Source organism: Dermacentor variabilis, chromosome 3 (genome assembly GCF_050947875.1).
Source record: "Dermacentor variabilis isolate Ectoservices chromosome 3, ASM5094787v1, whole genome shotgun sequence".
Classification (NCBI taxonomy): domain Eukaryota; kingdom Metazoa; phylum Arthropoda; class Arachnida; order Ixodida; family Ixodidae; genus Dermacentor; species Dermacentor variabilis.
In genome coordinates this window covers 31,975,199-32,079,615 of record NC_134570.1, presented here as the reverse complement: position 1 = coordinate 32,079,615, position 104,417 = coordinate 31,975,199, and the positions used below count along the sequence as shown (strand labels likewise).

The following is a 104,417-nucleotide window of genomic DNA, read 5'->3' as shown; positions in this document are numbered from 1 at the left end:
GGAGTGTTAGCCAGCGCCACCACTCACAAACCTTGGCGGCGGATGTGGAACATCCTTTCTGCCGCAGGCGTCACGCGTACGTGACGCCTGCGAAGACGTGGGATATCGTTCCCTACCTGCGGCAAGATGTTTTTTCATCCACTTTCATTTCCATTAATTTATCATTTCTTTATTTCATTTATTAAGTACAAGTTATTTCATCTATGTTGTCCTTGGTGTCAATGTTTGTTGGCTTCTTACGATAAAGGTTCATTAAAATATTTGTCAACTCGTTCATTTCGTGGCCTTCACGTTTTTCATATCAGCGGCATGCACTGCTTTGCTGGTTTCGAACTGATATAGTTCTAAAGTTCCTGCGATATTTTCTTTACTTATTAAATGGACGAAAACACATGGAAGCACTGATATCTATTATTTCTGGCACAATTTTTGAGACATACGAAATATATTCTTTTTTTAATGAGAAAATACATATTCTACTTGTCTTGACTTCGCGCTAGTAGCGTTCAAGAATTCATTTGAAGCATCTTTGGCAATGGCAATGCATTTATTATTCACGTATTTGATCCCCAGACAAGTTCTACAAGGAGGGGGCCGAGCTGCAACGTCCTTGGTCAGCTCCCAATGAAAGGTTTAGGTGCATTTAGCTCTGCGTTCGCTATCCCTTCCGCTCAGACCATGTGCATGCGCCACACAGCAGCTCAACACATATCTGCGTGTGCAAAACGCTCCTGCTAGCAGCGGAAGCCAGGCTATGGTGTACTGGAATAGCTAGACGCTACACATGGCGCCGGCAGAGCCGACTGAGTGGAGCGAGATGTTGTGCCCGCTCCGCTTGATTACGTCGGTTTTTTTTTTTTTTTTTTTGCATGCAGCGCCAAACGCACTGCGCGTCTGTGGCGGCTCTCTGACCCTGCACGAGCAGTACGCGCATGCGCTTTCGATATTAGCACATCACGACGGCGCCGCCTGCTCGAATATGCCTAGTGTGTCCGTATGATTGCAATCGCAATAAAAGAGCATAGGAGAGGGGGGAGCAAGCAAATGTTCAAGAGACGGAATGCGGCAACGCGATCACGTGACGGAGGCCGCAGGGCTAAGGCATGCTTGTGTAGCATAATTCACTACTCCCTGGAAATGCCAGGTGCTTATAATTTGGAGAAGTACTGAGGACTGGTTCTGATAATGCTTTGCGTTCGAAATGTAGGGGCGTTGCGATGAGTGCGCTCAGTGATAAAACAGAAAGGACTGAGCCACAAAGCGACAGCCGGCTCTGCCAGTGAATCGGCGGTTTAGTTGAAAATGAGACTTTTATGGACAGGTACTGAAATGAACTCATTGTAGAAGGGCAAGAACTAGCAAGCGAAATAGATTTAGCACGGGCGAATCAGTAGACGCGGAAAAGAGAGAGCACACACAGAGTGAGCGCAGACAGTTTGCAGCTATTGCACTTGAAAGCTTTAATGTACGCATGGCTCGAATTAACGCAATGAACTGAGTCAGAAATATAGGCACTAAGTCAGCCAACCCTAATACAAAAGACCGGTCCAGTGCAGGAAAAAAATAGCGCAACGCCAGACCTCTCCTCGAACTGCGATGCGCATGCAGCAATGACGTTTGTCACGGTGTCTTTAGATGGCTGAAGAATGTGTCGGGGGGGGGGGGGGTAATAGTTCATATCAGACGCCAAAGGTTCCGCGTGGTTTGTAAAATTGGCATCTCACGAAATTTCAAGAAAATTAGAATACGTATACATGGGAAACACATCGCATATTTGTGCATTCGGTGGTGCTCAAGTAACGTTTGAACAAAAAAATTGCCAGTTTCGCCCAAAGGCGAAGGAAGGAAAGCGATAAGAAGGTTTAAAAATTATGGGGTTTTATGTGCCAAAATCACTTTCTGATTATGAGGCACGCTGTAGTGGAGGACTCCGGAAATTTCGACCACCTGGGGTTCTTTAACATGCACCTAAATCTAAGTACACGGGTGTTTAGGCATTTCGCACAAGGTTTAGCGCAAGCACTCGAGCTCGTTACACGAACCTGAGCTTTCCCTAAGGAACCGCCATCGAATAGACCACAGTACTTGCGAGATGTGTGAGAACTCGATAATATAGCATCGCCGTTAAGAAATTAAATTATGGGGTTTTACGTGCCAAAACCACGATCTGATTATGAGGCACGCCGTAATGGGAGACTCTGAAAATTTGGACCACCTGGGGTTCTTTAACGTGCACCTAAATCTAAGTACACGGGTCTTTTCCCATTTCGACCCCATCAAAATGCGGCTGCCGTGGCCGGGATTCGATCCCGCGACCTCGTGCTTACCTCCCCAATAGCATAGCCACTAAGCAACCTTTGATGCATCGGTTGCTCAGGTTGGCATACTCCTAATGCGAAGGATTTGTGATGCGTTAACCTTTTTCTTACCCAACTTTACGGCCTTTTTAAATTTTATTCTATTTTCTTTTCTATTTTCTATGCAGTGGTAGAGCTCCATCGCAACAATGATGTCTGGCGCACGCTGTAAGATTTGTCGGACGATCCCACCGCTGGCATACAGTTGTTGGAGTTGTCGGACGATCTCACCGCTGCCACCATTTGTAAGGCTTGAAGGTCGTAGAGAGGAACTTGGGAGGAACTAGGTGAACTGGGTTTCTTTGCAGTATTTACATTTTAAACAAGTGATACATTTACACAGTCTAGCGTGACTCCAAAACAGTGGCGTAGCTAGGTCGTCTGTCACCCCCCCCCCTCCCCCACGGGTGTAGCCGGCGGAAAGAGGGGTGTCTTCAGACGTATATGACACCCCCCCCGCCCCCCTTTGCTACGCCACTGCTCCCAAATGGAGCCCGCAAAACGAAGCTTACAGCATATGAGCACGAAGCTCCAAACACACTGACGAGCATGCAGCTAACGAGCACGACGACGAGCACGACGACGAGCACGCAGACGAGCACGAGCACAATCTAGCAGCCGACAACAGCTGGTTATATACACTTCGTGTTCCCTAGATCCCTAGGTGAGGGAAACGGCTGTCCAATCGGACTGTCCATAGTCGTTGGGGCGTAGTCGACCCGACTTGGAGGAGGAGGGCTCGCGCACTTTGGATTCCTAGAACCCGAGTTGAGCGCGTCCCCGTAGCCAGTTGGTCACGCATGACCCCAGCCGGCGCCTCTAAATTCCAGAGAGGACATCGCACAGCGGCCTCCGCCGCTGTCCATTGTCTGGCGTCTGCAAAAGCCCGTGAAAAGGTACCGCAAGGCATCTCCTTCCAGGAAATCCCCCTGCTTCAGTCGAACCGTGAAGGCGTTGGCGATTTCACTAAGCTTCCTCTTAAAATTTCATCGCAGGCGTATGCCGATCTCACAACCGATACGTCAAAGACAGCGAAGCTGCGTAAGCCACTTCTCACAGCCTTCGAAACTATACTATGGGTCTGTTTACTATAACACCCGGCCTCGACCATGCAGCCGCACGCAGACCTCGATGGCCGCCAAACGAAAACCGTTGCGGAACTCCTCCCAGCAGCTTCGCTGTAAAAGAAAGAACGCGTAAGAACCGCGCTGTACGGAAAGAAAGATCGCTCGACTTCCCCTCCGGTCGCGCACACACAGACGTCGGCCCTCGGCAACCGCCGCACGAGCTCCCGCGAGCGCTCTCAACTCGCAAGAGAGCGCAGTGTGGGAACGCTCACGGCTGACAGGAAGGTCATGGGATAGCATTCTCTCGCGCCTTCTTGGCAGAGGACAGAGTGGACTGCCCCGTTACGTCACGCCTCGATACCGAGCGGTAGATGCGCGTCAACAGTGGACATTCCAGTGAGGATTACTCGGCGTTCAGTGGACCCGCAATCCGCCTCTCCCGAATCGCGGCCCAGGGGAGGAACCCTCGATCAGGTTGGTTGCCTTCGCCGGGTTCGGACCCTTTCATATATGATAAGCGTATGATAAGCGTTCAAAGCATCATTTGCTTTCCTGATTCTGAGGATCTAATCTTCATTGTACTCATTTTCCTCTCTCGTTGTGACCAGACGCCGCCGGCTTTTTCGCTCAAAGGCCGTTTGACACTTTCGCATCAATAACATAATTGCAAAGTACATTCGGTTCTTGCTATAATAATACAACCATTTCCAAAACGTGTCAATTTCAGAAGAATGTACCGCCGACAGTATGCAACCTGTCAAACAGCCCATCTTTCCGAAGCTCTTCCCACATGAAAAAAAGGAAAGAATAAGGAAAAGCGAAGAGGCAGCACAAAGGCTCGGTCACACCCTATAGACTTCTCCAAAGAATAATGGAAAAAGCAATTATCTATGGCGATTGAGGCCTTCGTAAGCTTCAGTTCCTCTTGTTAGCGCGCTTTTTTTTCATTTAAGTATTTGGCTTGTTTTAATATGATTAGCATTATTAGGTAACCACGTACTTTCCGCAGTCTGTCTGTCCGTCTGCCTGTCTATCGGTGACTCTAATCGCTTTCCCGCCAACTTGGGTCATTAGGTCACTGGGTATTCAGTTTTATAGCAGTTAGAGCATGGCGCTGCTTTAATGAGAGAACCGGGTTAAAAACCAGTCCTTGCGCCAACATGGGTCAGGGGTATGTAACGTTGCATATGCGACACTCATCATTTAACATGTTTCACGCCAACCAGTATTGCTGAGCATATGTGCCGCTCTTCAATGAACTTCGTTGACCCCAGCTTGGATTACTGGGTGTGCGAAAATAGGTATATGCGACACTTCAATGAACCTCTTTGATGGCAATTTATGTAAATGGGTACGTGCGACTGCGTACATGCTGGTCTTCGTAGACAAGGAAATCATTTAAATTTCCTCGGTGATGGACGAAATAGAACTCTCATCATAAATATTCAGATAACCTTCTCTGAATATATGTTCACACACGTGTCACTGGGTGTAAAACTAGGTGTGTGCCACGCTTCAAAGAACCTCTTTTTAATGTCAATTTGGATCACTGGGTGTTTGCCACTGCTTGTATTGTTAAGAACGGCCAGCTGAAGTGCAAGTTTTGCCAGCCACTTGCGACAGGGGCGGCAACTTTCCTTGGCGTTACGCTCTAGCCTCGTCGCCGTTGTGACTGAATGAGTTCGACGAAGCAGGCTTTGTGCCGGAACACGACACCGCCAACCGGGTCGGCCGCGAGCGGGGGAGATGCCGCGGGAACGTCTTCGAAGGCCTCTTCCCACGCGCCGTCCAAGACGCAAGACAATGGGCACGCGGCCGCGCTGTGGGAGTCAGCTTCGAGTTGTACGAAGTCCGTGTGACGTCGGTTCCGGACCGTGAACCTGTGTGTGTGTGTGTGTATGTGTGTGTGTGTGTGTGTGTGTGTGTGTGTGTGTGTGTGTGTGTGTGTGTGTGTGTGTGTGTGTGTGTGTGTGTGTGTGTGTGTGTGTGTGTGTGTGTGTGTGTGTGTGTGTAAGCCGTCCCACGGAGAGGCGGCGTGTTTACAATGACTGGACGAACCTTTCCGTCACCTTGGAATCAAGGGTGGACAGGGTGTTTATAAACCGCTGTTGTGCGGATGCTCGACACACTTCCTCAAGCAGTCATGTTAGATTGGTGTACTTTCTCTCGCAGTGATGCTAGACTGATGAACTGCATGTAGATACTGTAAATAAACCCATATTCCTCGTTCACGATGAGAAGCAGTCCTTCCCTTCATCAACGTTCGCAGCGTGGATAAGTTGGACGACGGCATGGGCCAGCTACCTTCTAATTCATGCCCGACTCTAATCTTGACAACGAGTTACAAACGGTGGGATTGAGCCCCCAATCCTAACAGTATGCCGCTCTTCAATTACAAAAAAAAATCATTTAAGTTTCCTCAGTGGTGGGCGGAGTCGAACCCGCTTCAAAAACATTCAGACAATCTTGTCTGCATATATAATATATTCACGCACGTGCCGCGCTGCTTATCCGCATATTGATGACGACGGTGATGATTTCCATAGTGTGACATGTGCCCACAATGGACGATTGGCCAAGACGAGCCCGGCACACTTAAAATAAACAAGAAGATACGAGGGAATATAAGGGCAACGTACGGTTTTTCACAATGCTCAGCACGGGTGAGCGACAGCACATGCGCGCGCCAGTTCCCTTGACGCCAAAGACGAAGGAACGAAACTGCCAAATTTATAGCATTTTATGAGCCGCTTCATGAAAGCTTCGCTTCACATAGATAACAACATGCGAGTTGCGTCTTCACATTTTTGTTGTTGTTGTTTTTAAGTAGCAGCCTAACGTGTGCTCGAAACCGCAGTCAATAGTTGGTTAGATTAGCCTTTAGTGGTTAGCAGTGAACCAACTGCAATTAAATGTCAGTAAAACAAACAAACAAAAAGATATCCGGGAGAACTCATCTCACCATGACTGTCGACGGTAATGCGAATTTAACGGCCACGACGGCATCAGTAGGCGGTGTAACAACGATGTCATGAAGACAACGGAGCGACGAGTGTCGGATGAAAAGCAGGAATGACGGCGATGGTAACGACCACGACGGCACATGACCACGAGCCCATACCTGGTGGCCCAAGCTTTTAGACAACTTGGGCTTCTGTGTCAGGGCGGAAGACGTGACGACGACGGCATGACAAGAGTATAGGATTACGAAGTTGGAATGACGACAATGGAAAGACCACGACGGCATCACGAGCACATACATACGTATGGCAGCTGTGACGTGGTTGTAGAGCGCCCGCCTCGGCTGCGGGAGGTTGGTGGCTTCGATTCCCACCGCCGCCAGGCACCCACTGGTTCAAATGGGCACAAAGGTACCTCGGCCTGGCATTCGGCTTCCTTCAGGGGTAATACGCTTTGAAAGGAGCCTGCGCCCAAAATTCCTGTCGAAACCTTCGTGAACACCAATAATTAAATGAAGTGATCTTTGGGCCGCTCCCATTGCAGCCATTTCCGATGTGGCGCCCAAATGCACTAGTGTGGCACTAGTGTGGCATAGTGGCTAAGCGCCACAGATGAGGAGCAAGCAAGCAAGCAAGCGAGATACGGGACTTTTTCAAGAAGCAAGATACTGTTAGATACGGGACTTTTTCCTGAGCCTCCTTCGAGTTCACCAGACCACATCGAATCGCGCCACAGCTAATTAAGGAGCGCAGATGCATATCTACCCCGTTCCCGAGGCGCGGCACGTGCAAACGAGTTGGCGTCCCCCACCTCGTACGCCGCAGGTGGAGCTATTCACTGCTTGACTCTTCCCGAAAGTGTAGCGGGAGCCTGGCACGGTTCCATGTAACGCAGGTCCCGAGCAAAGCTGCTTTGCAGCACTCAAACGTCGCCCCCTTCCGCCTATTGTGACGGCGCTTGCAAGCCAGCAAGGCAATACCGCAGAGAAAAGTAAGCCCTCGGACAATTGGAGCCAAAGGAGCGACCTTCTGCGCCGGGTGTGACACAATCGCACGGGCACCTACCATTGGCCGAAAATGACGACACGTGAGCGGGCTCGCCGATTGGCCGAAAATGGCGTCACTTGAGCGGGCTCGCCGATTGGCCGAGCGTGACGTGACTTCGAGACACCGAAGGGCTTAAAAGCCGGAGACCGGGAGCAGCAAGAGAGCATTCCTTCATTAATCTCTTTCGAGCTTCTTGCCACGGGCCGCAGCGTCCGAGTTGCTGCCGGCCCGTAATGACTTTATGACTGTTAATTTCTTTGCACTCTCACTGTAAATAATGTAAATAAACCTCCAGTTTTTCATGCCGACGTCCTCCTCAAACTCTAACAGCACCTATTGAAGTTGGGACGTCTTCGAGTTGGAGACAAACACCCTTTTCCAAGCGTTGAGGTCCCGTAATGTCCGAGCACCAGGCCGGGAGCGCGCTTGTACCTATTTCACCGGAAGTTAAACCTGGCGGCCAGCACTTGCCTCCCACAGCCGCGGCGGATGCTCTTCAAGAGGAAGCTTTCGCTCGGAGCCTCCTATCTAAATACGTGGGAAAGGAGAAATCGATTTCCTCGCCAACCACTGCACCAAATTTGATGAGGTTTGTTGCACTGAAAAGAAATAAGCTAAAGCCTAGTAGATGTTGGTTGCGAATTTTTTTTGTTTAGATCATTGATTATTTAATAAAAATTGAAAAAACAACAAATTTTCAGAAAACGAAACTGTTAAGCTTGTATCTCTCTAGCTCAGCAATGACAAATTAAGTCACAACTGTGGAAACTGCACACAATATTATGTCGAAAGTGGACAATATTGATATATTATACACGGCTTTCAAATAGACCACTAATTTGTGAGTAGAACTTTCGCAAAACTTTTGTAAACAATGTAACAAATTCACGTAAGATATAAATCAACGTATCAATTTTGTCTTCTTTGGATGCTCTAATGGATGGAGTTTACAGAACTGCGACATCTTTTTCTAGGTGCAAAGCTACGAACTTGTGAATAATAATAATATTTGGGGTTTTACGTGCCAAAACCACTTTCTGATTATGAGGCACGCCGTAGTGGAGGACTCCGGAAATTTTGACCACCTGGGGTTCTTTAACGTGCACCTAAATCTAAGCACACGGGTGTTTTCGCATTTCGCCCCCATCGAAATGCAGCCGCCGTGGCCGGGATTCGATCCCGCGACCTCGTGCTCAGCAGCCCAACACCATAGCCACTGAGCAACCACGGCGGGTACGAACTTGTGAACTTCGCACTTCTACTTTTTTGAAACTTACGAATTTTTAATACTCCATTAAAAAAAATTCAAGCTCTAAGTCAAAGCTCCGCTTCGAACAGTCACTAAAATTTAACTCTCAAAGGCAACAGATTCAATTAAGATCGCCCCAGTGGTTATCTCAGAAAAGCGTTTCTGCGTTCTACATGCATTTGAATAGGCGGCATTGGAGTTGGGCCACCACTTTGGACTTTGGACCACCAGGCGCCCCAGAGACAACTCGTAAATATCTATTGGGCCCCCTATTCGAGATGTGAACCCTTACGCTTGGTACCTCCCGCGTACGAAGTGCATACTCGTTAGACAGACAGACAGACAGACAGACAGACAGACAGACAGACAGACAGACAGACAGACAGACAGACAGACAGACAGACAGACAGACAGACGGACGGACGGACGGACAGACAGACGGATAGACAGACAGATAGATAGATAGATAGATAGATAGATAGATAGATAGATAGATAGATAGATAGATAGATAGATAGATAGATAGATAGATAGTAATTAGTCAATTATTCATTAAACTGCTCTTGTAAATAATTTCTTTGAGTAACCCAGCACAAGGACTAAACTTGTGATATCTGCCACAGGTGATACCTAAATTAAAAATTTTTTAAATCTTGACAGAAACATCTCACAGCTCTCTCACTGCCTGTTATTGTGCCTTCTAGGTTGACGGTGTGCGATAAAAACATGGCACGCGTTCCAAATCACTGTGGGCTCCCACAATGCGCAGCTGTTTTTTGACGTGTTTACAGCCCCAATCCAATTAGGCGGGTGGCCAGCAAAGGCCGACGGCTAAAGGAGAAAAATTTCATTAAACAACACAGGCATACATATTCAGCCGGGTGAGCTATGCAATGCCATATCTCGATTTGAAAGTGGTGGAAAGAGGAAAGATTGATTATCTAATGAGAAAATGCGTAAAAGGAGCGCTGGGACTGCCCATGAGCACATCCACAGAGAGACTGATGGCTCTAGGAGTGCGCAACACATGGGCAGAACTAGCGGAAGCGGTGCGAACCTCTCAAATTGAGAGACTTAGCACCACGAGGACAGCAAGAGCCCCATATTGGCCAAAGTTGGAATAAATCCGGACAGAGGCCCCACCCAAAAGGTGGAAGTAGATAGGGAAGTTAGAAAAAATCTGATAATCCCCCCCTTGCCAAAAAACATGCACCCGGAACATAGCAAAGACAGGAGGCATAAACGAGCCGAAGCATTAAAAATTAGATTCGGTAATATCTCGGAACATGAGGTGGCCTATGTAGACGCGGCGGGAGGTAGCGGCAATTTTACGGTGGCAACGGCCGTCAGCGGCCGTCAGCGACCGGGGTATTCCCGTGACCACTGTAACTCTGCGCGGTGTTACGTTTCGCCTACGACGCGCGTTATAGCCGGCGCGGATGCAACGGACGCTGGGGCTTCGTTCAAAGCGGCAGACATTTTTGGCCCGTTCGGCGCCGCCGCTACGCCTCCCCGCCAAGCGCGTCCAGGCATGTTCCAATGCCACGTGTCTTCATGTGCGTGTGTGTGTGTATGTGCATGTTGGTGCCCACACTTGTCGAAGCGCGGCAGCCGGGGAGAGGAGCTCCCCCAACTGTGAAGCGAGGAGGTCTGACCGGCGCCGACACGACGGATGCGTCACCTACTCATCCCAACGTGCCCGAGCGGCGCGGCCCGGCGTATGCGCCACCTTCTCTTCCCATTGTGCCCGAACGGCGCCGGCACGACGGCTGCGCCACCTTCTCATCCCAACGTTCCCGAGCGGCACAGTCACGTGCTCGTCTTAGAGGGGTTCCTTCTTGCCCTCAACTGCGAGAGTATAAAAGCAGCTGCCCCCGGACGCCAAGGGAGGCTCCGATTTCTCCTGTTGAGTAACGTGCTCTCCCGTCTCTCTACTTCGGTCGACCTGACCGCCAACTCTTTGCGATGTTAGAATAAACAAGTTGTTTTGTTGTTACCAGTCGACTCATGCTTTGCCGGGACCTTCGGATGCTTCCAGTTGTGCCCCAGGCCGCCAGGCCAACGCTACCCTTGGGGCTTGCGACCCAGGCGCAACAACGGGCGTCAGCGCTGAGTTCCCAACAACTGTCTGCCAGCGGTGAGATCGCGACAACGGAGGCCAGCAGCGAAGTTATGCAGTTGACTGTATGCTGAGCAGCTCAACAACGATCCGGGAGCAGTGCAACGAGCCCTGTGTGATGACTGGTTGCCTGCAGCGGAACGACTGCGCTGAATTCTTGGCTGCGAGGTTTGGTGAGTGCGGGACTTTCTTCTTCTGAGTTTTGCCAGGCTTTTGTTAGCGTCAGAAACAGAGCTGGTAATTGTGGTTGTCGTTGCTGCCGGGTTAGTTTGCGGCAAGACAACAGTAGGCAGTAGAGAAAGCAGCATTCAGAGCAGCCATGGATTTGAAGTCGTTGCGCAAACCGAAATTGCTGGAGCTTGCAAGAGAGTTGGGTCTGGATGTCTCGGACAAACTCAGAAAACCAGAACTCCTGAGGGCTATTCTTGAGTTAGAAGCTGAGGATGACGAGCTGTCGGAATGCCCTGAGACCATTGAGGAGAGGGAGACTGCAAAAAGACAGGAGCGCGAACTTAAAGAACAAAAAGAGAAAGAAAAAGAAGAGCGCGAACACGCTTTGGAAATGAAGCGTCTCGAGGTAGAGATGGAACGCGCTCGTAATGGAAGTCAGGCACACGGTGCAGGAGAACGAGTATTGTTCAAAATGACTGACCTGATGCGGCCGTTTAAGCTTGGAGAGGACATTGGTTTGTTCCTGGTTAACTTTGAGCGAACGTGCGAGAAGCAGGGGTTCTCTCGGGAAACGTGGCCACAGCGCTTGCTCACTTTGTTACCCGGCGAGGCGGCCGACGTAGTCGCTCGCTTGGATAGAGAGGAGGCAGAGGATTTCGACACAGTGAAATCGAGTCTTCTAAAAAAGTACCGGCTGTCTGCGGAGGCGTTCCGTCGGAAGTTTCGGGAAAATGAGAAAGGCAAAAGTGAGTCATATACAGAGTTTGCGTACAGGCTTATGTCAAACATGCAGGAGTGGCTCAAAGAAGAGAAAGCGTTTGGTGACCACGAGAAAGTTCTGCAGTGTTTCGGGCTAGAACAGTTTTATAGTCGGTTACCTGAGAACGTGCGGTACTGGGTCTTGGATAGGCCAGACGTTTGTACGGTGGCTAAAGCCGCTGAGCTAGCCGAGGAGTTTGTGACGCGTCGGGCTCGCGGAGCTAAGGACGGTCAAAAGGGTGAATTTGGCTCAAAGTTTGAGAGGCCGAAGTTCACACCCATGAGAGCAAAGGGGAACACACGTAGTGCGGATGCGAGTGAAAGCAGTGCGACCGAACCTAAGGAGACGGCGGCAGCCGAAGCCGAACGCAGAAAGCGGTTCGAGATGAGGCAAGCGCGCGTTTGTTATACAAGCCAGAAGCCGGGTCACTTTTCGGCGCAGTGTCCGGAAACAAAACCAAAAGTCGTGTTTTTGTCATTATGCAGCACTGACGAGAACATGAAGCTTCTCGAGCCTTACATGCGAGACCTCCTCGTGAACGGGAAAGAGTGCCGAGTGCTTCGCGATTCCGCAGCTACGATGGATGTAGTTCACCCCTCCTACGTAGAACCCGATATGTTCACGGGCGAGTGCGCATGGATCAAGCAAGCCGTGGAAGCTCATAGCGTGTGTCTGCCCGTAGCAAAAGTGCTTATTGAAGGACCTTTCGGAGCACTTGAGACGGAGGCCGCAGTGTCATCTATGCTGCCTCCCCAGTACCCGTACCTATTTTCGAACAGGTCCGATCACCTCCTGCGCGAGAAGGGGCTTTTGTTTGGTGAGGCTAGCGTTCAGGCCTTAACCAGATCGAAGGTTCGGGAGCTCGCTGCAAAGGCGGTAGTTGCGGGGCCGACGTTATCGAACAATGAGAAAGGGTCAGAGGCGCAGCAAGCCGATATTCAGAGCACGCCCGAACTGAATAAAATTGAGTCTGTAGCGTTGAAGGCGCGAGATACTGGAGAGGAAATGCCCGACACGGGAAAGTTAGAAGAGCTATCTACAGATTTGCTCATCGCGCCTACGTCAGACGGACTTAATAGGTTGCTAAAAGTCAGCCGGTCGGCTTTGATAGCCGAGCAAAAGAAGGATGGCAGCCTAGAAAACATACGCTGCATTATCAAGGAAGGTATCGCCAAGAAAAATGCGCGTTTTGTGGAAAGAGGTGGAGTCCTGTACCGGAAGTATCTAGACCGCAGGGGAGTGGAGTTCGATCAGCTGATCGTTCCTCAGTGCTACCGTCAGGATCTGTTGCGCTTGTCGCACGGGGGTTCGTGGTCCGGACACCTAGGAGTTAAGAAAACTAAGGACCGTCTCTTGCAAGAGTACTATTGGCCAGGGTGTTTTCGGGACGCAGACCACTTCGTGAGGTCATGTGACACCTGTCAGCGGGTGGGCAAACCAGGGGACAAATCGAGGGCGCCGTTGAGATTGGTACCTATCATTACGGAGCCTTTTAGACGGCTCGTTATTGATACAGTGGGACCTCTGCCGGTAACAGCCACAGGGTACAGACACATTTTGACTGTGATCTGCCCAGCGACAAAGTTCCCTGAAGCAGTGCCGCTTAAAGAACTCAGCTCAGTTGAGATAGTCAATGCACTACTGTCCATATTTGCGCGAGTTGGTTTTCCTGCGGAAATCCAATCAGATCAGGGCACTGTGTTTACTAGCGCTTTGACGACAACTTTTCTCGAAAGGTGTGGGGTAAAGCTGTTACACAGCTCAGTGTACCACCCACAGTCGAATTCCGTTAAAAGCTCCACTCCGTCATGAAGCGCGTGTTGAGAGCATTGTGTTTTGAACATCAAACTGACTGGGAGCTGTGTCTGCCTGGGGTGATGTTTGCATTACGGACCGCGCCGCATGCGGCTACGGGGTTTTCGCCAGCTGAACTGGTGTACGGTCGCTCGCTGCGATCTCCGCTTCGCATGCTTCGAGAATCGTGGGAAGGCAGGGGCGACGACCCAGTCGTGGTGGAGTACGTGCTTAAGCTCCTCGAACGCTTAAGAAGGGCACAGGAGTTGTCAGGTGAAGCAATGGCAAAGGCCCAGCAGAGGGCCAAGGTTTATTATGATCGGACCGCCAGGGCCCGTCGTTTTGAGGTGGGCGATGAGGTCATGATATTGCGCACAGCGCTAAACAACAAACTAGACGTGCAGTGGGAGGGCCCAGCACGAATTGTTCAAAAACTGTCGGACGTTAACTACGTGGTGAGTCTGCCAGGAAAGCGGAAAGCACAGCAAGTTTACCACTGTAATCTGCTCAAACCTTATAGACAAAGGGAAGCAGTGGTGTGCATGATGGTAAACGTTCCTGAAGAGCTTCCGGTCGAGCTTCCGGGACTAGGCTCAGTGACGAACAGGGAAGACACCGGTCAAGTCATTAGTGACCTTATCAGTAAAGCACCGCTGTCGCCTGAGCAGAAAGCGAACTACACCAGCTCTTACAAGAGTTTCAAGGTCTGTTCTCTGAGAGGCCTGGTGGGACTTCTGTCCTTACTCATGACATAGAACTTACCTCCCCAGAGCCAGTACGATCCAAGGCGTACCGGGTGTCACCCCGCCAGAGCGATATTATGGAGGCTGAGGTAAAGAAAATGCTACAGCTCGGTGTTATTGAGGCAGGTGAGAGTGATTATACCTCCCCTTTGATTTTAGTTGAGGTACCGGGCAAGGAACCTCGTCCTTGCGTCGACTACCGCAGGCTTAATTCCATCACTAAGGATCAAATTTATCCGATCCCTAACATCGAGGAGCGCCTTGAGAAAGTTAGTAGCGCTCAGTTTATTTCCACCCTAGATCTTGTCAGGGGTTATTGGCAGGTTCCACTTACAGAAGAGGCTAGTAGGTATGCGGCGTTCATTTCACCAATGGGAACATTCCGTCCTAAAGTGTTGAGTTTTGGTTTGAAGAACGCGCCATACTGTTTTTCAAGCCTCATGGATAAAGTGTTGCGGGGACAGCAAGAATTCGCTTTACCGTATTTAGACGACGTAGCGATATTCTCCGCATCCTGGTCTGAGCATATGGCACTCTTGCGGGCAGTGCTAACCCGCCTGCGCGATGCGGGCTTGAGAGTCAAGGCTCCCAAATGCCAGTTAGCACAGGCCGAGGTTGTCTACCTCGGTCACGTGATTGGTCGGGGTCGTCGCCGCCCCTCTGAAATAAAGGTGGCCGCTGTGCGAGACTTCCCGCAACCGCGCACGAAGACCGATATTCGGTCGTTCTTAGGTGTCGCCGGCTACTATCAGAGGTACATCCCCAGGTACTCTGATATCGCGGCTCCCCTGACGGATGCTCTAAGAAAAACAGAGCCCCAAACAGTCGTATGGGACGAGACAAAGGAAAGAGCTTTTAGCGCCCTAAAGAGTGCCCTAACAAGCCAGCCTGTGCTACGATCGCCAGACTATACAAAAGGGTTCGTTGTTCAGTGCGATGCTAGTGAGCGAGGCATGGGCGTTGTACTGTGCCAACGGGAAAATGGAGAAGTAGAACACCCCGTCCTGTATGCTAGTCGTAAGCTGACCAGTCGTGAGCAGGCGTACAGTGCCACCGAGAAAGAGTGTGCGTGTCTCGTGTGGGCCGTTCAGAAATTGTCATGCTATCTAGCCGGCTCGAGGTTTATCATTGAGACGGATCACTGCCCTCTCCAATGGCTGCAGACCATCTCTCCCAAAAATGGCCGCCTCCTGCGCTGGAGCCTCGCTTTGCAACAATATTCCTTTGAGGTGCGTTACAAAAAGGGGAGTCTCAACGGTAACGCCGATGGCTTAAGTCGAAGCCCCTAACGTAGGAATCAGCCTCAAAATTGTTTGTTACTGATGTTTTTCTTCCTGAGGCAGGATTTTTAACATATTGCTTTTGTTTAGTGTTTCAAAGTGATGACATGCTTTCTAGTGCAATTTTCCAATTTGTGGACGCGTTCTGAGTGCTGCTAGACTACTGTAAGGAACTAGGCAGTGGTATAGAAGGGGAAAGAGCCTGGCAGGGCTTAGTGAGGGTTGTGCCGTGCTTGCTGACTAAGCGGTTGAGTTTCAGCGTAGTTCTAACGCTTGCCGGGAACGAGAACAAAAATGTGAACTCTCCCGAAGTCACTTTGCAGTGTCCCGTGCGAACCTGAACGAGAGAACGAGGCCTTCTCTGTGCGCTGCGCTCAAGAAACGTCGAGGGACGCCCGACTTCGGTTATGAGCATCATCGAGCGACATCCCTCCGGACAGCGGATGCAGTCCCCTGACCATCGGGATCTCCTTCCCCCGGCGGGGCGGTCTGTTACGTTTCGCCTACGACGCGCGTTATAGCCGGCGCGGATGCAACGGACGCTGGGGCTTCGTTCAAAGCGGCAGACATTTTTGGCCCGTTCGGCGCCGCCGCTACGCCTCCCCGCCAAGCGCGTCCAGGCATGTTCCAATGCCACGTGTCTTCATGTGCGTGTGTGTGTGTATGTGCATGTTGGTGCCCACGCTTGTCGAAGCGCGGCAGCCGGGGAGAGGAGCTCCCCCAACTGTGAAGCGAGGAGGTCTGACCGGCGCCGACACGACGGATGCGTCACCTACTCATCCCAACGTGCCCGAGCGGCGCGGCCCGGCGTATGCGCCACCTTCTCTTCCCATTGTGCCCGAACGGCGCCGGCACGACGGCTGCGCCACCTTCTCATCCCAACGTGCCCGAGCGGCACAGTCACGTGCTCGTCTTATAGGGGTTCCTTCTTGCCCTCAACTGCGAGAGTATAAAAGCAGCTGCCCCCGGACGCCAAGGGAGGCTCCGATTTCTCCTGTTGAGTAACGTGCTCTCCCGTCTCTCTACTTCGGTCGACCTGACCGCCAACTCTTTGCGATGTTAGAATAAACAAGTTGTTTTGTTGTTACCACTCGACTCATGCTTTGCCGGGACCTTCGGATGCTTCCAGTTGTGCCCCAGGCCGCCAGGCCAACGCTACCCTTGGGGCTTGCGACCCAGGCGCAACAACGGGCGTCAGCGCTGAGTTCCCAACAGCGGGCGCAACATAGAAGTTGCCGAGGAAATTGCGATCGCATTATCTCGCGCTGGAACGGACGCGAAATCTGTGATCAGTGACAGCAAAACTGCCATACAAAACTTTAGCAAGGGAAGGATCTCGCCCTTAGCGGCCAGAATCCTAGGCCAGAAAAAGTTAGATAGAAAAATTCAAATAATTTGGACTCCGGTGCACGATGCTGGCCCCGGCAACGAGGCGGCCCACGAGCTGGCTCGAGATCTCTACCGCCGAGCCGCAACGGGGCCCTTCGATGACCGAGGGAGCGGAGAGCGCATGATAAAATATGGGAGATCACGCAGCATTATAAATTGGCTCGTAAACTGGTATCCCCGCCAGACCCAAAATTAAACAATAGACAAGCAGTCGCGTGGAGACGACTACAAACTTATACGTGTCCGCACCCGGTTATGGCGAACCACATGTTCCCCGAGGCCAGGAGCGATAGATGCAATCTTTGTGGGGCGAGAGGGACCCTCGACCACATAATATGGGAATGTCCGTACTCTCCTGGGGGAACGCACAAAATAGGTGGTAGAGACACCTGGGAGACCATGCTGCGCATCTCGGACTCTGAGCTCCAGTTCCGGCTCGTCCAACTGGCTGGAGAGGCTGCTGGGACCCAAGACCTCCTAGCCTGCATTTGAGGCGGCGGCACTCGCTCCCTGACCTACGTGTCGGGGGATGGTCAGATCACCTTATTCATTGGACAATAAAGTTTATTCTGTCTTGTGTCGTAAGTCAAAAATGCTCTCGCCAAATATAATCGTTTTTGACAAATAAATGTTGTCTATAAATGCACTTCAACCTTGTGACGCAGAAAGGTTTCCGAGTCTTCAGAATTGTATAATGTGTGAAATACCGTGTTGTTTACAATTACTGCAGCAGAGGTAGTCACCTAGGTAAATACTGAAACAGCCAGTTTGGGAGAAAATTAAGAAGTGCAACCAATTGGCCAAATTAGATCAAACATCGCAGCGCTCACGGAAGCGCGATGAAAATGGTCTATGTAGCTCAGCGACGAAAAACGATATCGGAATTATGTAAAGTGCATCTCATAACACGCCTAAAGCGGAAAAAACTGATATGTTGTTCACCGCTCTGAAGTATACCATTAATTTGTTAGTAGACTTTTTGCGAAACTCTAGTAGACGTTGTAACGATTTCTTGAGCAGTAAATTCTTTTATCAAATGTTACAGTTTCACATGCTCTAACGGAAACAATTTACAGAGCTGCGCTATCTGCTTTGGGGCAAAGTTTCAAGCTTGTCAACTTCATGCTTTATTTTTAAAGCGAATCTTTATTTGCCTATACCGTTCCGAGTTGGGCACGGCCGTTGGGTCAGACAGTATGTCGGTGGACATATACCTATATGGTTGAAGAACAATTCGTCCCGGTCCGGGACCGAACCCGAGACCACCGCCTTTCCGGGGCAGCCAATCTGAGCTAACCAGGCGGCTAGCAAATGGCAGGGCGACTACGAAGCTTTTCTTTCGAGGAACCCGTATGGGTTTCCTTTGTAGCAATTGCTACCAACAGGTGGATGTCTGATTTTCCCTTTATTAATTACTTCTCTCCACCTTGCCCGTTTCCACAGAACTATTATGTCAAACTCTTGCTTTTGCTTCGAGTTGTTGTCAAATTCGACTTCGCCCTACCACTTGCTAGCCGCCTGGTTAGCTCAGATGGTAGAGCGGCTGCCCCGGAAAGGCGGTGGTCCCGGGTTCGAGTCCCGGACCAGGACGAATTTTTATTCAACTGCGAGGCTTCTCTTTCGAGGAACGCGTATGGGTTTCCTTTGTAGCAATTGTTACGAACGGGTGGATGCCTGATTTTCCCTTTATTAATTACTTCTCTGCACCTTGCCCGTTTCCACAGAACTATTGTCAAACTCTTGCTTTTGCTTCGAGTTGTTGTCAAATTCGACTTCGCCCTGCCACCTGCTAGCCGCCTGGTTAGCTCAGATGGTAGAGCGGCTGCCCCGGAAAGGCGGTGGTCCCGGGTTCGAGTCCCGGACCAGGACGGATTTTTATTCAACTGCGAGGCTTCTCGTTCGAGGAACGCGTATGGGTTTCCTTTGTAGCAATTGCTACGGACGGGTGGATGCCTGATTTTTCCTTTATTAATTACTTCTCTCCACCTTGCGAGTTTCCACAGAACTATTATGTCAAACACTTGCCTTTGCTTCGAGTTGTTGAAAAATTCGACTTCGCCCTGCCATCTGCTAGCCGCCTAGTTAGCTCAGATTCACCTGGCTCAGATGGTCTCGGGGCAGTTTTATACAAATTCTTCAAAAGTGAAGTGGCAGAATTTCTAAACCGAGTTATTGAAGAGTCTTATGAAAAGGAACTAACACCACCGTCCTTTCGAACATCCCACGTCATACTCATTCCGAAAATTAATGACCCGGTGAAACTGCTTTCAGTAGAAACATACCGACCGATAAGTTTAACGAATACTGATTACAAGGTCTTCATGAAAGTTTTGTCTCGCCGTTTCCAAAGTGTTGCAAAGTCTCTTGTAGGTCCGCATCAGGCCTGCGGAATTAAAGGAAGATCTATTCTTACAAATATCCATGTAGCAAGAACTGTTCTTGAATGTTGCGATGCCATGCGGTATCGGGTTGCTATGCTTCAACTAGATTTGAATAAGGCATTTGACAGAGTCGTGCACGAAATATTGTTCCTTATACTGAACCACGTCAATGTAGGATATTTAGTTCTAGAGGACGTGAAAATGGTGTATGACAAATGTACAGTGAAACTTGCGATTAATAAGAAACTGAGTGAAAGTATTTGCGTTGCAAAACTTCTGTAAAACGAGGCTGTCGTTTATCACCCCTCCTCTTTGATCTTTACCTCGAACCCTTTTGTTTAAAAGTACTTGCAAATCCGATTATTCGGGGCTACACTTTTTTCAATACTGAAGTTAAGGTCCTTGCTTACGCTGACGATATAGCAGCCTTTTGCGAAGATGAAAGAAGCGTGCGTGAAGTTGTACGAGAGGCTAAGTATTCTTGTACAGCAACAGGAAGCGTGATTAGTTGGTCAAAATGTTTTGGCTTCTGGCATGGCAACTGGGAACACCCTCCAGACACGTTGTGCAAGATACAATGGAACACAACTCCGGATAGCTATTTGGGAGTTCCACTGAAACACTATAAGGATAGCAAGGACTATTGGACAAATGAAGCAGGAAGAGTTAAGTTACAAACAGAAAAATGGGGGGGGGGACATAATTTTTCAATGTTTTCAAGAGCCGCTGTTTGTGATGTGTTTCTAACTGCTAAGTTGTATTATGTGCTGCAGGTGATAGGAATTACTAGAGTTTCTGTACAAAAACTGCATAGGGTCTTTGCAGTTTTTATCTGGGGATCCACTTGGGAGCGCATGAGCCGTTGCAACCTTTTTCATAAAGTCAGAAACGGGGGCTTGGTATTATCACATTTGTTTTTCAAGCAGATTGTGACGAGGTTTTTTTCTTGCGTGAACAGGCTGACGTTTTTCTTCGAACTGTAATCCAAGTGCGGTTACAGGACTCCTTGCCAGACTACGTAATATCAAAGTATTGTTTGAGGCCAGCAGTCTTGTCTGGCTACCTACGAGAAGTTGTATCTTCTGTGCAGATTCTTAGGGCAGGATTCTCCCTTGAGTACCTAACAAGTGTGACACGCAAGCGTTTATACAAAGACCTGCTTGATGTTTTTTTGCCGATTCCTGTGTACCGTGGGTTGTACCAGCTGGGCCCTGAGCGTGACGTCCTCAAGCGTATTAAGCGAATGCCGGTGAAACCCTCAATGAAATCCTTCTTTTTCCAACTGCATACCGGCACACTGCCTGTGAAGCCATGGTTACACAACAAAGGCCTTTTCGTTCCATGGTCTGACAATTGCCCAATTTGTACAAAACCGGAAACAATTGAAAATGTTTTTCTTGGCTGCCAGACGCGATGTTCCTATGGGATGTACTTCAAAGGACTTTAAAAAAATACCTGCCTTTAAGCCATTTTGGAATTCGGTACTTACCTTGTGCTGAACCAGAAGGTGTACCTAGTGATATGTTCATGGTCATGTGCATGCACAGCATCTGGCGAACAAGAATGGACGTCGGACATGCTCATTTGTATCCCCAATTGGCAAGACACTATTTCGTTGAAGCTGTTATATATATTAGAGATCTTTATAAGGCACTAAATGATCCTCCGGAGTGGATTACTGTTTTTGATGAATTAGGCAAAATTAAGCGATTTTAAAACATACGAACTAGCCGAATGGCTACGGATTTGATGTATTTTTGTTTGCTGTTATGTCTGTACAATGTTCATCACAGGGTAATAAAGAAAAAAAAAAGCCTGGTTAGCTCAGATGGTAGAGCGGCTGCCCCGGAAAGGCGGTGGTCCCGGGTTCGAGTCCCGGACCAGGACGAATTTTTATTCAACTGCGAGGCTTTTCTTTCGAGGAATCAGTATGGGTTTCCTTTGTATCAACTGCTACGAACGGGTGGATGTCTCATGTTCCCTTTATTAATTACTTCTCTCCACCTTGAGGAAGGAAGGAAGGAAAAAGTGGAGAAGGAAGGCAGGGAGGTTAACCAGTTTTGCCTAACCGGTTTGCTACCCTACACATGGGAGCGGGATGGGGGGGATGAAAGATGGGGAGAAGAGATAGAGGGCACATAACACGGCACACATATCGTTGGTTACAGTCTGTCACTCTTGTGCGGTACGTGACATCACTGTCACAGCCGCTTGTCCAAGCCCGTATCCTTCATAAACCGAAGTAGTGCCTTCGTCGCCTTCAGCTGCGATGACTTCAGTCGGCGATATGTGAAAATGGTTGCAACTGACAATGGTCTATTGTCAAGGTGCGCTAGAACGGACGCCATGGACTGTCTCTGAACATTATATTCAGGACAGTCGCACAGAATGTGTTCCAGCGTCTCCTCGCAAAGACAGTCATTGCAGAGAGCATTGTCGGCCATTCCAATGCGAAACGAGTAAGATTTCGTGAAGGCCACCCCTAGCCATAAGCGATAAAGCAGGGTGGCCTCACTTCGGCGGAGTCCGGTTGGCATACATAGATGCATCAAGGAGGGCAGGTCGTGTTGATGATTGCTGCGGTTGGTCTGGCTGCTGGGTGTGCACCATAGAGAGAGCGTGATCTCCCGTGCAAGCACTTGAAGTCTGCTGGCTGCGTCGGACCGTGAAAGTGGTATGGCCTCTTCCTGTGTGTCTTCAAGAGCTGTCCGAGCGGCTTTATCGGCGTCTTCATTTCCGATGACGCCGCAGTGACTTGGCAGCCACTGAAACGTCACGTGATGTCCTTTCTCATGTGATGTATGAAGTAGGCATCTAATATCGAATACGAGCTGTTCGAATGGCCCGCGACGCAGAGCTGATAGTACAGATTGTAGGGCTGCCTTTGAGTCGCTGAAAATTGACCATTGTCGAGGTGGTTCCCGATTGACAAAACAAAGTGCAGCTCGAAGAGCAGCTAGTTCCGCAGATGTAGAAGTCGTTGGGTGGTCAGTCCTAAAGCTGATGGTAATACCTCTTTCTGGGACGACTACAGCACCGGACGAACACTGGATGTTTGTGGAACCGTCAGTATAAATATGTGCACGGTCTGCGTACCGCTCGTGCAGAAGAAGCAGAGACAGTTGTTTCAGCACAGGCGATGACAGCTCAGACTTTTTCCCGATTCCTGGCACGTTGAGATGGACTGTGGGGCTGACAAGGCACCAAGGGGGCATCGATGGTTTAGATGCAGCGGTGAAGCCCGAGGGAAGTTTGTCGTTGTACTTGACAATAGTTTTTGAGAATGATGCTTGGTGCCTGTCTGAAGGTAGTGTTGCAAGGTGGTGATAGGGGGCCCGTGCCAAATGTCTGATATGCGTTCTCAGGGTTTCCACCGTGATGTGAGTCTGCATTGGATGGTCCCGAGCAATCGCAATAGTTGCCTCAGTTGACGTGCATCTCGGCAAACCAAGACAAACTCTGAGTGCTTGAGCTTGTGCTGCCTGCAGAACACGAATATTTGTCTTGCAGGTGTCGTTCAGTACAGGTAGACTGTATCTTAAAAAACCGAGAAAGAGAGCTCTGTAGAGTCTCAGCATTGCGTCTACTGACATCCCCCACGTCTTTCCTGTCAGGTATTTAAACAACTGGGAGGTTGCTGTTAGGCGTCGTTTCATGTAAGCTACGTGTGGGCTCCAACAGAGGTCTCGGTCGATAATTACGCCAAGAAATCTGTAGGTTCTGACATAGGAAATGGTCCGCCCATTGATTGAGATGACATAAGGCGTCATTGGTTTGCGAGTAAACGCCACTAGGGCGCATTTTTCTGGCGATATGCTGAGACCTTGTTCACACAAGTAGCTCGCTGTCAAAGTAGCCGCTCTCTGAAGCCGTGCACGTATCTGAGGACGTGTGACTGCCGAAGTCCAGAGACAGATGTCGTCTGCGTATACTGAAATTTTGGTGGTAGTTGGCAAGTGTTCAGCAAGCCCAATAAGAGCGAGGTTGAATAGCGTCGGGCTGAGAGCACCGCCTTGAGGAACGCCCTTGCTGGTATAGCGTCGCGTAGTTGGCCCATCGTCAGTTAATACATAGAATGATCTTGCAGATAGGTAACTTGCAATCCATAAAAATACTCGACCACCTAAGCCTACCGTCACAAGAGCGTCGAGAATAGCCTCATGTAATACGTTATCATATGCCCCTTTCACATCTAGGAATAAAGCTGCAGATAAACGTTTACGGGACCTTTCGGGCTGGACATATGAAACGAGATCAACTACATTGTCGATGGAAGAGCGGTCACGTCGGAAGCCAGCCATGGAACTCGGATAAATCTTGTAGTGTTCAAGGTACCATTCCAGGCGGCCAAGGATCATCCGTTCCATTATCTTTCCTACACAGCTGGCCAACGCTATCGGGCGGTAAGAGGTGAGCTCTAGCGGGGATTTGCCCTGCTTCAAGATTGGCACCAGGCGGCTCACTTTCCATTCGTCAGGAACATTTCCCTCCTGCCATGAGGTGTTGTAGAGACTCAATAGTGCTATCCTTGCGGATTCTCCGAGATAGCACAAGGCTCGGTATGATATACCATCTGGACCCGGAGATGATGAGCGCCTGCAGAGAGCTAGTGCCGCCTCGAGCTCCTCCATTGTGAAAGGAAGGTCCATGCGGCAATCTCGGGAATGGGGGACATCATCTCGGGCTGGAGGATCTGGACGTGTCGCTTGGTCTGCCATTCGCGCACAAAAGTCTTCGACGGAAATCGGAAATTCGTGATTTTAGCCCTCTGGCGTTCCACTGCATGACAGACGCTGCCTTGACTTCTTTTCGGAAGGATGGGGTATGGGTAGCCATCTTTCTAGTTGAGGGATTCAAGCACTGGGCTTAAGGCGTCCAGCACTTTAAGTGCGCTTCGAGCAGACGGTGTCCCCATCTCAACTAAAATCGTTCGGATGGCCTCCATGAGGGAACGTAGCACCGAGATGACTTGATCTGTTTTAGGTGAATCATCAATGGCCGGAGAAGGCTCCGGTGGCGCCGTGACCTTCTGAGGTTCCTTAGCAAGGGAGCGGCTCGGTAGCGTAGGCCATTCCTCTAAAGAAAGAGTCTTATCTGATGCCCTCGTGGAAGTGGTGGGCCCTTTCGCGTCGCGACTAGATGGTTCCGTAGTGGAGCGGGTACTATCGCTTCGCTCATGCGCCTTCTTTGAAGACGTACGACGGTGCCGACGTAGACGCCGACGCCGGACTACTTCGGCTGCCTCCCTGTGGGCCGAATTGTCTCTGGCCATTTGCTTAAGAACCGCGCGCTCCCTCTTGATGCGGGGGCAGTCTTTCGACGAGGCTGCGTGAGGGCCGCTACAATTGGCGCACTTCAGAACTGTGGCACCGCAGGTCACTTCTGCATGAGGTTCAGCGCAACGGGGACACAGAAGCGAGTTGGGACACACGCCCTTTACGTGTCCTAGCCTGAAGCACTGATGGCATTGAAGCGGCTTCTGGATGAATGGTCGAACTGGATGTCGAAAATGTCCGACTTTAACGTGGGAGGGTATGCAATCCCCCTTGAAGATTACTTTTACGCAGCGCGTGTTCCCAAGACGGCGCACTTGCGTAATGATCGTGCCCTCGTTTGCCGGCTTGATGAGGCTAGGTAAATCTTCATTGGGAATGGCAATGTCAATGTCGTAAATTACACCGGCTATCGATGTGTCGTCGATCGGGATGAAGGGGCGCATTTTGATTCCGCCAAGCTCCGTGATGTCTTGAAGTGTTCCAAGCGCACTCGCGTTGTACACGTCTATGGCGAGTATATTCTTGCGTGGGTTTATTCTGATGTCTTTAATTTGATCCGGCACCGCACGTTCCAGAAAAATGGATAGGGCTTGCCTGTTCAGCAACCGTAGGTTGCTTGACGGTTCTTCCGGCATAAAGATGATGACGTGTGGCCAGCGCGCAGGCCTTGACTTCATAGTCGTAGCGCTCGCAGGAGGTGACGGCGCTGTGTTGGCGATCTTTCTCTTCGCCCTCTTACTCCGGACGGGTATGAAGCCGTCGTCGGATGAGTCGTCTTCCGATATAGAGTACAGCTCGGTGTCCTCGGTGTCGCTGGGGGAGCCAACTCGCTTCCTTGCGGTTGACAGCCGTGATGACTTCCGGCCAGGCGGGCCTTGAGGGTTTATGCAGAACTATTACGTCTTACACAAAACTTGAATATTTAATATTACCTTGCGGGAATCTCTAAAGCACAGATTTGTTAATTGAATAGTGAATAATATTTAACAAATTCTTTGATTTGATTTTGTGATTGGAGCTTATATTTGGGGCACAGTTAGTATAAATGCGTTGTGGAAAAATAGAGCAGCTTTACACGGGCGCCGCAAGAACAGACACACACCATGGCTGGTGTGAGTCCCGGACCAGGGCAAATTTTTTCCTCAACTGCGAAGCGTTCTTTCTCAGAAACCCGTATGGGCATCCCTTGTAGCTTCTTGCTACATTCGGTGGATGACAATTTTTGAGCGATAGCTCTCCAGGTAAAAATGCAGAAAACGCCTGGTTCCGTAAATCTGACCTTCAAGCTCATGCCGTCAAACTTGGACCTAGCCTGCCACTGTCGGCGGCTACTGCGTACTCCACATAGGCGTCCATATCCTGACAGCGATCTGTGATGTGGAAAAAATGCGCCGAGTGCGGGTAGCTTCGTATCCGCTGTGCTTCCTACGCTTAGTTCACGTTCAAGCGAGACGCGGCATAAAGGTCAATTCGCTCGCTGCTGCTGCCGCGCCGAGCAGCAGCGAGCGGACCCTTTTCAGTGAGCGACCCCTCTATACTAGCGGACAACTTTCTGTGGCTATGCGGGGCCGGAGCTCCTGCACAAGTGGATGCAACACGCTGTTTTGTCAAGCGCGTAAAATTTCATTTGCCCGCAAGAAACTAAGTCTCGCGAGTTGTGCATAATGCGGCACCACGAGTGTGCCACTTTGGTCTCGTGCGATGCATTCCGATGGGCTGCGTGGCGACATTCCTGTTGTTGTTTGACCCTACGTAACCGTACAGCTAGTTCCGCCTCCATGCGCTAACACGTTCTTCAGCCAATGCGGAAAGCCTTACGATATACATACCGGTGTATTAAAACATCGCCGAGACTTCCGAATCAGTCTTAAGGCGACAAGTGCAGTTCGAATGCTCACAGCGCTGGTGTCGTGCTTTAACGGTGTCGTGCCGGCATGCCTCACTCAGCAAGAATCGCGTGATGGCTCACTGGTAACATGGCGTATTTTATTTTTGCAAATTAACCGTGTGCGCCACACCATGTACAATACGTTCAACACTCCAAGGCGGTTTGTGCAATTGGCGGTACAGCAAGTGCCCGGCATGATACTCGTAGCAGACCAAGAGCCTATCGCACCGATGTTAGTTCACGGTGTCGCTTTCGTCGACAAACCTGCTTGCGGTATATCCCACGAACTACTAAAGAGATTCCTCTAATAGATATTCTCGCCCAGAAACACGAGGACAATCATTGTTCAGTCCCTTAGGCTAAGGAAACTGCCTCAGATCATGCAAGGGACTTGCACTCACTTCGCACACCTGACCTTCGCTATTGGCGGCGCAGCTTGGAATGGAGCTGCGGCGAGGGTACGCGCATGCGCAGCGCTGAATTGAAAAAAAAATCAGTGCCTTCCACTCTGTGGAGAAGGATGACCAGCGAAGCTGTGAATGTGGGCCCTTTGCTGGAGAAATGAACCTCTGCCTAGGGGCCGGCCCAGTATTGCACAATCTTCGGGACCCGTCAACGCCTGCTTCATCTCCACCGCCGGTCGGCCCACTATCGCACTATCTTCGGAATTGGCTCACGTAAGGGGAGTGCTTAACACTTGCTTCACCTCCGCCGCGGGTCGGCCAGGTATTGCACCATCTTCGGGATCGGACCACGTATGGGGAGTGCTTAACACTTGCTTCACCTCCGCCGCGGGGCGGCCAGGTATAGCACTATATTCGGCATCGGCCCACGTACGGGGAGTGCTTAACACTTGCTTCACCTATGCCGCGGGTCGGCCGGGCATTGCACCATCTTCGGTTTCGGCCCAAGTATGGGGAGTGCATAACACTTGCTTCACCTCCGCCGCGGGTCGGCCAGGTATTGCTCCATCTTCGGGATCGGACCACGTGCGGGGAGTGCTTAACACTTGCTTCACCTCCGCAGCGGGTCGGCCAGGCATTGCACTATCTTCGGTATCGGCCCACGTATGAGGAGTACTTAACACTTGCTTCACCTCCGCCGCGGGTCGGCCAGGTATTGCACCATCTTCGGGATCGGCCCAAGTATGGGGAGTGCATAACACTTGCTTCACCTCCGCCGCGGGTCGGCCAGGTATTGCACCATCTTCGGGATCGGACCCCGTGCGGGGAGTGCTTAACACTTGCTTCACCTCCGCCGCGGGTCGGCCAGGTATTGCACCATCTTCGGGATCGGACCACGTAAGGGGAGTGCTTAACACTTGCTTCACCTCCGCCGCGGGTCGGTCAGGTATTGCACCATCTTCGGGATCGGACCACGTATGGGGAGTGCTTAACACTTGCTTCACCTCCGCCGCGGGGCGGCCAGGTATAGCACTATATTCGGCATCGGCCCACGTACGGGGAGTGCTTAACACTTGCTTCACCTCCGCCGCGGGTCGGCCAGGCATTGCACTAACTTCGGTATCGGCCCACGTATGAGTACTTAACACTTGCTTCACCTCCGCCGCGGGTCGGCCAGGTATTGCACCATCTTCGGGATCGGACCACGTGCGGGGAGTGCTTAACACTTGCTTCACCTCCGCCGCGGGTCGGTCAGGTATTGCACCATCTTCGGGAACGGACCACGTACGGGGAGTGCTAAACATTTGCTTCACCTCCGCAGCGGGTCGGCCGGGCATTGCACCATCTTCGGGTTCGGCCCAAGTATGGGGAGTGCATAACACTTGCTTCATCTCCGCCGCGGGTCGGCCAGGTATTGCACCATCTTCGGGATCGGACCACGTATGGGGAGTGCTTAACACTTGCTTCACCTCCGCCGCGGGTCGGTCAGGTATTGCACCATCTTCGGGTTCGGCCCAAGTATGGGGAGTGCATAACACTTGCTTCACCTCCGCCGCGGGTCGGCCAGGTATTGCACCATCTTCGGGAACGGACCACGTACGGGGAGTGCTAAACATTTGCTTCACCTCCGCAGCGGGTCGGCCAGGCATTGCACTATCTTCGGTATCGGCCCACGTATGAGGAGTACTTAACACTTGCTTCACCTCCGCCGCGGGTCGGCCAGGTATTGCACCATCTTCGGGATCGGACCACGTGCGGGGAGTGCTTAACACTTGCTTCACCTCCGCCGCGGGTCGGTCAGGTATTGCACCATCTTCGGGATCGGACCACGTATGGGGAGTGCTTAACACTTGCTTCACCTCCGCCGCGAGGCGGCCAGGTATAGCACTATATTCGGCATCGGCCCACGTACGGGGAGTGCTTAACACTTGCTTCACCTCCGCCGCGGGTCGGCCGGGCATTGCACCATCTTCGGGTTCGGCCCAAGTATGGGGAGTGCTTAACACTTGCTTCACCTCCGCCGCGGGTCGGCCAGGTATTGCACCATCTTCGGGATCGGACCACGTAAGGGGAGTGCTTAACACTTGCTTCACCTCCGCCGCGGGTCGGTCAGGTATTGCACCATCTTCGGGATCGGACCACGTATGGGGAGTGCTTAACACTTGCTTCACCTCCGCCGCGGGGCGGCCAGGTATAGCACTATATTCGGCATGGGCCCACGTATGAGTACTTAACACTTGCTTCACCTCCGCCGCGGGTCGGCCAGGTATTGCACCATCTTCGGGATCGGACCACGTGCGGGGAGTGCTTAACACTTGCTTCACCTCCGCCGCGGGTCGGTCAGGTATTGCACCATCTTCGGGAACGGACCACGTACGGGGAGTGCTAAACATTTCCTTCACCTCCGCAGCGGGTCGGCCGGGCATTGCACCATCTTCGGGTTCGGCCCAAGTATGGGGAGTGCATAACACTTGCTTCATCTCCGCCGCGGGTCGGCCAGGTATTGCACCATATTCGGGATCGGACCACGTATGGGGAGTGCTTAACACTTGATTCACCTCCGCCGCGGGGCGGCCAGGTATAGCACTATATTCGGCATCGGCCCACGTACGGGGAGTGCTTAACACTTGCTTCACCTCCGCCGCGGGTCGGCCAGGCATTGCACTAACTTCGGTATCGGCCCACGTATGAGGAGTACTTAACACTTGCTTCACCTCCGCCGCGGGTCGGCCAGGTATTGCACCATCTTCGGGATCGGACCACGTGCGGGGAGTGCTTAACACTTGCTTCACCTCCGCCGCGGGTCGGTCAGGTATTGCACCATCTTCGGGTTCGGCCCAAGTATGGGGAGTGCATAACACTTGCTTCACCTCCGCCGCGGGTCGGCCAGGTATTGCACCATCTTCGGGAACGGACCACGTACGGGGAGTGCTAAACATTTGCTTCACCTCCGCAGCGGGTCGGCCAGGCATTGCACTATCTTCGGTATCGGCCCACGTATGAGGAGTACTTAACACTTGCTTCACCTCCGCCGCGGGTCGGCCAGGTATTGCACCATCTTCGGGATCGGACCACGTGCGGGGAGTGCTTAATACTTGCTTCACCTCCGCCGCGGGTCGGTCAGGTATTGCACCATCTTCGGGATCGGACCACGTATGGGGAGTGCTTAACACTTGCTTCACCTCCGCCGCGGGGCGGCCAGGTATAGCACTATATTCGGCATCGACCCACGTACGGGGAGTGCTTAACACTTGCTTCACCTCCGCCGCGGGTCGGCCGGGCATTGCACCATCTTCGGGTTCGGCCTAAGTATGGGGAGTGCTTAACACTTGCTTCACCTCCGCCGCGGGTCGGCCAGGTATTGCACCATCTTCGGGATCGGACCCCGTGCGGGGAGTGCTTAACACTTGCTTCACCTCCGCCGCGGGTCGGCCAGGTATTGCACCATCTTCGGGATCGGACCACGTAAGGGGAGTGCTTAACACTTGCTTCACCTCCGCCGCGGGTCGGTCAGGTATTGCACCATCTTCGGGATCGGACCACGTATGGGGAGTGCTTAACACTTGCTTCACCTCCGCCGCGGGGCGGCCAGGTATAGCACTATATTCGGCATCGGCCCACGTACGGGGAGTGCTTAACACTTGCTTCACCTCCGCCGCGGGTCGGCCAGGCATTGCACTAACTTCGGTATCGGCCCACGTATGAGTACTTAACACTTGCTTCACCTCCGCCGCGGGTCGGCCAGGTATTGCACCATCTTCGGGATCGGACCACGTGCGGGGAGTGCTTAACACTTGCTTCACCTCCGCCGCGGGTCGGTCAGGTATTGCACCATCTTCGGGAACGGACCACGTACGGGGAGTGCTAAACATTTGCTTCACCTCCGCAGCGGGTCGGCCGGGCATTGCACCATCTTCGGGTTCGGCCCAAGTATGGGGAGTGCATAACACTTGCTTCATCTCCGCCGCGGGTCGGCCAGGTATTGCACCATCTTCGGGATCGGACCACGTATGGGGAGTGCTTAACGCTTGCTTCACCTCCGCCGCGGGTCGGTCAGGTATTGCACCATCTTCGGGTTCGGCCCAAGTATGGGGAGTGCATAACACTTGCTTCACCTCCGCCGCGGGTCGGCCAGGTATTGCACCATCTTCGGGAACGGACCACGTACGGGGAGTGCTAAACATTTGCTTCACCTCCGCAGCGGGTCGGCCAGGCATTGCACTATCTTCGGTATCGGCCCACGTATGAGGAGTACTTAACACTTGCTTCACCTCCGCCGCGGGTCGGCCAGGTATTGCACCATCTTCGGGATCGGACCACGTGCGGGGAGTGCTTAACACTTGCTTCACCTCCGCCGCGGGTCGGTCAGGTATTGCACCATCTTCGGGATCGGACCACGTATGGGGAGTGCTTAACACTTGCTTCACCTCCGCCGCGAGGCGGCCAGGTATAGCACTATATTCGGCATCGGCCCACGTACGGGGAGTGCTTAACACTTGCTTCACCTCCGCCGCGGGTCGGCCGGGCATTGCACCATCTTCGGGTTCGGCCCAAGTATGGGGAGTGCTTAACACTTGCTTCACCTCCGCCGCGGGTCGGCCAGGTATTGCACCATCTTCGGGATCGGACCACGTAAGGGGAGTGCTTAACACTTGCTTCACCTCCGCCGCGGGTCGGTCAGGTATTGCACCATCTTCGGGATCGGACCACGTATGGGGAGTGCTTAACACTTGCTTCACCTCCGCCGCGGGGCGGCCAGGTATAGCACTATATTCGGCATGGGCCCACGTATGAGTACTTAACACTTGCTTCACCTCCGCCGCGGGTCGGCCAGGTATTGCACCATCTTCGGGATCGGACCACGTGCGGGGAGTGCTTAACACTTGCTTCACCTCCGCCGCGGGTCGGTCAGGTATTGCACCATCTTCGGGAACGGACCACGTACGGGGAGTGCTAAACATTTCCTTCACCTCCGCAGCGGGTCGGCCGGGCATTGCACCATCTTCGGGTTCGGCCCAAGTATGGGGAGTGCATAACACTTGCTTCATCTCCGCCGCGGGTCGGCCAGGTATTGCACCATATTCGGGATCGGACCACGTATGGGGAGTGCTTAACACTTGATTCACCTCCGCCGCGGGGCGGCCAGGTATAGCACTATATTCGGCATCGGCCCACGTACGGGGAGTGCTTAACACTTGCTTCACCTCCGCCGCGGGTCGGCCAGGCATTGCACTAACTTCGGTATCGGCCCACGTATGAGGAGTACTTAACACTTGCTTCACCTCCGCCGCGGGTCGGCCAGGTATTGCACCATCTTCGGGATCGGACCACGTGCGGGGAGTGCTTAACACTTGCTTCACCTCCGCCGCGGGTCGGTCAGGTATTGCACCATCTTCGGGTTCGGCCCAAGTATGGGGAGTGCATAACACTTGCTTCACCTCCGCCGCGGGTCGGCCAGGTATTGCACCATCTTCGGGAACGGACCACGTACGGGGAGTGCTAAACATTTGCTTCACCTCCGCAGCGGGTCGGCCAGGCATTGCACTATCTTCGGTATCGGCCCACGTATGAGGAGTACTTAACACTTGCTTCACCTCCGCCGCGGGTCGGCCAGGTATTGCACCATCTTCGGGATCGGACCACGTGCGGGGAGTGCTTAATACTTGCTTCACCTCCGCCGCGGGTCGGTCAGGTATTGCACCATCTTCGGGATCGGACCACGTATGGGGAGTGCTTAACACTTGCTTCACCTCCGCCGCGGGGCGGCCAGGTATAGCACTATATTCGGCATCGACCCACGTACGGGGAGTGCTTAACACTTGCTTCACCTCCGCCGCGGGTCGGCCGGGCATTGCACCATCTTCGGGTTCGGCCTAAGTATGGGGAGTGCTTAACACTTGCTTCACCTCCGCCGCGGGTCGGCCAGGTATTGCACCATCTTCGGGATCGGACCACGTAAGGGGAGTGCTTAACACTTGCTTCACCTCCGCCGCGGGTCGGTCAGGTATTGCACCATCTTCGGGATCGGACCACGTATGGGGAGTGCTTAACACTTGCTTCACCTCCGCCGCGGGGCGGCCAGGTATAGCACTATATTCGGCATCGGCCCACGTACGGGGAGTGCTTAACACTTGCTTCACCTCCGCCGCGGGTCGGCCAGGCATTGCACTAACTTCGGTATCGGCCCACGTATGAGTACTTAACACTTGCTTCACCTCCGCCGCGGGTCGGCCAGGTATTGCACCATCTTCGGGATCGGACCACGTGCGGGGAGTGCTTAACACTTGCTTCACCTCCGCCGCGGGTCGGTCAGGTATTGCACCATCTTCGGGAACGGACCACGTACGGGGAGTGCTAAACATTTCCTTCACCTCCGCAGCGGGTCGGCCGGGCATTGCACCATCTTCGGGTTCGGCCCAAGTATGGGGAGTGCATAACACTTGCTTCATCTCCGCCGCGGGTCGGCCAGGTATTGCACCATATTCGGGATCGGACCACGCATGGGGAGTGCTTAACACTTGATTCACCTCCGCCGCGGGGCGGCCAGGTATAGCACTATATTCGGCATCGGCCCACGTACGGGGAGTGCTTAACACTTGCTTCACCTCCGCCGCGGGTCGGCCAGGCATTGCACTAACTTCGGTATCGGCCCACGTATGAGGAGTACTTAACACTTGCTTCACCTCCGCCGCGGGTCGGCCAGGTATTGCACCATCTTCGGGATCGGACCACGTGCGGGGAGTGCTTAACACTTGCTTCACCTCCGCCGCGGGTCGGTCAGGTATTGCACCATCTTCGGGTTCGGCCCAAGTATGGGGAGTGCATAACACTTGCTTCACCTCCGCCGCGGGTCGGCCAGGTATTGCACCATCTTCGGGAACGGACCACGTACGGGGAGTGCTAAACATTTGCTTCACCGCCGCAGCGGGTCGGCCAGGCATTGCACTATCTTCGGTATCGGCCCACGTATGAGGAGTACTTAACACTTGCTTCACCTCCGCCGCGGGTCGGCCAGGTATTGCACCATCTTCGGGAACGGACCACGTGCGGGGAGTGCATAACACTTGCTTCACCTCCGCCGCGGGTCGGCCAGGTATTGCACCATCTTCGGGATCGGACCACGTATGGGGAGTGCTTAACACTTGATTCACCTCCGCCGCGGGGCGGCCAGGTATAGCACTATATTCGGCATCGGCCCACTTACGGGGAGTGCTTAACACTTGCTTCACCTCCGCCGCGGGTCGGCCGGGCATTGCACCATCTTCGGGATCGGACCACGTACGGGGAGTGCTAAACATTTGCTTCACCTCCGCGGCGGGTCGGCCAGGCATTGCACTATCTTCGGTATCGGCCCACGTATGAGGAGTACTTAACACTTACTTCACCTCCGCCACGGGTCGGACAGGCATTGCATTAACTTCGCGATCAGGCCACAGGGTGTCTACCAAGTTGACATTTCCAAATTCCCCGAGTTTTCCAGGTTTTCCCTGAGTGCCTTTGCGAAATTCTCTTAGTGATGCAGAACTATGTGTTATGTCAAGACAGGCTGAAACCATATAGCCCGATGCTGTCACTCTCTAATAAGCATATGAAAAAAATTAAAGAAAAACGACTTAATTCAATACGAATACTAAAGAGGAGTGTTCATGTTATTCAAAAAGAGTATAGAAGGGAGGGGTTAGTAAAACGCACAGCAAAAAAGATATATATTCGAAAATAATTGCAAATCAAGTCGGACATTCTCAAATACGAATAAAAAGGAGATGCATACAGAAGCAAATATTTTCGAATATGAGCTATTTCTATCAAATGATAGCAAGCTCGATGGTATGAGGTCCGAACTTTGTCAGAAGTGAGATTCTCTCTCAATCGCTGGTGTGTCCACCTCAACTCTCCTGACATACTCTCAGCCCGCGCACAACACCTCAGTGTTGCGTTTCATTGCTTAAAGAGTTTATCTTGGTCTGGATCAGGAACACCTGCCTCTCGGCGACAGACAACATTCTGTTTTTTGCGCTCAAGCTCCTTGAAAGAAGCGGCGACACACTCCCTTTCCCGTTCATTCATCAATGCATAGGTCCTTTCTGTTCTTGTCCTTCCGCGACTCGTTCACCCCACGGACCATTTGAAGCATCTTGGTCAGTTGCACAGTCTACGTCCGATTTTTCGAACTCCCTAGGGGCCGCGATAACGTCAGAAAAATCGGCCAGTTTGAAAAAATAAATGCATGTCATTTACTGCCCTTAAGGGCTTAAACCGCCACAGGCACATTCGAAAACGCTCTGAAGGCCTGTCGGTACACGTATTAGGCATATCGGTGCTCGTACTGTGACAGGAAATAGCGGGTGTACGCGTGTATAATTAAGAAATACATACTATGACCCGTGGCAATATGCTTCACTGCAATACACGTGCGTATGCTTCACCTAGTAACATTTCTGTACGAAGGCGAAGATGACTTTCGGGAACCGGCATTATGCAACACCGTGTTTTCCAAGCTTCTAAGCCAATCGCGAGGACCAAAAAGGCGGAGTCCGTGCCATTGCTGACAACAACGAATTCTTTCAATAAAAAACACGGCACACAACGGCAAGAAGCTTCATAGCGAACGTCAAAGCAGCTACGCCTAGCGTTGCCGCATTGGTGGCTACGGCTGCAGAGCGGATCTGCGTGCGAGAGCGCCGGTTAGAGGCAGCGAGGTAATCAATATGGCAGCGGTGGTGGCTTTGATTAATTCCGTTTCGGACCTGCGGTCACGGCAAAACGTCCGGAAAATGGGACGGCGAAGAGCTCTTGCGTCCGAAATTTCAGACGTTCTGATACATTGACTCTATGGGGTACGTGGCGGTGCCGCAAAGCCATTCAAATTATCGGGAAACCGGAAAGTCGGTCATCGACTGTACACTGGCAACTCCTCCAGAAGACGACAGGCCGTCAAAGACGATTCATTACGATTCCTGTCTGTTACTCGAGCTAGCATTACCGCGACTTGAGACCCTTTCAATAAAATCACAGCTAATTTTCCTTGATAGAGGCCCAAATTCCCTGAGTTTTCCCTGACTTTTTCCAGACTACTCAAAATCCCTGAGAATTCCCGGTTTTCCCAGTTTTCCCAGTTGGTAAACACCCTGGGCCAATATATATGGCGAGCGCTTCACGCCTGCTTCACCTCCACCGCGGGTCGACCAGGCATTGCACTATCTTCGGTATCGGCCCACGTATGGGGAGTGCTTCCCGCCTGCTTCACCTCCGCCGCGGGTCGGCCAGGCATTGCACTACCTTCGGGATCGGCCCACGTATGGAGAGTGCTTCACGCCTGCTTCACCTCCACCGCGGGTCGGCCAGGCATTGCACTAACTTCGGTATCGGCCCACGTATGGGGAGTGCTTCACGCCTGCTTCAGCTCCGCCGCGGGTCGGCCAGGAATTGCACTATCTTCGGAATCGGCCAATGTATATGGGGAGTGCTTCACGCCTGCTTCACCTCCGCCGCGGGTCGGCCAGGCATTGCACTACCTTCGGGATCGGCTCATGTATGGAGAGTGCTTCACGCCTGCTTCACCTCCGCCGCGGGTCGGCCAGGCATTGCACTATCTTGGGTATCGGCCCACGTATGGGGAGCGCTTCACGCCTGCTTCACCTCCACCGCGGGTCGACCAGGCATTGCACTATCTTCGGTATCGGCCCACGTATGGGGAGTGCTTCCCGCCTGCTTCACCCCCGCCGCGGGTCGGCCAGGCATTGCACTATCTTCGGAATCGGCCAGCGTATATGGGGAGTGCTTCACGCCTGCTTCACCTCCGCCGCGGGTCGGCCAGGCATTGCGCTATCTTCGGTATCGGCCCACGTATGGGGAGTGCTTCACGACTGCTTTACCTCTGCCGCGGGTCGGCCAGGCATTGCACTAACTTTGGGATCGGGCTAGGTTTAGGGAGTGCTTAACGCCTGCTTGACCTCCGCCGTGGGTCGTGCCGGCATTGCACTATCTTCGGGATCGGCCCACGTATGGGGAGTGCTTTAGCGCCTGCTTCATCTCCGTCGCGGGTCGGCCCGGCATTTCACAATCTTCGGTATTGGCCCAAGTATGGGGAGTGCCTCAAGCCTGCTTCACCTCCGCCGCGAGTCGGCCAGATATAGCGCTATTTTCGGGATCGGCCCACGTATGCGGTGTGCTTCACGCCTGCTGCACCTCCACCGCGGGTCGGCCAGGCATTGCACCAACTTATGGGGAGTGGCTAACGCCTGCTTCCCCTCCACCGTGGGTAGGCGCGACACTGAACTATTTATTTATTATTTATTTATTGTACCCTCCGGGCCGAAGCATTACACAGGGGAGTAGCATAAAAGAAAAAAAAAAGAAAGAACGTTTCAGTGAAAAGATACACCGACACATGAAATTGTACATGTAATGCACCAATATTATACAAATACAATTCTCTAATCATCAAATGAAATCATCAATACAAATCATGAAACTACAAAACATTGTGCACTCACAATGATACAGGTAAAAGCAAGCAAACAAAAGGAAACAACGAACATGAGCTAAAAAAACTGTTTATCTACTCTTAGTTAAAAGATTCTTGAAATGCTGATGGTCTGTAATGTCTGCAGTGACGAATGGAAGATGTTTCCATTTCTCACAGGCCCTGGTGAAAAATGAATACTGGAAAGTAGAAGTCCTACAAAATGGAGCGGCAACCTTATGTTGCGGATCAATGCGTGATGATACATACTTCGGAGGAAGGCTAACGTCGTCGTGTAGTGAACGATGGTGAAATGTGCGGTGAAAAAGACATAAGCGATAAATCTTACAGCGTGATGCTAGTGATGGTAATTCAAGACTCGATTTCATATTAGTCACACTTGCAGTTTGAGCATAATTAGACATAATAAAACGTGCAAAGTTAGTTTAGACCATTTCATGTGAGTAGATTAGATTGTCATGGAAAGGGTCTCAAACAGAGGCGGTATATTCCAACTTCGAACGAATTAGTGTTTCATGAAGTAAAAGTTTGAGAGCCTGAGGAGTGCATGAGAACTTCCGGCGAAGATATGCAAGTGTTTTGTTGGCGCTGGCGATTATGGATTCAATGTGATCATTGCAGGCAAGTTTTGAAGATACAGTGTCGCCAAGAAATTTGTAAGACGACACTACTTCTAAAGGAAGGTTGCCAAGATGATATTAAACAGATGTATTAGTAGATCGAGTTACATGCATAACTTTGGATTTTTAGCGTGTAATTCCATGCACCAAGTCTTGCACCAAGCGGACACAGCATCATGATAAGGCTGTAGAATAGTAGCATCGTTAGGACCAGCTATTTCGCGAAATGTTACGCAGTCGTCTGCAAACGAGTTGATATGGGAAGAAACGCAAGAAAGTGAGTCGTTAATGTAGATTAGAAAGAGGAGAGGGCCGAGTACCGATCCTTGCGGTACACCCGAGGAAACAGGATTCGGAGGAGAGTCAGTGTTATCAACAGAGACAAATTGCGAACGATTTAGTAAAAAACATTCAATTCATGCAAGCAGTTTGGGATCCAAATTTATTAACTGCAACTTATACAAAAGGAGAGAAGAAAGCCTTCTCCTCCTCGTCCAATCCTTTGTCATATGTCGCATTACCTATGTTGCTGCGTACCTCAACTGGTACCGGGCTGAGCAAAACAAGCTCGACACCCTCATACGAGGGGTCTACAAGCAAGCAATTGGCCTCCCGCATTGCACCAGCACTGAACTCTTCAACCAACTGGGAGTAGACAACAACCTTTCCGAACTCACTGAAGCCCAACAACGCTCTCAGCTTGAACGGCTCACCCTTACTGAAACGGGATGCTTTATTTTATCCACGCTTGGCTTCACCTACCATCAGCAACAGGGCCCCAAACAACCTATCTCGACCGACATCCGTAACTGTGTCTACATAGATGCTATCCCTAGAAATATGCACCCTGAATATAACAGGGCCCGGCGCCAAGCTCGGCCCGGAGCTATCATAATAGCCCTTGCTCACGTACCTGGCGTCACATTTGTTGATGCAGCCCAATACTCCCATGGCACACGAATTGTGGCTGTCGCCACATGCGATGGAGTCCTACACCACGCCTCCAGCGTCACTACCCCCACTGCCGAGACGGCTGAAGAAGTGGCCATCGCCCTGGCCACTCTAGATCCCACCTGTCACACCATCGTGTGTGACTCTCGCTCAGCCGTCACTAACTTCAGCAAAGGCCGTATTTCTCCCCAAGCTCTTCACATCCTCTGCCAGGCACCACACTCTAAAGACAGCATAATCTCCCTAACATGGATCCCGGCCCATGCGGGCCCTGTCCACCCACACCTCCCCAATCTCAACGAGGTCACCCACTCCATTATGCGAGGCCTAGTCAACCGCGCCGGAGTCACTGGAGATGAGTTGGACACCAGGGACAATCTGACAATTTATAGCAATCTCGTTAAGGCCTTTACCTTAGTCGCCGAACCTTCCCCCCGCCTCACCCCAAGTTCAGCCGTGCGCAGGCTATCACCCTGCGTCTTCTACAAACAAACACATACCCTTCACCCGCCCGCCTCCACCTTATATTTCCAGACGTCTACACTAACCCCAACTGCCGGTGCTGTGGCATTCACCCGGCTAAGCTTCCGCATATGCTGTGGGAGTGCCCAGCACAGTACACACAGACTAACACCACGACTCTCTCGTCGAGGTTGCATGAGGCTCTGCGGAGCTCCGCCCTCGACGACCAAACCTGGGCGACCCAGCACGCCCGTGAGGCGGCGGCGAGGCAAGCCCTCGACGTCCCTTCATGGGAGGCTTAGGCCCGGCCATCATAAAGTGCTGGTTGTCCAATAAAAGTTTATTCCTCCTCCTACAAAAGGAAATTATGGCATACATTATCGAAGGCTTTTTGCGAAATCTAAAAATACGCAGTCACCTAAAGAAGAACGATCGAGGATAGCGTCAAGACGGTGAGTGAAGCATACGAGTTGAGTTTCGCAGATGAATGTCTTGCGGAAACCGTGATGTGAAGGCGAGAAGAATTAATTTGATTCAAGCAAAGAAACAAGGTTTGAAAATAGAATATGCTCCATGATTTTACATGGAACGCTAGAGAAATTGGACGATGATTTAAAGGTGAGTGTTTGTTACCAGGCTTACTGAGTGGAACAACCCTTCCGATTTTCCAGTCAGTGGGGATCGGCCCACGTATGGGGAGTGCTTAGCGTCTGCTTCACCTCCATCTCGTGTCGACCCGGTATTGCACTATCTTCGGGATCGGCCCACGCATGAAAAATAGTTGGTCTATGTTCACGCAGACTAGATCCACCAGAACCTTGCCAGGTATATTATATATGCGGTAGCTGCTGACGGCGCCGATCAGCGTCTGTGTCCTTTCCCAAAGCAAGCAAAACCGTGCTATCGCTTGACAAACTTGGTTTAACCATGTTCAACCACGTCAATTTGTTCCGTTTCATTGTACTTCTTCCACTTTGGGGGATTCCGCAGAAACAATTTGCCGTATGTAGTTATGTGTTGTTGCGTTTATTCATTCGTCTGAAAAACTTCCGTGTTCTTACTTTCTCCTTACGTGTTGGTATTCCATACTCAAGAAAGGTTGGCGCGAATAAACAGGGACGAGGTAGAAAACACGAACGACTCGTGTGCGGAGCTTTGCACGTGTTTATACTCATGACATGGGGCCCTATAAAGTAAAACTATTGCAATCTGTTTTTATTCTAACCTCCTGAGGTCAAATTTAAGTAAGCACCGAGAGCAAGGATCGGGCGGTATCCCACAACGTTGTTTGAAAAGCCCAATCAAACGCGCTCCTCCCTTATAGGAGACCACATTTTTTTTTTTTTACTTTCAAAGCGAATAGCATTGCCTACATTCACCACATTTTCTCACCGAATTGGCTGGAAAGAGGCGAGGAACACGCTCAAGTGGAGAAGGACTCGATGGGGCTGAGCCAGCACAGTGAAAGTGGATAACCAGATGAAGAAGGTGGTGCCGGCGTCTGCGTTTGATCAGCTGCCCCTTAGCTTGCCGTGGTTGGTCGAAAATCGCGGCGGCGTGCAACGGAACGTTAAAACTGCCGCCAAGACAAGTCTCGGCAAAGAAACGTTGGCAGAGCGATGGCGTATACGTGCCGAAAGGGTTCGATAGCGCTTTACTGCCACGTAAAAATGTTTACTATACGGAAATAAATCCATGCTCACCGGTAGGTGCGAGTAGCGACTGTCTGAGTGATCGGGGGCCGGGCAGCCATCTATTCCTCTCGGAACGGGGCATCTCCAGCTATTGAGAAAAAAACTGGCTTTGTTCGACATATTAACGCGTCTTTAACGCATATGCGTCACTTTGACGCGGTCTTTCGCGGTTCTTCAACGTCGCGTAACAGACAGGCGAAGTGGGTGCAGCCCCGATAGCGCTTGAACAATAGCAGAAGGGCTAACGGCGAAAAAGGCGTCCAATCACAAATAATGATTTTTCTTTCGTTTGGTCTAATTATGCATAATCAGCGTGCACTTATATCAAATGGGGCGTTCTCGCGGTTTTCGTGACGTCGCGTGAAGGTGAAGTCGGGCTGGTCCGAAAATGTCTTGATCCATCGTGGAGGGCTGATTGCAGAATTGGAATAGGAAAGTTTGGAATGGCTTTACGTTATAGCGCCCATGCTTCAGTATGCTTGCGTGCGTGTGTGTGTGTGTTTAGTGCTTTCATTTTAATTGTTTGCCCAGTGATAGGAATTCGACTGCCAACTAAAGACCCTTCCTTTTTCACATTCATACAACAACAACAACAACAACAACAACAACAACAACAACAACAACAACAACAACAACAACAACAACAACAACAACAACAACAACAACAATAATAATAATAATAATAATAATAATAATAATAATAATAATAATGCAAGGACGCATTGCTGCTCTTTCCTACAGCAGAGGGGTGGCATGGTAGTTTTACTATAGGTGTGGAACCTTACTCGATACCTCGACGCCAAGAGAGAGAGAGAGAAAGAGAGAGAGTCGTATGTCCCTATAGCCATATTCCCGCACCGCAGCATATAGGCACAGAGCCATCGCTTCTTAAATAACATTTATGTATTCATTATAAGGAAAAAGCTGAGCGGTACCTCGTTCTGAACTATTGTGTTCTAGCTAGCTACTCAGTGTTGGGGTAAGGGCCGGCGAAGGAGAGCACGAAAAAGTAAATTGAGTGACAACGATGATAAGGCTAGAGAAATTATATACACAAGATAAAAAAAAAGAACTCCTACAGAACCCCTTTCATGATGGCTTTCGATTGTAAAGCAGGTGGCATTCAAGCGATGTAGCGACACACCGTATTGATTAAGACACCTTTAATAACGACCTGTAGCGGTCATTTTGAGATTTCCATTGCTTCGGTTTCCTTACCAATTGCACGGATCCCACGGTTATGTGAGAATCGGTGTTAAGCGCAGCTTTCTTTGGTATCTTAAATGTGAATGTTATGTAAAACGAAACGCGAATGACGGAAAAGTTCGAATAAAACGACGCAAACAGAATGTACGTTTACGCAGTTCTCTGTGGCCAACTTCTGTTCCGGACTTCACATATGTGTATGCTTAAGAGGAAGCTTTAGCTCGGGTGCTCCTATCTAAATACATGTAAAAGAAGAATTCGTTTTTCTCAGCAACCACTGCACCAAATTTAACAAGGTTTGTTGCATTTAAAAGAAAAACTAAAAATCTAGTTACTGTTAGTTTTCAATTTCCGATTTACATCGTCAATCTTTTACTAAAAATTGGCAAAAATCAAAAACTTTCAGAAAACGAAACTATCGAGTTTACAACTCTTTAACTCAGCAAGGGAAAATGATAACACAATTCTGTGAATTGCATCTGACAGTACATATAAAGCGGACAAAATTTATATGTTACACCTGAATCTAAAAAAAAATCAGTAATATGGTAATACAGCTTTTGCAGAACACTTGTACACAACGTAACAAATTCACGTAAGATATAAATTGACATATCGAATTTGTCCGCTTTGAATGATCTAATGCATGCCGTTTACCGAACCGCGATACCTATTCTTGATGCAGAGATATTAATTTGTGAACTTTGTGCGTCTACTTGTTCGAACTTTCGAATTATCGAAAATCGTTTTCACAGAATTCAGGCCCTAAATCGAAATTCCGCTTCCAACAGTCACTAGAATTTGACTTTCTCTCTCAAATGCAACAAGTTTCATTAAAATCGGTCCAAGGGTTATCCCAGAAAAAAAAAACGTTTTTGCGTTGTACAAGTATTTGAATTGGCCGCGTCAGAGTTGGGCCCGAACTGAAGCTTCCTCTTAACGCTCCTCGCTCAGTGCCGGCTCAAGCAGGACAAGAGGCAAGGAGAACCTATCTCGCCAAATGCACTCTCAAGTCCCAGTTTGCTCAATTCTTTTCCCGCACTCAGCTGCTCCGGTCGCCCACTCCTTCACTTCTTGCCTACTGCCCTGCTTGTCTATTCGGGCACGTACCCATTCTGTGGCATTGGCCAAGAATGGCCACAACACATACCCAGCACGTATCCGGTGGCACATACTCAGTGGACCAAAACGTTCACTGGAGCATCAATTGAAGTCAAAGCGCTGGATCCTGACACGGACATGAAAGACGGCAGAACGTGCGCTCGTCCTGATAGAGTACGTCCTGTCGTCTTTCGTGTCCGTGTCAAGATCCAGCGCTATGACTTCAATTGATGCAACGAACCAACTAGCCCAAAAATATGCACTCCTGGAGTTAACTGGGGGCACATATTCTGTGGCAGAAACCCAGCGCCACTGAATGCTGTTAGCCTTCTGGTCTGTTCGGGCGCAAGACCATTTTGAGGCATTGGCCAATAATGGGCACGTACCCAGTGGACCAAGCTGTCACGTCGTGGCAATTAGACAGCGCCACACCAAAACGGTGTTAGCGTAAAAATGATAATCCCATTAAAAAACCGGAAACACTAATTCTCCAGTTCACTTTCTCTCGGCGCGCCGGTATAGGTAGTTTAATCCTTGGTTTCGCAACAACAATCACGCGACTTCCACTCCAGTCGCTTGCACACGTCGGCAGTCGGCAAACGCCGAACGAGCTCCTGCACGCAACGTCGATACGCAAGCGAGCGCGGTCTGGGAACGCTCACAGCTGACAGGGAATGCGTCGTGGGATAGTATCCTCTCGCGCCTTCTTGACAGAGGACAAAGCGGACTGCCTCGATACATCACGCCTCGATAGCCTGCGCGGTTTACAGCGCGTAAACCGTGGTCTTTCCAGTGCGGATTACACTGCTTTGGGCCGGCCCGTAATCTCGTCTCGCCCGAATTGCGCCCAGTTGAGGAACCCTCGATCAGGTTGGTTGGTTACTTATTTCCGATGTGTACGTCTCGCGAAGCTTGACAAAACCTCAAAGCGCGTTTTGCTTTCCTGATACTGACGACTATCACGACTTCTTTGCATGTTCAGATTCGTTTCTTTTTTTCTGTCGCTGTCACGTAACTTGCATGCTTTTCGATTAGCACTGCACCGCGTTGCGTCTTCATTGAACAGGTGCGTTATCTCTAGGAAGCCAAAGCTCTTCTCCCTCTCCTCCCTCTTCTTGAACCCACAGATCTCCATTAAGCAGTTTGGAAATCATAATTGAGAGCGCTTCGTGACAGAGAAAGAGAAAAAAAAAGTTACATAAGCGTCTATTTTTTTTTCTGTCACGTTTATATAAGTTTCTGCCTCATCACTGACTCTAATAGGAACCGACAAAGCAGTGAGGTCACGAAAATACGAGTGACTAACGTGTAGAAACGCGCTTCGCAAAATAAAATTAAAAAAAAATACTGACTGCTTATTCGCTTACACGAGTTTGCTTACTGACTGATCGTCTAGTGCTATAGTGCTGCGTAGAAACGTGCTCTGCTTACCAATTAGGCTTTCCCACTTCAAGTGCGCTGCTGCGTAAGTGCATACTCAGCCACGAATTTTTATTCATCAGGTGTTGGGAGGAATATACGATGTCAAGCCGAATACTATCTGTCATATCTGGCTGAAACAAGGCAATAACACGACTAGATGGCGATGTAGAACAAGGCTGGAACTTAAAACTCAACCTTCAATGCTAAATCAAGGAGAGGGCTGGCAGATCTGCCAGCCCTCTCCGGCCAGCATTCCATCGATGGAGTAGCACACTGTAGTATAAAGGTTATAAAGATGGATAAGGTGTCTCAGAAGGGCTGGCCAACCTGTCGAAGATGACAAGGCCGCCTTTGACGAAGATATACCCTCCTACCGAAACGTTTGTCAGCCCTTCTGAGACACCTTATCCATGTTTAGAACTTTTATACCACAACCTTCTATGCTAGCATTATCGGAAAGCCTGGCGCATCGGCGGCCATTTTAGGAGTGTGTGTCATCTCAGCAAAATTACCTAGCCAGACAATGATAAGATTAGAAAGCAAAAAAAAAAAAAGAAAAGCGCATTGTTCGGACAGGCTAAGATACAGTAAGCGAGAGGGACAATTTGTGTGCGAAATAGGATTGTCACCATTAGCGAGGAAAAAAAAAAAGAATAACGTCACCAAGGAGAGAGAGGGAAGGAAGGGGGGAGGAAGGGGGGGTGTCGTTCTTTTTTTTCTTTTTTTGTAAAGTGTACTGTATGCAAGTACACAAACTTAACGAAAGCAAAATAAAGCGGCGATACGCCGAGCACGAACTTCACGTGATTGAAATTAATAAACAGCTTTGTATAAATATTGTGACAGTTTTAAAACCTCAATGCTGTTGTTGCAATTGGTCTATTCGTAAGGCATATTAATAGTCTACGAACAAGACAGCAATATGTGGAAGTGTATAGGCGATAAAAAAAATATACGCGACCCTTTAAGGTACTTAGGAAAGTTTAAGGAATTAGAAATTATTTGTTTACGACATAGTTATCTGCTATGCGTGAACACCCGACCGAGAGCTTGCGATGCAGCTTATAGAGCACCGGTATAAGGAGAAGCAGGAAACCGGCAAGTACAGTGGCAGTGTCGGGGTCAAACGGGCAATTGGCACATTTTCAGAGAAACTGGTCGTCCGGTTAAAGAAACACTAGCTATGCGGGAAAGCACGAAACACGCGGAGAGAAAGAACTAATAACGCGTGATGCAGCCGTGATTCAGCATCTTTCAGAGGGTTTTGTGCGCACATTCAGAGCGTTTATTGTCATGCAACAAAGTCACAGTTTGCGTTCTATTCGCAATCCTTACACGAACTCTGCAAACATGATACTCCAGCATTTTCTGTGACTTAATTGGTACAAACAAAAAGAAAGAAGTACAAATTCCAAAATAACAACGTTCATGTCATTTATTTGCATGTCGCTTTTCTTCTGGTATTGCGAATGTGTGCGCCTCTTTGAAAAGCAAATGTAAGTTTCAGAGCGTTTTTTTTTTTTATCACCAGAGCTTGAAAAAATATATTACCTGAGCTGAACAGCTATCTATCTACGCTGTCATAAATAAAGAAAGAACGCAAAGTTGAAGAATAGCGCAAAGAAAACACTAAAAGACAAACCACCCGGAAATTTTCTCGAGAATATTTCGCGCACATGACTACATATTCAGTTTCCTGTTAAATTTTCGTTTTTTATTGTGCTTGATACGTTTATGTGTGATTGTGCCATGTTCATCACAGACCAGACTAGTTTTCATACTGTAGGCTTTGGTGATCGCACTCAAGACTCAAAGAAAGCAAACAGAAAGAAAAGATACAAGTTTGTATCCGGGGCCCACGGGAGCGCGCATTTCAAGGTTATACCCTGTCCTTACATGAGCCCATCCCCTCCCTTCCGACTAGCACATATACTGCGACCTACTCAGGCACTAAAATGCTTTGTCGCGCTGGAGAGCCCGCAAAAGACACAAAACTAGAGCACGTAACACGCTCTGTTATCAAGGGTGCATAAATTGATACCTCGCGCCTCTCCGCTGCCGCCGCAAAAAGTCGAGTGGCAGCATTAAGGCCTTCACGCCTCAGTTTCTGCGACCACCTGCCACGGTCGCTGATAAGCCAAAGAGCACTGCGGTGCCCGCTTCGATGCACTTCTAGCAGGAGCACCACTCGCTGAACAGAGAGCCCGGCCCACAGAGCTACAGTTCCTCGACTCACGTAAGGCGCTTATTTCAAACGAGTTACAATAGTGTACCTATACGCTCGGGCTGCGGCACGTGACTGCTAAGAGCTGGTAAGAGCCAGTTTCAGGATGATAGGCAGATACACCCCGTGTTCTAACCATGGCGATTTCTTTACTTTTCAAGGCCATGCTCCGGACAGCCACTAACGGAGATCCGCCCTCGTGAGGTCCCGGGATTCGACCTCCCGACTTTCTACAAAGGGGTAGGCAGTGGACGGCGACCTACCGCTGCAGCAAATGTCTCATCTGGAAAGTTTACCGGAACATCTTGACACCGCTCGAGGAAGATACAGTGCCCTTCATCGCAGTACAGACAGGAGATGCGGAGAAAACCACCATCATTGGCCACCTTGGGGGAGGCGCTTGTCTCGGGTGTTTCTTCGACGCCACTACTGATCGCCTTCGTCGTGATAGTGACATGGCCGACCTGGGGTGCTTCTACTGTCTGTTACGCCAGCGGACTAAGCAAGGACGTCGGAGAGCCCTCCAAGATCCATCAAGGTGACTCTTATATCCTACCGCGGAAGCCGAACAATACCGGCGTCGGTAAAGATAGCGGCAGCGCGTTTTTCCCGCCGAGGTGTCCGCTAACCGACTCGTGCAAGAACCGCTGCGGAGATCCCTCCGATGAGGAGGAGTATACGTGCCAGTGTGACCCGTCTTGCGTGAAATACGGTGACTGCTGCGTCGACGTCCAAAGGCACTGCTCGCTGGAGCCCTTGGCTGTCGACCAGCCCTCACTGCGTCCTCCTTGCGTGTACGAAACCGATTTTCCGCTGGACCAGTCCTTCTTCTACGTGTCCACGTGTCCCGCCGGTGAAGACCTCAACAGCGACGATGAGGAAGACGACGTAAAGGTTTTGGGCGAAGACGGCATCGTCTACGCGAATGATGCGCGCGCTCGTTGCAACGGCGCAACAAATGCCGTTCCGCTGGCTCTACTGGACGATACGGAAGCAGAAAGCGGCAACAATTCGACACGCTACTTTGTCAGGACCTGCGTGCAGGCCGTTGGCACGTGCAAAATTAGGAATACGGTGTTTGGCGAGCGGAACCTGGAAGACTTGTGCGCGGCATTCCAGGGTCCCGTGAGGTCGTTCCAGACGCCTAACCGGAAGCGGAAGCTCTACAAGAACGCCTACTGCGCGCTATGCAACGGCGACGTGCCGGACCTTCGCTGTCCTGGCGGCGTGGCGACCTATAGCCAAAAGGAAATGGCGAGCTCGCTTTTCCAGGACACCAGAGAGAAGAGCCACGAGGCCACGGACGACATTCCTTCGGCTTTTTCAATTGTCCTTAACTTTGGTTTGGACGGAGTGGAGAAATACAGCTTCTCTTCGGAAAGCAAAGAAACAATGATGCTCAATGAGCAGCGATGCAAGGATGGGTTCATTTGGGATCCTTTCGCCGAACTTTGCCGGCAACTGTATTGTGGTACACAGTTCACTTTGGTGAATTCGAAGTGCATACAGAAACCTCAGGACAGTGTAGAAAACAATGTCACTAACGCGTCGCTGTTCAAAGTCAGGAGCGCCAACTACAGCCGCATTACGGTCGTCATGAATATCAGTCTTGATCGTTCCAGTGACGTACGCATGGAAGACTTGAAGCATTCCCTCACCAGCAGTTTTGTTGAATACTACAACATATCTAATGACAGAATTAAAAATATGGCCGTCACCATATTGTGGGACCCCGAAAAAGTGCACCAATACCTAGAAAACTCGGACAGCGTGTTAGTAATTGAAGAGGGCGACTACGCGCATGAAGACGGCGACGTACCAGACCCTGGTAATAGCAGGGGTTCGCCAGCGACTTTGATTACGCACTTCGACCTTTACGAACCCACGAAAGAAGATCTCGAACCTTCAATAAGCTCGATCATCGATTCCCTGGCGGGAAGCTTCAGTGTTAACTCGATTCTGCTCAAAGAACTGAATACGACGGCAGCGGTGAGTAGCGTGCTGTCGAAGCCCTTTGTCCTCGACGACTGGTGCGGCGAACAGGACGGAGGCATATGGCGCGAGTACTGGAACGACGAATTCGTGTTCTTGCCCAGAACCGAGAACGGCACGGGCATCGGCAAAGTGTACGTGAACAGGACTGGTCGAGTCTTCAAGACGGGAGACTTCGTGGCCAACGTGCTCATCCGAGTCACCGGCGACCAGAAATCGCCTGTGACCACTAACAGCATCGTGGTCGTATGCGACCGCGGAACAGGACTTCCCAAGTCGTGTCCCTGCGTCGACTTCAACACGACGCAGGTGAAGATATTCGAGAATAACACGCTCATGCTCTACGCCGGACCTGGCTCTCTTTCCATCACATGCCGCCACTACCAGCTCATGCCCTACGGAAAGGTGTGCCTCTGCTTGGACGAACTGCGACAGGGGCTCAGAATCCGTGGCCAGCTGTTCGATGGACCAATCATGGCCCTCATCAGTCTCGTGCTGAGCGCCATATCGCTGCTGTGCCTCGTGCTCGTGCTAAGCACTTACTCGCTGTTCGCCGAGCTGCGCAATCTTCCGGGATGGAACATCATCTTTCTGACCGGCTCGCTCTTCGTCATGCAACTGACTTTCCTGCTGAGCCAGCGACAGTCCGTGCAGGGTGCAGCCTGTAGAGCGGCGGCCATCGTCTGCCACTACACAGTCATCAACTCCTTCTTCTGGATGAACGTCCTAGCTTACGACCTGTACAAGACGTTCAGGACGAGTGGCAGCTCCATGGGCGGCACACGCAAGGTTTCCCGCCACCTGCCGTTCTACATGCTGTACGCCTTCGGCACGCCGCTCGGTATCGTGGGCACATGCTTGGCACTGGACTACTTCGATACCCTGCTCTCCCCGTCGTATGGATTGTTCGGCGTCTGTTGGATCGTGAACAAACTGTCGGCGCTGGTCTTTTTCGCCGTGCCCGTGGCGGTGCTCCTGCTGCTGAACTTTGCCTTCTACATCATGACCGTCTACTCCGTGCATAGCGTAGCCAGGTAAGCATGCCCTGTTCATTGCGTATACACACATGTCGTAACGTAGATCGTGTTATGTGCATCACATGCTGCATATTCCCGGGCACGTTCACTACACCCTTCGATGAGATTCTGATTTTTTGACCGGCCCTCATCTTCAAAAGCAATAAAGTCACCGTGCGTGCGAAGGATCAAAACTTATTTGTGTAGTACACCGTGTGACAATGCTCCTGTAGTGATACTCGTGCCACTACAGAAAATTGTTCACGTGCGATCTGTTCACTCACTGCTGAATCAATTTTTCATGAAAACTGGGGTCCCCTGCTGTAGTATGCTCCTACTAAGTATACCGAAAACTGCACCGTGTCTTTTGAAATAAATTTGACTAGGCAATTTGGGGATGCAGCAAGAGGCATCGCTACTGGGATCGGATCATGGACTCCGAGATCTCAGACTTTGCGAACCGAGAAAGCTGAAGTCACATGAGCTATGTCCTCTGTATACTTTTGGCGAAGTGCGCAGATGCTCAATACTCGGATAGAAACGCTGACCCTAACCTTATGACCACTCACTTTTGGCTTGACGCACAAGGGGCCATAAGCTGGCTATGCGCCGCAAAGCAGGGGTATCAAAGCTGAAGCAAATCTGTGAGCGTTCTCAGACGTTTGATGAGCTAGCCTCATTAAGCGATGGTATACGTTCTTTGTTCTTGCCTAAATAAAATTGAGATTACCTTGCATTAATCAAATTCGAGGCAGCAATACAGCGAAAGCTGCGATATAACTGCAGCAAACATCATCTTGAAACACATAAAAATTCAATTGATAGATAACACGCACGAGTATGCAAATGCCAATCTGGGGAGCTACAAGGTACTGTCAGTTGAAGAAATGAACTCCCACAGTTATTGTAACTGCTCCCAAAATAATTTCATATGTAGGAAACGAGAAAGTTATTGTCGGTTTTTCTTTAAACCGGATCAGCTTTACTGCTTGCAATACTGAAGCGATCAGTGCAATAAGCAATAGGGGAATGTATTGCCTCTTGCCTAGCATATTCTAGTACATTTCACCCTTGCAATAGCACTGTGATCCACTCGGCAAATAAAGTTTTATCTGTCTCTCTCCCGGCGGAATAATCAATCAATTAATCATTTATTTACCGTGCGCAGGAACAAGCATGAGGTCTAAGTGGTGGCACACGTATACATTAGAAGAAAAAAAAAAAACGACAGGGGAATATAAGGGAAAAAACAATTAATAAATAAAAACTACCTTGAAAAGAAGAGTGCCCATACAAGGTGCAAGGTGAATACAAAAGAAAAAATAGGAGGAGAATGGCAGTTAAACAATATGTGAAACTCTGACATAACAACGCAAAGCTCGGAAAAGAACAATGGCAGCGAGTTATGAAAAACATCAAGATCATCAAAATAAGCGTTATAAGGACACTATTCTGTGGACGGCTGAGTGTTGGTGATTACTGGCAGGGACATGGAAAGGTCTATGTTCTCTGGTGATCTTGCGCGGAATGCAAGACATAATACAACTGAGAAATTTGGGGCAGGTAAGGATACCATGAAGGAGTTTGAAAAGAAACCGAAGGTCAAAGCGATTACGTCGGCAGCCAAGTAAAAGGCAATGACAATAACCAAACAGTGTTAGAACAAGGTTTAGTGTCCGTGTTAGCAAAGCGGTGATGGTACATGCTTAGAAATTTTTTCTGGGCCCGATCTATAATGTCACTGTTGAATCTGGAAATGTCATTCCAGACGACCGACGCGTATTCCAGTTGAGGAAGATAGATTGCCGTGTATAACTTGAGGAATGGTGTAGGAATAATGAATTCTCTCGATAGTCTGCAATCAGAGCCAAGTGAGTGCGTGCCCTGCATAGCAACGCGTTTATTAGGAGCTGAGAAGTGTAAGGCTGTATCAAAAAGTACACCGAGACCATTGATCTCACAGAGCTTACACTATGATACAGAATCTACAGAATAAGAAAAAGAAATGCTTGCTCATATGCGTGTGAAAGTCATGACTTTGGTCTTAGCAATATTCAAAGTTAGTTTATTATATTTGCGTCATTTAGAAAAAGAAAACAGGTCAGACTGCCGGATGCGACAGCCATCAACAGTATTAATTTCCTTAAAAATCTTGATGTCATCGGCATATAGAAGGAATGAAGAATTCCGAGTGGCGGAAATAACCACATTAATAAAAGATGCAGCAGCTTCGCCCGAAAGGCGAAGATTGCGATAGCAAATTAGTGGATAGCTGTGCGGAGTAAGGATATTAGTTTTAGCGGGCGTATAAACTTGTAAACATTCGCTTACTAACTAAATTAACAATGATAGAATATGTAAGCGTGACTGAACGAGGACCTAGGAAGAAACAGACACACAAAGACAGCGCTGTCTTTGTGTGTCTGCTTTTTTTTTTACATCCTTGTTCAGTCGCGCTTACATATTCTATCAGATTCAAACCAACTAGCCCGCCAACGTGTTTTACCTAAATTGACAAGCATGGTGTCACGTGCGCACAGGTAAAGATAAAAACATCTCGCTCCATGAGCGCGGAAACTCGCGATCAAAATGCTGGAGCGAGGAATCGCGGCAGTAGCAGCGATCGAATAGACCTTCCTGCCTCTGCTTCAACGCGAACCAAACGTCGAAAGCACAGCGCATACGAAGCTAGCGGCACTACGCGCACTCTGCCAGCATCGCAGATCACTTTGACGATCAAGCCCGCGTGGACGCGCACTTTGTTTACGTCGCAGGTCGCTTTCAATAAAGCTTTCAAGACATACGCGCGCCGGCAACGCGTCCCTACGGCGTCCGCCAATCGCGTGCCAAACGCCGTAGTTGACGCCGCGGTTGTCTCCACTCTGAACGGAGCGGTGGGCGAGGAGGACATCGAGGCACCCTAGCAGCCGCCGAAGAATGCCCTCCTCCCTCGCCTGACCCCACTGCCTCGTGTGCGACAGGAGAGGGGGCACGCTTCCGGTCAGCGTTCCTCGCTCGCGCACACGAGATTGAACAAAGCCACATTTTTTTTCTAGGTGGCTTTGGATTGAACCGCGTTCGCCGGCTCACCCTCGCGCGCTTTCACTCGCACATACAGAATACGGTGCACGATGATTTTATCGCCCTTGGACTTGGCGGCGGCGACGGCAAAAATGTGCCTGAAGTGCCCATATAATTGCTATCTCAACAAAATCAAAGAAAGGAGGCGTCCTAATACTTATCCTTGAGGGACGCCGTTAGTTAACATGTAAAACGAAGACTTTTGGCCATTGACGTTAACATGGTCTACCAAAAAGATAACTGCGCAAAATATTTACAATTGACGAGTCAACACCAAAGTGTGTAAGCCTGATCAGAAGCAGTGAGTGGTTTACTACATCGAAAGCTTTGCTGAAATCACTATAAATTGTGTCAACTTGCCTCCTTTGAAGTACCGGCGCGAAGGTATGCGTCATGACACTTGCGAGATTTGTGATAGTGGTGCGGCCTGTGACAAAGCCATGCTGATTCGGAATCAATTAGTTCTTCACAGTAAAATGCAATGTGTTGTTCATAGCAAGCTCAAAAATCTTAGACATGGTACAGAGGAGAGAAACCGGGCGACAATTCAAAACATAGGTGTTACAGCCAGATTAAATACAGAAAAAACGCGAGCAGTTTTCTACATGCGAGGGAAAGTTGAAGTACTCAGAAAGTTATTAAATATATATGTCAATGCTGCGGCAAATATACTGCAGTAAGCTGTTATAATTGCGGAGGGGATACTATCAGGGCCGCGGGACAGGGAAGGCTTTAAGCGTTTACGTATTCGTCGACGAGAGAGAGAGAGAGAGAGCAAATGATAACTGAAAGGTAGGGAGGTTAACCAGGACTGAGCCCGGTTGGCTATCCTACACTGGGGAAAGGGAAACGGGGACGGAAAGATTAAAGAAAGAAGAGAAAGTCCACCGGGGATATCGTTCAGTCACTCAGTCCGGATCACAGACGCTGACTCAATCCTGTATCTTTCAAATATCGCAGCAGCGCTTTTGTGGCCTTTTGTAGCTGCGACATGCGAGGCCATGGTCCCAAGATCTTGTTCAAGGTGAACGGTTTTCTATCTAACTGGTTGAGAGCTGTGCAGAGATCTTGTCTTTCATTTTCAAATGATGGGCAGTAGCACAGTAGATGGTCTATAGTTTCTTCGACACCGCAGGCATTGCACTCGATTTTCATCAAGCACTAGATGTAGGAACTGTTGTGTGCTGCTGATAGACACTAGCGTTTAAATCTGAAGCTTTATATAAGGTTGAAAAATGAGCAACAAAACAATCCGCGGCTGCTCAGACTTCAACTCATGGAGGAAGGAAACTGAGGAGAGGCCCTACCCCTTCGCGCGCTAGGAGAAAAGTGTGGAGGAAGTGACGTAGTAGGTTCTCCTCTTTTTTGCTGAATTTTTATTTCTTTGCCGTAGCGGCCACGCCTTTCGGGCCACAATGGCGGCTCTGTTTTGGTTCTGTGCGCTCACACGTGTTGCTCCGTAGGTTTCGTACCGTGGCAAAGACGCCGTGCGGGCAGGTTTGCGTTGGTCTCCGTGTTTTGTTGCGCTGCGTTATCTGGACCGTGCCCTCCCGGATGTTGCTGTGGCCAGGTGAGACATGAGGAACTAAAGTTTGTGAAATTAACGCGCACGCAACGCTGTACGCAATGTACCGCGCCACGGCAATGGCAACGGACGAAGGAATATCCGCGGAAAATTTTGCCCTCTTTGGCGGAATCATGCTAACGTGTTAACGATTGCTTTGTATTGCTGCGGAGCGCGCGGGTCCGAGCAGCACGGTTGCGCGCAGCGCGGCGTGGTTTCGCGAGAAATGTAAACAAGAGAGGAGAGCTGGCCCGATAGGCGGTGCAAGGCCATGAGCAACGCCAACTTCCGGCTTCACTTTAGCTTCACAAAGAGTGACGTCAGGGCCTCTCCTGAGTTTCCTTCTTCCGTGCTTCAACTGCTCTAGAGTTGATGATGATGATAGTTAATATCTTAACTGAAGTGTGCAAGCGCCCCGTGCTGCACATTTTTGCTGCAATGACACCGTAAGCCCCGATCGCCTAAGCATTGCGTGAAGTGAAATCCAAGCGGAAGCGCCAGCTCTGGCACGTCGGGATTGTTGTAACTTCAGAAGTTGCACCATTCGCGAGCTGACGCTAGGAGCGTGCGATCCTCCGACCGGCTCGCCCTGCACCTGCAGGTCAGCAGGACTTCTTTTCCGCACTAAACGTTTTAATTTCCCCGCCGAAAGCGCTCGCCACTTCAAAGAGTCATTCATAGAGAATGCTCATTTGCACGTCTGTAGATTTCGGACTGCCTTGTTTCGCGGCAAGCGATGTGGGGTGTCCTCAATGAATGCGAGTCGCATTTGTTTGGTGGAAGCCAAAGCTTTGTCTCGCAGTGGCCTCGCACTTTGCGTGGGCGGCTGTCTGGCCGAGTTGACTGGGCCGATCCAGACGACGCTGCAATCACAGGTGGTGACTTTGGTCGGACGATCCTGATACCATTGCATGACACGTGTTCTGTTAAGGAATTTATTGTGGTCTGTAAAGACTGCCGATCCTAGATATATTGCAACGTCACCATGCTGCGGCTCGCTCTGCTAAAAAAGAAGTCGCAGTTTCGCCCAAGAGGCGTAACATCGATTGTGATAGCGAATTAGCAGACAGCTACACGAAGGATAGTAGCCTTATCAGCCGTACAAACTTGTAAACATTCGCTTACTAACTAAACAAGCATGATTTCACACGCTCACTAGCATACATGAATACATCTCACTCAATCAGCGAGGAAACTCGCTGTCAAAACGCTGGAGTGAGCTAGCGCGGCAGCAGCAGTGAGTGAATTGAGTTTCGTGCTCTCGCTTGAACGCGAACGAAGCGGCGAAAACACAGCGCACACGAAGCTGTGAGCACGCGGTGCACTTTCCCCATTGCAGATCGCTTTCGAGATAGGGCCCGGGCGGCCGCGCGCGGCTGCGCCATACCTGTGGAGTATAACCCCCCTCCTCGCCCCCTCACTCCACCCGGTGCCTTGCGCGCGACGGAAGACGGCGCGCTTTCTCCCCGCTTTCCTCCATTGCGAAGGCGAGATTGAGCCGCCATCTTCGGCTAACCGTCGCACGCTTACACTCGCAGATGAAGCATACGGCGCGCGGCGACGTTATCGCCCTTGGACTTTCTACGGAACATCAAGGCGACACCGACGACGACGACGGTGGCAGAAGTGCGTCTGGAGTATCCATATAATTGCTGTCGCAATAAAAAAAAAAGCATAGGCTCCACCGAGTCATTTTTTCGTTAAATGAACAAAAAACCGCCGAAAAAGGCACGTACAGAAGGGAAGAAGCGGACATGACGAGCGCTGGACTTACAAGTACGACTGACAATTTAAGTCCAGCGCTAATCCTGTCCAACTTCTCCCTAGCGGCAGCGTCTTTTTTATGTTTTCCCGTTCACTTACAAGCATGTATCAACTCTCTCAGAAATATTAAACACTGCTCAACTTGCACTTTATCCCCCCCCCCTGCCGCGTATTGGTGCAGGCAGAAACCGGGCACCGTCCTGCGTCGACATAGCGACAAGGGTCCGGCAACGGCGGCCACGTACGTGCGCATGGCGACCGGCATGGGCCTGACCTGGGTGTTCGGCTTTGTCGCGGCTTTCGTGCGCAGCTCAGAAGCTGCGAGGACAGCATTCACCTACCTGTTCATCGTGTGCAACACGCTGCAGGTAATATATGCACGGCGCTGGTCAGTGACTCCGCTCGCATTCATGTGAGCTAAACGAATTAAAGTACTCAATCTACACAGCGATTAATTATATGTGTAGCTTCAAAATTCCCAAGACGTAAACATAAGACAGGATCGCTAAAAACCAGCTGCCACCACCTTGAAAGTGTACTGAACTAGCTCCTGATCACTCCTTACATTCTGTTTACAAGACGTAAGTAATAAACCACGGGAGGACTACGAGTTGATGGGGAAGGGGGTCTGATGGCGTCCTTAGAAGGGCACGACGAAATGAATGTTGGTTATATTGTATGGAACAAGTCGCACTATCGTTTATTGTGTGTGTTCTGTTTAATCCCGTAATTAGTCAAGATAATTAAGCAACTCTGCAAGTCTTAACTTCGCAAAGAAAGCTTGACTTAAAAAGCAAGTCTCATGCCAGCTCATGCGCCGCGATTGTAGGACTGTATTTCCGTTAAACGTGCCGCGCATGAAAGAGCAGCGCATTTATAGCCTGGCGTGCTGCCGCTTGAAAAGTGATAGGGGAACGACGTAGGCTGCGCGATTTGCACCAGCTGCCTCTTGCAGCTCCTGCAGAGCGCCTTTATAGGAGTTCCAATGACAAGTTTTAGTATTTTGCTAGTTTTGTGAACGTGTTTGTCAATACGCACTTACATGCATCTATCAACATCGGCGTCCCCCGGGAGCACGCAGGGCTATATGTGCACAGCGGCTTTCTGGCCATAGTTCGCAAGTATCGCTGTGGTCAGAAATATTAGCGCAGGAATGATTTCCGGATAAGTTCCGACCTCCTATTTTACCTCCCTCCTTCCCCTACTTCGCCTTTCATATATGCGCCTGTTTGCGGCCTCATTCGCGGTGACTGTGTTATACGGCGAGCTCACCGCCGCACACCTTTCGCCCTGCGGCAATTTCAGGGCCTGTTCCTGTTCTACGCGTTCGTGTGCAACCGGAAGACGTACCACCTGTTCAGGGCGCTGTTCTGCAACGTGCGCCGAGGAGCCCGAGCCAAGCTCAGCACTTCTAGCTCCGTCAGCTCCGTCTCGACGGTCACCAGCCAGGCTAGCTTGGCTTCCGTGCGCTCCACGCAGTCGGCACGAACAGCGAACCAATGAGCCGCCAGCGACGAGCGCCTTTGAACTTGCAAAACGCGAAAGCTGCGTACTTAGGGCGCATGTAGATGTATATGCAAGTCATATACGATCCACAGTGTCGAGAAATTGCAGGTATACAGGCGAATGCACAATGTACGCGGCGCAGAGGATCAGTGTTGGTATACATCGCTAGAAAAGTTCGGAGGGACAAAGACGACAGAGAAGAACGCAGGATGAGCGCATTTCTATAAACGGAAGGGTTTCGTTAGGGACGGGTCAATGCGTGATTGAGTGCCTAATGCAACAATGCAATTCTTTGAAAGGGAACGTCAACTTCCTGTTTGTCTCTCAATCGTAGAGATTGCGCGCGGCTGCCTCCAAGGTTGTACGAAACCAAGGCTCCCTTTAAACACGTGAAACCGTCGAGGCATTTTTTTTCACTGAAGAGAATTAACAAAAATACGTCTGCGAGCCTAGCTTCCGGGATGCTCCATATATATGGTGACATATAGCTTCGCCTGTTCTGGGCAATGGCAGACAAATTGGAATGTAATTCCACCTTCGTCTGCACCGCTGACAAGTTATGGTCATTTGGCATGCGCAGGCGTTGTGCTTCATGTTTATATGTCAGTCTCCAATAAAACCCTTTCAGCTAATTGATAGAAAGCGCCTTCCCTCTTCGCGATTTCCTAACAGTGAATCCACACCAACGTGTCCAATTCGCCATTTTGTCGACCAGTGTTGGGCATCCAGATAGCTGTACTTCTACTACGAAGTGCTTCGCCTTCCAGACTAAAAGCGGGTCAAGCTAGCGTTGCCACGTGGCTAACTTAAATGAGCCAGACACTGATTTCACAAAGCTTTTCGCTTGCAAGAGCTGTCTATCACTGGCCAGCCGCGATCGCTAATAATATGGCCAACACTTCGATTACCTAGCACCTACTCAGGAACTATTCTGGTGTAACAGCTTTTTTTTGCCATTATGGACCCCTTTCGCAGTGTACCAACGGAAAACTTTGTGTTTAGCCGGGAGTTCTTTCCAGGCCTGTATAGTTCAACAGCGCTATAGGAAAGTCGTCGTCGTTGTTGTCTCAAGCGCAAACACGCACGTGCTCCGCTGCGACGAAAGTTTACCCACACTTCTTTGTTGTTGTTTTTAACATGCTATGGAATTTTGCGTGACATGCTTTTATAATATCGTCGTACGGCACTATACTGCACGACTAAGCCGCTGCAGATTCAGACGTATACGCACTACACGCCACGCAAAATTGCCGCTGTAACCTAATGGGCAGCCATTTTATTTCGGCGACTGACAGCACGGTGTAAATATTTGTGTTAAGCGCATGTCAGGTATGCCTCATTTTGGTCCAGTGGTGTAGATGGAAGTGGAGCGACACTGTCTTGACTCAACAATCATGCTTCTGCAGATGAGGACGCACAGTGTGCCTTTTCGTACAGCGGCCGTGCTATACTAATTATTGTGATCAACTACGCAACTGGTTTGTTGGTGTTTGCAAGTTTTCAATAAACAATTAAATACGTCCCATTTCCTGCCGGGCAGGCTGACTGAACCATCACACGTGCGAGCTTTTCCCTTACAGGTAAAAGAAACTACAAGACCAGCTTCGAGGCATGCATTTGTCCTTCGGCACTTCAAGACGTCCCTGGCGAGTCCTACGTAGCTGGAGGTCACCATGCAAAGGACTGCATTAATTCAAATGGACGGATGCCGTCCGCAATGCTTAAACAATGTTCAAGCACAGGCCTCAAATCATGCCTATGGTTTGGTGTCTGCACCCGTCAACAACGTAACGCTCAGTAACTTTTGTTTTGGTCAACTCCCTGATTCATCCCGCTTAAGAGACACTAAACAGATAGATTAAGATAAGCTGGATCAGTGAACTAAGTTTAAGGAATAGTAGAAGTCTTACGATCAACGATGACTTTGAAAGTCTGAAAAAGACGCTAGAACGAAAGAAGGGTGGCGATCGGCGCCGCCATCTTGGAAGTTTCCTTGAGAGCACCCCGTGACATCACGAATTTTGAGAGTGCCTTTTCGATACTGGTTAATCGTTTTTCGATAAACAGAGATTGCATTGCATTATAAACGAACCAACAACGCAACTCGAAGTCCTAGAACACTTATTTAGAAAACACCAATAAACCGCCCAAGCACCCGAAGTGCAGTGACCTTTCTCCGTTCCGAACCTGAAGAAAACTCGATATCCGTGACTCTCCACTGACGTAACGACACTGCCGTTTAGGAGCAAACTGTTAAAAAAAAAAGGTAGCTTTAGTGTCGCTCTTCAGTGCCCTTTGAAGAGAACTGTACCTCCAAAGCTCCTACCAAAATTCATGAGCCAGGTAGGCTACCCTGCACTGGGAAGCAGGAAAGGCGATTGAAAGAGGAGAAGGAAGAAAGAAGGTCATAGTCTCCAGTGTTGCGTGCGTAACAGTGGAGACTGTGACCTTCTTTCTTCCTTCTCCTCTTTCAATCCCCTTTCCTGCTTCCCAGTGCAGGGTAGCCTACCGGACTCAGCCCGACTAACCTCCCTACCTTTGCCTTATGACTTATCTCTCTCTCTTATGTGAATGGCAAAGTCGATCGTTTTGCTCGGAACCCATTGCACTGACTTTGATGAGGTTTGTTGCATTTAAAAGCAATACATAAAGGCGAATTGCAATGAAAATCTACTTTGAAAGGCGAATTGCAATGAAAATCTACTTTGACTTGATTCGTTAAAGTAGTATATGCCTCCGAAGCGATCTTGGCAAAGCTGTAGAACTGGCAATTGTATAATTTTCTTATTAGCGGCCGCTAGCCAGCACCAAACAGACGACGTGCGCACCTGGTGGTTGGTTAGCCGCTATGACGCAAGTCTCAGCACTTCAGCTCCAATATTTTCCCATGCGCGATTGGCAGTCGCGGGCGCCGCTCCCTTTCAGAGGCCACGCCGAGGAGCCACGCTTTCTAGGTGATGCGTAAACTGCAAACAGTCTGATCTCTCTCTCTCTCTCGATATATATATATATATATATATAAGGCGGATAATATCCGCCTTACTGTAGACATAAAAGAATGGTATTACTCAATACCACAAAATGAATTGATGGAACGCGTCACTGAATGTATTGATAAATTTGGAGCAGTAGCTTTCCAGAACGCTTCTGGCATGGCAGTAGGTTCTTTTTTGAAACTGTCGTCCATGTATCTGAAGTCTACGCACATAAAATGGAATGCAATCTTTCTACAGAAAGAGGGTGTGTGTATAGGTCCGTGTGTAGCCCCTGTTTTAAGCGACATCTTTTTAGCTTCAAAAGACAACCTGTTAAGCAGTGCTTATCAGGGACAAATGTGATGCAGATCTTTAGATTTTTGGATGATTCTTTAGTGTTCTTAGAGTGTGACAGTCCAGAATTGGAAACTCAGTCACCATCAGTATCATCAGAGTTTAAAACAGCCTTGCATCCTCTAATCTTGACTCATGAGCTTTTGGCCGATAACTGTTAAAGGTGTTTAGATTTGGAAATCACTTCCTCATCGTGTCTTGTTCGCTGGCACTTCAAGCCAAGGGCTAGCAAACCCATGCTCTCCTTCAATTCAGCTCACTCAAAAGTAATAAAAAGCGGCATCGTGCAATGATGTCTAACCAGCGCACTTAAAGTCATGTGTGCATCGGCTGCAAAGCAGCTTTCGCTACAAGGTCAGCTGCCTCATAGGGGCACATTATACTCACCATGTGATCAGATCTGTTGCAGAAAAAATGATCAGGCAGCTCAAGGAGCCTAACATTGTAGACCAGGGTCAAGCAGGCCCTTCTGGAACTAGGTTTGCTATTATCCCATATGTTCACGGCATATCTCACAATCTGAAAAAAAAAAAGTAGGCACACGAGCTGGTGTTCATTCTTTTTTGGCTCCGAAACATCTTGGTTTCATGTGTGCCAAGGTAAATGGAGGATTATCGGGAAAATAAACAGGTGTGCGCAAAAAAACATGGGCAGAAGCATGTCGGTTGTGTAAAGAAAGTAGTTTATTCTGTTCCCTTGTCGTGTGGTTCATCATATGTTGGCTAAACGGGCACGTGTCTGATTGACAGAGAAAGACATTTAATGGCAGAAAGGTGGAGATGTCGGCCTAAGTGAAGTGCCTCTTGCCTGCTACTCCACAATGACAGATTATATGAGCATCGATATGATGTGGAAAACCATCTCTCAGGTCACATTGGAGCCTCACAAGAGCAGTCCAGATTTTGATAGAACCTGTTTTTTCAACAGAGCAGATGATCAACTGACAAGCGAGATATTGGAAACGCTCGAGATCAAGAAGCGTGTTGATGCTTGTATCAGTGAACCCTCAGTTTCTCTATAGACAAAGGAACTGGCGTATCTTGGGAGCGGCACTCAGCTGCTCTGTATCGTGTTTTCGTTGCATGATGCAGATGACAGCAGTTTTTTTTTTCTTGTTGCTTTGACTCTTGGCAGCAGCTATTTATTTCTATGTCAAGAAATAAAACGCTCAGTTGTTAGTGCGCCTACGTGGTTGTCCCGTGTCGTATTCCTTCGTCCGTTGTTTTATTTGGCGCCTTCGTTGTAGTCATGTATAACCAACTCGCCCACCAGCACGTGCTCAGTGTTCTAAAGGTAATGAAATGGCTTTGCACGTTCTACCAAAGTGATTTTCACGAGCATATCTACTATAAGTCGTGAATCCGCAATGAAATTCGACAGTTACACCTGTAAGAAGTTTGATTATATTTTGATGGTGAAAAGATACTCAATGCTCAGCTATTTCGGGACAGATATTAAACAGACCCAATATTTGACGATTTAACGATCTCATGCCGTAAGGCACACCAGTCGTATTATCATATTTTATCCGGACTTCCCCTTCGCCCGCAGGTTAAATGTAGCAAGCTCATCGTTTTCGAATACGGATACGGCGGTACCCCCGAAAAAAACTGGGCATTATGCAAGTTGCGCAAGCTATTTGTTATGGCGGGAGCTGCCCAGCACCAAGCATCCTCCGCAACGCGAGCGTGGGTGGCGAATACTGCACGTCCTCCGCTACGGGGCGTCCCTGCGTCTCGAGAAGGCACAAAAAAATAACCCTCGCTATCAAAGCAGAGTATGCGTAGTAAAGAAGAGCATTACTTATGTGGGCACTCTATTATGAAGGAAAATTTAACTGCAGTTGTAGTTTTGTTGGACTTTCGAGCGTGCAGCCTAAAGTGCCCGCTTTCAAATGTGGGAGGGGGGAGGGGCAAATGACATCCTTCGCTTACGACAGTTGGGGGGGGGGAGGGGCAAGTGCGCCGCTTGCGCCTCCCTGTAAATACACCTATGGTTGGATCACGGTTCATAATGGTTCGACGCGGAGGGATAAGGCGCTAAAGAGCACTTATGATCAGAACGTCATCAGCGCCCCTGGCGCCGCCACCTGCAGTACTTTGCTTGTGTTATCAATGTACCCTGCACCACCGCAGCGCTGTCGCTTGTGCTGGCCGGATCTAGTTCCATAACATTGATAATGACAGCGGGCTGCGTGGAGATAAGCAAGTGGCAGATGCTTACGCATGCTCAGACAACTGCTAGAGGAGTTTCTGCGTGATTTTTTCCTCCCAAAGTTTAGGCAAACGGCAGCGCACGACGCTTTCTTTACTTTATTGAGAACAGCACGAAACAATGTTTCGTGCGCATCGCGATCGAACAAATTACGCTGCTACCAAAGCTATAGTGCTGCTATCTAGTGTTGTGGAATTGCTGCTGCCACGAATAGCCCTCACTGGAATATACAGCTTGTTGCTGTACTTGCACATGGATCTTGCTTCACTGCAGTGCACAAGACGACGTGTAGTGTGAATTTATCGCGAACTCATTACGAGAACTTGGTAAGGACCTAGAACCAAGGACCGAAATGACTCACGCAAACGCCTGAGAAATGATTCAAAGGCTAGTGCTTTTATTATTCTCTCCCAAGACTATCTTCGCAATATCTTAAATAATCAACGTCATCGTAACACCATGCATCAACTCTCACATTCGTCAGGAAAAGAAAAACAGAAGCTCACACAAAATGAAAGGGACTTGTAACAGAGCAGTACAACACTGTTTCACAAAAGTGTGAAAAACGAACGTCCACACCAACCAACCGCACGCGGTTTCAGGAAACCCTCATAATCTGACCTCAAAGACAGTGAGATACGCGTATACACACGCACACGCACGCGCACACATGCAGGCGCACGCTGCATATATGCCTCTATGTTTATACACATTTACATGAAGTTTCTTTTTTTCTTTTGTAATTGCAGTTAGTATACGCAGCTATACAGCGGCTGTCAGCATTTTTTTTAAATCGTGCTGGAGAAGACTCCAAAGTGACAAGCGGAGAGAGAGAAACGAGATATGCACAGACACAAACACATGCACACCAAAGTCTGGATAATCTGCGGACTCGAGCAAAGTGGGAGGAGGCGAACTATGGTTCAGGGAGCACAATTTTACCCCTAAACATGCCTCATTTTTAAGCTCCTTGTCAGGCAAAAATGCGCTTCTTTAGAAACAAAGAAACAACACATTACCCACGACTGACACAAACGAGCTCAACTTATTATCCAGTTATCGAAAGAAAAACAGAGGGTGCAGGGGAAGCTACTCTCGCATCAACAGGATGCACAGTTCAGTTCTCAAGTACGTGCACCTATTACCAAAAGCCATGCCGACCAGCAAGTTCTACAACCACTGCGGAGTACACGCTAAAATAGGTTACTCTCTAGTGTGCAATTCTGTCCCATGACAATCGTAGCGTTCTTTACGGCGCTTCCTTTTTTGCAACGCCATGCGCAGGATATTTTCCTGTGAGAGACCCGAAAACAACCTTCTGCAAGGCGTTGGAGAAATGACGTGCCCACAAAACATATCGATCAACGTTGCGACACATTTGCACACCCAATGTTAACACCGTATTTAAAGAATTGAAGTAAAACTTGGAATCGTTAGTCGCTCGTCGCCGAGGTAGGCATGCTAACTTTAGATGGGAGTGAGAGTTCACGTGCTAGCGCGACGACCGTGCTAATAAAGCTCGCCACAAGGAGCAACGTAACTTCCAGCCAAAACATTGGTATTCAACAATTCTGTGGATTACAAATGCCACATACGCAGTGCTGTTTGCGTCTGCATGTGGAAAACAAGCGGCTGCTCTGCCAAACCTTGAACTACGGGTAACTGGGCCTTACGACTGTCTACACTGGATGCTTTCGCGAAGCCGACCACTCTACAGACACCACTAGTGCACACTAGTTCATTCTCTTTTCGAACATTGTCCTATAACCTCACTGTATCTGACAGAGGCTCGTACGATCATACTCGCTAATTTTACCTTTCCGTGCCACCAAAGCCATTGGGAGGACAAAGAAGCGACATCAGAAACATGGAATGCCGTTCAAAAGCATGTTCGCGCCACCGAGAGCACCAGCACAGTCACCTAAGGCATAAATTCAGAGTACAGGAGTCAGTATTTAGGTATTCAGCTTAGTGTCAGCCAAATATTTTGTGAAGTCGGGCCTCGTCCTGCACCAATTTTGTCCCTAGTCGTTCGTGCAGACTAATCGTGAAGCGTTTAGCAATACACCACAACAGTGCGGTGCGCCCGCCCCAGCCATGCACATATTTCGAGCAGCACCGACAGGCACAATCCACTAGCAGGTTCTGATTCTTATCGAATTCACTAGACAAGCGCATTATACTGCACACACTGGTGCTCTCACTGGAAACAAGCTACCTGTACGTGTTAAGCCTCGCAAGCAATAGACATTATTTTCGCTGAAGCCGCATTCACGCCATACTATGACGGTTGCGTCCCACAGAATCGGGAATGCAACTGCACAAAGCACAGCTAAGCGTACAATGCGCTGCCTTGCAACTAATTTTTCGCTCAGTGCGACGGAGCGCCGCAGGGATGGGTGCCTGCGCTGGACCCTATGAACTTCAGTAATGATCCCCAAGACTGGGCAGTCCGCTGTTACTCTCAGAGGCCATGCTTCACCGAGATGGTGTGAACGCTGCTGCTGCTGCTGCTCCTCCTCCTCCTCTCCTAGTGACACTTGTAGCTAAGTTATTTATGTACATGCAATACGCATGAAGGAGAGGTCACAATGTTACAACGCTGGCAGTATTTTGAATAAATACAACTTAGCTGAAGAGTAAAGGTGCTTAATCATCCAGTGGCTCACACACACGCACACAACTGCATGCACTTGCTCACATGCGGCACACATACGTACGCACATATTTTGTCACAAGCAAGAGAGAACTCAATTTCGATTCCCGCATCAACTATAATGTACACCAAATTCACAGTAAGCATTGAAACAACAGTAGCAGTACGAGAGCTCAATTTCATTATCGCGCATTTACAATGACGGTACCTATATAGATAGCATTAACAAAGAACAGCACTGCAGTCATCCCTTTTAATTACAAGACAAGCAGTGACAGAGGTTAAAAAAGAAATGCTGAAAGCAGGTAAGTCACAAAAGGAGTCTTCTGTGATTCCTGGAATTGCTGACAGCAAAGTGACAGCCTAAAAAGAAAAAAAAAGGAAAGAGCTATCAGCTGCACTGCTCTCGCGCTGGCAATGTTAGGGTATAAAAAGAAAAAAAAAAATCATGCACTGAAGCCTCAAGACCCAAGGCGAGAGGAGGGACATTCACTTGGTCTTTGTCGACGAGGTTGAGGTGGATGCATAAACTGCAACAGAAACAAGAACATCAAAGAAAAAAAGGGAAAGCAACAACATAAACATGAACAACAAGAAAACAAGAACCTAAGTGCCCCTTTGCTCAACAACAGACATCACACTGCAAGGTGACGCTAAGTAATAGCGAGTGACTGCACAAGCTCTCAAGAGGTCACACGGTCTTGGCCTTATAACAGCCTGTGTTTGTAGATATGTTCTCGTCATAGTAGCAATGAAACAAAGGCTGCACTCCACAACTTGCACAAACGTATCAGAGACATGGCTTTGGCAAACTGCAAGTGACACCTGGACTCGGAAAGACTGCCTTACAGATATGACAGCTTTCCATAGAACCTTTTCGTACAAGTCTCAACCTGTCGCCCACAACACAGTCAACCGGTCCAGTGACTGCTGTTATCTTGGCAGAAGAGGGGCCAAAATTAGTTTACATCCTCCCAAAAACTGCACAATTTACTGGCCCAATAAACAAATACCCCGAACACTAATGTGGACATGTACAGCAAACTGCAGCTGTTGTGTTAATGAGACACTCATCCAAGAAAGATGCTCTCTGCAAAGGCAAAGCAAAGGTAACACAAGTGCTGCAAATCCAAGACCTTATGGGTCGGTCTAGTAAGGCCCCTAAGTTACATGCTCCAAGACTTGAAATTGCGTTTCTGGTCATGAAACAATTGAACCCTAAACATTTGCCACTCCAAGTCCAGATGCCAATCACAGAGCACCTATTCTGAGAACGCCCATGAAATTCCATATCATAAGCAACCACATCTTATAAAAGGTTAGTGGCTAATGAGAATGCACAACTGCCTGTCTTATATGGTCCAGTGCAGCAGAGGCCGCTCTTTGAAATCACGGCGACTCCATACGGAAGTACAAGATGCCTTCAGAACTCTGTGGTCCATACAATATGCCCTTTGGAGATGCTCATGCCATACGTATGTTACATTGCAGAACTCGAGCATGATTTTCCTGGAAAGCAGCCCAAAGCTTGATACAGTGTCACCTACTACATAACCACAGATGTGCAAGGCCACAATAACTCAATTTAATGCCAAGCACAAATATCAATTTGTTCAGGATATCAAGTACATTAGGGGGAACTCAATGCCAGCCTTCCAGAACATACCACACATCAACCCAGGAAGCACTTGCACAAGGATAATCAAGCTCCTTCAAATAGCCATGAGCAGAGTCTTCACATCAGCGTTCAACCTAAAGCAACTGCAAGGAGCATAACACAGCTAGCATCAAAAAAATACCAGCCAAAAAAAAAACGCCACGAAAGTACAAGAAAGATAACAATGGTGAACAATACAACACAGAGCGATGAGTGCCACGACACGTCGCACTGAGGAAAAATAGTTTTGTCTCAGAGCGATTCGGCGACGCTGCGATGCTAAGCGTGTGGGACAACCCCACTTGGTGACTGACGCAGTCTTGTGTGGTGGAGTGCGGCACAAAATAATCGGGCGAAACATTTTTCTTTCTCTCGGCTTTTGTGCGGTGTGCCTCTTCCTCCTTTTTCGACTTCATTCTTCTCTTGCGCTCGCTTTCACCCTCTTAGCCTGTCGATGCCCAAACTAAGTTTTTTTTTTTTTCGGGGTTGGGGAAGGGAGAGTGGGAAAGAAAATAAGTCAGGGGAAAAAGGAAGGGAAAAGAAAACAGCGTTGTACCAGAAATGTTCAAACCAAGACAAAGTAACCCAACTACAACTTAAAATGCATTTCAACCACCATTCTCAAGGCATGCCACTAGAGTTTATGAATGAATTGCATGCACTAAAGTATGCAGATTTACTGCTGAACTTGCTACAACTAATCTAGTCCATGCACAAGGATGCTGCAATGTGTTAAAAGTACTGAGAACCATAAATTTCAGGGTTATTGAATTTAAAGCTAGCATTAGAACAAGTTGAAACGCACTGACAACAGGTTCATAGACTGGAGAGGAAAGAAAAGTCCATGCAGTAACGCTACAAAATAATTATGGAATTCCATGCTTGTGTACAGCTAATTTTTCAGTTCCACAGCTATGCAAATATCCTTTCCAACTGGGTTTCGTACTGTCAGCATTGCTTTTAGCAACCAACTGCATTAGAAGTTTTGATTTTTCAGCTCAGTGGCACCAACCAAGAAAGTTTGCAGAGCTGAGATATTTGCAGGCAACTTTCTGTGGCAACAGAGAACAAAAGCCACAAAGGCATGTGTTGTTGCACAAGCTAGCCTGGAGTAGTTGCCGCTTTCTGCTTCAGCTTCTCGAAGCAAATACTGAGTCAACGTAGCTTACTCCTTGCAATATTTTTGCATTTGCCAAAAAAAAAAAAAAAAAAAGGAAAACAGACCAGAAAAACAACATTCAGATAGTGCACAGAGCAGTGTATTTTATGTCTCAAATTACCATAAGCACTGCAGCCTATGTTTTCTGTTCCCCAGTTCAAACACATGCAACTGAGACTGCAGGACCATTTTTGGGGGCAGGCCATCAAGTGTTCACTTTGCTTCCGTAGCATTCCCTTGATTGTCACAGAAAGCTGCTTGCGAGTATAATGTCAGTACCAAAAGAACCCCTACAATGAAAGGAAACTACCTGCTAAAGCTGTCATGATAAAAACAAAGTTTGAGCTAGAGAGCATCTGCAACATGCAACGGGAAATAAACAGCTACAGCCAACACAATAGGATAGCAAGGCCTAAAGAGCCCAGATGCTCGAAGCAGTATAATGCACGTTACCGAGCAAAGAAACTTAGTGGTGCTTAGATGAAAGTTAAGGCTTCAAACATGACATTTCACAAATGCCTTCGTAAGATGGGTCTTGTCCTGTAATAATACTATAATACTACCAGCGGAAAGTTTTATGTGCACGGCCAGGAGGTCTCGGGGTGACAGGCACAGCAGGTATGCATGGTATGGCAAAGCAATGCACCTAACCTGTGCACACTGATTAAAGGCCAACAGAGGCAGGCTGTTTGACACCAGTGCATCCACTGTTGAACACAGTACTACCTGCACTGAAATGCAACTTGAAGGAAGTTTCAGAGCCACACAATTTCCGACTGTTAAGTGAAACAACTGGGTCCGTTGTCAAGGTTTTATTGTAGCAAAGTCCCAGACATAGTGAAAGACAGTGCTGCTCATTCTCATGAGGTTCCAGGAGTGTTACAGGAATCCTAAAACCGACCTCGTCACTCCCAGAGTGGCTTCGAAACTTCTTACAAGACTGTACAGGCAAGTAATAAAGCTCACAACTGACACTATCCAACACTCAGGAGTGCAACTGCCGAGCTGTTAACCAGTTGGCAGAGGTTAGTAACACCCAAGTGTGTGCAGCTGATCAGCCATGCCCAGCTTTTCGCAGTGCATGTGCTCGAGCTCACCCACAATTTTGGAGGTTATTGTGGTGTGGCAGCTATCAAAAACTGCACGCTTGCGTGCTGGTACTGAGCAGTTGTGGCATCTGTACTGTATTTTGCAGGAGGAACGGCACAAAGCAACTCTGACAGTGTGGTACACCGAGACTACTATGCACATCCGTGTTAATGTGATTTGCACGAGAAAACATCGTTGTGACTTGACAGAAGCAACCACAGTGCTCTCTGTCACGTGGTTAACAAACACAGCCTGACAACACCAGCAGCAAAAGAAGCAGCAGCCACAGGCACAATTACATTCAGGCCAAACACACGCAGAAGGTTTGCACACCAAGCTGTAAGCACACACGCACATACACAAACACACATGACCACAGACTGCACACAGCCAAACAACTGCAGTTATGGGTACATCACTGCATTCCATTGTCAACAGTCATTTGCTGAGAACCTTGCCTAGACACCATTGAAATAAAGAAGTTGCTCGTGTCAAAGTGTGACCACTGCATGACGTGTCAGAACTAAGACTGTCCTGTGCTCTTAAATAATGCTATAGGCCACCTTACCATTAAGCAAATAAAAAATAAAACAATTGTGTACCATGTTTCATGGTAACAAATATGCACTCTGTTCTACCTCAAGCACAACCTACACACCACTCAGCTGTCTTGAGACATATGTATAGGTAAATTTCTCCTCAAAGTGAATGCCTTCAAACCCGAATATCATGAAGACCCCTCTTACACAAGGGAAAAATGCTGACGAGCTAAGAACTCTTATTTGCAAGAGAAAAAGAAAACAATATAAACATGGTTGCTTCTCTGCCCAGGTCAAGTAAGACTCGTTTGTATGACAAACACTGCTTTGCAATCTAGCAGCACCATCAAGCAGATAAACGTATGCATCCATAAATGTGCAGCTAGCCATTCCACTCGATACTGCTCGGGAAAATTAAATGTTACTAGACGATCACGTCACCATTTCTATCAACCATACGTCCTTTAAACTCAATATGTATGGCAAAGTTTGAAAAACTACCATGGTAGTTACAGAAGACAAAAAAATGATGGTAGCTGTTGGGTAAATCTAGCAAATGAGGATGTAGATGAAAGACAGAAGTTCAAAACTGTAAATGCAGCAAAAAAATAAAATACACTAACAGCAAAGCCCGGAACAGATGGGAGAAAAAATATGCTGTCGATTGCCACTGTGCAGCCGTCGTAGTGGGCATAAATCAGGGCTTGTGTGAGAAGTGGGTGCACATAGTAATAATGACAAATACATATCCACAGCATGATAATAGCAGTTAACGGCATTTTTAGATCCGAGTAGTCCTTGTGATGAACACAGCGTGTAGTACTGTTGCAAAGGACAGGGCAGGCTCTGAGGGTGCCAACAAATTCAAAACTTGAGAAAGTGGTCCAAAGTATCCAGGCGAGAGAGAGAGAAGAAAGTTACAAGAGCAGAAAAGAATGGTCCTCAAGAGGTGGTGCAGCAGCACACCACGTAGAGGAAGAAGAACCGGCAGGGAGAAAAAAAGGAAGAAGAGGCGAACAGCATTCTTCGGAATTCTCGGGTGCTCCCCCGGGCCGAAACCACTTCTTATGTCATGAACCATGCTGTGTGCGCACGGCCACAACACGACAGAGGGTCGACAGCATTGTGAGAGATGTGGAAGTGAAGGCGAGCGTGAGAAGGTAAAGGGACGGGGGGGAAGAGAGAAAGGCACAAGGACAGTTATGTGAAAATGAAGGCATGGGGAAAGGCGGCACACAATAGAAACACAAGTGAAGAGAGATAAGATGGTTGCAACTGTCACGGTAAGCTAAATGCCTGCAAGTGCCCATCCAGCAACTGCTACTAAATGTTTTTGCATAGCATCACCAGCTTACCATTCTTGATAGTACCAGCAGCTATGACTGCATGTCTGGAGTGTAGCGGACAGTGTGTATGATACCGGCAAAGCTAAGAAAAAATTTGGCACACCTCTAGCCAAGGGGAGCCAAATTATTAAAAATATATGCTAATATATATATATATATATATATATATATATATATATATATATATATATATATATATATATATATATATATATATATATATACACACACGCCACCTGGCAGGTAGAAACCAAAACGCCTTAGTGGCTCAGTGGTGTTTATTCTATACCTAACAATGTCAAAAAAAACGGCTGACCACAAAAATGACAAAGCTATGCGAATTCCTTCTGCGCAGCCTGAGTGCGTAGCCTGAGTGGTGCCACCTTGTTAACTCCACAAACCCACATTCCACATCAAGAAAAATTAGAACTTATTCACCTTTATATCTGGCCACGGAGAGCACATTCATAACAAAAAAGCAGATGTTATTTCAGCTACAATTTATTATTGCAATGATTATCCAAAATTACTGTTTATGAAGCATTTACAACTGAAAATTCACTCCAGTGTATCAAAAATGTTACTGTGAACTCTGCATTAAGCTTCCTGCATTAAAATTAGAATTTTCCAGTATCAGAAAATGATACATTGCGCTTTGTGGGGTTAAGCAATCACTGTTATTGGCGGTCACTCGCCAATCCTATTGCCAATCACTGTTAATGGCAAGTAGTCCACCAACTTTGTGCATGCAGTCGTGGCAGCCGGTAATGATAGGAAAGTAATGCTATGCTAAAACATTGACGACTAGTTTTAAAATTCTGCCCAGAACCTGTAAAAAAGCACTAGCCCTTTCCGTTGCCTTCCACACCTTGCAGGCAAACTTCACCACACCTGCCACGACAGACAGAGAGAAAAGCTGACACAGCATGGCCTCCGAGATTGGCACACACTAACCAAATGTGTGGCAAAAGGTGGTTGGATCTCCAAGACTGATAAAATGTGCGCTATCTCCGAGTTCATATAGACATGCTACATCTCTACTACTGCCTTCCAAGCAGTTTGAAGTTTGCACTGTAGCACAGAAGGCACCGAAAGGGCGGCACATGCGCCAAGAGACCTGATCCCTTACGTGCCATGGATGATCTGTGTTTGTACATGCGTTTCTGGTAAAAACGGCCAAAAATGAGCTCAGCTCGTGGATATCTTTCATTTCCTTACAATTTTAGTATTCTCATCGATTACACTTCATTTTTTGTCACTTTGTATACTGCATTGTTAACATTTCACTTTAGCAATAAATAGGTAAGATTTCATATGAATGATACCTTAAAATATTGCTCAAAATGTTTTTCGAAAATGATTCTGCAGTAAAAAGATTGGCCATTCTTGGTCAGAATTCTGGACAACAGCATGGCATGGAAGAGGTCAAGCAATTGACAATTTAAACGCAGTGCGTGTAACAATAGAAACTGACGATGCCAATGCAGCAAGGAAGCAATGTGTATGGCTTTTGTTTAATAAAACGTAGCCACTATGAGCACAGGGGGCGCCAAGTTCTGGTTGCTTTATGTTGTGTCTGCAGAACTCCTTCCACTATAAATTTTCCAAGAGGTCAGGAAGGGAGTTTGCATCTCTCTCCAGAGCTGCCAAGCAGGGCAAATGCAAACGGTGGCTGGCTAGATATGGTAGTTGTGTGTGCCGCGCCATTTCTTTTTTTTAACAAAGGCTATGTCAACTCCTCTAAACATGGCAGCCTGTCAGGAAATATGTTAATGTGCCCCAATCAGCTGCAAACTTAAGCTTGATGCACATCACAGTTCTCGTAGGTAGTGTTTCTGCTAGCCCTGCTTGTGCAATGAAGGAGAAATCATCATGCGTTCGTTATGAAGTGCTATAAGAGTTTGTATCACTAATGTCAAAACAGTATGCTACATCACTAGTACTGTACACTTGTAGCTAAGTCAAGCTTATTCTTTGGGGTTACTGAATGTAAGATCTACTTTGCTACGTCCCATAATCACAATATCTATCCAATTTCAGCCATGTAAGGAAGCCACCAGTAATACCCCACAACTTGACACGACCTATAGCAGCTACAGAATGCCTGTTTCTACTTGGCCATTTGACTTGATCCCACATGTGTGAATTTTTTTTTTTATCTGAATAAACAGCTAATACCTTGAAAACCTGGACGGTATTTCCCTCTGAGCTAGTACTAAAGGATCACTGATTATCTGCTCCACACTTCTACCCCTTGATTTCATCTAACTGCTCCTTTTTAAAGCAGTACTGACTTGAACATCCTTTCTCTCAAGTTCTTAACCTTTTTTTGCAGCTGTTATCTATAATTATGGTGCAAAGTCGTAATTTGCCGAGAGCCTGGCAAATAATTAAATCACCTTTTAATGTGATCAGTTCAAAATGCATGCTAACTGCAGCAAAACCCAAAGGCTTCACAGTGGTCTTAGAAGAGGTGCCACAGTGAAGGGCTGCCAATTAGTTTTGACCGTATTAATGTACAGAGCACCATTGCAGAGTTCCACTAAGCCATCACTGTACAGAATGTGCTTTAGCCAGAACAGGCGTGTTTCATCGTCTACAACGCAGGTCTTTTTTGCCAACTAGTTTTTTGTGACGCTGTTTTCATTGCATTCATTTACCCATCACACATGAGGCAAGCAAGCAGATATGTACTGGCAAACGGCACACAAAACCACAGGCTGAGGTGTATGTTTATCAAGAATTAACAAGCAGACCTTAGATTGACTAAGCTCATGTCAAGCTCTGTTTTGCTTCATTCAACAAATAAAAAACTGGTGATGCATCAGAGTTGACAAATTCTGGGCACTTAATTTTGAGAATGCTATCAATACCGTACGAGACTAAATTACCAATCATTCATTTATGCTTGTACTCAGTCATCCACTAATGAGTGAACCTGTCACCGGTATCCAAGCCCTCATTTGCAACTTAAATTTGGAATGCACATTAGCATTTCATGAACAGATATGCTGTTCAGATAAATGCTGAAATTGACGAGTCCTTAAATGTGGATAACCATACATATGTACAAAGAAACCAATACTTCAGCAATGTAGAGATGGTGAAATGGGAGAAAAAGAAGACGTGCATTGTGAAAAAGGGGAGGGGGCAAGAAGACAGAAGCACACTACTGAGGCTAAGTTCTGTGCAGTCAAATAAACATTAAGAAGGAAAATATGGATTCTGTATCTACCATGCTCAACTACTGGACCTTCGCCAGAATGCAACATTTTGCTCCCACAAAAGTTTCACAAAGCAAAAGATCTGCACTACGGGTGCAAAATGCATTCTTGCAGGAAACTAGCACAGGCAATTGAAGGAGCCCATGGCGCTACATTTTGAAAAATTATTTCTAGCGCAGAGGTTCTGGGTTTGCTAGAGGAGACACTTGTGCAGGATGCAAACAAATGCTTAGAATCAGTATGATTCAAGAGATGCTAAACGATGCCAAAAGCTTTCGAACTTCCTTTGCCATGTCTCAACATTCAAGTATGCATTACGAGACACCACTATATGATGGAGTATGCCTGCCATGACAACATTCTCATTCCATTGTGCGTCTGATGTGCAATCTCTGGCAAAAGCTCGCATGCCACCCTGACAATGTTGGACGCCGGGACGTGTAATAATACTCTAGTCCCAAGGGCAAAATTGACGACACTTTGAGCAAGTGCAGCTTCCCTTCCCTGATCGCAGCAAGTGCTGCGATCATGTTACACAGGAAAGTGCCATTTGGAGTTGATGGCAGTGTTGGCAGGTAAATCAGTTGGCACACTACATACTTGTTACTTTGGGCAATATTTGTTTAACAAAATTAACAGGATTGATAGCCATGAGCCAAGACAAGACAGTGCTGCATTTCCCACCTGGGCAACACACTGTATGTTGGGAATTTTCTGATAGTGGCAAAGTGTTGGTGCCTAAAGAACTAGACGGCTTTCGTTGGAAGAGGAAGAAAGGCGGTTTCCAAGACAAATGGCATGGCAGCAGCTGTGTGACTTTTGAAATCACAAAAAATGTTTCAAAATTGGTGCAGAACTGCATTGGGTAGTTTTTGTGAAGCACTGCTATCATGGCTACACAATGTGATTCAGCAATGAGTGCGACAAACGCACTTGCTTGGTAATATGTTCTACAGTGATGCTTGCTTTCTGTGTCACTTTTTTGTGTGACAGCCTGTGAATGACACTAAGGTGCACTTGCTCTGAGCAAGTGAACCTTGCTGTTAGTAGCTCAAAGTGAAACTAAATTGGCCCACTGAGAGGAGTGTTCTTGTCATGCAGGAGGTCATACAGGAGGTCCCTCCCACTGGTATGACCTTGAGATCTCCATTCTGTGTCTGTTTTGCCAGGTGTAGGTAAATATTTATTATTAATAAACTTGACTGATTGATTAAAACAGTGGGTGCACTCAGAAATAGAACACGTCTTCTGACCTATCAGGGCAGGCACACATCCTAAATGAAACAAGGCTTCCAAATGGTACCCTTAACTCCAGCCTATGAACATCTCTCAAATCCCAGAAGTTTCTTGACATAGCGGTTCTGCTATATTATAGCGGCCTTGGAGCTTCTGATCAGCGTGATACATGTGTGATGTTCCAAGCTTTCAAGAGGCCCTTGTAAAGGACAAATCTTTCCACAACTAGTAAGCCCGCTCAAATAGTTTCTATATGCGAAATGAAACCCATGTGAAACAACGGCATCAGCAACTTGTAGCTGCTCTCTTTATTTCAGTATTCTTTTGATAGTGAGCACCTTTTTCACTAGTTCTTGCTCCAACACGTGACGCGTATTTGCAGGCTAAATGTTTGCTAAATTAAGGGGATGAGTATAAATGTCAAATCTCAGAAGTCGCGAGAGAATGTGGCAGGAAATTGCTGGATAAAATAAAAACAGTACATGTGCATTGGTCAACGATAAGGTCAAGACTCCTATGCTCACCTAATTGTGGACAGTGCTGTTTAGGGACTGTTTTTGCTATAGAAAGTTCTGTTTACAATGTATGCATCAGACATTGCGGACATGTTTTCTTCGAAGTGATAAAAAAAGCTTTAGCATAGTCGTAGTGAAGAAAAAGGGCAAGTTGCAGAGCATCTGCTACACATACACTGCAACCAAAATGGTAACCTCGCAGTGTAAAGTAACAGCGCCAGCAAAATCCATATCAAGCCAGTCAATAGTCGGATGCAGCATGCATACGGGAAAGTACACATAACACGACACAAAAAGGCATGCAAAATGAGAAACACTGACACATCTGCCTGCAGTGCAGGCAGCTTCCCTGCCAGAAAATTTTGTTGACCTGCCAGCCAAAAATGCTGCACATGTAAAGACCTCAATGTGGCAAGTATTCATGGCTCTTACATGCCCAAAAGCCACACTTTGGCAACAAAGCATGCCTTAGGAGTGAACTCTGAGTACATTTTAAGCCACTGAATTATATTGTGCACCAAAACTTTGCACAGACTACCTCTTTCACATTGGTTGAATGTTGGAAGGAAACGTACAGCACGGCTTACTAAACCCAAACCCCCAGGCAGCGGCCTCTGTTATACAACACAATAGGTGCTGAAACGTGTGAATATGAAAGTATCATGGGATCTGTGCCTTAACGAACCAAGTACTTGAAATTATTAGTACTAAAAATTAAGAGCACATAGCCAGCAAGAACCAATTAGTACTACACTAGAAATTATATTTTGCCTCAATCTCTCTCTGAAAGTGTTTAGTAGAAAAACATGACTAGTAGCACATCTATTTCTTTTATCCTAACATGCCAGCTATCCGCACTGAATGGCATCACAACTTGGTCTTTTTCTCAAATAAACGTCCTCCTGACCTTCCGCCCCCCCCCCCCCCCCCCGTCCCTTCCCCACTCTAAAAAAAAAACAAGGCAAGCATGGAGAGCTTCATTTATGAATACAATGCATTCTTTCTTTGACAATTATCAGCTAATCAATCAGACAATCTGATATCACAGGAAACTGATATATGCTGCCAGCTCTAGCACTTTTGATTTGGTGATTTCCTGTGTGGCCTTTAGCTCAAAATAGGAGTTGCATGAATAGCCAATACTGCAGAGCTGATCTTTCACGAAGTAGCCAGTTAAGTCAGCGCACTCACAAGTTAAATTCTAGCACAATAGAATGGACACTATGATGCTAAGAGAACATGCCTACTTTCATAACTGACAAGACTGAGGTTAGCAGCTTAATTTTACCAAGTTTCATGTTTGTTCCTTAAATAATGATCTTTTCTATTATAAATGAGTACCTGCATATTGGTATCATTAGCTCTTTATTCGAAGCCCCGATAAAACTGTACACAAACACAGAGCAAAACAGAAAAAAAATGATGAAACAATATAATAATGACAGTGGCCTAGGAGAATAAAGCATTTCTGCACAATAAACAAAGAGCATGGCAAGAAATAATAATAATAATAATAATAATAATAATAATAATAATAATAATAATAATAATAATAATATAAACAGGGTGTCCCAGTTAACTTGGACCAAGATTTTAAGAATACCTCAACGCTCTAGACAAATCGTACCGACTGCATAGTAGCCGTAATCGCATGTACTTACGGCCAGTATTTTTTTCATCACTGAGCATTAATTACTTTGAAATAGTGAACTTCTTAATTATTGCCTTAATCACAAACATATCAATTACAAATTTGTAGGGCACCAGAAATAACCTTCGAATCAAGCATTTGTTTAGTGCTCAGCTTTGCCTCGTTGGCTTTTCCGAGAAAAAACAAGCGCGCGACACATCCAAAATAGGAAATAGATACGTGCTCGCGCGGCGCTACTCAAGCGCTCCCAAGCGAATAGCCACGGACACACGGCTTTACTAGCAGCGGCAGCTCGATACAGGGCTTCAAGCTATATGATGGTCGCAGCATCAAGAGAACACGTCGCTGATGCATCGATAAGCGTGGAGGAGCCTTGTACGACGTGGCAATAAGAGAATGCAGCCGTATATCTTTCAATGGTTGCTTGTAGGCGCTTGAATAGTGGCGCGCGAGTGCGCATCTATTTCATATTTCGCGTATTTTGCGGGCTTTCGTTTTTTCTTAGAAAAAAACAACCAGGACCACTTTAGCATGAAATAAATGCTCGATTTTGAGGTTATTTAAGGTGCCCTACAATGTTGTAAGTAATATGTTTGTGATTCAAGCAATAATTAAAATGTTCACTAATTAAAAGCAATTAACCAATTAATACTTTGTGATGGAAAATATGCTGGCCGTAAGTACATACAACTGCCACTACTATGCAGTCAGTACGGTTTCTCTAGAGCTCTTGGGTTTTTTTTTTTTTTTTTTTTGAAATCTTGGTCCAAGTTAACTGGGACACCCTGGATATATATGTATAAAAGGTAAGATCTTGGCAACAAAATGAGAAAAGAACCAAAAGGAACACAGGCTTACCAATAATGATAATTATTATGATTGCAATGACACCAATTAAGATGGCCCACATCTGTAAACAAAAATAAGAATAAGGAACACAAGGCCTGGCTTCATAAAGTGTAGGAGAGCACACCTAAAGCAAGCACCTCACACCAGACAAACGAACTGTATGCAAATGGCACCCTCCTCATATACCAATTGCAGGGGTACCTGAACTTCAGTTACCCTACACCTCAGTTGCAGCCTACCAGTTATGCTGAGATAGAAGGAAAATCAAAGCAGTTGCATATGCAGCTGTTATGGTTAATGTTATAACTGTGCAGAAGTGTTGAGGCTTAGGTGGGTTGGCAATTCCCAGGCTGAAGCTGACACAGCAAATATCTTACAAGTTGTGCTGCCATGCAAGATTGTACACATCTTGCTGTTCATTTTTTTAGCAAAATGAGCAAAATTGTGCAATACGGATTTCAACAGCAAACTGACACTCCACTCAGTGAGCTTAAACATGTTTGATCACTTTCTTCCCTTTTTCCTTTATGCTTGCATATCCATGGCCTAACTATTGGTAATCAACATAGTTGAAAGCCGGCACCCTTCAAATTTAGAAGTGTTCCCTTCTCTAGTCCTTGTACTCTCCAAAAATTTAGGAATAACTGCAGTTAGGTGTTCTGTGCGACTTTCCATAAATCTGGTAGGCCTTAAATGAAGTGCAGCTGCTCCCACGTCCTAGGAGCTGACCAAGCATGACGGCTCTCGACTTCAGGCTGGCAGGGCAAGCAGAAAATTCTCAGACATGGCATGCAGAAGGTGTGGCGAAGCAAATGGCCGTGAGAGGCCCACGCCAACTAGTATCGAGCAATAGTTTACACTGTACTTACCAATTATAATCACTACAACTACTACTCCGATCCCCACCATTATGGCGATCATCTGCAGATGTGTGTGTTATCCAAAGTAAGGTTGCATGAGAGAAAAGAAATAGAGAGAAATGGACAGCATATTATCGCTGCACAACCATTGAGCAATTCAGGCTCTTTTCAGACACTTTAGCTCGGGGCCAATCCCAATTTCCTTTAGATGCAGCACAGAAGCACCAGAAAACTTTAAACAAGCAAAAACTGACAAACAGCATATTGATTTTCTTTTTTTTTTTTTTTTTAGATCCCTGACTTTTTCAGCCACTTCACTATTGCTGATTTTGAGCACTTCACAAACTTGTCTGAATAAACATGCCCCAAGCAGGTAACCCTCTGGTGTCCTTTCAGAATCGGATTACCTCCAAGGGAGGCAGACAAGGGAAACCTTTTTGCCAATTTACTTTTCGCAAGACTTGAATAAACATTCGTAAAACCGTAGAATGAGCATGAATTCATCGCCTTTTACGAAACATTTAGGAGAGGTGGTAAGTATGCATAGTATCGCCATCAACATCTGTGCCACATGTCGATATTTTACAGCAAAGCTGATAAGCACTACTTTCTCCACTATCATGTCGGGGTATAGAAAAAAAACTAAGATAGTGCAATGCCAGGCTGACCCGCGACAGAGGTGAAGCAGGCGTTAAGCACTCCCCACACGTGGACCGATCCCAACAGTGCAATGCGGGACCGACCCGCGACAGAGGTGAAGCAGGCGTTAAGCACACCCCATACGTGGACCGATCCCAAAGATAGTGCAATCCCAAAGATGAATGCGGGGCCGACCCGTGACAGAGGTGAAGCAGGCGTTAAGCACTCCCCATACGTGGACCGACCCCAAAGATAGTGCAATGCGGGGCCGACCCGCGACAGCGGTGAAGCAGGCATTAAGCACTCCCCATACGTGGACCGATCCCAAAGATAGTGCAATGCGGGGCCGACCCACAGCGGAGGTAAAACAGCCTTAAGCACTCCCCATACGTGGGCCAATACCGGCGATAGTGCAATGCCGGCCAGCTCACTGTGGATGTGCAGTTCGCCATTAGGGGACCCACATACACAGCTTCCCTGATCATCCTTCGCAGAGTGGAAGAGCACCGAGTTTTCTGTTTAGTACATTCATCCTACAGTTAAGAAGCATCCAGCAGTTATCAGCGCAAATTCAGACCAAGCATCATTTGCCCCTGCATGCACGTCCACTAGAAGATACAAGCACTGTTAACCCACCTTGCAGTTTTTCCACCAAAACTTCCTCTTCAGCTTTCCAGCCTGCTGCTCAAACTGTGAAGCACCTTGTTGCAAGGCATCTGTGTGAATTATGATTGGAGCAAGCATACACAAAAGAGGCGCCAATTAGAAACATTCAATCAATTTGAAATTGGAAGTGCACATAGTGAATAAAAATCACAACCACAAGAACAGATTTTAAAACTGGGACTGCACTACATGCACTGCACCTACCATGCTGGGGTGGCTGAACAAAGCTTTAGAAACGGCTTTAGAAACTTTGGCATGCTCAAGCTCGAACAGCATCGAAACCACCTCTTGTCCAGAGTCGACAAGAGACCTTTTGACTGACCAACCTGCCAATAGGTTTAGAGGAGTACTGACAATAATTTTGGATCTTGTCTTTTCTGTTGTAATAAGTAGCTAATGAGCCAGTAATCATGGCAAGGAACCTTGTTTGCTTCAGCGTGAAACGGGTGATTATTTCAAGCCTTGTTTATTGTCTGCTTCAGCGTGAACTGGGTTTTTTATTGTGACCAGTCCAAGTTTCAATTGCAGAGAGCAACGAGAGAGGCGTGCGTAACTTCATGGGAGGCTTCGTAAACACAGCTCATGAAACTTTCAGTAAATGACTAAGTATAAGAGGGTCTTATGGACTTCACGATACCGTGCTCTTATCTTCAATAAATCACTAACTTCTGGCATAATATCTTCATCATGGAAGATGGCTAAGGTGCTTCCGTTACATAAGTCAGGTATTAAGCATTGAATTTCTTGAATCAAATAACATTCTCTCTAATGTACAGCATGGATTCAGCACAACACAACTTGCCGAGTTCCCGCACGACATAGCTTCTAACCTGAATAAGGGATTTCAAATTGACGCGATATTCATAGATTTTTACAAAGCTTTCGATACCATACTTCACTTAAAACTACTGTCCAAACTAAATGCCATTCTTAAAGGGACACTAAAGGTTACTATTAGGTCAACGTGGACTGTTGAAATACCATCACAGAAACCTCGAAACGCTTGTTTCGTGCCAAGGAGAGACTTATTCTAAGAGAAAATGCGTTCTGAAGCGTCTGCGTACCTCTAGGAAGGAGAAACGAATTACGTCCCACATTACGTCCCACTGCACACGGAGAGTCCGTTTTCGTTAAACTATAGGCTGCGGCAAGCTCGCAGCGTGGTCGGCGTGGTGTATGAGAAGCGACGAGCCTTCTCGCACTCGTAACAGGACATAAAAATGTTCGAATCGACGCAAAACTCGGCCTAGAAACGTGCTTCGCCACAGCCAGGGCTCAATACGACCCAAGCTGGCACGACCCAGATGTCGTTTCCCGCACCGCCACCAGGCGCCGCTACTATACCTCAAACTACAGCGCAAGACGCCCATAAGCTGGTACTTCATTCTATGACACTAACTTCGACGCTCGTCGCAATGGACCCTGACACCGACAGATTGGCTCGCGATGGTGGGCTCAACTTCAGCGATTTGAGCACCGACGAGCGCGACCTGCTGCTGAGGGCTCGCACTGCCAGCGTCGTTGCGTACTACGACGACGGCCTCGACACCGGCTCTCCGGAGCGGGAAAGCAACGAGGGCTTCCCACGACATCACGTGGACGTGGCATTCTCGCTGCTTGTTCCAAATGAAAGTTTCGCGAGCCAGCAGAACCCTCACAGCACGACGCGATAACGAAACTACTGAAACTCCAAAGCGTGCGCGGCGCAGAGTCGAGCGCGCAGAGTCGAGCGAAAACGAAACCTTTCGAACACCCATACACCCATTTGACGTTACCCATCTAGAAGGGTAACGTCAAAATGTTATTTTTTCTTAGAATCGAATAGACGTAGACAAGTAGCATTTTTTTCAGTCTTATAATCGAATGAAATGATATTTTTAATACGAGTAGTTGAGAATTAGTAACACAAATTATGAGGAGTCCTTTCGTCATCGGGCTAGTACCGGAATGTCGCTGGGGGGTCTCAAATCGTGTCATGCATTTACCTCAATTTCTCGGTTACTAAAGCTCTGTTCGCGATTATATTGACGCCTTAGACGTTCTAGAACATTGCTCTAACCCTTTAACTTGAGTTTCTGGTAACCTTTAGTGTCCCTTTAACAACCCTCAATTAGTGAACTGGATAGAGAGTTTTTTGTCTCGACACTCGCAATTCGTAAGCTCTAACTCTTATTTCCTCGGTGGTGGATGTGTCATCAGGCGTCTCTCAAGGATCGGTCCTCAGTCCTCCTCTTTTCTTACTATATATTAATGATGTACCACACAATATATCATCTAAAATCTGAATGTATGCAGACGACTGCATATTGTATGACATTTCATCGCACTTTGATCATGTTTGCCTTACTGAATCATTCGTCAAATTTTCCAAATGGTGTTAAACATGGCAAATTAAAATTAACTTCCGATAGACTGTCGTTATGTCCTTCTCTAATAAAGCTAGCCCATTCTTTTTCAGCTACGAATTTAATGATAACTTAATTCAACAGGTTTCTGAATATAAATATCTTGGTCTCACTTTCACGACTAACCTGTCCTGGTCCAAACAAATTGATTCCATTATGACTAAAGCTCTACAAAAACTTGGTTATGTCGTACGCTGTCTAATTCTCCACGTGACACTAAATTACTGTTATATAAAACTATTGTTTGCCCTATACTTGAGTATGGTAGTATCGTTTGGAATCCCTACAAGCAGCACGAAATAGAGTTGAGGCTGTCCAAAGGAAAGCCATTAGATTTATATACCGACGTTATGACCACCAGTTCTCACCATCGTCAGTCATATCCTCACTCAACCTAACATCTCTCGCCGAACAGCGACCAGTTAGGTCTTTTAAAATTTTTTCACGGCATTATTCATTCATCTTGTCACCTCTCCAGTAATGAATGTATCACCTTTGCAAACTTCTCTTCTAGTAGGAGACATCGTGCGCTTAACATTACACCCTTTCTTGCACGCACTAATGCTTTTCAGTATAGCTTTTTCTCTCAAACAGTTGAAACTTGGAATTCTTTACCAGGAACTGACCGTTCTCTCCCATTAAAACGAATTCTTGTCTGTGCTCCCTCAACATTGCGCTCAACTTTCTTTGTTGCCTATTGTATTTTTTTTTTGTATTGTATTATCCACTCCTGCTATAGCCCCACAAGGGGCTGCAGTATGTGAAAATAGAATAAATAAACATTGGTACTATGGAACTACACCTATAAGCAAAATTTACAGGGGGGTTGTGCTTACCAACTGATAACGGTTTAACAATTATTCATGTTGAATGCACCCAGACAAGCACTCAAAATTATATTTTAATTGAACAAAGTTTCGAACTGTCGTTACACACACCTGCAATTTCAATCCTCAATGAAATTTTTCTGGTTGTGAACAAATTGCAAGTCAAGATTGTTTGAAAGCTATGTGTAGCAGTGCTGAACTTGCATTGAATACAATCTGAACTGAATCGAGCACGCTCTAGAAAGCCTGTGTGACAGTAGTACTGCCAAACACACGATGGCCATTTTTGTATAGTAACTTGAGAGCTCATAACAAAGGTAGGCAAAAGGTGGATCCACATTATGGCGCTAACTACTGTTTTGACCAGTTGCCTACACGTCACAATGCTCTATCCAACCAACCTGCAATGTCTGACAAGGAAGCTCCATGGGCAGTAAATAAAATGCCCCATCCCCTCAGCCCCTTCCCTCCCATTGCGAATTGACAAGCGAACAGTTGTGCCTTCAGAGCTCCCAAAGCAGCCAGTCACATGGATCCACCTTAAGCGATTCACAAAACAATTAGCTAGCACTTGTACAGAAAGAAGTTGTACAAATAAAAACATCTAGAGCGCGCGCGCGCACACGCACACACACACACACACACACACACACACACACACACAGAGAGAGAAAAAGGACGTTATATCACAGAAAAGCGTGGGTTGAAGGCAAGCATTCAGGACATGTTAAGGACAATTTGTCAAGTATCAGGAGCTAACAGCAAACAAGTTTTCTCAAGAACCGCTTGCTGCAACTTCGCTCGCCACACTAATATTTGTATTATCCAATTAAAAGTATCAGGCAAAGCTAATGCACTAGTGGTTAAAGCTTATAAAATATATAGTTAATGTGGGTGGCTGCAGTAGTGGTTGCAGGCTTATAAACAAAAACTAAAGACTGTGAAGCTGCTGGACATTTGTTAGAATCAGTCACTGAAACAGTGCTTGCTCACAAGAAATTGTACCCCTTAATAGAAATACCCTTACTTGCCTCATACGAAGCTTGTAAGAAATTTAAGTAAATAAATACAGAAAATAAATTGCCCAAACTGGTTGCCACTACAACCTGGAGGAAATTCGTTGACTCATGCTTAAATGAATATGATAAACATTACTCAGATAAGCATTACTACCCTGAGAAAAGTAATAGGCCTAGAGTACGGGACAATGTGCCACCGAATGTATTAAAAGAATGCAAAGTACTGCCTAATGTCCCTCAAGGCAGTTCTTCCTGTGCGGTCTCAAGATGTCACATACATCGTGATATACACTGAAGTAGTTTCCTGAGCATGCTCTGGCTACCTCCCTCTAACCCCTGTTTGCCAATGTGTTAAAGTCATTCAATGTCATTCAATCTGCTCTTCTTTTTTTTTTCATAACATAGCTAAAGCTGATAAAATTTTAGAAAATGATGTTTTTGATGCCATATGCCTTTGCCAAGGTCACACCTGTGGGTCACATTTAGGTTTGCAACTGCCTTCCCCCAAAGGAACAAGGACATTAATCTTAGGCATACAATATCTGAATCAATTTGAACACCATGCTCACTTCCTTCCATTAGCTTAGCAGAAAAGTAAGCCACATGTCACGACCTACCTACAGCTTAGTAGTGCCAAGCATATGCCATTCCCAAACCACTTAGCCAGTATGGCCTATGAAACGTGCTTAAGAACCCAGATATAAGCTGAGCATAACAGACACCTTTTGCATTGTGTTAAGGTGCTTAAAGCAGTTAACAGAAACTGAAGCAAGGTTCCAAACAGCAACACAACAGAAACTGAAGTGAGGTTCCAAACAGCAACACAAATGTTTCAAACTGCGACAGGAGGGCAAGCACAGACGAAATAGAACCAAAACCACAACAACGAAATGCGTGCAGTGACAAGAAGAGATGCTATGGGAAACCTACACCACTAACCGAAGAACACAAACTATGAGAACAGCAGCTTTAGAACGAAAAAAAGACATCTGGTGCAGTAGCACAGAAATGGGCAGAGAGGAGGAACACAAAGTTGGAAGTGGAAAGGGGTGCCGAGAATGCAGCCTTCATCAACAAGTTACCTGCACGATCATCCAGTTCCGACAGCTTCTGATCTCTCTCCAACACTTTCTCCACGTTTGTGCGCATGATATCCACGACCTAAATACCGGAACGGGCATGGGTGGGGAAAGAGACACACAAGGAAGAAGTTGCACTAAGAAGAGGGCAGGACACGGAAACGGGCGCAAACAACACTGCACCCCTTTTGCCACAGGTTCACCATGGCTGCATAGGCACACAAGGAAAGAGAAGAGAAGCCGAAAGATGTATGCAAAAGAATCAGATGACAGAAGAGAGGCGAGGGCTTTTCATTAGTATGAATGCTTGCCTGCGGAAAAAGCAGAGGTGGCAAGAGGACTACGAAGCACATGTCGCCACACTTGAAAAAAACAATTGGCACACATGACAAAAGAACGGTAACTGGTGTGCACATGACAAGAGATCACTTTCCAGGTGCTGCGAGGAAGCCATCTACAGCAAGCACACCACAGAAGAAACAGTTGTACCCTCATGACCAATATATTGACAAGTTAGGTTTACAAGTGCTCTCGGGTAGCAATTACAAAAATTGCATCACCTTTCAAGCACCAACATGTAAATGCCCAAGAAAATGACATGGGCCCATCATAAATGTTGCTAATTAGTAAACCTGCCACCGATATGACGAAGCACAACGTAAGGTAAACAATGACTTGCATTATTAATCCAACAACCTTAAATGGGGATTCCGTGCTTACCACCACTTTTAACTCACATTTCTTGTGAAGACTGCAATCCTTGATTTCCAATATGAACACTTGGCATTTTATTTCCCTGGTTTATTCCAACATTTGGTTGGCTTACAGTCAGTGGTTGGCTTACAGTCAGTTACAGGTCAGGCTTACAGTGGTAAAAACCAGTCAATGCCTCTAAGCTACTCATGTCTGATGGCAAGGTGTGTGCAACGACGGTAGTTTTATTTTTCTTTCTGGATCAACCATGCTTAAATTTCAGCACAACATAGCAGAAGTAAGCACAAAATCTTAAAATTTGTTAAAGTAAAAATGATGGTCCCTGCAGTTGTCATGGGGCTTCATAGGTTTGGGAGTTTCTGAAGACATTAAGCCTCGAAAACTTTTCATCTGCGTGAGCCCAACCCTGCCTCCCATGCAGGAGACAAGCCCGCGAGGTTTAAAATTACGCTTATGGTAATGTTACACAACTCTACAGAAACAAATGCCAGCCTTCAGGTAACAACCCTGGTTCCTTTGTGGTGTTACAAGCTCTAAGTGTCCTCCTGCATTCCTGCAGCGATGCCTAGCGGTACACAACCTGCACTTCTTGTTTTCTCACCTGCACGGTCATCCAGGTCAGACAGCTTCTGGTCTCGTTCCAAAACTTTCTCAACATTGACACGCATTATGCCCACCACCTGGGCCCAGCAGAGAAAGAGCGCAACCTCCCAATGCAAACAAACCCCTTGGTTTGAAATTTTCGAACATACTTTGTGCAAAGAAAGTGCTATTCTTGTTTGCAAGGCATGAGGCAGCAAAGTGTTATGCATATTTTAGTATGAACAGTTGCAACAGTTCAATTGAGTGGAACCCATGCCAAGCAGAATGGGGGGTGACAGCAGTACCAGCAACTTTACAGATAACATGTTATTACCACAACCATAGTGCAGGATGACCTGCTAGAAGTTTGATGCAGGTGAATCCTTTTTTTCACCTTATCTCTGTTCAGAGATTCTACGTGTAGGTGAAACAAAAACGCACCACATTTTGGATGATAACAAAAAATGATCGCCCTTCCACTACTGTGAAGAGGGGTGCAGATGAAGCTCGGGATGCGCGGCTCTTCATTGTAACGCCTCGGCTTCGCGCTCCCTCACGATGAGGTTGGCACGTCGATGACGAGCCCTTTCTCAAGCGAATTGCCAGTGGCGTTCATGAAGTGCCGCCTGTTCTTCAACCGAATGCACGATGTGTGGCCTGCTCCCACTGCCGTTCCTTCAATGCAGCCTGCTCTTCAGCAGAATGAACCAAACGCGGCCTCCCCATCTGACTGCCGGGCCTGAACTGGCAGGAAACAGCGGGTGCGAGACAAGTGAACACGCAAACACACCCTTTCCACCCTCCGGAGGAAGGGTACACCTGTGACTGGCTCGTGCCTTGCGGTGAGTCTACTTCTTCAGGCATATAAAACCCTGCTTTAAAGGGCGTATGATGAATCGACAGTGGCTGAATTGGTTAGCGTGGTGGTCTTGCAACCCAGAGGTTGGTGGTTCGAATCTGCATCCTGACAAGCAATTTTTATTTTCGCGCAGCTCGAGTTTGTGTATGGCAACACCAACACCGACACGAGTGAGGCAATACAAACTTCACTTGAATACTCTCACAAAGCTATTTGCATTTATTTGTCATAAACAGTTGAATGATCACAAAGGATGCCAAAGCAGAACTTCCCTTTGATTCTTAGCACAAACCATGGCACTAGCGACGTGATTGTGACAGATTTCACAGTACTTTCTCAGTCTAGGCTCTTCTTGTGATGCAAAGTCCATAGGACTTATGTTTTCGTGTCTTCACTTACTTTTCAATACAGCATAACCCCTATTTAATTGTTAAACAATAAACTTAGACCCAAGCAGATGGTGATTAAGTGTGAGTGGGTGCTTGCACAGGGGCGTTTAATATACTAGTGTCACCACCTATCTACAACTGTCAGCTCATTTCTTGGCCATAAAGCTTCTTGTTCAACATTACACTGATCTACCTGCAATTCCAGAAGTGCAATGTATCATTCAGCTGCGCTTACATCATTCCTTTGCAATACACCTTTCTGAACAGAGGCAGCACTATCTCGCATTATTGTGCAAAAATGTAAAACCATCTGCAGATGGAGGTATGACCCACAAGGATGCATACCCCTTTTCCTGCACACAAGCTACTACCGCTGCTTCTCTTCTTACAGTAGTGGAAACTAGCACACAATAAATGGCACCTCTAATGAAAACACTTCCAAGCAGCTATGCACTAAAGGCCCAAAATCAGAATTCATTTGTGGTATGCACAACTGGAGACACAAAATAATTGTATCAAGTTCGTTATATAGAATTGTGCCTGAGAGCAAGGAATATTCGCCAACAGGAGGGCATACCATATTTACTCGCATAATGATGGCACTTTTCTGTCAAAAAAATTGACGCAAATTCAGGGGTGCAATCATTACGCGGGTTAAATTTTCCACGAGAAGAAACCTTTTCTTTTTTCATCACGCGTTTGATGCGGGATGACAACGGGTCAACAAGCAGGCGGCTGCCACAGTCAGTGTGGGACACTGAAACAAAAATGGTGGCCGGCAGAGCAAGCCGAACACGCCGAACGTGATTATTTTTCTTCTCGTGAGTACATTACGTGCATTGAAACAGTTTCTTCTGTATCAGTAATGAATAATATTGTTAATATCGGCAAGTTTGCAACTATAACATAGCCATGTCCACTTTGAGGGGACAGAAACAGAGATGGGCGCGCTTAGCTGCCAGTGACATAGAAACACATGTCGGGCATGCTGCGGAAACTGCGGCACTTGTCTTCACTGCTACCCTAATACGGCATGTTTCCGCTAACGGTGGGCAAATATCTTAGCTGCGTTACAAGTGTCGGTGCATGAATAGGGTACACTACTAACGTACGAGTGTAAACATGGCAACTATCGTTACTGCTTGTCATTTGTTGCGTGCCGATGAGTGCAGATGACAAGAATCGAAAGGCACCTTTTATATTGTTGTTGACTAAAACCATTATGAAGCCTACAAATAATAAAGTCGTGGCAAGTTTGGTTGTAGCTTTCTTTTTTTTTCCATGGAAGTGCACAAAGTGATAAAAGGAATGAAATGGGGCATCTGCTTAAGAATGCTCGGTGCCTGCAGACCGCTTGGTATGTCTTCAAGAGTCGTTCGCGTAGCATTTGACAGATGGTAAGCGTGATTATCATTAGCTAGACTTGGCACAAGACATATCACTGCGACAAGTTCAGGGTGCGATCATTACGCGGGAAAGAAAAAATCTCAATTTTGACGACAAAATTCCGGGGTGCAATCATTACGCGAGTGCGTTCATTATGCGTGTAAATACGGTAATATGCGGGAAAAAAAAGCAGAGCAAAATTAGCGAGCCTGATGGATTTCATCTTAATGACACAAGCATAGTCTGCAGAGTTGCTGCTACTGCTGTCACTTGCTCCAAGTGAACATTTAGATGTGCCCTCAAGACATAACAGCATAAGCGAAAACAAAACAGTGGACCACACCCAATTCCTGAGGATTGTCCCCCAAATTATCAGCCTGGAGTAGGAGGTGTGCACCCAAGAGGACTACACTGCTGCAATATGAAACTACTCCTTATATCCAGTGTAGCAAACTCTTGCAAAACTGAGTGCTCTGGGCAATGGTGGGTGGCAAATCTGCACTTGTTTCCGAGACATGCTGATGACAGTTCTGACACCGGTAGAATGCACCCAATGCTAAAGCATGGTAAAGACATTAACTCCTGTCGCTATGGCAGAAACGAAAAACCTAGAAGAACACTACCACACTGGCAGGCATACAAAAGAGGCAATGAACGAGAAGACCACTAGCCAGGTGATGGGGAAGACGACCTAAATTGCTCCCTGAACAGTAGTACCTCAGGGAATACTGAAACTTCACGTTCAATGTGTCTTGACCAAAAAACTATGAAAAAAAATCCAATTCTGAGATTCGACGTCCCAGAGCCACGACACGTCATAGAGGAAGGAGGGTTCTGGGTTAAATTTTAACAACCCACAGTTCTTTAAAGTGTGCCTAAATCAAAGTAGACAAACATTCTTGCTTTCAACCTGCATCAGAATGCAGCCACCATGACCAAGAATTTAACCAGTAACCTTGTGCTCAGCCACAGAATACCATAGCCACTGAGACACTGTGGCAGATCCAATAACTTAGGACCTCAGTAAGATGGAATTGTAACTGTTGTGGTAAGACAAAAAATGTACTCTGTCCAAATATACGGGCTGTGTTGCCTACAACCACCAGGCTATGTAAGGGAGTCTGAGGCATACCACAAGTTCCAATGCTTTGGGAAATGAGAGAAGTCTCGTACTGATCATCCAGAGGTTTAGAGTATCACCAGTGCCCCAGGAACTGCACTGCACAGCTGAATGATATATATTGTGAAGGCACTGAGTAGGCCGTATACATTTGACAAAGGCTGTAGTACATGCTAACAAAAATACAAAGTCTGGAATTTTATGCCGTTCAAGGAAGACGTCCAAACTTCTACCAGAATGCAACTTAAAGCATGGGCCTGAGCTTCACTTGAAAGCTTAGTTGCTTGCTTTGTTTTGAAAAAAAAAAAAAACTCATCACCACAGGGACATCCACACCTGGCAACAGACAACATTGATGGCAGCAATTTTCTGAGAGGTGCAAGCTCGTTACTTTTTGCAGAAAAAAAAAACAATAATATACACAACCCTGGATCACCACCTGCCGTAGACAGCTAACGCTAAATGACATAATAGGTGAGAGCTTCGACCTGCAGAATCGAGACAATGTATCCCTGAACGACTAACAATGGCTTCCATTCAACCTTGCAAGGCTACGATGAGCTATGCATTACCGATGCCCATATCTTGCATTTTCACACTACGCCACCTGTTTAACATAAGCAGTGCACTAGAAGACTTAACTAAGGTAGTGACCTTCCAGTGAAATGAACTCTACTGTTCTAGCAAGCATCACAGGATAGAAGCCCCTTTCTGGTTCGTGTTGGTGCCAAAAAGTGTCGTATTGAAATGCAGCAGTTTATTTACCTCCACCATTGCTTCAGGCCAAGAACTTAAGGGACAACCCTTATAGAAACAAGTGCTCCAACGAAAGGAAAGGAACAATTCATATGGTCAGGCATACTTTCTATCAGCAAAAGCACCCAGTAACACTTGCAAAGCGGTTAACCAGAAATGAGACTTCACTGCAGCAGCACTAAAAGAGGAAAGTTTAACACAGCGCATCATCTGCGTCGACAGTGCTGTTTCACACATTTGAACGACACTTGTTCAGGCCTTAATAAAATTCTCAAGAACTAAGCTTTTGGCAGATCCAACAACTTTCTTTCACAAGCTTAAACTCAACAATAAGAGTGATTTTGAGAAAACAGCTGAGCTGCTGCAAGAAGCCAGCAACAAGGTCCCATCAGTTGAAGCTATGGTGATCTAAATCTGCAAGCCACAGAGCATGAGATTTTTACTCTCGGGCAATTTCTTGCAACAATGCAGCAAAAAGTGCAGAAAGTACAGAATCAAAGCACATGCATGAGATTTTTGCTGGGTGTAGTCCCAAATTTGATTGTCACACTGAACAACATAAATAGAAAATGTTCATTACATGGACAATTGGCTTATCACATGAACAGTCATCCACGGCATAAGTTTACGAGACAGGTTACATGACAAATGTCAACTTCTGCTGTATTAAAGCATGGTGCTTCTAATTTAATGTATCACTGTGTAGGTTTAAATGCAATGGGCTGAAATTTCGAATTTCTCACTATCTGCCAGGCTTCTCTTGAATTACGTTTTTCTTGCAAATCCTGTGTCCCACAAAATTTTTTGGCCAGCTATACTTGCTCTTACCATGTCCAACAGAACAATGTGCTAGAGCTCGCATCTGGCTGTAGGTGAAGCCTCCCAACATCAAAAACATTCTCACTCGCAAAGTTTTGGTGAACATGGCGGTGCCCGACCTGTTAGTGTGCCCCTAGCAGAAGCTTCAGTTATGACCTACCCTGCTCTTTCATGCCTCTTCCACAGCTTGCATTGCATTGCTGTGCATTGGATGGCGTAGCCATCCAATGCACAGCAACTGTGTTACAGTGTTGTAATTGAAGAGAATGCCCAGTAAATATTTGGCTGGCGATTACAGATTAGATATGGCTTAAGCAATGCGGTTCAATGCACAGTAATCAGCCTAACATCTTAATGGCAATTTTATTTTCTCTTGATGAAATGCGATTTTGTTGGCTTTAATACCAACCAACCCTTTATGAGTGGATTGTATTGTAGAACTCTTTCCCACCACTAGGCTGCTGTGATGTTCCTTTTATATCCTGAGCTACTAAAATACCTCAGCATGCGAAACTAGTCAATAGAGAGTTTTAGCAGTGCCGTGTTACTGTATAGTACGCGTGGTAAACAGAACAGGATTACTGTTCCCTACAACGTTTCGCAATGAATATGGTCATTTGAATGATAGCGGCTAATATTCAGGCCTTGCAGAATAAAACAACTATGTGCTGAGCATGAAATATTCATCTTGGCAAATATTACAAAGCTTTAGCTTGTCCATACATGTCATAGTCTTTATGGTAGCGCTGGGTTATGTATGGCAAACATGGACACCAGTAACACTTTACAGTAACAAAGCCGGTAGCGACATCTTGTGGCACTTTGTCCAACAACACGTGAAACCCTTTGTTACATAGGTGCTCTCGTCGAAGCAATACATTAAAAACACTGCTTGTAGCAAATTGCACCGCTGCTGACACTTTACACCAGCAGATAAGTAGGATATTGTTAGTTACAGCAAGAATATCTCTGCGTCTGCTCTGAGTAAACTCGCCACCAAGAGATGGCAACACCAACCCGAATAGTGCTTTGTTACTTTTTTGCAATGTTTTCTTTCCTGTTTTTCTTTTTTAGATAGTTTTTTCCTTTTATTCTTTTTTTTTTCTCATTTAACCCGAGCATATTATTCACCCATTACGAAGGGTACAGCCACAAGTTCAGTTCAGCTCATGTTTATTTCTCCGGTTAGAAGTGCTGCCTATTTAGCTGTGAGATCAAGCAGAGTTGTTTACCAGCTATCACTGGCTGAAGCCTGGACAGACTGCACCGTGCATCGTCTGCTATGCCATACATGTTTACATGTGTGCATATGGCACGCATATCTTCAGATCACTTCTTCTGTGGTAGGAGCACGACCGTAAAAGCTGGTCTGCATTTTCTGACGATGTATAGAAGCAGTTAGCTTTTCATTGTCATCTTTGCACTGTAGCAAAATCAGTGATGCCCATGCCGAGTGTGCAATGTGTGACCGTCACACCCTCCATTCGCCATAATTATAACAATTTTATTGTCGCTTTGGGTTTCAAGTAAACCACAGAAAGCATTTTCTCTCGTTTTGAAGATATCAAGTGCTTGCAGAAATACGTAAATACATTATAGACTTGTCGCAATATGTTGACCATTCTGCAATCTGTGATACCTATGAACATGAATGAGGTGGCCTGAATATCACCGAGTGGAAAAAAGAAAAATATTGTTAGCAAGGACTCATTATCGCATCACACACTTTATATTAAAGCAACTGCATCATGATAACTGCGATAATTGCATAACCCTCATTTAGTGGTTAGGCGGCAGCCTGAGGTGTTCCTTTACTATATGGTTCTGACGCCATGAAGGTGACTATTTTGCCTCACATTTAAGTTGTGGGTTTTTGCATTTTCACTCGCTGCAACACAAGGAAAGGTAAAATGGGGTGTCACTGGACATGCTGTGTGACAGCGGTTAAGACGAAGGCCGTCATAATAGTGAGTTTAAATGTGGTTACTATAATTCAATTTAGACCTTCAGTGTGGAGTTGTTAGCTAGACAGCAGACGGTTGCCATTATTAAGTGAAATAAGACAACCGAACGATTTTAGCACCTCAAATATTCAGAATATTCACCTAAACCATGCAAGGGCAGCTTTTTACATGTTTTTGGTATTACTGCGGCAGAACTTGTATGAAGCAACCTGGTTATACCGCTAATGTGCTGTTACTCAAAGCTTAAGCTCAAAGACCTAGCTTAAGTAAACTCATTAACTGGTCGTGTATCGCAGCATATAAAAAAAAACGGATAAATGCTTAAAATTTGTGAGCTAAAGTGCGCACCGTCTTTCTACTGTAACTTTGTTGTGCAGGGGTGCTGACTTTTTAGAACCAGTGTAAGTTTTACAGAGAATGCAGTAATAAAGGAGTTGCACAACAAATTTAGCAGGGCATGCGGAACACCAGTGAAACATGCACAGAAAGCCCAGAGGAAGGACTGAAACACATTGTTTGGCCGAGTGCCAGTTGCCTGTTGAATGGCAGCTTGCGCTCTTTCAAGTAAAAAGGACCTTTCAGCAAATTTCGTGTAAGAATGCGGCATTGGAAGGCAATGTATAATCAGTTCACCGAAGCCAGCGCGTCTCATTACCAGAAAATTGGGCCACACAATTCGCAGCAATGTGCTGCCATGTACATTTCAATGTGTGTCGCCGACCACGTAGCCACTCTAACGTGACGATAGTGCTGCCACCTTTAGCTCGACCTGGCGGCGAATACGTGCTGCCACTTTGTCACATTGCAGAAGGCGACTTAACATTAACTCGTCCCTTGGTCCTACCTTGGTGAAAAATGCACATGAGACGTGCACATGCACAGCGTGGACTCTATTGCAGGCTTCAGTTTGTCGCTGTGTCTTGGCTTGGTCCAGCTCGGCTCGCAAAACACTGTGTGTGTGTTACCTTATGCGGTATAGACTCCGTACTATCTAGTATGCCACCCGAAAAGTCTTCCTGTACAGCAATACTACACTTACCGTTTAGTAACATGGCACTGCTAAAACTAACTGAAATATTTCTCACTGACTGCATGCTAACACATGCTTACAACAAATATTGGATATAGCAATGGTATTTTAACAAATGATGTAATAAGTCTTAATGAAATTTGCGTTAGCCAAATTACCTTGTAGTACCTTAACGCTACACCTTTTTCCTCCATGGCTTTTAACCCATTTGCTTCCGCGGCAGGTGCCGAGCTGGCCATGCCAGAAGAGGCCAAAGTGCAGGTGGCCATGCTGCACCGGCCACCTTCTTATAGGATCTTCTGATAAATTTTTTCATAGATGGCTACGCAATGCGAGCTGTTTTTGTTGTTCTGGCTTTTGCACACTAGATGGACATACTTCACACTTTCAGCAGGAGTTGATAGTAAATCAATGAAAGATTCCCGTTCGCCAAGCTACATTGTTGTAGCTGTTGCAACCAGTGTACCAGGCTCGAAAAAAAGCTTACAGGCTTCCGAGTGGGCTTTCTTTCAGCACTTACCACGAAACACCGTGTAGCAGAATGTGAGGGGATACGCCTAGTTCTCAATGGCCAAGTCAAAAAGTCCAAGAGGCATTCTGAGTGCAAAAAACAAAGCTTCACTCCACATTCCAGCATGTTTTGAACTCTTTATGCTTTTCTCAAGCTGCATCTGATGCCGAAGCATTTTGCGATGTCTGTAGTAGATTTTAGAGCGATAATCTTGCAGCATGGAACCCACGAATGTAGCAGGAAAATGAGATGAGAAACACCAAGCACAGCAGAGCGCCCAATGGTACGAAGCGAATGGGTGAACGCCATTCACACAGGCTACATACACACTGTGGGCAAACATCTATGCCACAGCACAAGGAATGAAGCAGTTAATGAGTAAGCGCAGTAAAACTAAACACTACTGCTGCCGCCAACGCACCTCATCCACTTGTGCCTGTGTTTGCTGTATCCGCTTGGAGGCGGCCTGGTGCTGGGGGTTTGGGGGCCTGGGTGCCCCCTCCTGGTCGGCCCCCGGCTGGCCTCCCGCAGCTCCTGGCTGAGACCTGTAACACAAGTAAATAAATACATCACACTTCCCAAAATGAATTAAGTTCTAACTTCCTTCCGAGATGCAGGTATAGAGTTACAAGACAAATTTCAGACAAATATGCTAAGTCTTTCTTCCTCTCTTTTTTCCAGCCGCATTTGCTGTGTACTTTGTGCAACCCCATGACCACCCTCTGTGCAATGCTTGTTGTGAAGGTACTCATACATTTCTGCAAGCCTGTGCATATCAAGCAATGAAGTGCTGCTGCGTTTTGCCAAACCCACTCATATCTGATCTGTGACCAGTGGTTTAAGCCTGGCAAGGAGGCACGCTTTGTCCATGTATTTTAGCCACACCTCATTGGCATATTGCACTTTGTTTGCATGCCTAAATTAGTCAACTCGACAGACATAAACCTACAACCTCTGCGTGACATGCTCGAAGCTCTACCGACTGAACTACAGCCACAGCTGCCACCCTTAAATTTCTTAGTCATTTGTGTGTACTTGTAGTAGACCCAGCTCTGGGAGTCTTTGTTAACCAGTGTTGTTCCCAGCCATTGCAGCGGATGTGGAATTATCCTGTCATGTATGTCACGTCAAGTATGTGAACTTGCAAACAGGAAATTGGCCAACGTACAGTTCAAGGGTACAGGTTCAAAGGTACAAAACAAGCTGCAGAGGTATGTGGTCAAACCAGTTCGCAAACTGATAATACATAATAGTATAACACCACGCTGGGACTGTCAATGCAGCTGCCAAGAGCTTTGATGGTTAAATCCATACTCAGTGCAAAAATACAGCTAAAACTAAGGGGAGTTTTGGGTAGCACCCTGTAGACAACATGAAACTTGTTCCTGGACAGTAGTTATTGATTAAATTATTTAGTAGTTATATTTCTTGGAAGCTATTCCCATTTCACGAGTGTGATCTCCCAAATGAGAAAGACATGCAAGCGCATGCCTAATGTGGAACTGTTTCCGTTTATTTTTTACTTTACTGTAGGCAGTTTATGACATTAATGTTATGAAAGATCTTTAAGTGCTCAGAAATAACTTGCTTTAAATAAAAATTAGACAAACTCTTAACCATACCAGAATACACATTGTTTCTACAAGTGATCGTTTTATATAAATAACATACAATTGCTCTTTATGCTCATGCCCTCATATCAAAATATAACTTTTATAGTTTGTGTAATTACAGCACCATGCTTACGTTTGTTAGAATTCTCTGTTGTCTTCTGCATCTGGTATAATGCTGCAGTGCAACTTTTCTGCGAGCAACTATCACATAAGCGAGTTATGTTTTTACACTGCATTTGTTCATTTACATTTGTGTTTTATAATTACTGCAGTTATGAGTAAATTCTTTTTTCATTGTGAAGTGATCATGCGATATTCTTTGTATCCAATATTGCAAAGGACTGATAGCAAACAGCATAATCAGTAAATACAAAATAAGATGTCACAAGAGAAGGAAATGTTAAGCTTATGCATGCAACACACCCATGGCTCACGTGGGTGGCCTACTTACAGGTACATATTCAGTACATAGGACAAACTGCCCTAGAATAGCTGAAATGAGAACATGATCTTGTAGAGGAAATACAAAACATAAGCTCGGTGTCACAGCAACAAAAAAATAGGGCACTGATGCTATCTGCAAAGGCCTCAATAGGATGGTTCGATCTCAATGCTCTCATGTGAGAGACAATGTGCAATGACATGAGCTTGCAATATCAACCAGTCTATCCCTAGGGATACAGGTTCATGCTGCAACTATTATCTGAGGAGCATAATTACATTAAAGAACTGAATTCAACAAAAGGAGACTCCAGAATTGACGTCACATAGTGCTGGATGAAAACGACCAAAATTATGGTACTTCGCTTTCCCTGTCATCTGGCATCGTGTAAATTTTTGATGTATGTACTCATCTAATCCTGTGAACATATTGGAAAAGGTTAATGGGACACAGAGAATGTTGTGATGGATTGGCTAATTATATTCTGGAATAACAAATAGGCTGCAGCGAGAGTTTCAGAAAATGGCAAAATAAAGAGGCAGATGCACGTTGAAATTCCTGCAAGTTCCCTTGATATCATAGCTTGCAGCAACAGGATAGCCAATTGTTCTTTACTATGAAACATTTATTTTATCAATTTAATAAAGTAAGTCAGGAACGTAGTTTGACTTGTGTAGACTTTTCATAGAAAAATTGGATCCCTAACTTTATGCAATATTACTGTGTAATACAACATCACATTAAAGTCATTGGCTATGTGGTCAGGGCCAGAAATTAACTGCAATTAACTGCAAAGCTGCTGTGTACAAGTCCAGCTTCATTTTGTCCTTGTTTGTGGAGTACTTTGTATTTACTACTACTCTTCCCTGCCAGAGCAGTCGTTAAGAAAATTTGTTAACATTGCACAAGCTTAGTTAAGCATTCTTGCTTTTGAAGCTAACTGGAAGACTTTTGTTGTATGCGTGCTTAAATAATTATGATGAACCATGGAGATTAGAGCAGCCCAGTGTTCGATAAATGAAGTACAACGCATGTGAGGTAGATAGCGAGCACGTGTTAAGCTTTTTGTACGAGGGTCGTTCAGGTCCATCCGGGACTTTTTTAAGAAACAAACTGAACAACAAATTTCAAAGTGCAGAAAGTAGACTTACTTCTCCACATAACCTCCAGCTACAGTTATACACTTATCCCAGCGTTTAACTCCTGGAATGCTTCGGCATAGAAATATTTATTATTACGACGGAACCATTGTAGGACACCATTCTTCACTTCATCATTAGTATTGAAATGTTTTCCTCCAAGGAATTCCTTCAGGGGCCCAAACAATTGGAAATCACTTGGTGATAAGTCAGGACTATAGGGGGGGGGGGGGGGGTGAGGTGGCAATATCTCGCAGCCAAGTTCCTCGATTGTTTGGAATGTGCTTCGAGCGGTATGCGGTCGTACATTGTCCTGCATAAAGACCGCACCCTTTGTGATCAAACCTGGACGTTTCTTTCATAAATTCTTGTGCATGTGACGCAGAACACGGCAGTAATACGCACTGTTGATAGTCGCACCATGGGGTAAAAAATCAACGTGAATAACTCCCTGTTTATCCCAGAATACACTTGCCATCACTTTACCAAGAGACGCAACTGTTCGAAATTTCTTGGGAGGTGGTGATTCCGTATGCTTCCACTGCATTGATGCTCTTTTGGATTCTGGAGTGAAATGGTGAACCCCATGTTTCATCACATGTCATGACTCGCTTCAGAAAATCCTGGCCGTTCCCTTTGATAGCGTTCCTTCAGTTCTCTACAGACTTCAACTCTTCTGTGTCAGTCAAAAGCACACAGCTGCTTTGGAACAAAGTGTGCACTCACTTTTCGGAACAACAAATGATCATGAATTATTGTGTTCACTGTTACTAACGGCTGATTACACACCCTTGCAATTTCATGACAGTTTATGCGACGACTGTCCATGATCAGCTACTCCACACACTGAATGTTCTCAGTAATGACTACCGTGGGCAGTGGTCCACCACGACAGGGATCGTCAGTAATAGAGATATGGCCATCTTTGAAGCACTTACACCATTCAAATGTCTTACTGTGACCGAGTGTCTCATTGCCGTACTAAGCCTGAAGTCTTCTGTAAATTCCAGCAGGTTTTATGCCCTCGTTCCCTAAAAACATCACAACACGCTGTTCCACGTTGATGTTCACACTGTTGTCCGCCATCCTGAATAACAGTCTACCCAGACACATGGGAAATGAGCGCCGTCTACCAATAACAGGACACAGGTGCCAGTTTCTACTGCATACAAAACCCATGCCTAGGTGCACATTTAAACTTCGAAGAAAAAAAATCTTGGATTGAGTTGGACAACCCTCGTAATAGCCAAATTTTCATCAGAATATCAGCCTCGCTGCCTAAACTAAATGTAATCACTATATGATCCAAGGCAAAGAGAGAAAAATGTTTAACACATTAAATGCCACACAAATCATCTACAGCCATCTAGGACATTGTTCATACACAGCTTATAGGCAAGGAAAAACTGCCACTGCATCAGGTTCATTATTTGGCAGATTGTTCAATAGGCTTGCAAAGCACCGATTTGTCAGTAAAATTTCATTTTTCTCTGTGGCTGCCGTATTGGTTAACCAACTCTGTACGAGCAGCCTTTTCCAGCTGCAGAAGTCATGTCTATTTAGTATTGCCGTTTTCCATGCAAGAATAGTTTATCAAAATTTTGAATTAAGCAGTTTTCTAAAGAAAAGTAGGACAATGAACCTTGAGATTTGAAAGAACCACAGTAAAAAAGCTCTAGGTGCATGAATCATCCCATGTTGATTGTGTGTGGCGACCCTTATGGATGACCCCGATTTCGGGCCACAATACCAGACTCCTGTCAAAACATGTGTTAAGCAGCTGCACATGAGCGTAACAGTGCCAATCAAATACTCTATAGCACCATGGTCACCAACGTCTTTTGGAAACAGAGTCGTCTGCCCCATTGTAAAGAAACAAAATAAACTGAGAGACCAGCAAGCTAGAATCTGGCAATTTGCTCGTTTTGAAACAACTCTGTCCAAACATTAAGAAACTGGTAACCCCTTCGACTACAGCATTACCTACATTGTATAAGCCACTGGTATGTTACCGACTTATCTCTGTAAACTTCGCAACACAGCTGCAAGTGCCAATTCCCTCAAGTAAACCGATTTCATACACACAACTTCACATTAATACAGCTATGCTGCAAAATTGGCACTCCATCAGCAACTGAGGTCTGTGGATGAAGAAAAAGTGTGCACCACTTCTGCTGCAAGGCTGCGGCAATTGTAGGCACGCGAAAATGACTTCATTTATTACAAAAGGTATCCTGCCACTCTGAACGAGCGGGCCGGCTAACCTGAGCCAGTTTCCATTCAGGAGAATGCACAGCTGTTAAAAGCACCAGTGCAGCCAGAGTAACAGATGTTCTGCAAAGGTCTTCTCACAGCCGACGGCTGTACTCGTATTTCCCAATGCTGCGTTTATCTCTGCCAATAGTGGACGAAGCCGGCATATGGTCGACATCGCTTTACAGGCAACGCTGCAAATCGGAGCTCGTGTCAGCAGTGGAACGTTCTGAAACACTGCTACGTCTGCACGCTCTTTGCGCGGCCAGCGTGCAAAGGCCCCTAGCGCTAGCCCGTGAGTCATCGTGCGGTCGACAAGACAGCCGCCCCCCTCCCGTCTCTTGCGTGACTGATGCGTTGTGCTTTGTTCTCGAGAAGCAACAAGAGACCCGTCCGTGGACAAAGCGGAACGAAACGGTCGGGCGGCGAGTACTTATCTTTCCAAGGCTGGCGCATATAGCTGAGATACAGGACGGAAGAACGCGAGAAGGCAGACCACGAGATATCAGATGAGCACGAAAAAAAAAAAGTAAATGACGGCTCCCAAGGAGTAACCCACGAACACCGACTAAACATGCCTCGATATCTACTACAAGGTGTCCTTCCTTGCAAAGACAGAGGGGAATGCTGCGGTGGGAGGGATAATTAACACCGGCTCGCGCTGCGCACGGCTCCTAAACAACGCCCACGCACACGGCTGTTCAACCACACTAACGTTAGCCAGCGCCTGGCCGTCAACGAACAGGAAAAGAAAAACGAGGTCGACCGACCTCGACGCGAGTTCCAAGCACGATTCCCTCGAGTGACCTCCCGTATCGCACGACGAAGCGTCGTCACGTCAGGTGTGCGTCAAATGCGCGCTCTGCTATGTCGAAGCCTGCCAGAAGGGCTGGCTGTCAAAACGAAAATAGAGGCCCCCTCACAGCTGAAGGCTACCACGAACGCTCTGCCGCGAACATTTCTAGGGAAATGTGAACTAGCTTCAATGCAGGGATTCGATTTAGATCCGCGAAATTACGGCGCAACGGCCAAATTGCGGCCACATTTGGTTCAAATAACGCACAGCGCTGGGTCAAAATGGAGAGCTTCGATTCGGGACGGGGGCTGTGTAGCCTGCGAAGCGGAGCTAGCAATCTGCCGCACGATTAGCGAGTTGACGGCTCGGGCAAAGGGCTGTACATATGTCCTCTAAAAGGACCTTCAATTTCCTCGTACAACATGCTACGCGTATGGCAAGCATCGAGTTATGGTTCATAACCGCGAAGGCAAAAACAAAAATTTAAGTCCGGGATGGGCAGAACCGGCAGTGGCCTAGCGAGCAAAGGTCGAAAGAAAGCTGTCCGTAGCTAATTATCAAGTGTTACAGTAACCACTGCATAACGAGAGCGACGAAGAACGCAAACGAAAGGCGACTTACATGTTGCCGAGCCCGAGGTTGATTAAAATTAAGGCTTTAAAGGGCACTCAGGATCAATGATGGCGACAGCTTTTTCAATGACGTCATACATCCGGGGACGAGATGCGTACGTTGTGAGAAGAACCGACGCTGCTTGGCGCCTCGATCGGTCTTGGCTGTCGTCTGCTGCACTTTTTATGGACGCCCCAGTACGAGATCGGGGCGTTTGAAACTACTTCACATTTTGAAAACTAGCCCTGCACCTTTATTGTTTCGCATCGTATGAGAACTAAGGTCTTTCTTTCCCTAGAAATTCTCTAAAAATGTAGCCTGAAGCGTCATAGTAATGTCATCTGTTTCTGCGAGAAACTGGGACAATTCAATATATCATATGCCGGAATGTCAACCTGATGCTCTTGACTACGGAACAGTTTGACGATTAAACAGCCCACGTTACGCGTGTGTTCTGAGAAGAAAATGGCTCCCTGCGGACGGACCACAAATCGCTTCT

At 47.5% G+C, this 104,417-nt stretch overlaps 2 protein-coding genes and 3 non-coding genes across 14 annotated transcripts; 4 read left to right on the top strand and 1 right to left on the bottom strand.

The window, feature by feature from the left end:
* Positions 1-3,611: 3,611 nt before the first annotated feature.
* LOC142575356 (uncharacterized) lies at positions 3,612-59,998 on the top strand. 2 transcript variants are annotated; one of them, XM_075684677.1, is made up of 4 exons: positions 3,612-3,898; positions 47,213-50,077; positions 56,650-56,836; positions 57,774-59,998. In XM_075684677.1, the coding sequence occupies exons 2-4, from the start codon at positions 47,409-47,411 to the stop codon at positions 57,969-57,971; spliced, it is 3,054 nt and encodes a 1,017-aa protein (XP_075540792.1). In that variant the 5' UTR covers positions 3,612-3,898; positions 47,213-47,408; the 3' UTR covers positions 57,972-59,998. The 2 variants fall into 2 exon arrangements, with proteins under 2 accessions (XP_075540792.1, XP_075540791.1); XM_075684676.1 differs by lacking the exon at positions 3,612-3,898 and adding an exon at positions 44,072-44,275.
* Positions 18,453-18,527, top strand: TRNAS-GGA (transfer RNA serine (anticodon GGA)). Its single transcript has one exon. It is a non-coding gene; the product is annotated as a tRNA-Ser (tRNA).
* TRNAS-GGA (transfer RNA serine (anticodon GGA)) lies at positions 18,732-18,806 on the top strand. Its single transcript has one exon. It is a non-coding gene; the product is annotated as a tRNA-Ser (tRNA).
* Positions 21,131-21,205, top strand: TRNAS-GGA (transfer RNA serine (anticodon GGA)). The gene has a single exon. It is a non-coding gene; the product is annotated as a tRNA-Ser (tRNA).
* Positions 59,999-63,892: 3,894 nt separating the features above from the next.
* nSyb (neuronal Synaptobrevin) lies at positions 63,893-104,060 on the bottom strand. Of its 9 annotated transcripts, none has more exons than XM_075684667.1 (7): positions 103,928-104,020; positions 99,128-99,168; positions 97,485-97,608; positions 88,249-88,327; positions 81,574-81,653; positions 79,448-79,499; positions 63,893-66,703 (listed from the first exon to the last, which is right to left on the bottom strand). In XM_075684667.1, the coding sequence occupies exons 2-7, from the start codon at positions 99,133-99,135 to the stop codon at positions 66,663-66,665; spliced, it is 384 nt and encodes a 127-aa protein (XP_075540782.1). In that variant the 5' UTR covers positions 99,136-99,168; positions 103,928-104,020; the 3' UTR covers positions 63,893-66,662. The 9 variants fall into 9 exon arrangements, with proteins under 9 accessions (XP_075540782.1, XP_075540781.1, XP_075540786.1 ...); XM_075684666.1 differs by lacking the exon at positions 88,249-88,327 and adding an exon at positions 86,937-87,015 and having other exon boundaries at positions 103,928-104,016; XM_075684671.1 differs by lacking the exon at positions 88,249-88,327 and adding an exon at positions 86,937-87,015 and having other exon boundaries at positions 63,893-68,293; positions 103,928-104,013.
* Positions 104,061-104,417: the final 357 nt, after the last annotated feature.

Bases quoted from the DNA above. Each gene is read 5' to 3' on its own strand.
- LOC142575356 (XM_075684677.1), top strand. From the start codon at position 47,409: ATGCGGAGAAAACCACCATCATTGGCCACCTTGGGGGAGGCGCTTGTC. The intron at 50,078-56,649 runs GTAAGCATGCCC...GTATTGGTGCAG, and splicing joins TCCGTGCATAGCGTAGCCAG to GCAGAAACCGGGCACCGTCC. The intron at 56,837-57,773 runs GTAATATATGCA...CGGCAATTTCAG, and splicing joins TCGTGTGCAACACGCTGCAG to GGCCTGTTCCTGTTCTACGC.
- nSyb (XM_075684667.1), bottom strand. The intron at 88,328-97,484 runs GTGCGTTGGCGG...TGCTGGGCCCAG, and splicing joins CACAGGCACAAGTGGATGAG to GTGGTGGGCATAATGCGTGT. The intron at 66,704-79,447 runs GTAAGCCTGTGT...TTTCTGTTGCAG, and splicing joins CATAATAATTATCATTATTG to TTTATGCATCCACCTCAACC.